The sequence below is a fragment of the Streptopelia decaocto genome (assembly GCF_964273445.1).
Source record: "Streptopelia decaocto genome assembly, chromosome: 13".
Classification (NCBI taxonomy): domain Eukaryota; kingdom Metazoa; phylum Chordata; class Aves; order Columbiformes; family Columbidae; genus Streptopelia; species Streptopelia decaocto.
In genome coordinates this window covers 10,226,872-10,371,050 of record NC_138668.1, presented here as the reverse complement: position 1 = coordinate 10,371,050, position 144,179 = coordinate 10,226,872, and the positions used below count along the sequence as shown (strand labels likewise).

At 44.0% G+C, this 144,179-nt stretch overlaps 3 protein-coding genes across 12 annotated transcripts in view; all 3 read right to left on the bottom strand.

Annotated features, from left to right (window-relative positions):
• Positions 1 to 4,702, bottom strand: part of SLX4 (SLX4 structure-specific endonuclease subunit) — a 30,224-nt gene extending 25,522 nt beyond the window's left edge. For 4 of the 5 annotated variants that reach the window (XM_082064160.1, XM_082064159.1, XM_082064164.1 and 1 more), the window contains exons 1-2: positions 4,584 to 4,702; positions 3,828 to 3,925 (exon numbers count right to left, since the gene is read on the bottom strand). The gene's annotated coding sequence lies outside the window, so the exon portion shown is untranslated. The remainder of the gene's footprint in view (positions 1 to 3,827; positions 3,926 to 4,583) is intronic. The other variant, XM_082064161.1, reaches the window with a different exon arrangement.
• A 4,011-nt stretch (positions 4,703 to 8,713) lies between these two features.
• Positions 8,714 to 34,124, bottom strand: TRAP1 (TNF receptor associated protein 1). Its single transcript, XM_082064229.1, has 18 exons — positions 33,992 to 34,124; positions 29,096 to 29,263; positions 27,603 to 27,685; positions 27,069 to 27,209; positions 19,301 to 19,372; positions 18,400 to 18,560; positions 17,091 to 17,200; positions 16,831 to 16,904; positions 14,224 to 14,379; positions 13,721 to 13,841; positions 13,529 to 13,598; positions 13,000 to 13,147; positions 12,302 to 12,487; positions 11,563 to 11,701; positions 10,984 to 11,069; positions 10,305 to 10,450; positions 9,852 to 9,924; positions 8,714 to 9,561 (listed from the first exon to the last, which is right to left on the bottom strand). Exons 1-18 carry the CDS (start codon positions 34,056 to 34,058, stop codon positions 9,460 to 9,462), a joined length of 2,103 nt encoding a protein of 700 aa, XP_081920355.1. The 5' UTR covers positions 34,059 to 34,124; the 3' UTR covers positions 8,714 to 9,459.
• A 4,166-nt stretch (positions 34,125 to 38,290) lies between these two features.
• Positions 38,291 to 130,348, bottom strand: CREBBP (CREB binding lysine acetyltransferase). Of its 6 annotated transcripts, XM_082064247.1 has the most exons (32): positions 129,899 to 130,347; positions 115,794 to 116,329; positions 115,617 to 115,667; positions 94,705 to 94,881; positions 84,541 to 84,790; positions 83,882 to 83,995; positions 78,728 to 78,970; positions 77,986 to 78,085; positions 77,404 to 77,550; positions 76,824 to 76,941; positions 74,047 to 74,239; positions 73,860 to 73,913; positions 72,500 to 72,624; positions 71,777 to 71,965; positions 69,916 to 70,335; positions 69,108 to 69,287; positions 68,692 to 68,878; positions 63,985 to 64,103; positions 63,618 to 63,857; positions 63,025 to 63,113; positions 57,521 to 57,631; positions 56,705 to 56,761; positions 55,373 to 55,450; positions 54,818 to 54,885; positions 50,628 to 50,778; positions 49,663 to 49,809; positions 49,112 to 49,225; positions 48,520 to 48,685; positions 46,949 to 47,116; positions 43,656 to 43,817; positions 43,105 to 43,386; positions 38,291 to 41,487 (listed from the first exon to the last, which is right to left on the bottom strand). In XM_082064247.1, exons 1-32 carry the CDS (start codon positions 129,981 to 129,983, stop codon positions 39,313 to 39,315), a joined length of 7,296 nt encoding a protein of 2,431 aa, XP_081920373.1. In that variant the 5' UTR covers positions 129,984 to 130,347; the 3' UTR covers positions 38,291 to 39,312. The 6 variants fall into 6 exon arrangements, with proteins under 6 accessions (XP_081920373.1, XP_081920369.1, XP_081920371.1 ...); XM_082064243.1 differs by having other exon boundaries at positions 115,617 to 116,329; positions 129,899 to 130,348; XM_082064245.1 differs by having other exon boundaries at positions 72,500 to 72,594; positions 115,617 to 116,329; positions 129,899 to 130,348.
• Between the last annotated feature and the right edge of the window lie 13,831 nt (positions 130,349 to 144,179).

Sequence of the window (144,179 nt, the reverse complement as noted above, 5' to 3'; positions counted from 1 at the left end):
GTGAAAGAATTTCTGTAGTGTTTGTTCTGGAAACCACACCAGAAGGCAGTCCTTAGGGATTCTTCCAGACCAAATCCTGTAACAAAAAAACCTTCCTACAGGTTCCTGACAGAGAAGCAGCTACATGTCAACACTATCACTTCTGAAAAGGCAGATTAGCCTCCATACCTTTACAGACTCTCTTCACTAGAGCCTGTTCTCTCCAGATCCCTGCACTAACCAATACCTTTATCACCAACGCTACTCTACAAGGACACAACAGTAGATCTGCACAGTGCAGGGTCTCTATCCTTGTAGAGTGCAAATAAATTAACACTGAGGACAGCAACGCTTGTTCTATGAGGAGAGAACAAATGTAAGTGCAGAACAGGAATTCAAAGTCAGGTACCAACCTTCTCATTCTGGTCTCTGCCAACTTTTCTGTGCCAGAATACAATAACAAAACCAGAGGTGGATATATTGGAAATGACAAATTAACGCAAGTCTATAAAAGCAAGGGAACAACAGCTAGGAAAATCATAATCAGATTCTAATGAGCAATCTCAGCAATGACCAGTATCAATATCTACTGACAATACCCACTTCTGTTACCTGATATGCTGTCAGAGCACCGTGCTCACACTTCTTTTCAAGATTACACCCCCCTGCCAGTACCTTATACATACAGTAAAAGATTTCACAGCCAGTAAAAAATCCATCACATTCCAGACATGAATTTTAAGTCACTACTTACATGACAAAATGCCCTCCTATCTTTCAAACACTGTAGAAACTAACCTTACCTTGTAAAGCACTTCACTGAAATAGACATTTTTACTTTATACCTCCTCTGGAAAGATAAAGGGGAAGTGAACATATAAATAAAAATTAACGGTTGCTCAGGTGCAAATGCTCATGGCTTGTATGCAAACACAGCAACATACAAATCAGAAGTATATGCAGCTGGTGTTTCAAAAATGCTTTTTTGATTTGATTGAAAACAAACAAAATTATTAATTTAGACAGAAAAATACAACTGAGAATCCAGGACTGAATAAAAACATTTCACAGGAATCCCAAAAAATCTGTAAAGAGAACAACACTTACTAAAAGCTGATTTGGTTTTCAGAGAAATAGAAGTAATCAGAGTAATAATAAAAATAAATATGTAAACCAACATCATGATAATGGAATTGGATAACACTGAATATAAACAATGGATTGTATTAAAATGAAAAGGAGGTAAATTTACATAATATTAGTTTTCTGGTCAGAAAAGTTAAAGACTTTCAAAAAGATCTTTTTGGTGTACATCAAAACCAAAAAGAAAAAACTACCAAGGCCAGTAGATCATGATAAAACAAACTGTGGAACTAAGAATAATAAGAATACTAAATATTCTTATAATATCCATCCCACAATGTTGATGAAAGCAGCCCATTCTCGTAGCAATCCAAAGCATCCTGACCAGCAGCCATTGAAGGTACTTCTGCCAACAGAATCAGATCATTTGCAAGGAGAAGTCACTGTAATTTTTCAAAACGGCAATTAGGGAAGTAAACACCCATCCTTCAGACTGCCATCAACACCAGGTGCTTAAAGAAACGGCTTATATGGGAATTATGAATAAAGATGGATAATGAAATTAATACCAGTCAACACAGTTCCACGGAAACCAATGTTTCCTATGCTGAGCTAATACCTTTTTAATGAGAACTCTGTGTATTAACAGAGGTGTCACTCTTTTGTAAACCATTAAAGAAGTGTTAAGAGACAAAATGATTAATTAAAATAATACAAAATCAATACAACACATCGAAAACTATTAAAATGTAGCTGGCTAGGTTTCAAAATGCAACTGCAAACCGCAGTAACCCAGCACATATGTTTCCAGTATCATTCCACAGCAATTAATTCTCTATCCATCTTGGTTTTTTATTATTTAGACTTAGGAAATGAGTTAGGAGAGACTGGTCAAACTGCCTGACGGTAGAGAAAGGAACCGCTAGGTAGTGCAGAGGCAGAAGGATGCAGACCACTTGGTAAACTAACACAAAGCATCGTTCTGGGACAAGGCCGTACTTACAGGTCAGGTAAATCTATCCTGGGAAGCAACGGCTACAAAGGAGTCAGGAGTCTGATAGATAATCAGAACAATGGCAGGTCCCTACAGGTCTTTGGCCATACAGATATTGTAGTGGTGAAATTGTTACAGTGAAGCTACAACACGATCCATTCTGAAGAGGACGTATTGCCCGCAGGTCATACAGCACCAGTGGCACCAGCTTCGGAATGGTGCTGGTTCCAGTACCCAACACACGGCCTCACCCGGCCCATCGTTCTGCCAAACTGACCAGAGTGACCTTACCCCGCATGTCTGACCCCACTCCAATATGGATAGTTTTGACCATGTCAAACAATGCCCTAACTCTGTAGATCAAGAATGAAGCAATCGGCATTATGGATGTTTGTGGCAAGAAAATCTACTGAATAACTAATGAAGAAGGGGATATAAAGAGAAAGATGAGCACTTTAATGTTAAATATTCAAGCCATTTACCTCCAAGAAGACAGTATTACTCTAAAGGGCATGCTTACTTAAAATAATGCAAGTTCTACTGATACAATTTTTCCCCCAAAAGTATATCTTCTGGTTTGTGATTATGTCAAAGCTTATCATCACAAAAGCCAAACATAAAATGAAATTTAATGCAGCATCTTGATTTCTGCACATTATCTAAAACAGAAAGATGCTTGCTTTGAAAAGGAGACCAAACTCATCACGGATTTCTACAAGTGACTTAATCATGTATCTTTTATGCTAACATTTCATTAACAACAAATAATTTGCTCTCTTTTCAGCTAAAATCACATACAAGAGCTACAGTAATATAAGTAACGCATTACTTTGCAGATGTTACTTTATGCTGTTTCCACACTATCACATCTGTTCTCCATCCTCCAACCTCTATCATTAACAGGCTCGGTTTAGTGCTCTGAAAATACAATTTCACATTTCTTCCTACTAAAATACCTTCTCCTTTTATCAATTTAGTACCTTTGCAAATATATTGCTACCCATAGACTTGCTGTGAGTGCTCTAGGAAACTCTGGTATCATACCAATGATCTCAGGGATGCATAAATGTGTATCTTCCACAGATGCCTACAACAGCAGCAAGAGGTCAGCTCTCAGACAACGATGTCAATTCCTCTGAGTTTAGCTTTCAGGAAAACGATTTTTCGCAACTCTGCACAAGGGCTGTAAATTCAACTGGGGACTCTGAAACATAGTTTGAGTTTCACTAGCATAAGATAATCTGTCAAACATCCTGCTTAAATCGCTCTTTTCTACCATTCGACAGTTTATTTGGAAAAAAACCTGTAACAAAAATTAACTCAGTGGAAAAAACAAACGCTCAAAAGAATTTGAGGTCCATTTTCTTCCAAATGTAAAGCTTATGATAAAAATTCTGTTTCCAGTCTGCCTCTGACACATCTGTATAGTGTCAAGCAATAAAATGACTTCTGACTATCCAGAAAACTGTTTTAATCCAAACAGCAAAATCAAAGGAGGGAGGAGGGACAAGGAGGGTGATGAAGAACAGGATCTTAAGTAGATCTGAAAGCCAATCACACAAGGGTTTTGGTGGGTTTTTTTTTTTAGATAAAAGTCACAGTACCCAACCTGTGATTTTTTAAGAGTTCATACAGAAGCCAACAGACTGAGCATCAATGCGATTGTCTTTGGGCTTTATGAGAGTCAAACTATTTAGTAAATTCATACGTTTTTGCCCAGCAAATACATAACTTTGGCTTTATTTTAAACCAGCATGGTTAAAACAAGCACCTGTGTATCTGCAGGATTAGGGCCAGAGCATTGTCAGTGAAACAGCCGACACCCAGTTTCACCTCAGGGCTGGACCGCTGCTCCTTTTGCCCCTGGGCCTGGAAGAGAAAGATAAAATTTCACATTGCTTCATGAAGGAAGCCGCTGACAGACTCCTCAGAACTGCTTTCCCTGATAACATTGCTTGAAGAAAGTTTGCTTTGAGACGGGACACATAAAACAAAGTTTGTAATGAATATTCCTAGCAGCCAACACATGCTTGAACTTCGACACCCTCGCAATCCAGCCCTCCCTTGAAAAACTTTGCCTTTTTCACCTCATTTTAGCTTTTGATGCCGTGTTAACATCAAGGCTGGGGCTTCACCCTACCGAACAGCTGCAGCACAGCAACGACCTGGGTCCCCTCACACCTCAGCGCTCCCAGGACACGCTCAGAGGTGCCCCGGGGTTTCCCCCAGCCCCTGCTCAGGCTCCCCGCAGGGCCAGGCAGGCCTGTGCCGACCATGCCGGTGTCTCCCCCGCGCCGTGCCCGGTCCCCCCGGGGACCCACGGGGATGACGTCCCACCGCCACGTCACATCCTCATGCCGATGACGTCGCGCCCCGAGGATGACACCGGTTCGACGCCGCCGCCTCCCCGCCAGCAGGTGGCACTGCGCCGATGGCGCGGGCGTCATGACGTCACGCCGCGGCTCGCGCGGCCGCCGCTGCCCGCGGGCCGCCCCTCCCGCTCGGGCCGCCCCGGCCCGCCACTGACCTCTCCGCCGCGGCGCGAGCTCTCGCCGCTCCTCGCGCCCCACCGCTGTGCCCCGCTGCCCAGCCCGAGCGCATGCGCGGGCACCGACCGTCTCCCTCACCCGGCAGCGGGCACGGTGCGCATGCGCCAGCCAACTGTCAGCGTCCCGCCGGCCGGGCCTGCGCATGCGCCTGGGGCGAGGGCCGCACCCTTCCTGCGCAGGCGCACTGGCTTCCCGCCACCGGTTGCTATGGTGATGCCCCTCACGCCGTCCCCATTCGCATTGTCCCCTCAGCGGGGCCCGGCGGTCGCGGCTCCACTCGCCAGCGGGGGACAGAGGCGACCCGGGCCGTCCCTCGCCCCGCAGCCTCCCCATGGGCAGGCGCGGCGCTGGGCGGCGCCTGCCGAGACGAACCCGGCCGGAGCCGGGCGGTCCGGCGGCCACCGGGGGCGGCCGTGCTCCGGGGAAGCGCCGGCGGGCCCGGCCCCTCCCGCCGCCTCCCTGCGCACCTTAATCTCGTGCTCAATGTGAGGAGTGCAAACACCCTGAGCCTCAATGATGCGTGTAAATGCAGCCTTTTAAAAGTCTGCATTGAAAAGAGCCAAAAGAATTGTGGTATTTCCAGTACAGACAGCTCCAAAAGCACCAACCCGTAACAGCATGTACTGGTTACCAATCGCGCATCTGTTTCACAGGATGTTTTGAGGCCTCAAACCATTCCTAAAGGCAACAAGGACACGGTGGCTGCACAGGCTCTGATCGCTATTTGTACTCAACAACAGCGCGAAGATGCAGCCATAGGTACAGGCGTAGCGAGGAGCAGCAGCTCTCCCAGAATCAGGCAGCTCACCAGACAGACAATCTGATTCCCCATGTAGACCTGCTGGACTTTTGCTAGCAATTTCTTAATAATTCACTTTTTCTCCCCACCAGAGAACTGGTGTGGATCAGAGCTGGCCTAGGGCCCAGTGCTTTAGACTCTAGTATGAAAATCTTGGCTTAATTTCACGCATGCTACTGTATAGATGAAGGCAGGTCCCTGAAATAGCAACACTTCAGATACATGTTGCGAAAGATAGGATACACTGTTACACTTTGGTTTTGAGTTGTCTTGGCAGAAAATGTTTTTAAAAATACCTGTTTTTTAAAGTATCTGCTGAACCACTTGGGACAGAACAAGTCCAGTGATTGAGATACATCAGCAAAACAAAACAAGTTGCACCTGCCTCCACCTCCTGTCACAGCTCTGCCTTCCCGAGTTTCTAAGAGTTTAATTTGGGCCAGATCCATGAAGGATTTACTTACTAGTTTACTTCTGGTGTGGGTTTTAACCCCAATTACCCCTCATTTACTTGGGCTGCAAAAGGAGAACCAAGCTTTGCTTGGCATCGCAGACTGCTGCTTTGTTAACTACTATTACCTGACCCCAAATCCCTTGCGGATCATATGTTGATACTTGGAATAAAGTTGGACAGATATGTTTAATGGACAATTCATTACGATACCTTTTTTCCATAAAGATTTAAAGAGAGGAGGAAACTCTTATTCTTTCACCAGTTTTTCATCCTTCCTGCTGCTGTAAATAGATCAACAGCAACGAGACAATCAGGACTCCTTACAAACTTAAGTACTTAAAGAAGCTTTCAGTGCTTGCACTCCTGCCAGCTATTCCATTTTGACCAGAACTGATTACAGACTTTTTTATCCCACCTGCTCATACTCCAAGCTGTTTCCAGGAGCAGTGTGATGGGCGAGGGCTTGTGGTTTGAGATACAGTTCTTGCTTGCTAGAAGGAGCTCCAGGTCTGACAGTGGGAGGCAGCACCAAAGAGCAGCACCCTTATGTCACAAGTGAGAATGGGAAAATTACTGTCCAGGCAGATAAACTCCCTGCTTGGCCAAGACCATGTTGCAAGCACAGCATCAGCCACTAAGTGCTCTACTGAAGATGGAGGTTAAGTGTAAAGGAGGAGGTAAAGGAGAAACAAAAGATGATTCTGAGAGCAGAGGGAGAACAAATGACGTTTCTTCCAGGGGAAAACCAAACCAAACCAAAACAAACAAACTTCCTGCTGATGAAAGAAGCAAAAAACCTGTGTTAAATCCACTCCAGAACCGTCAGGAGCTGAGCTGTTCTGGGTTGAGAAAGACAGCAAGATAGATTTTAGCATGCCACCCTCTCCTTCCCAAGCGATAAGGGAGACAACCAGCTGGAAAGGACTTTGTACATGATAATTTCAGTTATCAGCCAAGGTTCCAGGTCTGCTCTGAAATCCTCGGAATTTTTGAACCCTGGGGTTACTGGGAAAGTAGATGATGGCACTGGGTAAGGTTTGGGCAGACCCAGAACTGCCCTGGGAAGCATTTCCAGATGCACAGGGTATTGGGCAGAGCTGCTCCCCACGCTGCTGTTACATTAGTGCAGGTTGCCTCCTCCAAACCCAGCAGGTACTTGGTTTTGTGCCTCTGGACCTTGGAGGAGGTTTGTTTCACTTTGTGCTGGGATTCTCAAGTCCTGGGCTGCATCCCCAACTCAAATTCACTGTGTTTCTTAGGGAAATGTATTCAAGCTCCACACAGACCTTATTCGTACAATAAAAATAATTCTGACTTAATTCACAAGGAGGCTGGGAGGATCAATTAACAATCATGAGGCACTACAGAAGTGCTAAACATTATTAATGGCTCTCAAGTTTTCTTCTTGCGGAAACAGTGGCTATTTCTTCCCATAATGTTTTAAACAGTTGCTGCTCAAGGAGCTTAGATTGCAGATTCCTGGCCTGTGGTTTGTCCATAAATCATAGACCTGGAGCCTACCCAAGACACTCTCGATAGTCTCAGCAGGAAGTCTGGACAAGAGAAAACTCTGTTCTCAATCTGGCCCAGTGAACTACTTCATGGGCCGGTCCAGTTTCAAGGTTCTGAGCCAGATGTGAGAGGGATTCTGTCCAGGTTTGAAAGCACGAGGTCTCAGGAACATCCTTTCAAACTGGATTTCACTGCCTATAAATATTCTCCATCTTCTGCCCTGGAGGATATAGATTTGACTCCACAGCTGATGAGCCTGGGCAAAGCAGGACAGAAGGTCACGCTGTTTATCACCAAGTTTGTCAGCACACAAAGTTTAACTTGTAGAAAAGAAAACAAAAAAAAAACCACCCCAAAAACAACACAAAAGAGACACGCAGCAGTTAATAAGGTCCCAGTAAAAAGCTAAGTAGGTTAATTTTTCTACACAAAGCAGGGTTCAGCATTGCTTACAGCCAGGAAACCAAACAAGCTGGCATGAGATTCTTCCAAGTTGCATATCCCTGTGCCAGCTTAGCGACTGGCTTACTCTTCCAATCTTTGAGTATGGACAATTTAAGGGTATTTCATTATTGCACAATCAAGAAATCCCAGCATGATCAAAAGATGCCATCCATATCTTACCAGGAGCTGGATCAAGACCTGTGGCCTCTAGCTGAGCTACACAGCTACCCTAGGGATGTATAGGGTGGCTCCCTGTCCTTCTCAACACCCCCTGAATTGTCACTTTAGTTCCTCTTCTGCATCTGAATAAAAATGAAATTCAGGTAATGTTAATAAAAATTCTAAAATGGTACTCTATGCAGCAGACCCTTTTCATGCCTCTTTGCACAGTCAGCCTTCCTTTAGCTCACCAGAGCTCATGGCATTCAGGGAAAGAGCTGAAGGTTGTCCTGGCCAGCAGAGCATCCAAGCAGTTACCCAAATCCAGTTCCAGAATCTTACTCTGGCAATTTTAAGATAAGCTAAACAAATAACACAGCTGCCTCAGAGCCCCCACTGGGCAGGAGAAAGAATTCTTACAAACCGGACACACAGACTGTGGCATTTTCTGTTCCAAAGGCCTCTTCTGTTGAAAGGCCACTGCTCCTCAGAAAGGATTCAAATGGCTAAATTCCATTCTCAAAAGCAAGGTTAACAGGGTTTATAGCTGCAGATTCTCCTGTTTTCCCTCCACACTCTCTGCTGCTACCTACCATTTTCACAGCCCTCTCTTCCCAACCCTGTCCAGCACCTGATGCCTCAAAGAACCATGCAGCATCTGAAGAAAGAAGAACCAACAGAGCACCAGCTGGAAGACAAGAAGTCCAACACAGCAGGGGGAAGAGAGAAGAGTGGAAAGGTCTGGAAAAGCAGAGCAGTTTATTTATCATAAATACAGATCAGCTAGACATGCAGTTTATCCCACAGAAGAGGCAAAATCCCTGGAGACTCTCTAGAAAGCCACACACTGGAAAACTGTTTCCCGGTTTCTTCCCTTTCTCCACAACAAGACCAGGATGAACTCAATTATCCAGCAACTTGGTGATCTTTTCTGCCATGGGACTGTAGTGACATGTTCTACCAACAGTATGTGCGTCTGCTAATGGCAGCAATCAATCTCCATAACAGCCAACTCCTCCTGCCTGGTCAGAGGTGGAAGTTTCTTAACAAATTAATTAATTCTGTCAGTTCTTGTTTGGAGCACAATGGTGCACAGGGTCTCAGCGGATGGGGTGGTGTATTCACACACATAACTGGGAATCTTGCTGACAATATCTGTTTCGGTAAAGGCCATTTCTAGAAACAGTATGAAATAAGACTCTTCAGGCTTGTGTCAGAAATTTGGCATATTGTTTTAGTAGCAACCTCTGGATTTTGTTCCCACTAAGAACATCGCACTTTGAACAGGTTGATGACACACGATCTAATAATTACAACTGGCTCCTCCATGTGCAGCGAGGGACGGAAGTCCTTGTCATTCTCCCTGGCCCTCTGCCACATGAACCCCTCGCTGCACAGCACCTGCAAGCAGATGCTGCAAGAGCTGACAGAGTGACTGCACTTAAAGAGAGATCAGCACAGAGTTCATCCTTCAGTCTTCTGGGGCTCAGTTCTTCTCCAGGATTCTGGTGAGGAGTTCGTTCAGCCGGCTCACCATCGGTCTGGGGTCCTCATTCAGTCCTGCTGCTATCATGGCATTCTCATAAATCTGAAAAAGAGAAGAAAGCAATAAATAAGCAGCAAGTGCAAGCTGGATGAGACCTGGAGGGGAAGTGAATGTCACTCTCCAGGACTTGCATGCTGAGACCAAGCATGTCTTCTAGGCTGTCTGGTATGAAAACACATGGACCACAAGTAACAGAAATACCCAGAGCAAGGACCACAGAGGGATGTTATTCCTGCCTGCAACAACAGCTTCACCCTGTTCCCTGCCACACGTGGTCTGCAAGCTGGCTCTGGGGAGGATGGGGCCACTTCTGAGGAAGACCTGGCTCTCACCTGGTCAAGCAACAGCTGGGCCAGATCAGGCTGACTGTCCTTCAGTTCATTAAGCTTCTTAATCAAAGCATGCCTGTTGAGAACAAGAGAGATCAAGATGGAGACTTGGTATTTTTCAACACAATGAGAAAATTATTTCCAGAATGATTAGCTAAGCTGAGGTGGGACAGAAAAGGTTCTACCTACAGGTCAAAACAGCTCCAACTTCCTTTGCCCTGTTCTGGAGGCTTCTCTCTTCTCTCCCTTTCTGTCCCTGTAAGCCCCAAGAGCTCAGAGGGCTGGACAGTGTGTGTGGGTGGCTCACGTCAACTGTGCCATGCAGCCTCACAGATTAAGACACTGTAGCACACACTGCACCTAATGGGGAGGGCTCCGCTAATTGGGAGCCTCTCTGCCTCCACCCCAGAAAGACTGTGGTGTCCCAGGCTTAGCACTGGTGTTGTTCCCCCTTACCCTGTATTGATCTCCAGGGTGGGTTGCAGGAGCTGGGCACGTTCCTCTTGGGTCTTGGCCAGCTGCTGCATGCGAAGAAAGTGGCGGGCAGCCCCCATCTCGAGCACAGTGATCATGGCGGGGTGGGTGTCCAGCCGTGTAGTCACCTGTGGCAAAACCAGCAGTCAGTGCTGAGATGGAAAACACAGATGGCTCAGAGGTGGGGGAGATTCAAGGACTCAGGGTCTCCTCAGCACAGATTCACAGCAAGCCCTGGCACAATCCGTCCCGACCCCACAGGAGCTACACAAACCAGCAGGAAAGCTGGGGGCTCAAATGGCCCCACTGGTCCAGAGGTAGCAGCTTGCAGCTGGACCCAAAGCACTTCTTGCCAACAAGCCTTTCTAGTCCACAGGCAAGACACTCACCCGCCTGTTCTTCTGCTAACCTGAGCACGAGCTAGTAAAATGGGTTTGATCGTTACACATTAAGATGTGGTTGTTCTGCTGCCACGCTGATTATCCAAATCACAAATGTCAGCATTCATACATCTACACAGTGGAGGCATGGAGAATGGCTTCTCTCAGGGTTCAAATAAAAATCTGTGACAGCAAATCACCAATCAACCACCATCTTTTTTCCCTAGATTGTTAACTCCCTGGATCTCCTGTATTCAGTTATCCAGGCACAGAATACCTACCTTAACACCAGTGACACGAGAGCCTAAGGCATTTCTCATCCAGGCCAGCAGATCCTCCGCCTCTTTCTCTGTCAGACGCTCTGCAGCTGGTAGGGGAAAGAGGGCACATCTGAGCGTGCATTTATGGTGGGCCAACGGACAGTGAGCTTTGCTTCTGAGCTCAATCCATTTCATACTTCCATTTATCTGTTCTCTTGGGGAAATGGAAAGGCAGCACCACTCAGCACACACCTACATATTTGCCTCATTCCAGATCGTGCCGTACCCAGAGAGGACAGGTTCATGCCCTGCCAGTGCCTGCCTGCCTGTCAGGGCACCAGATGTGTGCGTGTTGTTAAAACTCCAATCATGGGAACCCTGCATATGACATTCCATCTGTTTAAATTAGCAAATCCCTTAAACTTTGATCACACAGGACGAAAGGGATCTGCAAAAACTGCAAGTTGCCTCAGAGCAGGAAAATGGCAGAATGGAAAGGAGTGCTCCTGCTTGCACGCTCAGGAGCTTCACAAGCATTGGCGGTGACCCCTTGCTGTCTGGCACAGGGCAGCAGTGAGGGCCAGGGGAGCCTCACGATACCTGGGTGGCTCTCCTCAAACTTCTCTTCCTTATAGTGATCAACAACAATATCTGTCTCCACCGAGATCAGCTTCTTCTTGTCAAACTCCCGAAGGTGCAAGAGTGTCAGCTCATCAAATTGCTCATAGCAGAACAGGACCTGTGCCAAAAAAAGGGACAACAACACCTTGTTTGGGATGTAACAGCATTTCCTCCTTCCCAAGGCAACTCCACACCAAACAACAAGAACAGCACAATGGAAATTAGCAGGTTCAACCCCGTGGTGACTACTGCTCATGGCCCCAAATGAAAGCAAACCCTTGGAGTGCTTTGTCACCATGGGTGGCAGGTCTGCAGCTGAACAAGTCCTGCTGCCCCACAGAGAGTGAGAACCAGCACCAACTCCCGTCCTGAAAGGGCCACCTGCCTGCAGAGAACACCTGTAACACCATCACCAGCCCTGCACAGCAGCTCCCAAGCTCCTGCTCTGGGGCTCAGCAAAGGTATTAAACAGATGTCAGAACTAGGTGTCTGCACAAGTCCTAACCTGCCTGCACAGAGCGTGTGACAGGTCCTTCCTGGCCTCATGCTGCAGTAACCAGTCTGAGCAGAGACAGAGGGAGCCTGGGCAAAGACACAGCAGTGACAGGGGTCTGTCAGAGGTTTCACTGCCCTGCTCAGCTCCAAGATCCAGAGGAGCCCTGACCACTGATGTAGCAGCTCTGGGTGTTCCCATGGCCATGGCACACTGCTCACCCACCTCCATCTCCTTTTTCTTCATGGCCTCAAAGTATGGGGAGTGCTCAGCCAGGTGCCGATTGGGTGCACACAGGTAGTAGATGTTTCTGCTCCCTGCCTTCATGCGGGAGGCGTAGTCGTTCAGGCTGGTCAGCTGGCCTGCAGGCAGGGCGGATGATTCGTAACGGAGCAACTTTGCTATGTCCTCCTGGAAGAAAAGTGCTTCTGTGAGCAGAGGACAGGTGACTATGCTCTCTACCTGACCATCCCAGCCCCAAGACATTGCTGTGTAGCATGCAGGCCTGTTTGTAGCCTCGCAAAAAGGCTCAGGGGATTTTGAGTCCCTCCCTTCCTGCTCCAGATATTAAGGAGGCAGAAGAGAGACCTAGACAGGACGTAGGTCACGCTCTCCTGGAAACGGGAATCCAGGCAGAGGACAACAGCAGAGGAAAGCCCTGTTCATGTTGCATCAGGGAGGGCTGACAACAGTATGGGTACAGAGAATCTGCAGCATCTCAAATTAAGTGGGAAGCAGCACCAGAAAGAGTGAGAGTCAAGGCACTAGAGAACATGTAGGTAACATGTAGGTCTTGTTAGACCCAGGAACACAAGTTATGGGCATATAAGATTCACAGAGAAGTGGCAGCCCCCCTCATCCCAGGTCACGGTAGGAGCCAATACTCTTTCCCAACAGCTGCAGTGCTTCAGGAGTTCTGGTACCTTGACATCCTGCTCTGCTATGGTGACAATCCCCTCTCTCATGAAAACCCCGTAGTCCTCAAAGAATTTGGCATATTTCTCAGGGTCCTTTTTGCTCTGGTCAATGAAGAACTTGATCACTCTCTTCTGCAAAACATCTCGGAGCTTCCTGCAGCAGGAACAAGCCTTTTTAAGGACAGCTGGGTTTTGTTTTCCACACCACTTGGTGGTGCAGATCAGACACTTTAAAGAGCAAATCCACTGTTACCACCGTAGATCAGAAATACTGAAAGGCAGCCTAGGACATGAGGGACACATACCCAAGCAGGCAGCAGCAAGTTGTATGACACAGGACACTGCTCCCACATCTCAAGATGTGACCAGCATGGCTGAGAAAAAACTCACAGGCTACAGAAATTCAAGGATGGAAATGCTGCAGCTTCCATACCAGGTCCCTCCAAGTCCCTGTAACTATCCCACAATGTGCCCTCCTCAACCAGCGAGAAGCTGGAAGAGCCTCAGCAGCCCACAGGATCTACCTCTTGCTTACCTGATAAGGGCGCTCTCCTGCAGCAGCTCCCTGCTGAGGTTCAGGGGTATATCCTCACTGTCCACAACCCCTAGAACACAGAGCAACCCCTGAACAGTGAGGCAAACACAAGTGCCAGGCTCAGGAAGGCAGCCCCTCGCCTCACCCCCTGTGGAAGCTCCACAGCCTGCTATGCCCGATCCCAGCACACACCTCGAAGAAAACGCAGCCACTTAGGCAGGATGTCTGCAGCTTTGGTTTGGATGAGAATTTTACGGCTGTAGAGGGCAACACTGGAGCCCATTTCCCTGCTGATGTCAAACATGGATGGTTTCTGCAGGAACAAGAGACAGAAGGGTAACACCAGCATTGTGCAGGGTGCCCAGCTATACGTTGTGCTGCCCCATGTCTGTGGCTACACCAGCTGACCAGGCCACAATGCAGTCTTGTTTACCAGTGCTGAACCCAGCAAGAGCTGAAATCTTGCCTCTCTTCCCTAGGGACCTACCAGAGCCATCTCCCCACTCCTCCTGTGGTTCAACACCCCCATAACTATCCCATGGCACCCAGCCCACCGCACAGATGCCACACTGGATATTCCTCCTTGCCATTCTGCAGTCATAGCTGCCCCCTTTCCTTAAGGAGCTTTCCTGTTCTCTCCTCTTCTGAGCAACTGGGCGGGTGTCCCACTGTTCCCTGGACAGAAGGGCACGTACTTGTTCAGGCACGTAGAAGATGCTGCGGATGTTGAGGGGAGCGTCAGTCTTGTAGTGCAGGATGTAGCGGGGCTTGTCATAAGCTTGTGCTATGAAGCGGTAGAACTCCTCGTGCTGCCACTCGCCAATGTCCTTTGGGTCCAGCATCCAGAGTGCCTGTGGATGAGGAGATGAGTTCCCGTCAGCTATCAAGACCTGTGGCCTCACAGTGCAGGGTTCTTCTTTCAGAGTTACACTTTCCTTCTGGGGCACTGGAGTAAGGAAGTACGATTTTTCAAGCATACAAAATCTCTGTGCAGCCCGACGGCAGCGGAATGTATTATGGTTCAGGCCCTTTATCACAGGCTAACAAATTACTGCCCCTCAGCTAATCTCAGGTCACCTCCCACAGAGGTGCTCTTGCACTGCTACATACCTAAGGCAGCTTTGTTTAGGCCAAAACAAAAGGAATTTGGCTAACATGCACTGATTCACACCTGCGACTGGCCAAGAGCATCCTGGGCAGCTACCACAGCTCAGCTGACTGGCAGAAGTGGTCAAGTATCTCAAGGCCTGACCAACAAGCAAAAGAAAAGCGAAAGTTTAAGGGGGTGGATCTGTTGCAACCAGCCTGTCTCCCTGATGGAGGTCACCATCCCACCATAATGTCAGCTGAGTGCTGGTGAAGCAACTCCAGGATTGCCTGTTTTCTGCTGATTTGTTTTTGAGCAGTTCAGGAGATGCTTTGTGAACCACTTGGCCACCCCTGCTGCAGGGACAGAAAGTGCCCCAGCAGTACCATTTCACACATCAAAACGTGAACTGAAATCCTGACCTCCAGTCCACGTCCTTCCCCTTGGCCACGCTTTCCACCTTCTGCTGCTCTAAAGCCCCCAGCACTGTCTGGAGCATCCAACCCAGGCTCACACCGCATTTACGTTTTCAGTACTTCAGCACAAGACTGGCATCTAGCAAAGACACGGGAGGTTCTGCCTGTTTAACAAGCACTGGGACTCAACCAAGAATCTCCTGTTTCCCGTCCGGTGAAGATCACTCACGGCCACTCTTTTCTGCTCAAGCCTTAATGAGTGACAGGAGTGATCACGGGGGGCAATACAAACATCCAGCCCATCCCTCCAGGGGATTCAGGGTTCTGGCAGCCCTGCTGTGCTGCCACACTCCTTAAAGCTTCTTCTGCCCCAAAGCCTTGTTCCACAGGTGGCTTCATAACATCTCCAGCACACACAAGCATCCTGGAGGGTTTGCAGGATCACAGGTAGGATTACAGTCTCAACTGGGTACGAAGGTGCTTTACAGCAGCTGTTGCTGGGTGAAGCGCCACTTTCCCAGAGGTTTACTTGTAGCCACAGTTATCACAATTAGACCAGAAAAGCCTCTAACTCCACATTGTCAGCTACATAGCAAGCATTCAAGAGCTTATCTAGGAAAACCCACACCAGAGAACTGTTTACATGTGAACTGATGGGTCTGTTTACAGTGAACTGATGTTGATGTGTGGAAAAATGCAAAAACAAGATCCTGGATAAAGAAAAGTCTTGAAATGGGAGCATAATGAGAACAATGCCGTTGCTGTATCCCAAGGGAAAAAAGACTTTCTGATAAGAAGATAAAAGTACATGACTCTTATTAAGGGCAGTTCACCCCTTACTCTAGTACTAGTCTTCTCTAGGGAGTCTGTTCTATTGACTGTCAGGTAGAAAGAGCAAACAGCTGTCTAAATCTATTTCTGGTTTTGTAATTTAAGGAAAACAGCTAGAAAGCCTTTGGAACAAACACTATTATGCAGGAATCCAAATAAATATCAGTGACTAATAACACCAATTACAGAACCTTAGATAAATTAACATGATAAAATATTTAAGTACAGTCTTGAAAGTCTGTGCATTCAGTGCCACATTCCAGGAAACAAAACCAATATACACACACTCTCTGCTTGCTCTCTCAGGTAAAGAAGCTTTAACCAACCAGAAAAAGGAGATGCTGGAGGAAAATGATTCATAGATTTTTCATTTGTAGATAATTAACTTCACCTAGGTGATTGTTGCAACTGGGCCAAGAGCTTCTGACTAAAATGGATGTGGCTGCTATATAAGTTTTAGTGGTCAGAACTTGCCAGCATCAAGCAGTGCTGCGAAGAAAATCAGGCTGTGAGCTGAGCCATTATGAAAACCAACCATTCACTGGCACTGGCTACCCCACGCTGAAGGACAGAGAGAACTGCAGCAAGAGGTGTCAGCACACCAGTGATATGAGCAAACCCTACATCACTAGCATACTACCTGGCTTAAACAGTTAGAATAAGTATTACAAAGCACTGAAATATCATTCTGATTAAGGGAAGATCTAGAAGACAACTATAAATAAAAACTGCTTAGCTAATCTGCATGAACTCTCTCCAACAAACGCAAACAAGCAGTACCAGGCATGACTTCTGGCAAATTGTCTCCTCTTGTTCTAATTAACTGATTGCTACAGGGTCTGTGATATCCTGGACAATCCTTCCTTGATTTTCAGGAACAACAGCAGCTTTATGCTGTTTCCCATCTCCAGTGGAGGATCACAGTGGTTCACCTCCACGAGTGACCTGCCTGTGGCCCTCCTGCTCACCTGTAACGTGTTAATTCTTCTCCCGTTGAGATACAGTGGGAAGCTGATGAAGTTGCTGTATTTTGTCACCACCTCTGGAATGAAAATAAGACAGAGAAGTCATGTTTGTGAAAACAACAGAGGAAGAATTGCTTCGGTAACAGCAAGTGAAAGGTGGTGCAGGAGAGGAAAACTGCTGTAAATTCACCTCCCGCTCACAGAGAACCAAGAGACTTCACGCAGCCCCTCAGCAGGTAACAGCACCTCCCTCCTCCACTCACCCTTGACTCGGTCTTCATTTGCAAACTCCTTGCAGTCTTCTTTGAGATGTATAATAATCTTAGTCCCAGTTCTGACACCAGATGCTTCTGCAATCTCAAACATCCCTGAACTTGGATTAGAAACAGACCCCATGTCAGTCTGTGGCTCAGATACATCCATGATGGGACATTAAAATATTTTATTAAACTAAGAGCACACACAACACTTCAGCATCAAGAGGAAAAGGCAAACCATCCTGAACGCCTGAATGATCTCTGTGCCTCTGAGAAGTGCCCCAAGAACATGTGGCTGCCTTCCCTACAGAAACTCCAGACCCAGGACACACTCCTCTGTAAAGACACCACCAGCCTTTACTGAAAAGGAAGCAAACTTCAAACAAACTTCAGGCTGCGTGGGCTTAGCCTTCAGCACCTCTCCTGCATTTCCTGCAGTGACCCACCCAGGCTCTTGCCTTCTCCCTGACTGCTCTGACTGGTTTGCGGGCCCCATTCGTATCTCCACTGGCGTAGGCGGTAACGGGTTACAATGAAAAGCAGCTGTGCTCATTCTGGACAACCATTCCTACCCTTCTGCTATGTGAATGCCACATGGGGATCAAACACTGGTGAGAGCACTGACCAGCAGAGGGGCAGCAGCACCGATGATGGACAAGTGAGCCTTGCAGGCATACGGCAGTACAGAGCGCAGCGCATGGCAGCATGCCTGCAGCCCAAGACAGGCTGATGTCTCAGTTACGAGACCTTTTTTTCAAAGGATGTGAATAACTTAGTAAAAGCTTCATTCCTAGGAGGTTTGACGGAGATGCAGGGCTTTTCACCCTCAGGAGATACAATTTCAACATGGTCCAGCAGTCCACAGCTTTGCCATCACACGTTTGCAACTTCAAGCAAAAAGCAAAGGATAAGCGTAGATCCAACATACAGAAGGCACGTGCCTCAGAGCCATGGCACTGCACGAGCCCTGCCTACTGTGGGTGCCCTCGAGCAAAAAGGGGACCAAAGAGATTAAATCTGTCTCTGCAGTTTGGGGCACTGCTAGGATGACTGCCTGCCAGCAGAGACAGAACAGGAGGGGCAGGTACTCTCTTTGTCCTCAACACACCTGCTCTGACAAAGCCAGTTTGTCCCTGTTGTTTTCACCCTGCCACATTTGGCCACACTCTGTTACCCTGTTGAATCTGGGCAGGATCTAAATCAGCAAGCCCAGGCATGAAAGACAACACAAGCCCTGTCTTGCTTTGCAGAGCTTTCAGTCCATGCCTAGTCTGATCACAGCCCCCCAGGCTTCAATCCCATGCTGCAGCCTTACCCGTCCGATGACCAGTGGTAGCCTGGGCTCCCCGGCTCTGCAGACTGTGAGAACACCTCCACTTTATCGGCCACCATGAAGGCTGAGTAGAAACCCACTCCAAACTGGCCAATGATTTTGCTGCTGGCTTCAGCTTGGTTCTGCAGAGCGTCTAGAAAAGCCTGGAGGAACAAAGGAGATATAAACCAGTGTGCAGTAAGTTCAGATACCCCTGGGAGGCTGCAATCCATCCTCCAGCTGGGCTCCTCATGCACTGACCCAGGCCTACGCCAGGTACCACAGTCCCGGCAGCCCAGCACCCTCATCCCACAGTTCTGCCATCAGTGTTCTGAGGATGGTGCCCAAGAAAAAGGGTTTCTTCCACGGGGACTGCACCTCTGGAACCAGAGCATTGCTTAGGGCAACACTCACTGTCACTAGCAGTAAAAGAAAACAAGTGAGAGCTCAGTCAGTCAGGAGCACAAAACCTTAAAGTGGTGACTCCAGAGAAGAAAAAAAAAAGAATCAGGTACATATAATATGTAAAAACTTGCCAGCACGAGGAGGCAGCTGCTGCCCTCCTGTTCACAGGGTGAATTCTGAGCAAGTGTGTGCCCCTCCATAATGATGGCGTGGGGAGGAAGGCATTTGCTTTTGGGAGCAAGGGCAGCCAGGTGCAGCAGCTTTACACGCACATGCCCATTAGCCTGGGCACCACAGGCCTCTCACAGCACATGGCAGAGACCATTAGGAGCTAGAAGACTCCACAGGTACATTTTACCTTCCAGGAGGGGTATAATTTCACAGCTGGGCTGGTGGCCATGAGACAAAATGGAATGAGAAACTACTGGGAGAACAGAAGTGCCTGTAATTGGAGCAGGCCTTTCTAAGGGGGAAGAAGGGGTGCCTCATCCCAGGTTACCTTTGAGCCCGATCGAGCAATGGTACCGAGGTTAGAAACCAGCTCCTCCTGGGTCATCCCAATACCTGTGTCCTGAAAAGAAACAGCAATTGCAGCTGAAGAAGTGCTGCTTTAGCAACCAGCACCTGAGCAACTTCTGCCTCTGACTCCCACACCCTCCCAGCCAGCAGTAAATGCAACAGCAGACTTGCAGCTGCACATCATCAGAATAGCGGGTGCCAAAGCCACACAGCTCCAAGGGGCAGCCAGCTGCCCTGTCGTTATAAACCACCACAAAGTTGAGAGACTTGAGCCCTTTATTGAGAGAAAACAAAACCATGCCAAGACAGGCTGGTTGCTACAACCCTCTAAAAATGCACAGAATGACAGTGCTGGAAACAGATCCCAACCCAGGCACAGCCTCACTGTACATGGGCAGAGTTTCAATTCCTGAACAAGTCGAAAGGGGAATTAAGGAGCAGCGAGAAACAGCTTGTTTCCAATCCGCAGATGGGGAACCGATGCCCTCACAACAGGGATCAGTGGCAGAGCAGTGAATCCCTTAACTCTCAGGTAATGCAGACCCTTGCCTACAAGCACCACATTTCACTGATCCCCATCTGCTCTGTCTTCTTCTTCCTCCTCTCCCCCTCACATTAAACTCCACAAGACCTGAGTATGAAGATTTCGGTGTCCAGGTCCCCAACAGCTGGGTATTGTGGTGTCTGTGGGAACAGCCCAACCGCAGCTGGAAGCACAGCACGCTGACCCACCTCACAGCGCTCTGTCCAGGCTCCAGAAGCACAAGGCTTGGTGTCTTCCCCACTTTAATCCAGATTTGCGCTCCTGCACGCAGATGAACAACTGCCTGCTGCCAGTGCACACCTCGGGCAGCAGACCCTGCAGCAGCACCATCCAGAAAAGGCTGCAACAAGCCTCAGAGCAGGCTGCAACTTCATTTGTTGCCACAACACATTTGCACGACCCCAAGGAACACAGATAACAGCAAACCCCAACTAGAAATGGCCACCCTGTCACACAGGACCGCAAGAAAAATCTTCCCCACCTTGTAGCCCTATGTATTTTCAGACTTGCTCCACATACATCTTGCACAGAAGCAAGGCGCAGGCTAACGCCCTCCACAATGCCACTTCTGAAAACCAAGTGCTATTCCCTCTCCCACATCCCAGCAGCTTCTCTACCTGACAGAAACACCCCTTGCAGCCACTCTGTAAGGTGACAGCACTGTGAAAATCAGCCAAGTGACAGGCTATTCTTGTTCACACGAGGAGTCCAGCCCTACCCGAATAACTGCGAGCACAGGTATCACAGGAGAGAGCAGCCTGCGCATCCCGAGGCGGCCCGATGCTCCCAGCATGGTTAACGTGGGTGGGATTCGGCACGCAGGAGTCAGCAAAACAAGCTATAGAGCAGAACTGGCTGCTGCTTGATGGCTCGGAGGTGAGATGCCGGAATGAATTCTGGCACAGCATGCCTCTACCACCCATGTGGGGCATTTATTTGGCTTATTTGCTAGCAAATTAAGTTAATGTCAGTACATGTTTTTTAGTCTAGTGTTTAACGCCACTGAAGAATCGAACTGTGGTCAACTTGTGGGGTTACTGAGTGAGGTGCCATGTGGCTAAGACATTTTTCTGCATCTACAACAAGCCACAGAACAGCAACACCTTCCCCTTGATTAAATATGGTAAAGCCAGGCAGTCATCTGGGCCGAGACGAGGGATGATGCCCAGTGAGATCTCAACAGTGGGAGATGAAAAGCCAGGAAAAACAAACAGAGTATGGCAAAATCTCAGGAATCTGACATGGTCCCTTCCCCCAGGGAAGAAAAAGCCAGAAAGAAAAGTTTTCAGCATCTGGTTCAGGTTTTGTTCATGCCAGACCCTGAACAGAACTGTTAACTCCTCTGATCCACTCCTATTTATAGCACAGCATGTCATTCCCAAATTCCAGTATGTTAAAAAAATACATCCCTACCTCGTGAATTTATTTAGCTATTGAATTCCAAACTCCCTGCCAAACTTATTGCAAAATGCTTAACGACAATTCCTGGAGACGGGTTTGATGGTGGTGAATTGCAACGAACAAAGACAGCACAGCTCAAAATGCTCTGCTCCCCTGACGGTGCTGAGCCGCTGACAGGGAAAGCGGAAAGTGTTTTTAGGTGGCTGGCCAGAGATCCTGGCAAAGCGGACATTTCCTACGGCAGGAAAACACCTGGGCGGATGACGATGGAAACGCCATCACGATTCAAAACGCTGTTGCCGCGCACACGTTTCCTGCGGCTGCCCTTCCACTGCTGCTGGGCTGCCTGCGCCAGATGGGGCTGCTCAGGAACAGGAGCGAAGTGGCGGCGGAGAGATGGGAGCTCGGCTTCTGCAGGGCAGGGGCTCTTCAGCCACGGGAAGCGGAGGAACCTGCCCACAAACAGCCCGCCTGGGGCTGGGCCACGCGAGTGCTGGCAGCATTAGCTCCGAGGAAGGAGCTGGTGGGACGTGCACGGCCCTTCTCGCATCGCTCCGCGCTGCACAGGCTGCTGCTCGGCCTCTGGCATCTTTGCCAGGAACCACCGTGTCATCACACATCCCGCTGCAAACACTTGCTACCTGCAATCGGCCAGCACAAAGGCAAGGACCGCCGTTGCTCCACCATCAATATCGCCAATTTTCTGCCCCTGCAGACAGTTTCAAGCCTCCCCTTCAGCCTGCAAGAAAAGTTTTATCAGGCTGAAAACAGCCACAGCAAAGCTATTTGTAAAAGCACAAAGCAAATTGTACACAGGGCTTCCAAAATTATAAGACGTGAGGGATACGTTCAGAGTTTGAAGTGCCAAATGCTTCTCCAAAGCTTGGAGAAACAAACCACTGTATACCATGAAATACAGTTCAGTGCACTGACACTTCATTAGCTGAAGGTTAATTACAGAAGCCCTTCTGTTACTCAGCAGAACAACAATCTACTTGCCCGGTTGAATTTCCCCTCTGGGACTTCTTAGGGTGCAAAGTAAACAGCCTTCCCCTGAACCATCCGCTCTACAGCCTGTCCCTCTGCCAGACAACTCAACAGGCTACAGACCTTCACCTCATCTCCCGAGGGACCATGAAGAGCACTACGGACACACCTGTTGAACTACACCTCCAAACTAAGTAACATTTCCCCTGTAGACACAGCAGACAAACACCAATTTTGGCGTCTTTTTTTTGTGTGTGGCAACCTCCCAGATACAAAACCTACGGGTGAACAGCTCGGGACCTCTGTGCTTCCTCTGCACTTTGCTCTAACCTTCGTGGAGTGGGTGCTGGACATTTGCAAACAGTGACCGTTTTGTGTAAGGACGGCTGGATAACTGCAGAGCACGCAGCACCTCCCGCTCCCAGCGTGAAATCCTCTGTGCTGGCTCCGCAGCCTGTGTGCCTCCGTCCTCCTTGGCAGAGGGGTAATGCAACATCTTTGGCCCCACTGTCTGTCTCATCACTCAGTCCACAGCTCTGGTATTCATCTCATACTTTTTGGTAAATCAAAAACAAACTGCACATAATTACAGCAACAAATCTAGTTTACATCAACAAATTACCTACGTTCTTGTTTACCAGCAAAACTATGCAATGTAACATCTTTGCTCATTACCCAAGTCCAATTTAAGGTATTGCAGAGTCTCGTTAAAACAAGCAATCCATTAACTAACCTTTAACTGCTGCCTTTGCCATGGCTGTATCTGAAATGCTTGCAGTTAGAGGTACATGTCTGAGTTACTGTGCCTTTCATTTTGCTTTGTTGCAAAATGAACACTTGAAAAACATTTCAGTGCAAAATCTCAACAGGGCATCAGAAGAACACTGACTACATTATAAAATAAGGACATGCTGCTTTCACCAACTGATAAGGTAATAAAACCTCAAAATGTCTGTTTAGCAAGTGTGCCCCCTTATTTAAATATCCTGCTCAAAGAGACTTAAAATTCATAAGACCAGGAGAGCAGCTGCGCTGGAGCAGCGTTCTGGTTTAGAACCAATACAGCACCTGCAGCAGCCACGAGTGGAAGAAAAGGCACAAAAAATGATGCATACATATACAAGGTAATCTCGGTCTAGTACACAGAAGCTGTGCAAAGCAGAGAGCCCGAGGTTTCCTTTCCAATACCCCGTGTTAATTTTCAGCAATGCTGAGCATTGCTACAGGCTCAGCCTCCACCCATCCAGGCCTAAATATCCGCTGTTTAGAAACGTACTTCCTTTTATCCACTTGGAATTTCTCATTTTTAAATGTGACATGCTCTTATTCTGGCATGAAGGGGAAGAAAAGATTCTGCACTTCCTTCCCTAGGCCGCAGGTTATTTGAGATGCGTTTATATTTCTGGTTCTCTGGCTTATTTGTTAAAGATGACGCAACAACTGGAAGCTCTAATCCACCCCGGCAAGCAGCGGCACATCCATGTAAGCTTAATTCCACCAAAGGTTTGTCCAAGTACAGACGGCTTTACTCCTCCATCTCTACCTGCACTGTTGTCCCTCTCCTGCTCCCTCCAGCCGGTGTCAGAGGGATGCGGCAGCACTGCCCGCAGCTGCGGATGTCACCCTGTCCCTGCTGCAGCCCGGCAGCCAGGACACGGCCCAGTGGGAGGGGGACCAGCTCCCCACTTGCACGAAGCTTTGCTGGACGTGTGGGTGCAGCTGCACTGAACTGCTAACGCCCAAACGTCCCAGTTCCTTACCGGAGACTCAGGACAGCCCGCATGTCTGCAAGACCTTGTTGCAGTGTTTATAACTCGTAAGCCAGGAGAGATCTGCTCGGTGATATAGGGAGCTGTTGCAGGGAGGAGTGGTGTTTGCAGTCATTTTAACTCCTCCCAAACACAGCAAACTTGTTATTTTGTGGCTTCACAGACACTGATTCTGGATGACTGCAACAGTGAGAAGAAAGCCCAGCAAAGAGAACTGTGCAGCCCAAGCTCTAGCAGCAATTACACTGCTTACCTGTGTTCAAACAGCAGTCACACTCCCTCACCCAGCAGCAGCAGCTATTAGCTCTGCAAACATTTCAGTTTCCTCTAACCGGTTAGCACTCTCCTAGCCCTAAATTAATCCTCAGCAATGAGCACAGCTCCATCCCTGAGCTCATAGAGAGGGTGAGCACCAGACACAGCAGCACGGCAGAGCTGCACGGCAGCAGCACCGACTGCGCCAGAGCCGAGCGCCCGCTGTGGGGAGCCCCACGCGGGGGTTGAAGGAGAGCTCTGTGGTCGCAGGGCTTTGGGGTCTGTGAAGGGTTCTCTTTTCCCACCTCAATGGGTCCAAAAGCATGTCTGTAAAGCCTTAGCATGCAGAACTGCAGAGCTCTGCAGATCTGTCCTCATTGGAAACACAGCCCTGACATTTTCAAGTGGATTTTGTTAAGAGATCTGGCCTTGCAGTCTGTGGCTGCTACCAGATGGAGCTGTCCTAGAAACAGAATGAGGCAGTTTCGAAAGGGGTGGAGGAAGCGGCAGAATTTGCTAAAACAACAGGACTTCGATGAAGAAACTGAGGTGGTGTAATCCAGTGGACTAGACAGTGCACATTTCCCCCTTAGCAGATACAACACTTGGCAAGGCTTAGGCAGGATAGTCCTGAATGAGGACATCAGGTTAAAATTCTGGATCTTGCTATGCTTACAACTGAAATTCAGTCCTGGCAGAGAATTAAGCAGAACTGCAGTCACTTAACAGAGACAAATGCAGGCCTTTACTGGAGCTCGATAATCCTCTCCAGAAACACGCCTGCAACAGAGGCCATCGCACATTACAGACCTGTCTTTTCTCAGATCGTGAGACACAAAGAGATACTACAGCGTTTGGAAGGGACAGGGAGAGACCCAGCAGATCCAGGGGCCAAGAGCAGCGTGAAGATCTGAGGACAAGAACCTAGAGGTCAGTGTCAGATAACAGGACCCTTCTAAAAGAAACTGGGACGACTGTTGCTGCAGACCACAGGAGTGACCTGCCGCTTCTGTTTTGGTGAGTCTTAGTGAGTACAGGAAACAAAACAGCAGCTAAGGGGCAGGCCCATCTCTGCATCAGTCCTTGCAGGCAAGATTTTTTGCACCTCTGCATTCCTGAAAGGTACGGAAATGTTTAGAATGAGGCTTGTTCAAAGTAATCGTTACATACAGTATGTTTCGTCAAGAGGTTATAAATAAACCCTTCACTATAGGTAAGGAGCTTTAGGCACTACTGAGAAGGCAAACCTATTAAAAGGGATTGGAGTAGCGCTGTTCTCTCTCCCTTCTCAGAGCGCAGTATTGCTGCAGTTAAAAGCCTCCTACTTAAGACTCATTTAGTTGCATTAGAGATGCAGAGGCGACCAGGTAGGGGGTTATAAAAAGACAAATCCCTAACACATCTAATTGGGTGTGACGTCAGATGCACCCTGTCTGCGATGTGGGCAAACAGGTCTCTCAGCCAAACTGCCAGTTACAGGACATGAGCTGTACGAATGTCTTGATGGAGTGAGAGGCTACACGTCCACCATGATCTCAGAAGGGAAAGATGAGAGCAAGATAGTAATGACACACTACTAGGGGCTAAATGAGAGCTCATTAAAGAATCAGGTGTTACACAGCAGCCAGAAAAATGCAATAGTCAGGTGTGAGAGGAATAGCAAAGCCTCTGCATTATGGTTTTAGAATCTTTGGGTTGATGATTATGTTGCCCACTGACGATCACTAACTTCCCCATGGCAACGGCAGCTGCTTGTTCGGCAGAGAAACAGAAATGTAAAATAACTGAGCAGCCTCCAACAGCAAGTGCTTTTGTCCCATGTGAAAAACATCAGACCACATGCTTCGTGTGTGCCACATCTCCCCTGGACTTGGCAATGGTCAGCCTTCACTCACACACTGCTGGCTGCATCATTCTCCACTCTCCTGAGAACAGTCCACAGCTATGCTCTCACGGCTGACGCTGGTTCATGAGGAAAGTCACCAGTTGCCTTCTTTGCATTAAGAACTTTGCCAAGAAAACACCGAAACTAACCCTGAGCCTTCCACCCTGGACAATAGCCACAAACAAGAGCACAAAGAGAAGGACCAGCTCCACCTTCCCTCCCCACACTGCGGCCCACAGGTCAGCATGCTTACACCCATTGCCCCCCTCCTACTAAGCATTTTGTCACCAGGAGGGAACAATCAAAACCATGGCTGCCGAAGGGAGGACAGATGAGTGCTACGGTATTGCTGCAATCTATAGTCCCACCTCTACGTTAGGGCAGAGCCTCAGCACCAGCTGGACTTGGCCTGTCCTGGAGCAGGAGGAGATAGAGAGAATCAGCAATGAAAGGTTCTTCTCACCACCCCAACATCTCCCAGCAACTGAGGTGAGAGGGAAGGTCTGTGAGCTACCACTTAACACCTCAGGCAGCGACAGAATTCCTTCCAAAAGGCCAGGGTGAAATGAGACTCATAACTCCACTAGTGACAAATGCACATACAACCTGGAAAGTGCACCAGATAAGGTACTGGGAGAAAAGCTACTGGTAGTTCCTAATAGGAAGGAAGGAGCAGCTGATTTTCCTATGGGGACAAGTGGGAAGCAGATAAATCGGTGGTTTCTCATCAAATCTTGAGGTTACAGCCTTGTGAACCAGAGTCCAGCTGAGGACAGAACACTTCTCCAGGCAGGCTTGGGAACCCACAGAACTTCTCTGCCACTCAGCTCCCACCAATCCTTCAGGGGACAAAGGCCAGTGATGTGAGAGCAGGGAGTAACGCACTCCTGTTACCAAAGGGAGATACCTGGATCGTGATGGTTCCCTTTCCGCTGTCTGTCTGCAGATGGATCTCCATCTCTGGCAAGGCCTTCCCTTCTGCCATCAGCCGATGACGCAGTTTCTCCAGCGCATCACTGCCATTGGAGATCAGCTCCCGGATAAATACCTGGGGACGAGACACAACCCGACGCTGCAGTGTGACCTTGGCCACTGCCCAGGACTCCCAGAGACCTGGAAACTCATTGCCTGCTCACAAAGTAATTCCCAGCTCAACAGCAGAACTGTGTTTCCCCATTATCTGCCAGGAGAACAGTTTGTCTGAACTCAAATGAAAGTGCAGAGGCTCTGAGTTACCTGGCCATACTTACAAATTGTTTTGAAAACACATTTTCAAGGTGTCATAAGAAAACTGCATTCAGGAAAGTGTGGCATGTGAACAGCACAGGACTTGCTGGGAACTGAGCAGGTATTCTCCCAGCTCAACTGTTTTGGATGTACCCTTAACACAGACAAGGGCTTTGCCAACAGAAAATCTACCAGCAAGAAGTGGGTGTCTTACCTCCTTCTCCGAGTACAAGGAACGGGCAACAATGTCCAGCAGTTTCTTTGTTTCAGCCTGAAACTCATGTTTAGAGGCTGCCCCTAGAATAAAATCACAAACACAACTTTAAGGCACTTCACCAGGGTTCTCTTGGGAAGGAAGGCGAAATTGCAGTCTTACCACATGCTTCAGCTTCCCAGGAGCAGAAGCATGAAGCAGGATGGGGCACAGGTAGCTGTGGCCTCCAACAAGATGACAAGAAAGGTGTTGTTTACACACCCTGATGAGGCAGCATGCTTTGCCAAGCAGACACTCAGCCCCTGCACCTCAACTCCTTGCACATGAAACTCAAGGCAGTCAAAGCTTGCAGTACCTGCAAATTGTTGACCAAGCCTGGGCTGCAGAGCAATCAGTAAATGAGAAGTGAAAGCTGACTCCCCTTGCTCCTAATGCGTGGCTCCATGCAAACCCAAGTGCCTCCTGTGGTTTATAGTCTGCCTTCCATACTCTTCCTTGACTCGATTTTCAAGGGAACCCTCTGCAGATGCCCTGCTCCATGAGCTACTACAGCCAAGTAGCATTTCTCATGCCTAAATGATACACAGAACCTTAAGCAGAAAAAGGTAGATTCTCAAATGTCTCTATGGAGCAGGGAAGGCAGTGCATACGTATGGCCACTTATGGAGGTAGATAACTGTGCCCAGAAAGAGAATTTTCCTCAGAAAGAATACTACTACAAAACATCTCAGCTGAAAGACCATCCTTGGCCTTTTAAAAATAGCTTTTCTCCTGCTAGAGGCATGAGAGAGATCTGAACAACATGGGGGAAGCCACGGGTCACGCATCACCTCTGCCGTGCCTTGCTGGTGAGGACCTGCGTTCCCCAGGGAGAGGGCAAGCCAGGGTGTGGGCAGCAGCACATCAACCCCACCGCAGCATTCACGGCCTGGCAGCCTCAAAAGTACCTGCCAGAAAAACCATGGGAGCACGGAATTAAGATGCTAATTCTGTGCCTGAATAACTCGTGTGACTTTGCTATAAAGCACCCAGAGATGCGCAAAGCAATTCATTCTAACTAAAAGGCTGACACCAGGATTAGACCCCCACAATCCACAGCAAAGATCTGGGCAGGCAGAGCTTGCTTCTGGGACAAAAAGTCTCTTTTTAGGCAAATTCTAGTGCCCATGGAACCTCCACACATATGCACGACCGTCAATTGCCTGGCTAAGCCCACAGATGCAAATTCTTCCTGCAGTCTTGATGGCCTCATTTCTCAGTAAAGGCCATTCTGATTTACACATTCCAGTTTTAGGGGCAAGAGGGTGCAATTCAGGTTCAGACTCGACTCTGCCAGCTCGGATGTGATGACCAATACCCGCAGCTCCTCCAGAAGCAGCACCACTACCGCAGAGCGCTCACCCTCGCGGTCAGGGCACGGCCGCACCAGAGCTTGTCCCAGGTCTGCCCGCACCCCAAGAGAGCTCCCACGAGACATCTGTGTTTGTGCCCACCTTTCACGTTCTCTGTGTTGCTGATGATGGTGTGCAGGGGCTCTTCTTCCTTGTTCTCCGCTGTCTGTGTGCTGTACGTCCGGAAAGCAGAAATGCTGGTGGCAGAAACGTTGTACCGGAGGCTCCAATGACGGGGTATTTGTCTTTGGAGACATGCTGCTCCTTTTGCTAGAAGACACAGTTAAAGATATTTCAGTATAAATCACAAGTATCAGCAGCAACACTCTTCAAAGGTGCCATTTAAGTAATCCCGTGGGGAGTCAGGTTGTCTGAGCATGGGCGAAGTTCCCTCGCAATCCAAAACCCACCGCTTCCCTCCAGCATTGCCTTCACTGCATCAGGAGGGCAAGGTGCCACTTCAGACTGTCTCTGCTGAATTAAAATTCTAGCTAGAAGACGACAATTAGTAGCTTTCACAATGAATTAACTGGTGAGGATGAGGCAGTCTGCAGCTTTCATCGCTGTTACCTGGCCAAGCTGAAGACAATGGGGAACACTTCAACTCCCACATTACTACCAGTGAAAACGTAAACCCCAGTGCAAGCAAGGCAGCCTGCAGCTCCAAGAGATGCCTCTGCTGCACATGCAAATTCTCCAGGTGCTGCACTAACACCTACATCTAGGACCAAAATCTATTTCCTCCTGCTCACTTTCATCCCACCAACAGCAACCAGCTCCTTTACAACAAGCTCACTCCCATATCTAAGAACAACTTCAGCCAACCCTGTTTGGCCTTTATCAGCCAGCCGAACAGCTGCTTTATGGCAATAAATATTTGGCCTTTGCCTGTTTGAGTACAATTAACAGAGCACAGGGAGTACACCTTCCAACAAAGCCAGCTCTGGCATAAGCAGCAACAAAGCCACTGGTCAGCAAGGCAATCAGTGGGGAAAATGAGAGACAAGTCAGGAAACAGCACAACCCCCATTAAGGGCTGGGATTCTCAGTTCTCCTCCTTCCATTCATTGTTCCCAGGTGAACCGTCTTCTCTCTGTTGGGGGATGAAACAAAGCCAAACCCAGCCACAAAAGGACAGCTTACAGCACTACAGAGCTCTGTCCAAAGCCAGTTACTTGGTGTGATCTCTGAAGTACAGCGAGAATGGGCTGTGCCTGAGTGACAGCCCAGGGGGCTCTGAATATGAGCTGTGCTGCGGGCAGGTGGTCACCTGGCCTTCCCAGGCCCTAACCACAAACATAAACGGACAGGGCTGTTTTGGGAGGCAGAGAAGTGGCCAGGATGATCAAGGAGAATCTGGATACGCAGCAAATGTGGCTGGAAGCAGTGACAAGCCCAAGGCTTTTCTTACAACTCGCTCTGTGCTTGCAGGCTGTTTCATCAAGCAAGGAAAGGAGGCAAACCCTACACCCCAGGCTTGCAAGAGGCACATCTCCAAGGTGTCTTTTCTTCAGGTGAATGGGTACAAAACCACACAAGACTGAACTGAGAACCACTGGCATGGTCAGTGCAGTGCACCTGTGACCTCCCTGAAAACTGCTGCTTTGGCCGTCACAGCTGACAAGCTGGCAGAGCCCAGCTCCCTCCCGAACCTTCCTCCACCTTGTCACAGCCCTTGAGTGATCTCAGCATCCCAGCCCTTTCACTAATATCCTCCATTGTCCTCCAGCTCATCTCGGGAGGTCTCAAGCTCCCTTCCCAAGCGCTCTGCAAACTCCTGCCCACCTTAGCAGGTACCACAGCCAGGGCAGTCATTGAGAACAGGTTTTGCTGCTCTGGATCTGGCTGGGCTCTCACTCATTCCAGATCAGGTGAACCCAAACCCCTGAGCCTTAACAGCACTTCTGGGTCCTGCACCTCATCCCCAAGAGCTGATCAATGAGGCTGTCAGTCCTCATTCTTCCTCCTCCCTCACAGAAAGCTTTCAATCAAGATGCACTTCTCCAGCCAGAAGTTTGAATTACTCCCCTGCCCTTAAAGAGCCCACGAGTAGTTCTTAATGCATTTTAACACCTCCTACACACATGACTGTTCGCTCTCTGCATCACAAACAGCTCTGCTTTATCACAGGACATGTTCTTCATCTTTCATTTCACTGCCTTTGTTGGGCTCATTTGAGAAAGCAACAAAGAAAACAGCCTGGGTGACTGAAGTGGAAAGCAGCAGAGAACTCACCGTTTGGCCCAACAAGTTTCAGAGAGAAAGGGCCTCCGTCAGCCCAGGGTTTACATATTTTATGCTAGATGGCGTAGGATACTCTGAAAAATCTGCACTTGTACATACACGTGCACACACATTTCCCAAGCAGCAGAAATAAAAGGGAATGTTGCCCCCTCCCTGACTCCAGGATCCAAAAGAGCAGCAGATCAGCAGCAGCTCCGTGCTAACTGTAAGGCCACTTCTGTCACCAGATCCACAGGCAGCAGAGCCCCCGAGCCAACAAACAGGTCACCTGCCCTCCCGGCCCATAAACATGAGCTGACTCTAGAAACTAGAATTACTTATAATTTTTTATGTATTCTCATGTTTTGCCTCCCTGCCTCTAAAGCACAACAATGTATCACCACCAATCAATTCAAAAGTGATTTCTGGATTTGTGTAATGTTTGGTCTTACAATTCTTTACTAGCAGCCCATCCTGTGCCAGTTGGAGACAAGGCCCATTAAATGCAAGTTGCAGCATCTTCAGACCATTTGTCTGTTGCAGAGCCCTTGCCTGGGTAGCAGGGGAAAGGCTCCCAGCAATTCTGGATATAAACCCACAGTTATCAGCACATGAAAGCTACTGAGAAAGTATCTGCTGAGTTAACAAGGTGAAGTGATGCTCAGAATGAGCCCAAGAAACAAATTCCTAAGACCAAGAGACAAGGAAGGAATGGCTCTTGGCCCAGCTGAGCACTGTGATGTGCTCAGGCAAATCAGGTCTTTTTATATCAAGTTAATAAAATGCTGAGCTTTATCACAATCCACATACCTTTCTATCTGTATCACTGCCCCACCTGCACTGTAAAAGACAGCAGACACCCAGATTATTCTCTAGCTTCCAGTTCTCTGTGAATTCTGAGTGATCCTGTACGTATGGCCCACAAGTGGCCTTGCACACGGGGAAGATGTCACAGAAAAGAGAAGGACCCTCCGTCTCAGGGGCTCCTTTCAACCCAGGCACCAGGATGCCTCAGTGATTCCTGAACCCACCCAGCCCCCAGGAAACACGGGTTCTTCTGGGAAACGGAGTGCAGTGAGCATTTAGCCAACCGGAACGCCAGTCAGAAATTTAGGGTGGAAATCGAGCACAAAGCAGCACGCAGCTCAAAACAAAGAGGAGAATTTAGGTCAGCAGAAATTACCATAATAGCTGGACTGCTGTGCAGTCACAAGCCTGAGGATGATGCTCTTGCAAAGAAGAGCACCAGCAATGAGAGCTTCCAGCTCACATCTCATTGGAAGGGACTCTCTAGCTGGGCATGAAACCCCGTGTGGATCTACGCAGAAGAGAGTCCCTGCCTGAACAACGCATCTCCCGAAAAACTCTGTGCCAGTTTCAGCCTTCAGCAACCTGAGAGCCAAGAAAAAACGCTGCCAGCTTTGTGTGGCTGAATGGAAGGGACGGCTGTCCCGGCAGCCGGGGATCCCCACTGCGTCCAGGGGGAACGACACCAGCTCCTGCTCCTCCTCTTCACTTCCACCCCACACAGCTTCTGCTCACTTTTTTTTTCCCCCCTGAATGACAGGTTAAGGAATAAAACTGGCTCTGCTGGACTATATCTAACCCAAGGGAGGCATGCGGTGTTCTTCTCAGAAGCAAATGCTAACAAGCCACTGGGGATTTCCGCGGTGGAAGAACTGAATTGCCCAGAAACACCAAAGTGGCACTTGATGGCACAATAAACCTATCTATCTACCCCTGATAGCGACCCTATTTGTCACACGATTTCCTCTGTCACATTTTCCCTTCGAAACCCACAGGGAAACCACAGACCGCTCTGACAACTTACAAATCTGTCGATTAGGAGCCAGAGGACAGATAAGGAAATAGGGAGCACAGCACGGGCTGCTCACAGCTGGGAGAAGGCGTGCAGGAAGCTTCTCACCACGCTTTGGTCAATGACAATTCACATACCTGTGCGCTTTGGCCTCACCAAGACAACACATCCTGGAGCCAAGACCTGAGAGTTCAGATTTTTTCAGCCCTCAATCCCGCCAAGGACCCTCAGGTGAAATCCTGAGCGGGAAACGCACACACTTCAGGGTGACCTCTCAGGTTATCTTGTATGAGAACAGCAGGAGAACAGAAACGCCATCACCTTCCACTCTTTTTCCAGCACCCACCTGACCTGGACACACTCTATGCTCTATATGAGCCAGCAGATTAATGTAGACATGTTATATGCCCTATATGAGCAAGCAGATGAACCTGGACATGTTATACAATCTATGCAAGCCAGGAAGTGCACCCGGACATGTTATACAGCCTGTACGAGCCAGCAGATGAACATGGATGTGCTCTGTGCCCCACATGAGCCAGGAGTGAACCCGAGCACGACACGCCCGGGACACGCCTTACGCTACAGAGGCAGCGGGCACGGAGCGGGCGGGACAGCGACACAGCCGCAGAACCCGCCGCCCCGCACCCGGGCCGGGCGTTCGCAGCCGCCGCTCACCGGGAGCCGCTCCGGGGTGGCACCACGGCCCTCACCGCCCGCCGGGAGCCGCGACACCTCCGTGTGCACACACGGCCCGGGGGTCCGACACTCGGGGGCGAGAGCAGCCCCGGGGAGGCGAAAAGCGCGGCAGCCGGCGGTGCCACAGGCCGGGCCGCGGGGCGGCAGCCGTCCCCTCAGCGCCGCGGGGCCCGCGCCCCCGCCCGCCAGAGCTCCGCGCAGGATTCCGGCCGCCCGGTAGCGGAGGGTGCCGGCGCGGCCGGGCCGCCCCAGCTCACCTGCGGGCCGGGCCCCGGGGCGCAGCAGCAGCGCCAGGCACCGCCCCCGCCGCCACGCCGCCGCCATGCTGCGCTCCGCCTCGCCGCTCCGCCGGCGCCGGCCGATGGCGTCACGGGGCGGGGGCGGGCGGCCGGCCCGTGACGCAAGGGCGCTGACGTCACGGTGGGCCCGCCGCGGGCCCGGGAACCCGGCAGCTCGGCCCCAGGCCCCGTCCTCATGGCGGGGGCGCCGCCGCGGCACCGCCCGGCACCCCCGCGGCCTTTTCCCACCCGTGCGGTCGCTCTTCCCCTTCCCGCCGGTCTCTACGTGCCGACAGCGCCCGCCGCCGGGGCAGCCCCCGCGGGTTTGGCGCCGCCCGAGCTCCTCCGGTGAAGCCGCGTCCCTGAGCGCCGGCCCGTGGTCCTGCAGGCCGAGCCCGACTGGCTCAGCTCAGCGCGGCTCGGCTCGGCTCAGCCCGCCCCCCTGGAGCATGAGCCGGGCAGACCCCGGCCCGTGCCGAAGGCTCCTTCTGCCGGGGTTCCAGGGCTCTCCTCCATCTTGCATCGCAGGCTGTAAATGTGGACCCCGGGGCCAGGACAGCACTTCACACCTCTCCTGATGGTTAAAACCCGTTCCATGTCTCTTCTCCCCTGACACTCGTTGGCAACGGGAAGCCGCACACGGTTACAAAAGCAGCCGCCTCTCCCCACACGGACACCAAGGGGACCTCGCTGTGACCGGCGCAGGGTTTGCTGCAGGACCCCGTTTCGCAGGACGGGTCGCAGCACGAGCTCAGCGCAACCACATCTCCGGCAGGTTCCCCGCGGGGCTGCGGAAAGGCTGCGCCCCAGGAGCCTCCGTGTGCCACGGCCCTGCGCAACCTTGGCCAAACTGCTTAATACGTCGTTTTCCCATTCCTCTGAAATTCCTCTTCTCTTGGGGCTGCCGTGAGTGTAGATTGAGACCCAAAGGACTGAGGTATTGGAGAAAGGCCTTGGATGGGGTGGGGGTGAGAGAGGAAATAAACCGCTCCACTGAGAGCTGAATTTAGAACATGCGTGAGAGCAGAGCCTGGCCTCAATGAACACCACAGCTAAAAATAAAAGATCCAGCAGGTCTCCTTTCACGAGCACTAACCACTTCCAGACAGGAGGCAAGGGCCTTCAGGAGGGAGCTGTGACCGTCCAACAGCGGCAGCTCTGTGATTGCCAGGCGTAGGGCAGCTCGCTCGAAAAGCTACACGTGGAACTCGCTTGTGCTCACCACTCATCTTTGGGGCTATGCTAATCTGCATGTTGTTTTGGAGGTTTGCTTCCAAGAAATGCTTGCACGCAGTGCGGTGTGTGTGGTGCTGGATGTTACAGATTAGGTGCAACACACCCAGTGCAAGCCTTTGCATCACTGCAGCACCGTTCTGCAGGGCTGCGTGTCCACCTGGAACCAGCCCCAGCCCCTCGAGATTCCCTCTACTGCAGCCAGAACCAAAGTGACTTCTGAGCCTGTTTCAAATGCTTCCCTCCTGCTGCGTTAATTGCTGCCTCCAGCTGACCCCACAGCGCTCCTGAGCATTGCTCTGCCACGACACTGTACCAGAGCTCTTCTACCCGCTCTGAAACACCCAAGTCCTCCTCCTGCCTCCCCTTGCACTGCATCACCCTTCTGCTTTGGGTCTGCTTGGACCACTTAGCCGTGAAGCGTGTTCCCGCAAGGAGGGCTGGAGGATGGCAGGAGATGTGGTAAAGATCCTCTCCTCTGTTCTGGCTAATTTTGATTATCCAGTGGTTGGCACCGACTGTCTTCAATCACTACCCTGGCAGTACACTGGGGGTGAGACATCACCCCATTCCCCACTTCAAGTTCTGGGCCATGGGGAAGGACAGATGGATGCCGCATGGCAACCTGCGTGTTCTGCCGTGCTGCCCCAGCTACCGCCTCCACAGTGGCTCGATTGATCTTTGCTGCATTGAGAAAACCGTGGGCTGGGATTTGCTTTGGAAGCAGCACACGGAGCACACCTGGTCACTGTGTAAGGCATTAACTGCCTTCCCTTAGGCTGTACCCTGCCACTGACCTGAAGGAACTTCACGCTACTACAGCTGTGGACATGACCACATCTGGCTTCAGACACAGTGTCTGACAAGGTTACTGTCCCCGGCTTTCTGAGGCCTGCAGTGCCCTGGCAGGAGGGCCCATCTTCCTCAGCCCACCGCTGCGGTGAGCCTCTCTCTGCTCTGATGCACCCGGCTGGCAGAGCAGAGCAGGGAGCGCTAACAACAGGGCTGCGGACAGCCAAGAACAGCCAAGAACATCCAACATCAGCTGGTGCATCTGCAGCACGGAGAAATGCACCACAGCCTGCTGCGACAGCACGTCAGGACAGCCAGCGGTGGAGCGTGGCGGGCAGCTGAAGAAAAGAAGAGCAGAAAACCAAGTTGTTGCAGCTCAATGTTGATACTTCAGCACCTTCTTCCCCTCCAGAATTCAGTAAGGGGGGGGAGGTCTCAGCCACTCCCCCTTGTGATAAATAACCTGCACCAATCTGCAGCACTTTCTTGCCTTTAAATCCTTGTGTTTCTAGGATGCTGTACCCAAGACATCAGATGCCCGTCCAGTCTTCAGGTGCACCACATGTCCCATCAACGCTCAATGAGAACAAAGTCCCCCGAGCCGCAGGGGCTGCACACCAAGCCCAGCCCCTCCTCACGTTCAACTTCAGCTTTGTGCTTCCCTTCTCCCCCTGGTAAAACACCTGCTGGGATTATCAGACCTAAATCTATGCCTTGCTCTGTGCTTTCCACATACTTTAGGTTGCACTTAAAATACGTCGGTATTTGCTTCCCATCACATTTTTTTTTCCACTCTTCCCCATGAGCTGGAACCCAAGTGAACTGCAGCCCGAGAGCTGCACCACCTCTGCGCTCCCACCAGGACCCGGCTCACCCAAATCCAGGAGCAGTGCTGATGTTTTTAGAACAGATACTAATTAAAGGTATTAGCGAGACTGAGTGCCCTTATCCTGATCCTGGGTGTCGGCTTCGCTGATCCTAGCGGGCACCAGCCAAGCGGAACCATCCTTCAATCCAAGCAGTTTTACCAGCTTTTATTAGAAACACCAGCACATTTCAAGTTTCCTCTTTTTGATCACAAATATAGTATTTTCCCTCTTTTTAAGTACACAGCATGAGACACAGCATCAGGGCTTTCCATCCTTTTTTTTTTACAGCAATTTCTTTTGGACAAGCTTTGGGTTAGCGTTCGCTGACCTCACCCAAGCCCCAGCTTTTGACATCTTGAATTGCTGAAGACAATTGCGTGGGCAGATGAATCCAATGGTGGTGAAAAAAGATACAACAGTTAAAAGTTTGCAAGGAAAGTTTAAGCAGAGACCCTTTACAGTTAAAAAAGAATGAAGTAGCACCGCAGTGCACTACTGTTTTTCACAGTATGGGGATTAAAAACTGAGATATATATCATTTGCTCTTCTCCCCGTCGTCCCCCAACACGGTTCCTATAAAAACGTTAAGGCTGGAGGAAGCTCTGACTTCACTCGACAATCCAAGCGTGGCTGGCGCTCCCCGCCGAGCGGCCGGGAGGATAAACCTTGCTGGATTTGCTGCTAATCCCACGCCAGTCGCACCTAATGGAGAAGCCTCAAGGCCCGAGTGATGGTATTTTAGGCCAGTCGTGGTTTCAGCTCACACCTACGCTGGGAAAGTTTCCCTGGACTTTCTAACTCCAAGAAAGTCATTCATTTGGGGGGAGGAGGGGCAAGAATCCCAGGAACAGGAGGGCATGGTGACAGGATATTAAAGGGAACATGTACATGATTTGTTATTTTTTATTCCACAGAAAACCCTCAAATCTAGACTCAGAGTTAACAGCAGAAAAATAGTGTTAAAGTCAATAGGTTCATATTTACTGTAGACTAAATAAATTAGCCTAGAATTAACTCAATACTCTCTATTTTCCTTTCATTGGTGATCCTTCTCTAAATTAATGCAGTTTTTAAAAAGCAACGGCTATTAATAATTTATTCCAGTTAACCCTTATGGCTGGACACCTGCAAATATTCCATGTATGGGAACTATTCCCCTCTCCTCTCCCTCCCCAAAGAGGAAACAATCACTACAGGGTGTTGTAAAACAGACATGCTACCTACAATACTCCATGGATCGTGCCACTCCTCGCCATGCCTCTGGCTGCTCCGTGTAATGAGTGAATATTCATAGCCATGTCTTACAAAGAACATGATCCAAAAATATATAAATAAATAAAAACCTTAAACATTCTTACATGGATTTTAAAGAACAGAATACATGTTAAAAACTTCAGTAATTTATATCAATTTTAAGCAATACTTTATATACAATGGAAAAAAGACATGCATAGTCCAAATACAATGTTGAAAACAGCATTTTCATAACAAAAAACCCAAACACGAAGTGTTAATACCATGTACATGAATTCAAGAAGGACCACCCTTTTTGTCTGTTGCACACAGTTTATTTAACAATATGATATTATAAGTAAGAAATGAGTTTGTTTTTTTTTTACCATTCTATACAGTGATTGAATCTTCTTGGATTTTCTTATTTATAGTAATTATAGCGCTTGCATGATTTACACTAGAATTGCTTTTCTTCATTTCAAGTTTCACACAGAAGAAAGAAAGAAAAGAATGCTTCTTCTCTATTCAAATCAGCACGGTCTAAGAGTGATCATCCCTATTTTCATCTAAAACCAGTTTTATCAGAGAAACAAAGCAACAATTTCTACATCTGCAAGACAAGGATTTTGGCATTGGCCAATCTGTGTGTGTGTGTGCAAGAGTCTCTTCCTATCTTTCCAGGGTAATACTTCAAACGCCTGAAGAGTTCACTATAGAAAAAAAACCTCTTCCCGCAACGTGTCAAAGTTACCGGGACACATTATAATGTTGCATTATTTCAGGAAACAGTTTCTGAATATTATTTTTTCTTCTTTTAAACGCAAATGTTTAAAGTCTTGAAAATACAAATAAAAAATATGAATATAATGAACTTGTTTTCCCCCGTTAAAAAAAAGGTATGAGTCAACAGCAACAAAAAAATAAAAACCAAAAAAACCCACAAAAGAGACCAGATATTTTAACCGTCTGGCTTTAACAAAAAAATATATCCTTTGTATTGTTTTTTTTTTCTTTTTTCTTTTTTTTTTCTTTTTTTTAAACAGCAATTCATTCTTCCACGTGTAGGAAGCAGCAGTTCCATCCGGGATCCAAAACAACCCAGATGTCTGAATTTTCAGTACAAAATGTCCAAGAACACGAAAGGAAAAAAAAAAAAGTGATGCTCCCATAATGCTACAAACCCTCCACAAATTTTTCTAGTGTGTCCCCGGTGGTGTCACCGACCAGAGACAATTCGTTAGACAACGCACTCCTGTTGGGGGTGTTTAGTTGTGGAAGCATTGCACTCTGCTCGGGGTTGCCCAAGTGTCCCTGATCCATGGAGCTACTAGCCATAGTAACTGCGAGTCCCGGGTGGGGGGAACCAGTCTGGGGAGAGACGTGGTGAGGTGACGGCTGGGGCTGTATCCTGGGTGACGGGCTGGAATGTGGCGGCTGGGACTGGGGACGGGGAGACTGAACGGGTGCTGGGGACCGCACCTGGTTGCTGAGGGAGGTGGTGATCTGCTGGCCGGGGAGATGAGACGCCGGCGCTTGTCCTGAGAGCATGTGCTGCTGCGGGCTCATGGAGTTGGGCTGCCCGGGGGACCCTATCTGTTGCTTCATCTGCTGCTGCTGCAGGATGCGCTGCTGCAGCGCTTGCTGGATGTTGGGGGTGCCGTCCGCCCCCATGCCGGGCTGGCCCATCTGGTTCAGCTGTCCCATCTGAGCCATCTGTCCCATGGAGCCGCCCTGTATCGAGAGATGCTGCTGCATTCGCTGCTGCTGCATGGCTTGAGGGTAACCTCCCGGTCCCTGGGGCTGCTGGAACTGGTTGTGTCCTGCCATCCCTCCTGCCATGCCAGCCCCTCCTTGCTGCTGCTGTTGCTGTTGCTGCTGCTGCTGCAGAAGTTGCCGCCTCAGGATTTCTCTGTACTGCGGACTCATGTTTGCCATGCTAGGGTTGTGGCTGGGGTTCATGATGTTTATCGCTTGTCCCTGGGGATTCATAGCTCCTATCCCTTGCTGCTGGGGAGGCACGCTCGGCCTTTGCACTCCTGCTTGCATTGCGTTCATGTTCTGCAATCCCGCTTGAGCGTGCATGCCCGGCTGTTGCATTCCGGTCTGCGGCTGCTGCATCCCAGGCTGGGGCTGTATGCCTGCTTGCGGCTGCATCCCAGGCTGGTTAGCCACGTATTTGGCTGTTCTTTGCTTTATAAAAGCTGCCATAAGCTGAGGGTTGGATTTAAGGATATTAAGAACCTGCTGTTGCTGCTGCGGAGAACTCGGTGATTTCAAGGTCCTCAGTAAGTCCTGAAGTGCATTCGGGGGGATGCTCCGTGGCGGCTGCTGCACACCCTGCATCCTTGGCCCAGCCACGGCTTGTGGCGTTGCCATTGGCATCACCGGTCTTGCCATTCCTGGCTGCATTGGTTGCTGCTGCGGCATGGGAGGGGACTGCCACTGTCCAGGCTGCATGTTGGACATCACTGGACCGCTGACAGGGTTGGGCCGGGGTACATTCATGCTGACTTGCTGCATCTGGTTCACTGAACCCACTGTCGGGTTTACTAGTCCTGGGCGACCAGGAGGCAAACCATTGTTAATGTTGTTGACCCTGTAGAGCTGCTGCTGCTGCTGGGCAGCTTCTCTCTCGATCTGCCGAGCCGCTTCCACTGCGGCCGGGGGAGGCTGAGCTGGAGGTGGAGGTGCAGAAACCGGGTTTGCAGGTTTTCCTGTTGAAACAGTAGTAGGGGGCTGAGTTCTTGACACAGTGGGAAAGCCAGCCGGTGACATACTTACAGGGGAAGGCTGGGGCTGGGGAGGAGGCTGTGGTGTTTGTGGTGTACTTGGCTGCTGCGTAGGGGTACCAGGCGTTGCTGAGGTAGGAGAAGGCAAACTTTGCTGAGGCACGTTTCGGGTGTTCATGGTAGCCATCCTTCTGCGCATGAGCTGAGCCTGCTGCAGGCGATGCTGGATCTGCTGCTGTCGAAGCTTATGTTTGATATTGAGACAGAATGGCACGGGGCATTTGTTCTCTTGGCAGTGTTTGGCATGGTAGCAGCAAAGAGCTATGAGCTGTTTGCACACCGGACAGCCACCGTTGGTCTTGCGCTTGCAGCCCTTGGTGTGCTGGACAACCCGTTTCATCTTCTGGCAGGATGGCAATGAGCAGTTTGCATTGCGGCACTGGCAGGCATGGACAAGGGACTGAATGCAGCGCTGGATGCTCAGTCGTCGCGACTCCTGGGGGCTCTTTGACTGTTGCTCTCCTTGGCTGTTGCTCTCATCATCCAGACCCAGGCCCCACTTAACCATCTTGTGGTCATGGCTCTTAGTGTTGTAGCAGTTAATGCAGAGGTCATAGTCCTGAAAGCAAAGAAAACCCAGAGTTCAGTTGTCTACAGAGCACTAACTAAAGCGGCAGAAACAGAAGAGTGGTTCCAGGTGAGCAATATGCACCTGGTGTGGAAGCACATGGTAGGTTTCTGTAGGTACAAGTACACAGCAGAACAGAAGCAGGACAACAGCCACACGCTGGGAACAGTGGCTGGTTGAGAAGCAGCTGCACAGGCTACAGAGTCACCGTGACGGTGAGGGTTGGGCAGCTGAGGACAGAGGCCACATGAGCTGCCCCAAAGCCATCATGAGCCTTGGCTGCTGCAGGTAACAATGCCAACAGGGCGGCTGCTGGATCTTCATTTTGTTACATTAAAATACCTTGCAGGGTTTCTTTGTTTTTCCCTTTTGAGGACAGAACTCTTTACTTTTCTTTGATGTCTCCCGGGGTACATACACAAGGAGGGCTAAAACCTCCAACCAGTAAGCCAAACCTACTGTCACTGCTTAAAAATAGGGTTTGCCTCTCCATTTAGCTATTCTTAGTGTAATTACTGGCTAATAACTGCCGCTCTGAAATACGTATTTTTAAATCTCTAACATGACCCTCAGATTGAGTGCAAGTTTCATGCTAAGACAGACACTGATCTGAAAACCTGCTCAAACACCCATTTTCACTGCCCTGTCCCTTTTTGCTGGAAGAAGAGCACTCCCTTATACAGAAGTACCCAGAAGGAACCTGAAGGCCATGCCTCCTTCCATCACTTAATTTCTCTAGTGTGTACAATCCATTTCCTCCAGTCTTGCCTCAGGAAGCCCTGTTCAATACTTTCCTCGGAGGGATTAATTAAGACTCTTTCAGCACAGACCTGGCAATAACTTGCAGTGTAAAAACTAGGCTGCACTTATTCACAATTTCTGTTGGCTCAGCTGCAGCCAGAGGTCATCCCCAGCCCTGCAGAGGCTGCCTTCTCCTCAAGTCCACCTGTGTAACTCCATGCCTAATTGCTCTCTAACACAGTTCAGTGGAAGTGATCTATGCTGTAAAAGGACTAGTCATTGAAAGCATCGAGCCAGGTTAGAAAGCAATTACTTGGGCTGACCTGAAGGGCAGGCAACCTCTAACGCTGGGCTGAACAGACAACGATGAAGGGCTGGGGCAGCCTCCTCGCCCAGCTTTGGGGCAGCCTGAACACGCACCCGGCTGTGCTCCTTACGACATGAAGTACCATGTACAAAGCAGAACAAAAGCCACCTTGCAGAAAGGCACAGCAGCTCCTCTCGGGGACATGCATTTTAAGTGGATGAGTTAGTGCCTCGTGGATTCACACTAGTCCTAGGACTAGGACCACCCAGTCCTTAAGTTCTTTAAAATTCAGTTAAAAGCTTGTCCATGCAGAGGAGCCCTAGTGGAATAACTGATGCAGTGGTAGCCATTCCAGAGTACTGGCATTTTCCATGTTGAGAGGCTAAGGGTACTTATTCTAGAAGAGATACCCCACCATGGCAGTCACCTTCCCTTAAGACTTAGCGGCCCTTTTATCAGTATAGGCTTATTTTGGAGAAACTTTCGCAATATCCCCCCAAAAAACCCAAGCTTGACTGTAGGGCAAGAGAGAACAGAAGTCTCTGGTGACATACACCTACCTCACAGACAGTGCAATGCCACCTTGTTTCCACATGATGTTTGCACTCATTGCACGTATAGACAAAGCGATCCTGCCCTTGAGTGTGCAGTTCCACCAGCATGCAGAGCGTGGACCACTTGGATCGACGCAGCGAGGAGAACTCCCAGTGCTTATCTCTGGCTAAGGTGAGGAAGGCATCTCGCCCATCCATCAAATCACAGCTAAGTAATGGATCAGGGTCCACAATGGGAGGCAGAGTGTTAATTACAGGCCCAGCATGTAAATGAATCACAAAAAAGACCTGCGGATAAATGAGGGGAAAAAAAAAAAAAATCAATGACGTTAGATAATCTTGTAGGAAAAAGCTCATGTTCTGCTGCAGTAACAGCGTGCCACAGATGTTATCTAATTAACTTAGTTTAGGCTAATTTCCAATATGTTGTTACACAACAGAAGAAGTTCTAGCGCAATCCCAAGCTTCACTCCTTCTGATTTGTCAGTTCTGACTATCACCATGCCCAGATTTACAGGAATAAAATCCTCTCTTTACACAGCCTACTTTGACAGTACCTCTTTATGCTTCTCCATAGTGGCATACAGCTTCTGAGACAGATCATTGGACACATTTGGCATGCTGGGTTTCTTCTTGTTAGCTCTGCTGATGCTACTCTTATTCTTGTTGGTTTTCTTGTTGTTCTTTTTCTTGGCGTTTTTGCTGTCGCCCTGGCTTCCCTAAAACAAACGCACAGGAAAGATGTTACACTTTACAGAGCTCCCTCCCATTCACTGTAGCTGAAAGTGGAACACTTCTGCTGTCAATAATAGAACTTTGTTCCAATGCCTGCAGATCAGCCATCCTGTGTTAAATATATCATACCTTCCAGGAAAAATCAAAAGGCAAACTGGCAGGCAAACAAATTCAAATGCTGTTTAAAAACAGATATAATAAGTATGTATATACATTAAATAATTTGTATCTTACACTTATTTTTTCCTTCTCAAACACTGTACCTTCAGCTTCCACTGCTCACTCTACAAAATCTTATACATATTTCATGATAAAATGAGCTACAAACAAAATGGACTTCAAAAAATTCCAGAAGTGCAGTATTTTGCTTTGTTGTGCATTGGGTGTTTCACATACTTGTTTGAGCTTTGATCTAATGTTTTGGTGGTTTTGTTGCTGCTTTTATTGAACAAATTTAGGGCTAGTACACAAATAAGAACATACAGGATTTGATACTAACAAAATACACTATTCTCTATCCTGAAGACTTACTGCTGCATATATAACTCCAAAAAATCCCCAAAACCTTCTACTTGCGTCTAAGTTACAACAACACAGACCACAGTGACCATATGCTGAATACTAGATGTAAGTAAAGAAAGTAAAAAATAGCAGATGATGCTATTTACATGACCTGTGAAAGCAGAAATAACTTTTAGTCTTTCCATGTCCTTGAAAAATAAACCCCCCAGCCCTCGGCAGGGAGCTCAGCACGCAGTAAAAATCCCCGATCTAACTGCTAGAATGTTGGTTATCATAATATTAAAAATAAGCAACTGAAATACTCTGATATATATATATATATATACACACACATACACACACACACATACAAGAAAGTTTCACAAACACTCTGTACAAGCAAACACAGGGTTTATCCACAAGCATATTTATTTAAAGAAAACAAAAATATTCCAACTGAAGAAAGCAATTCTATATTTAGACTGTTGCCATCGCTCCATTCCATTAATTAGGCTTAGATAGGAATTCCTGTCCAATCTTGGTTTTTGACCAATCCTGTTTGGAAATTAAAACTATACTATTTTATGGGAAACTACAGAGAGCTCTAAGTCATCTCAAGGTATTCGGAAATGAGCTACTGTATGTTCCCATTTTGACAACTTTCCCCCAAATTTTCTACCCCTGACGGAATCAGGGCACATCCTCCTTTGCCTGTGCATTCTAGAGCATCAACATTTTAATATTTAAACACCAAAAGGAAGACTAGATTGAAACTTAGCTGACGGTACAGGTCTAAGTTTTCCTCCTATTCCACCTTTAACAAGTCTATATTGGGTGAAAGATATTCCAAAATATTTTACGAAGCTGGAAGGTTGTTTTTGTGCTACTTCATTTTGATAGCATTTAATCATTCAGCCAGATTTGCCAGAGATGTTCATGGAACAGTTACCCAGTGAACCTCAGCCCTTTGGAACTTTTGTCAAGAACTTCTGAATATTTACCACCTCCTTAGAGTCTCTTCTAACTCACACTCACAGCACATGTTGGCTTTTAAGAAGCTCTGTCTCCACACATAAAAAGTTGAGGACTATTAAAGAAAAGACAGACACATTCTGTACCATCTTAATACAGGGAAAGTTGCAAAGATTCATCAAGTGCTTCTGCAGGTGGAGACCCCATTGCTGTGCAGTTTCCTCCTCAAAGTGTCACACCTTTTGGTGACTGCACTGGAGAAGTTCGCATGCTTTTAATTTAACTTCTTTTCTGAGCCAAGTGGCAAAGGCCAGACTGTTATGTTTTTTGTTGCATTCTTAGATGACACCTTCAGCAACTTCGATGCAGATTTTGTTTCCCCACTACCCCAAGCAACATCAATGGCATGAAGTGGGAGGATAAGGATGTTAACAGCCACGGCTGCATCTTCTCACTTCAGGAAGATAACACGTATGAGCTTCACAGTTACCTGTTCTGGCCTTTTTAAAACACCTTCCCCCCCGCTCTTAGATGTAGAGGTTTACATGGGCATCTTCACTGGAAGGGCATGCTATGATTTACTGAAAGTGATACTGTTAGCAAAAGAGGACTGCAACTCAAATTCCAAGCCTTGTCTTTCAGTTACTTTCATACTGCTACGTTTGTTGAAATATTTCAATATTAAATGTTAGATTCAGAACAAGGTGAAAACTATCAACTTCATGGTTCCATAAAAGACACAGCAACAAACTATACCAGCTTTGAAGGAGCTGCTCAGGTTTAATAGAAGGAATCTTCTGACATAATGAAATTGATGGGTTAAGGTCTATCATTCCACATCAGTCACGTGTAATACATCCTGTATGCAAAGTGCCATGGCATCTAAGCTGAAACACAGCCCCTCCCCAGGTAAAGTTTTGGTTCCACCAATCTGTTAGACTTCAGATCTTACCGCATTTATTTTCAAAACACCTTGAGGCAAATCACAAGTAATAGGGACAGTATAAAAGTGTTAAGACCATTTGGATACAGATACAATCAAGACAGAAATAGAAATCAATAATGAAATTCTGGCCAGGACTCTGAGAAAGTACTTTTTTTTGGTTTTGAAGTATACAAAGAGAATGCTGGTGAAGGAACACCACCATCAGGATCAACACTTCACACCAATGCAAAGCTTGCAATAAAGCTTTACATTTCAGCTCCCTACTGTTGAAAATGACAAGCACTTTTGCTTAAATAACAGCAAAATATAATTCAACTCTGAAAAATACAGTATCTTTCAAAATGCCAATACTAAAGGTGATTTGCAAAGGTGTGAAGCAAAAGCTCAGCCAAATGACTGCAAACAAATGTAGCAGTCATGATGCAATCCAAAAGTAACTTAACACATTTCTCTGAGAACAGAGATGCTGAACTGATGTCAAATGGCTTGTTACTGTTTTTAACAGAATCTGAAGCCATCAGTATATTGGTTATCCACAAAGAAAGCCAGAAATGTAGCTAAAGAGAACCCTGATTTAACGTCTGATGTGAATGGCCTTCTTTTTGAGTTTACTGGATGTGAACTCTCTAATTTATTAAAGCGTTAATTGTCAGTTTTGTGAGTTAGAAGCAAATATAGCATATAAAGTTAACTCACCTCTGTTGTTTCACTAGCTGCAGTGCTTTCTTCCTTCTTCCTTTCCTCCTCCTCCTGTTCCAACTCCTTAATGCTTTCTTCCAGCACATTGGGCCAGAAATCACCTTCGAAGTAAGGCAGCTCCTTGGCACTTGTCAGCCTGTCCTCAGTTGCTTGTTTGAAGATGTCCTGTTGAGTGTTTCACACAATACCAAGAATAAAGAAACAAAGACCACTTAGGATAAAGAGGAGAACCAGAGAGATGATCCAGGGCTGCCCTGAACAGCTGTGCCTCGCTCCCAGCCCAAGGCCCGCTCCCAGCAGGCCTCCTTTACTAGGTGCAGTTCAACAACTGGCCTGGCAATACTGATAAGAGCCCACTCCCTTTCATCTCGCAAAAGCAGCTGCCGAGGCACTCCTGAGCCTCCATCATGCCACCAGTTCACGCTCCTCACATGATGAGAGTCACTACGATATCCCTGGAACACATAACAGACCTCTCCCTGGTAACTGCGCCAACTCCAAGTGAAGCCTACAGCACTCTGCTCGTCCTGTGCTGCTCCTGGATGAGAGCAGCAACTGTTCTAGTGACAGCAAGTGTGTCACATCCAGCCCTTTTCCTTACAAATCTGGAAGCGCGTAAGCACTTCGATGCACGTGTGTGAGCTGCGCATATGTGCAATAAGCCTGATAACCCCAGAAGAATCACTGAATGCACTGGCCAACTATTACATGCAGGAATATCAAGTAATGTCTGGTCGGGGCAGGGGACTGTGAGCAGGCTGTGTCCTTCGCTGACTGCAGCTCTGGGGACCACCCAGCTGGAAAGGCCAGGGACCACGTAGAGAAACAGGTATTCTGACAAGGAACAGGTATTTTACACAGTTGTTCTGGAGTTGTATTTTTTTTTAAGTGCACTGCGTTTAACAAGGCCACACCAGACTAGCCGATTTCCTTCTTCAGCTTCATTTCAAGAGCACCTTATTAGGAGAGAGACAGATTTTCTAGCTCTTCGCAACACCGCATCAGATGACAAAGCTTGCTACACGCTGTTCTGTTCCACACACGTAGTAACTGTCACTTGCAACCAAAACAGCAATTTTTTCCATCACTGTTACTACCATTAAGAGATTCTTGCAAATTTTTACATGCAAAGAATGGCAAATGCTACCTTTGCAATCTTTTAACTTATTTCCTTGGATACATGTGTGATATTCTCCAATTATGAAAATCACCCTTTTTCTCTTCAAGTGAAGAAGCTGTTTTATAAGCAGTTTTTCTGATTTCACACTAGTGGGATCCAGCATCCCACCGGCTCCTCCACAATCACCAGACGCAAGCAACTTCTATAAACCTTAGCAAGCTACATACTTCCTTGCCTACAAGACTGCAGTGAAACACGGGTACGCTTGTCTTTAGGCAGAAATCAGTCCTAAGGGACTTTCTGAAAGAAAATCTGAGAAGATGAAGACACTAGCTGAGAATAAAACCCCTTGTACAGCACAACCAGTTTCACATATTCTGTAATGGTATTAGCTACCTTCAAATGAAAAGCCCATAAAAATTAATTCAGGAAGTAAACAGTAGCAAACCTTGTAGTCATGAATGATTCTCTCTGCAAATGCCTTGTCCAGCATCTTCTTATACCACTCTTGCAAACGTTTGGGTTTGGGTATTTTCTGATCAGGTGGATGGCAATGAAAAATATAGTCATCTCCTTCACTTGGGGGACAGGCCCAGATGTGTCCTGTCACATACCTGTGTTTCACACACAAGAAAGAAAATCTTACCCATTTTGACTATCACCTTAGAATTAACTCAGCCAAACCGAGATATAAATTCAGACCTCTGACGTTGCGTGCCCCCCCTTCTTTCTTTATACAAAGATGCTGTAGCATTAACCTCTTTATACAAGAGTAACGGTCCAGGATGCAATCATGAGACTCAAGCTTCTAGTGAGCCTCTGATAAAAAGACTGATACGTTGCCAGTTTAAGAATCCTAACAACAGAAAAATCACCTTAGTGATAAAATCCAAACTCTCTCCTGCAGGAGTGGCATGTGTTCTACATACCTCAGAGAGGGCAGAAGAGAGACTATCCCAATTGAAAAGCCACTTGGCATCCTGGATTAACAAAATACTAAGAAAAAAAAAGAGGTATTTCTTTACAAAGATCTCGCTTACCCAAGTTTCTTCACGTACTCCAAATATCCAATAAGGATTTCATGATAAACTGCAGTTCGGAGACAACGGGGGCGGAAGAAATGAATACTATCTAGATATGATATGTACACACGCCTAGAGTAATAAGAGAAGAATGACAGAAAATCATGTACAGTGGAATGTCCATTTTGTCTACTTAGAACTGACTTTTATACTAGATACATATACAGCCATACTGAACAAAGAAGAATTCATTACGTTATTTTAACGCATCTTTAAGCATCTTAACACGGTACAAAAAGTTCTCAAAAGCAAAAGATGGGTACCATTTTTTTTAGACAGGAAGAATATACATCAAGATGCAAAATTAAATACAGAATACAAAAAAAAGTAACATTTTTGTCGTGATATTTGTTTCCCCCTTCAAAGTCATCTGCAGTCACACAGCAGGACTTATTTGTGCCACAGAATAGAAACATATCTCCTAATCTTCTGTATTTGAGAGTAACTGTCCAGTGACCGTAGCAAGATGTTCTCTGGGCAGGCACCACAGTACAGAAATGAAAGAGTACCTTGTATTTGGAGGGGGGCAATCCGAGCCATACTCCTGTACGTGCATGCCAAAGAAGCAAACATCTACTCCGTCTATCTCCTCAAATGCAAACAGGGCTTTGGTACGGTAAGGGAAAGATTCTGACATCTCACCAGAATCCACAAATCTGAAGGGAAGGATGTTAGACAGGAACAGGAAAAACAAACAAACACAAAAAGCCAGTTATTAAACCAGTGTCCTACCAGAATGGGGAAATTATTTCCAGCCTTATTTTTAACTCATTAGAAATATTTATGCGGAAGTTAAACAGGGTCAAATCAGAGCTGCATTAAAACAGGGAGTCTTGCTACTGTAAAACTCATGGAAAGACAGTTTCCATATAGTTAACATATGACTGAACAGGCAGCATTGAGGACAAGAGCATCCTCAGAAACCACGAGCCTTTTAATATGTTGCGGAGTAGAAAACCTGATACATTATGATGAAGCGATGTCACATAAACAGTCGTGAATTAAAGCCAAAATGCTTCACAGAATAAACCTTCTAAGCTTTTAATTTATGCTGAAGCAAATTAAAAATAACTTTTGAAAGCTGAAGTATTTATAAAATCACAATAAAATGAAGGAACAGTAAGGAACCGAATCTCAGCAATCGTTCCAAACTAAACTATGAATTCTGTAATGCTAACCAAAATGTGGTCAAGACACTCAAGATTTAGTAATATTCAACAAAGTCACAGTATTATAACCAAAACCAGGATGTCCCCACTACCCAAACAGTCAAAATACAACTGTTGTCTCTGAGTTAATTTATTGCATGCTGCTTTTTTTACGTTTCATAATCTTACTCATGCTGAGATTTCAAAAATGTGCAAAGGGATTAAGGTGCAAATTAGCCCAGTTGTACAAGATGTATGCAGGGAGACTCCAAAATAAAAATGGGAAAAAAATCAAGATTGCATTTATTGTAATTAGCAGAACTAACCTGGATTTCATTCCTGGTTTAACTTCTACTGTCTTATCTGAACTTGCTACTACTCTGACAAAGACCTCTCCGGCTTCAGGATGATTCTGTCGCCGCAAAAATTTGTTTACTCTGTCTTCCAAATGGTTTCCCAAACGCGTGGTCTGCAGCCCTAGAAATGAAGGGGGAGAACGTGAAAATGCAAACGTTAACACTGGAGAAATCGCTGTTAAATTCAGGCTGTTACTATGCTCATGAAATCTTTCAGCTTGCTTCTCGGTATAGAATTAGGCTCTTTTCCCTTTGTTTTACCTCCATGTAAAAAATCGATGTTTTTATTTATGCAGCCAAAATTCAAAAACCAAAACGATGCATGTTGTTACTCAGCCCTTGAATGTTCATACCCGATTGTGGAAGCTAAAACCACTACAGTGGGAAAATTACTAAGTGAACTAACAAAGGCAGCTTTACATCGCATTTTTAACTTTGCAGGCTTATTTTATGAACACTGCAAATGTTTTCTCCTAACAAAACCACTATCTGGCTGTTTGACAGAGATGACATCATTTTATAGATCTGGCTCAATGCCACACCTTTTCAAGCAAAGCAAAGCAAATCAACAGAAATGAAAGCCTTTTGACTTCAATGGAGATTTCATTGTTTTTTCTTTTCTTTTCAAGAGAGCTTTTAGATTGCACAGTTACAGTAATCTGCACATAAAGCTTAAATAGTTCTTGCCCAGCGATAGAGGTCTTTAAAAGTTCAAGTCCACATATTGTCAGATCCCCTCTCTTGGTCTTTACATTGACAATGAACTTTTGCGGGGATAGCTGGGTTTGTAGTATTACAGGATGTGACGGTTTTCAAATAAATCCACAAGGAATTACAGAAATTAAGATGAAGATTTTGGTTTAAATTAAGAAAACAGAAGGAGGGCACTGTTTTGACTTTAAGATTTATGACTATTTATCTTATCCCGCTGTATTTATTTTACCAACTCTTATTTTTACTTCATTTTTATGGTCAATCTGCTACCTTTTCCAAAGCGATATCGCAATCTACAGATGTTCATTTTACTAAAATGCATTTAATTTTTAGCTCTCCAATGCTTCCTTTTCCAGTCGTTATTTGGCTACTGACACAAGGCTGTTGGTTCTTCCTCCTGAATACCGAGCCTGCATACAGAATGCTGCACTGAAATATCTATACTAAAAATTATCCTAGGTTCCAAGAATGGGGGGGAAAAAAAGCCACTAAGGAAGATGTCACCTTCTAATGGTTTTATATACTTGGAATTCTATTTTACAATCAGCTTACACAAATTGTCAAACATGGCAATCTTGTTTTACATCTTTTACTCTTTCTCATTCTCCAGTGAGATTCTGCTGTTATAGCAGCACAACACAGTCCAGATATCATTTACTTGGGAGCCAATAATTAAATGTAAAGGCAGGTTCAAGTAAAAATACACTATGCCCTTTACCAATTCCAATACACTGGCCCTTCTCAGTGTTTCCCAGCCCCATACAATATATTTGGCTTTCCATATATAATAGAAGGGGGTTGATTTTAAAGGAAATTCAAATAATCTTAAAGAAAATTCATAAATGCTATCTGAAGAAATTATTTCGTTTTACTGATTTCTCCAAAGACGAACAGGAAAAAAAGGAAATGGCTCAGTTTCAGCTAATGACTTGGTCCATTTTTAGAAAGCCCTTTCAGTTAACTCCACTGTCTCGTTCTGTTTTCATTTTATCGTGTTTCCAATGCTAAGCAACCAAAGGATATCTGCTTCCTTCCTTATGCTGCAATACATTAAGACTTGAAAAACAAAAGAGAGACCAGATAAGAAGATAAAAGAAATTGCCACCATTAAGATTACTAGCACCGTAAGGAAAGGATCTAAAAACTGCATATTTTGATATATTAGAATGTGCAAATTCTTTCAGAAAGCAACCAGATTTTGGTTCTTGGACATCTCTAACATATCTACTTCCAATAAAAGCTCAGGTCTCAATGAAAACTGCAGTGCAAACTTGAGAAAAGGCATCCAAAACGCTAACAAAACAGTAGGTTTCGGGTCACTTGAGTACAGAGGTTTTGTTGCAGTAGCAATGACCAGACACGTGTTACTGGAGGAGTAATTGGACAGATAGGAACAAAGCCAGACTTCTGGCTCACTGTGACTTTTTGTCAGGAAACTTCTTTGGGTGATTTATTTGTCAGGATATCTTTGCCTTTGAACATCTCTGCATTAGCTACTGCTTAAAAGTAGTATTTGTAGATTTTATTAGTAAGAAAAATACTTCAAAAGTTAGGAATTTCACAGTGTGATCCAGCTGTGCGCTGGTTTATAGGTTACATCTGGCACGTTATCAGTCACCTTTATGCAACTTACTTGTGATGTGGTCAGGATAACCAATTTTACTTAATATACATTAGGAATATGAATGTTACCGTAACAGCTGAGCAACAGCTTCCAGCTGAGGGACATGCTATCTCGGTTATTATCAGTTGTGCCAGCGTGCTTGAGAAAGTGTAGAAATACTGGTGGTAGTTCAGTAAGTAAAGGTTTTTATGGGAAGGGAGGGGGAGAGGAGGGGAAACACATTAACATTTCCAGCTTTCATTGCTCATATTTGTTTTTAGGCCAGTAGTAAAACCAAGGTGTTCCAAGTTCTCTTGTGTTTCCACTAGAGAACTGTTAAAGAAAACGGATCTCGAGAGCTGAGCCCACCAGTGGGTTACAGCTGGCAGCAGGGCCCATCACGGGAAAATGAAAACAAGATGGCCAAACAACAGGGAAAGGAGAAGGAGGAGACCAATGGAAAGGAAAAAAGCACCATTATTTCCCTGTCCAGAACCCCAAAGAACAGAATGGTTACCGTGATCTAAATGGCTGGTTACTCAAACTTTAAGGAATGTCACAGAACAACTACAGACATCCAGGAATTGCATACTTATTTAAGCTAATTTACATCAATATATGCTATAAAGTCAGCATACAATAGAAATCTATTTTAAATGGTTATCTAAAACTACATTTTTATGTCATCATTTTATTAATGTTCTCTTACAATCTTAATCTGTCTTTAATGAGACTAATTTTAATGTTTTTAACAATACTACCTTGCATCAGGTTACTCCAGAGACCATTCTGAGTACCGAAACCTATTATGTCTCATATATCATCATCTCCAAATTATCGCCCTTCAAATCTCTTATTATGCAATCCACCGCACACAAAGTTATCAAGAAGTTATATTTAACGCAAAAGCACTCCTTTATTATTGTTATTTGGAAGATTCAGGCTTGCAAAGTCACAGTATGACAAGGTAACGTGCCCAGGACTTCCATGGACCAAAGAAGAACAAGTAATCAAGTGCACCTGCAAGTCCCAGTTGTTCAGGTGTCTGAATCACCTTCTTGGTTTCTACACTCACTGTATTTTTCTACTTTATGCCACTGACACTGCGTTTCCAATCACAGCCTCTACTGTTCCCCCTCCCTATTTTTACGAGTAAAAGTTAAATTGTGTTCTCTGCTGTTAAATGTATGCAAAGAACACCTGTATAAGGATTACTAAGGACACTGAGACAACTTCAGCTGACAACTTTTGGCACTTTCTTCAGTGCATATTTCAACAAGATTACGACAACAGTTAATTCCAAGAAAATCTGGACATGTAGTACAATTGGTTACTTATTCCAGCGGACAGTTCTTATACTACAGTCCACCCTAGAAGCAAAAAAAGCTCTTCAAATACATTAGTACTTGGCACCACCACAGTACACCTGAAATGCAGTACAACTTGTTACTACACGTTATTTGAAGGGCACAGAGGTGTCAGTAATTTACTACAGTTTCAACGCTACATGGAAACATGTCTAAATATAGCCAGTAAAGTGCACACAGCCTTATGTTTCTCCTGTTCTATTCTCCTACCTTTTTTTTTTTTTACATCTTAGAAGGGGGGGCATATATGCCAAATACCTCAAGCAGCATCAAGACTGACCACAAACACATAAAAAGCAGGTCTTTAGAACGTTAATTAAAATTCTGACAGCTACTAAAGTCTTGGGCTACACTATTGCCCATCTTCCGAATGTTCCTGTACTGTCTGTCTATCATGACAACAGAAAGTCATTATCAAAAAGCTATTAGAGGTGGCAGGGAGAAGATGAAGATAAAACAAGAAATATCAAACTCACTTTTAGCACTGAATTTGTTTTCTTTGCGTGTTCTACCAGTTTTCTTCAGACAATTATCACAGACAAACCTATTGAGAAAAAAAATTGCCAAACATTTAGCATACAACCATTGTTGACTCGCTTAAGCCCAATGTTTGAACAACAATTTAAATGTCAGAGTACAATATTTTTCTGTGGATTTGAACAGCTTGTATCTCTCCATTATTGAGGGACTTAAAACCTTTATAAGTCTGTTTAATTCTGCCAAACAGTTACACCTGCAGTTGTGTTCTGTAGTACACAAACCTACCTCCAACCAGCTTCCATTGTTTAGTGGTTAGAAAGAAACCACAGAAACCTGTGTACATGAATAAGTTGGTTTCATGCATATTTTCATCTGAATATACTGAAGTGAGACCCCAAACACCAAAAAACCTATTTTACTTAGAAACTCTTTGTCCTTATGTACTCAGTTCTTAAAAGGGAGTGACTGGATATTAAAAGGCAGAAATTCTTAATTATGTAAACAACGTTGGTCTTATTATACAAGGGGTAAAAAACTAACAAACATCTTACCCTGAAGGCCAGATAATATCATAATGTAATACACAAATCTGGTGCATCTTCCGACCACACTCTTTGCAGTCAACAAACCTGGGAAGAAAACACAGCAGCCAATTACTTCTGTTGTCAGACAAGTAATTTTCCAGAATTTGGCAAGAAAGACAAGACTTTCCAACCCTCTGCTAAGAACTGCATCGACTTCAGCAAGCCCAGTTCATGTGTCAGCTCTAAAAAATACTCCTTAGAATAGCTTCAAGTATACATCTACCGATCCTGCATGCAAATAATATGTATATTACAAAAACTATAACATGTACTAGTTTAAAAATGTGAAATGGGCTGTCATGAACAATTTTTTCTGGTTCTTTTCTATCCTTTTCTAAGCAGAGTTCTGAGTTTTCCCAGCTTCACAGAATTCTGCTCAACAGTACCTCCACAGATTTAATTTTCAATTGTTGCAAGAACCACAAGCTGACTAAATGGTTGCTCAACTCACTGTAAACTTAAAAGCTAGTCATTCATGAATCACTGTGCCAAGGAAACATGTATTAGCTTGTCTTTGCCTGCACGGGTCTGCTGTAGTCGTCTTTTTTGGGGGGGTGTGGCCAAACAGTATGTCAAAATTTCCTTTTTTAATGGGAAAACTGTTACAGGTTTTCCCTCTTGAGACTGCAACATTGGTTATGAAGTCAAATGCATCAGGGTGTATCTCAGCAGTCTACCTCTAAAGGTCCGGGGGAGTAGCTCTGTTTACTATTTGCAAAGGTAAGAAAAGGAATCAAAATGTATTATGTATCAAACTACCAGAGAACAAAGCAGCAGCACGATAAAGACTTGTTTAGTTAGTTAAAGACAGTAGGAAAAGCAGCACAGTGCTACCAAAGAAATATTCAGCTTGGCTTTTACTGAACTTCCCGAGGGCAGTGAACACAAGGGAGGAGGACGGCTCTGCCACAGGGCCAAGCACCCGGGTGAAGAATAAAACGTGTTTTAGAAGTCTGCCTAAACCAGGGGAGCAAAATGCAGAACTCCCCTACTGGCATTGAGGGCTTGGCACGACAGGCTCTGACTGATGGGAGCCACCTTCAGCCTCACAGAACACAACTCAGGAATTACCCAAATGCTCAGAACTGCCATTAAAACAGGCTCACATTTTCCTCTTGGTCATCAATGGCAGACATCAAGTTTGTATGTTGTGCTACGAACTTTAGAGGAGGATTCAGCAGTCTGGGCAGAGATAGGAGGAAAACAAGACTCTATTGACTGCCTCATTCCTGAAGTGCTGGCTAAAGGACGAGCGGAAGTGATCACATTGTTTTAAGAAAACGACAGTCTGGTACTTACGGCTCTGGATCTAGTGTATCATTTTTCTTCTTTTCAAACTGATCCTTAGAGATGGTTCTAGAGACAAAGAGTTAATATAAAAACTCAGTAGTACCTTTATAGCAAGAGGCTGAGAAAATATCATGCTTTTCTGAGCTGCAGCAAATGAACAAATCTCAAGCCAGAAAAAAGTGTATCAGTATTTATTCTCTATTCAGAGAAAGCAATTCAGCTCATTTTATTTTGAGCTACAGAAAATATTTTTCTCATTTCACTTTCTGTGTAAATTAAAAGCAACATAAGAGATACCCAAGTATACACATAAATTTAAACTCATAAAGAACGAGAGAAGCTACTGTCAATAAATCAGCCACCTTCCAAAACAGCTCATATTCCTCAAATCTTAGAGCACATGATTTTCTTATCACGTTAAAGAAGAGGCACTGGTTTCATAAACAAAAGCTGTGCTTCAGAAGGTGAGATTCAGGATTAGCCGAAGTCTTTGATTTGAAAAGGTAACGGATCGGTGACATTTATCGACAGAGCTTCCAGTTCGCCCCCTCCAGCCACGTTATTGTGTTTGCCACCCCCTGCAACCAGTCCAGGGGCAGCTCTTGAGTAGCCCAACCAGACACAAGTGACATTGTTGGGCAAAATAACACACCCAACACAGTAACAACTGTTCATCTTCCGTTACTGTAAAAGTCTCCTATTAGTGAGAAAGCAGGCACTTCCTCAAACACCACCACCGGCCACAGGTTTTTACTGTCAAACCAGGACTACACATCACCCCCACTACGTGAAAAATCGGCATGCGGAAGAAAGAAAGCGACTTACGTTTGAGGCTGGGAAGGGTCATCACCCAGGGTGACATTCTCCCCCTGGATTTCAGTGAAACACTTCTCACAGAAGTGATACCTGTCAGCAAGAAGGCCATATTTGGGTGAACTGGTCCAGCACAACATACAGCCACCCAAGCACGGAGCCACCAACCAGAGCAGGGCAGATCACCACGACGAAAGGGGGGACGTTGTTGGTTGATAGATGGGTCAGTGTGGACAATGAGGAGGAACAGAGGGAGGGGAGGGCAGGATTAGAGAACAGGGGAGGGAACAAACAGCACAGACGTAAGAGGTAAGACGCAAACACCAAGACAACACAGAGCAGAAAGCCAAGGCAAAGCACAGATTAGCATTCGGTCTCATTTTATACATTGCTAACAAGTCGTCGGGCGTCAAATTCAAAATTTAGGGAGGATTAATGAAGCAGCTACCAAGCGCTACGTTTGTATAGATTTCAAATTTAAGAATTTGGATTTGATTTGCATTATTAAGGAAAAAATGCTCTTTGATTCCAGGCTTGAGACTGAACCAAGTTTACTTTGGGTAATAAAAAAAAAAAAAGCCTGTCAAAAAGCTTTAAGAACACATTTATTAAAGACTTAAGTAATTAGAAAATATGCTGAAAGCATTTACTGATTGTCAGTAAAAATTATAAAAGCAGAAACACTTGGTATTCAAAAAAAATCTATAAAAAATTAAATTCAGAAGTTAATTGACTATAAGATTAAATGTGACCAATTGCTCAGCTAATATTATTTAATATAAATGAAACCAAATCCATACTCTAGACAAACATTTAACATAAATGCAATTATGGGTCAGAGTTTCCAGCCATTTATCTATATAAGTACAATATATGTATATATGTGAACAACATTAAATTGTACATACATACAATATATTTATCAGGTACATTAGAGATTAGAGATGGTGGAATTAAGCTTTACAATTGAATGAGGCTAGGTACAATTTTTGGTCACCAGACCAAGAGCCAATCCAAGCTATACTCAGCAAAACCAATACTGCAGTTTAACAAACCAAGCTGAGTAAATTGGAATATAACTCCATGAAAATACAATCTGCATTTGAAAAAAAATAAAATGAAAATTACACAGATTTTCAGGGCACTTTTTTGGTGTTTTTTGTTTGTTCGTTTCTTTCGGATGAACTGGAACCAAAGTTGTTAGGGTCATTAAAAAAAAAAAGAGGCTAAATGTTTGGAAAGGATATGAATTCACACATGAACAAAGGTAACAAAGAGAGGCCACAGCTGTAAAATGCAGGAAGGCCACAAAGGATCATCAAAATAAAGGAGCTTTATGGAGGATCAAGAGTGAGAGAATATAAGCAGCAATGGCAGCACAGTAAAACGCAGTTTTAGTACTCAAACACTAGAACCATCAGACTGGTAAGTTTAAAAGGCATCAAATGAGACTCAATGTCACAAAGAACCAACAACTTAAGGGATGGAGATTAATAAATATGGCAGCTTGCCCCTTCTTACACATACTGATACACTTAAACTACTGTAATCCAGGTGACAGATCTCCAAGGCTGCGCTTTCCTGGAGACAACAAAAGCCATTTACAGGCACTTATTGAAACGTGAGGATCAGAATTTCCTCCTGCGACACACACCGGCCCTCACGTCACCACTACACGTTTACTAAATGCTTGTGCAACACAGTGTAAGCAGGAGGGAGTGGGTCCTTCAGCAGCACCCAGTGGGTTGTTAAAGCCATTCTGCGGAGCCATCAGTGTCCTCCCGGGGTGCAGCCAGGGCAGAGCCACCTCGGCAGAGCCACAGGAGCCCCAAAACTTCTGAATCTCCACCAGCTGGCTCGGGCTTCCAGAGCTGCTCTGCCCGCCAAGAGCTGCTGACATGCAGCAGCACTCTGCGCACTCCCCGTACCGCGGGACTCATACAAAGAGCAAAAAGGGGTATTTTCTTCTATAGTGCATACTGACACATCTACATCACCCTCTGACCAGCTGCCACGCTGACAGCACCCACGTGAGCTAAAATGCCACGTGTGCCCTGGCCAGGGGCTTCCCAGCCCACCCTGAGTTCAACTGACAGTGACTTCTGGGTCAGCTCAACCAGGATTAAACACATCACCCGCCCAATAAAAACCAAGGCTTTTGGTGCTGATAATACAACAGGACAAGGCCAAGGAAAAAAAATGTATTCTGTTAATTTATAATCATTGGTAATGATAAAGATATTATGGTTATTACAGAGCAATAATACAAGAGAACTTCAGGACAGGATACTGACACTGCACATCTTGTTTGCACTGACTTCACTTGCCCCTAAAGTGACACAGTTATTGGCTAATACTTCTTTAAAAACCCCCGCAAAAATAAAACAAAAAAAAATCCCCAACAACCCATAAAACATTCAGAATTTGCTTTAAGTTTTTCTTCAATTAAAAAAAAAACCAAACACACTAGTTATTTTCCTTACTAAAAGGTTGCTCATTTTAAGAGCCAGACTGGAAAGAACTGGCACACAGGAGGACCTAAACACAGGAGCGTGTAGCAAGAAAAATTCATGGTCAATGGATTCAATGAATACTTTGCTAAATTTAAACAAGCCCAGAAAGTTTAATTCTGACCCGTTTTCAAAATAATTTCTGGGCTTTCAAAGCACTCACGAAACGGAGTAACGAGGCCGCCTTCGATACTGGATTTAAGCTACAGGCAGAAATGTGCCCAGCTCCACCGGCACAGGTTCTGCACCCTCTGCCCCCGGTTCGGCAGCGGATTGAGCACGAGCTCCAGCCAGCCCTGGGTCTGCAGGGGAGCACAGGATTTCACATATGGCAGAACCAAAGCCTAATGCCATAGCAAGAGTCAAGCCTCAATCCATGATATTAAAATGAGGAAATGAAGACTGAAATACAGTGAAAATGAATCACCTACAGATCATGAACGTTCGTCCATAAAATAATCAGGGTGAAACAACAGCTGTAACTTATTGTGAGTATGGACCCTCAGGAATGGAGACTTGCTTGTAATTCACTGACTTTTACATGTCACTACACATATTCAACAAAACCCATAGCAAGCATACAAAATTTTAGTTATAACGGTCATAGAAAATCCAAAGAATGTACTTAGTGCAACACATCAAAAATGAAAAGCTTTTCAAATGCAGACTGTTCAGGTGACTGATTCCTGTTTATCAAAGACTAACATTATGGTTCAATACCAAAGTCCAGAAAATGCTCAATCTCTGCATTAACAGGTGAATTTCCAACTGCAATTAAGTGCATTCAAAGGGAATTCTGAGTTAGTAGTTGGATGTCTGTACTGGTATGAAACACCCATCAGTTTTCTCAACTGGATATTCACACATGAAGTATATTTTCTGAACACTTACTTTAACCTAAACTTCTGCTTTATTATGGAAGCCAAACAGTTCCACACCGAATAATTAACTTTAAATCACTGAACTGCAGTGCCACAGTTCATTCACTCAACAGTGTCTAAATATTCTTAGCTGTAATTTAGTTATACAATATGCTGGACTTCAAGTGCATCCAATTTTGTCTGTTCCATAAATGGCTGAAGTCAAGAACATTTGCCGAATTAAAGATATGCTGGAACTACAGAATTTGTTTTTCACTAATTTGCTGCTTGGTTAAGAAAAATCTAAGATTTGAAGATCATTGTCACAGGAAACAGTCAACTTGACTGTTTTAGAGCACTACAGCTGATGAATAAGGGCTTTCTATGATCTGACAGTCTAAATGCACACTTAAAAATAAGGTGATTGATCTTTAGAAGTATTTTGTTAAGCAACCCAACCCCCCCAAAATCATTCATTGCTTGGTTTAGTTGACCTGAAACTGAAAACCTCAAAAACTGTCCCCAACTCAAAGCCACCCCAAATCCCAACCTTTTCCCAAGGCATCTGGATAAACAGATACCAACACCTAGTTTTGTTCTGCTATGGGCACACTGACACTCGGAAAAATCACCTCCCTTTTATTACTGCTCTTTTAGATTAAACTCAGTGTAAAGGGGCTATCACATTTATAACAAGTGGTAACACAATATTTCAATTTCCTGAGTCCAGAGGAACCCACAGCCCCATTGACCCTGTACTTCTTGCCAGCAACCAACACTGCCTTCCATCGAGTAATCCATATGATTTAATACTAACTTAAATAGGAAAGGGATAACTGAAAGAAAGTGACCCCTTCCTCAATTATTTTAGAAGTTCCTATTCTTTTCAACATAGTACTACCTAGATGCAGAATATGAAAAGTATTTGAAACCGTACCGTGTAGAGTTGATATTTAAGGGTTATTTTTTCCCCACTTCCAGTACTCAACTACTGTCTCTTTAGATGCATTTTAATCGCTTTATTTCTCTTCAGACTGACTTTTTCCCAGAACTCACAGTGGCTGTATAAAACCTTCTATGAGAGCTCCTGAATCTACATTCCTCTGTGGTGATACTACCTGCCTCATAGGGACCCAACAGACAACGTGAGACGACATGTTTTCATGACCCCGGCTGTGCTGAGGGATTCGCACCAGCCCCCCTCCATCTTACACCCCGTCTGGTGACCGAGGGATCGTCCTGAGACGAAACGCAAGCACTGTCTGAATTAGTTCTGTAACTTCACTTAGACAACAGCCCTCGTGCACTTCAAAGTTGGCAAGACTTATAGACTGCCAAGGCTCTGGAAAGCAATTCATAACTGTTTGAAACAGGGAAAAGGAAGTTTGTAAGTTTGTGTCTTAGCCTTTTTTTTTTTTTTTTTTTTGGGGGGGGGGGGGCGGGTAGGGGATGGATGAGGAGCGAGCAACGAATCTAAGAAACCAAACCCAAAGCCAAGTTCTAAGTTTACTTTGTTAGTATAACACTGCTGATTTAAACATTAAATGGAAAATATTATAACATCTGTTTAATAATAATACTAACACCAAATCATAATATTAATTAAAAAAAATAATAGAAACTATTGTTTTCATAGCTTCTCACAGAGTCTGGGTGGTTTTCAATGCTAATTCAAAGCTAATTTAAACAGAATTAAGTCCTAAATAGAAAGACATAAAGTATTTCAATCGATCGCTGTACCCTTTGTTTTGCAAATTCTGACACTAATTTGCAAACAAACCAGCATATTTTTACAGTTCTCCCAGAACAAGGCAACATGATTTCCCAGGGCCTTTCTGCAGTTCTGTCCTTCTCCCTGCAGCAAGCCCAGCTACTCATTTTATGGAAAACATGGACAATTTCACTTCCACTTAAGCGGTGTGTGGTGCAGACCAGCTCATAGCAAGTGCTTAAGTATTGTGCTGCAGTACAGGAAACTAAGTGCTCACCAGCAAAATGACAGCATGCAAAGATATGAAAATAACATTTTCCTGACTTAGCTGACAAAGGAAAGAGTAAGTTAATAATCCTCCTTCTCCATCTGTGCAGAGAACTCAAAGGATCTCACTTCCTGAATAAGGAAAAAAAAGCAAAGTCAGGCACTTACCTATTCTGGTAACTGTAGTAGGCAGCATCACGAGGAATTGTGCACAACTGCTTGCCGTAGCAGCACAAGGTCTGTGGAGAAAACTCATACTGCAAAACAATGGTGAGAAAAGAAGCTTCAAAATGTAACCTTAGGTTAATCAAGCATCTATTAGGCAATCCTGACACTTAATTGATATCACAGTATATTGTCAGATTTATCACACTTTTCCAAGCTCTTGTAAGTATATTAGCACAGTTCTCTTATTTTAATTAAAATTAACTATATAAGCTAAATAGCTGACCTTTAAACTGCCTACTTTTTTTTGCACTGGACATGGAAAACAAGCAAAACATTTTACTATTGCTTCTGACCAAAAAAAAGGTGTTCTCTGAAGGAGAAAAATACAACAATAATAATGGAATAGCAGCAAGAAGGATGCTATCTACCTTTTTTAGCTCTTAGCGTGCTTACAATAAAGTAAAATTTTTAGCAATTCTTTCCATCAGTGTTTCATTTAAAAAAAACCCAAGAATTCTACAAAGCTAATGCTTTATCCAATTAAGCAAGCTAAGCTCTTTAGAAGAATGCAGCTCCATCCCTGGAATACATACCTTGCGCCCACAACAGTAGCCAAGTGATTGCATAACAGGATCGATTTCTTGTTCAAACACCTCCGCGAGTTTAGTGCAAAACTTATAGACCCTGGAAGTCTTGCGATTGTAAAGCCAGGCATTGTTAAACATCAGCCAAACATCGTCCACATACTGCCAGGGTTCCTGGTACTGCCCAGTATCCAATTTACGCTTAATGGTTGAAAGATCCATAGGATTCTTCACAATGTCGAAGTAATCCTTCAAACACACACAAAACCCTTCATTTTTAAGATGTCCAATGTTCACAATATGTGCAACTGAAAAAACAAAATGTTTATACGAGCAAAGACAAAATACAAAAACATTTTTTGTAATGCCCACTCACCGGAATCCCTAAAAGCTGGGGATCCACAGGCTGTCTGAAAGGTAGCGACTCTGGGTCCTGCCGGTACAAAGCTTCGAGGGTTGGCATGAGAGCCTGGCGCAGCTCCTCAGGCTTGAAAACTGTTAATGAAAGTCAGAAAGGTTAGAAAATCATCTTCCACGTTTCCTAACCTCCTGACTCCCCTAAAAAAATAAAGAACTATGTTAACGCAAAATTCTTAAGAGGGATTTCCTGATCTGCGTAGCTCATCGGAGGCAAAACTTACAGTCAAGAGGCTCTTGCACAGCCTGTGCGTTGACTAAATCACAGTAGGTGATATTCCCAGAATAAGGAGATAGGAACAACTGTAGCACATAAGGATACATATTGTAGCGCTTAAAAAAAACCAAACCCAAACTGTATCTAGAACCAAATTAATTCAATCGCTTCAACACAGACGAACCTTAGCTCTTCAGAGAAGAGACTAAGCATATTTTCCTCTCCTGCCCTTCTAACCTTGTTTGCTAATTCCAAGCCAAGATTCTTCTAGCAAAACACACCATAGTGGACAGGCCCAAAGAGCCAAAGAGGAACCAGATGTCCTGATAGTTGGCACAGGAGTTTTCTGGCCATAGCACACAAACAGTCCTGGTCTGGTGGGACTGTTAATTGATTTTGAAAGTGTTAATACTTCCAGATTTATATGCATCATTACAACCACTTGGCAACAGTGGCATGGCAACAGCCATGCTTCTTTCAATAGTGGATGACAAGGACAAGAAAGGCAATGCGCTTTCTGAAAAATAATGATAACTTGGAGAGCTCTTTGAACATCTCAGCAGTGTAATTACACTTATTTCCTTAGGAACAGAGTCTTTAAATAGGGAAGAATGCTTATTATTGAGAAAAAAAGACAACTAAGGAAAGTAAGATGGCATCTAATATTTATCTACCTGGCTGAAATGAGAGTGGTACCAATAAAAGAGAGCAATTAGGAGTTCTGTTGAAAGCACTTAAATCAACAGGGCTACAGTGACCCCTTCGAGGCTGATCATTGCCTTTGTCACTCAAATGGTATTTTGGTAAGATGTAAATTGCTCTTTGTGAATTTGAGTTTAAAATTTATATATCTATTTTTTTTAATTCCCCTTTTTCTCGTGGGTCATATTTCTGAGAGGAAGTCCTTTCATCTCAACTAGATTCACTGAAATATTACACACAAAAATACAGCATGTTTGTTGTTACAACAACAGATGCAACTTGACAATCATTTCAGCTGTTCCAACAATCTCAGTCCTGATAAAATGGCAATTCTCTTCCACATTTATTGATACCAAATCTGCATGCACTTTCCTGTGAAAGGAATCCTACCACATACTCTCAAAGTTTTATAAACGACTACTGAATTATATTATGGAATTCTGAAAAACAGAAGGAAATATTAAATTCCATTCATGACAAGACGAATTCTCTATTGTTTGTGAGCCATCTTGCTCTGGCTCAGGTAGTTCATAACCTGATAATCCGAATTATTTCATTTAATGAAATTTAAATGTCAAAAAGCACCTTTTAATAATCTATTCTGGCCATCTGCTTGATATTGCTTTCAGAATTTTCCCTGTACCAACCCCTATAACAACACACCACTAACCTAGAGTACTTTTCAAAATAAACCAAATCTTAATTGAAACCCAAACTACAGAGATTCAGAACAACTTCTGCCATGTTCCTTAAAGCCTCATTATCTTTGCCGATAAGGTTTACAACCTGCTGCCATTTTGAAATTTGAAAAAATAAAATAAAAATCCAGTTATTATTTCAATTTATGACTTCACCTACAAACATAAAGACAGGTTGCCTTCATCTTTAGCAGTAAAAAAGCTGCTCTGCCTCTAAGGAATATGACTAATAACAGAACATTTGATCTCCCTGTACACGGATTTTACAAAAAAGTTTGTTTTCCCTCCTCCCCTCTCCCCCTTTTCCAAAATTAAATGCTCACAGCTCTCCTCTGCTGGCTACAAGATCTTTGTAAGAAGCTGGCATCTAGTTGTCCCATTTTGTCTTGGATGCGTGGGTGGTAAAAAGAAAATGGGATCTTTGCCTGAATCTTGATGATGTAGTATCTGCCAGAGAAGAATATATTGCTACCTTTTTCACCTTTTAAAATTTTATTGCTTTTAAACAGAGGAAATCCTGCTTAAGATTACTAAAGAGAAAATTCATAAATGAAGATGAAGACATCTTCAAAACAATAAGGACAATACACCGGATTCCCCTGCCCCAGAACCAAGCCCCTGCCGGTTCTGCATTATTATGTCTTGTAAGGATGGGAAGAAATTGGTAAAACTAATTTTGAAGGTCAGACTAAGGCAGCCATCTACAGCAAGGAGACAGGAGCTACCCAACTGAGTATTGTACTGTTTCTTTTGAGAAGACTGCAAGGGAAGAGGCCAGGAACCAAAACCCTTCCTTTCTTGCTTACATTAGATTTGCAGAAAAAAAGCACAACAAAGCGAAACCCTGAATTTGAAGGGTTTGGTTGCCTGCATTCATGAAGGCAAAACTTTGATGAGGAAGAAAAGCTTGCTGAAGGAGGGTGTCTGCAATTCTCCAAAAAAGCCAAGCTACAAAAATTCAGGTGTAAGTGAACTGGGCAGACCAGTAGCCCATCAGGATTATCCTGGGCTATTCTCCAGCCCGTCCGTATTTCTCATCTCTGAAGTCAGGTTACAGTCTGGTTATACAAGGTGAGCAGCCAGGCAATGGTGTTCAGTACACTTGGGCGGTGGTACAAACAGGTAAGATTCCAACTCCAGAACATAAGCCATGGGGTACCCATAAAACATTCCTTTAGGTTCCAGATGAATCTTTTCAGACATTAAGGTACCAGGCTACAACTTTTTAAGTTATCTATGACACTTCCAGGCACGAGCCTTCCCCTTCGCAGCAGCTGCACGGATCTGCTACGTCCCAGGTTACTGGGGCTGCACCTCAGAAATCTGGCCACACAGGAAGGAAGAAAAGTTTCCATTACTTTTGCAACCCCTGAAAAACTCCAGATGAGTCTCATAAGTAGTTTTAAAATATCACATAACCCGTAAGCACACTTCACGGTATTTGCTCTCAAATACCTCTTGGTTTATTTAGCATTTTAATACAAATGCTCTATTACAGCTGGACAAACTACTTGGTGAGAAAATGTCACTGTATGAAATTGTGTATATGGCTTCACCTGCCAATTCTGCACACGTATTATACTATATGGTTACTTAGTGACAGTATTTCCAAGATAAAATTGTGTTACTAAATGAGGTATGGAAAATAGGTAGTAATCCAGACTGAATCAGAAGGACAGTGCAGCTCTTCCAGGGACATATTCTGCAAGAACCTTCCTCTTTCAATCACTTGCCTCGATTTACTTCCAAGTACACTTCTAACAAGCAACAATGATTCTTTCCACAGGGAATATAACTGGTTTCTAAACACTAATATGCCTTCCACTCCCTATGTTACATTTTGTTCAAAACAGGCTCTGCCAGTTCCGCAGCACATCTCATTTGGTTGGCCCACAGTGCTACAAACTGAACATACAATCTACAGGAAAATGTGTTTCATAGCAATTTATCATAAAAAGATTATGCTTAGTAATTAAATTAAATCCAAAGCATATATAAGAGATCAAGATTCAGTCTGCACAAACTTTGAAACTTTATGACTTCTTGATCACATTCTGGAAAGCACGCAACTGAAATGCTCTCCTCATGTAGTTATACATGGTTTCCTTTGCAAGGGAAGAAGAAAAAAGTAAAGAAATGGACCATCACTTTCCCTTTTTTGACATTTGCAGCATGTTGAAACATTAGTTTTGATCAAAACCTAAATACTAACAAGAGAAAACATCATCTCAAAAACCAGGATGGTAAGAGACAGGAATCTCTAAATAGCTCAGGTTTTTGAGTCAAAAAACTTACCACAAAGCCTGCGCTACAAATGGAGTAATTTCTTCTTGCCTGTTTCCTTTAAGAATCTAATTCATTTATTTCTTACTAACTCAAGGCATGCAACCATTTATATAAGTCTATTCAAGATCTGTAATGCCATCACGTTTCCTTCTGGAAAACTACATAATACAGACACAGTCACATCTAAATCTATGCTAACGCTGTAGATCAATTTAAGAGAGTAGTGCCCCAACTATTTCTGAAAAGAAAGCTTTCAAATGAACGCTACACTGAAAACCATACAGGGCTTCAAAGTTAAAGCCAATTGCAGCAGTCCAGCCTTGGAAGAACAGAGATTCAGCAGAGTTCAAGCACCTGATTCTTGGAGAAGTGAACACTAAAACTCAGGATGAAGGCAGTTGTGTGCAGCCTCTGGCAGAAGAGCAAAGCAATGGATATCCTCAGTTACTGAGAGCACTACCTACACCAAGCTCCTGGCCAAGATGCACAGGGGCAGACTGATGTATATAATTTCTCCAGCAATCGCTGCCTTACTGCCTTGGTCCTTCTGGACAGAAACTGGAAGCTGTGAGACACTGCTGGGATCAAGACCACAATGATACGCTTTTCTCACCTGCGATTCATATAACATTAAAGGAACGCTACATTCAAAAATAAATCCAAGTATGGACCTCCTAGAACTCCATGTGCTGGACCTGAGACCATGAAAAAAAGTGCTAGTAAAATAAAGTACACAAGAAAAACTCAGTTTTCATACACATACTTTTTTTGCGTGGCTGAGATGGCGATGTGGATTGTGAAGTGGTTCCATTAGTGCTGTTCTCCTCTTCCTCTTTAGCATCTACTTTTATTTCAGGCTTCTTTTCTTCTATTTCCATTGGCTCCTGTTTCAGTTCTGTTCCATCTGTTTCTTCTTTTGTTTGTGAAGATCCTTGTAAATCCTCCTCCACCTTAAGAAAGGATGCAACGAGATGTACTATTACATCTATGACCCAAACTTCGGTCATCAAAATATTAGTTTGAGATTGTCAAACCACTCTCCATCCATGGCTTTCCTCAGGAGAGTTACTTTCCAGTAACTACCCTCCTCTCACCCCTTAGCTCACCAATTCAGACACATCATTAAGTGCTTTTATAGCTATCACTGCTTTCAGTTAAGCTGTATAGAATCTCATTTACCTCAGTCTTAGCTTCCACTTGTGTCTCACTAGTCTCTGGCTCAGTTTCTTCAGTTTTAACTTCTGATTTGCTTTCTAGCATTGGTGCATCTGGTCCTAGTTGCTGGGAATTCGTATCAGCACTAGCAACTGAGGCAGGGGTGGGGACCCTGTTATCAATACTAGCTGCTGCCTGGGATAGCTGTTGTAAAAACAGTACAAAAGAAAGACACTGCATATATAGAAATACTTTCCTTTACTAAAAATGAACAGCACAAAAGAGACATGAGATGATATTCTAAAACAGTGCAGAACATGGATACAGGAGCTCACTGTAGCCAAGTTTTGATATAACACATTTCATAACTCTGCTTTACAGAGGAGAAGCCAAGGAAGAATTCTGCCCCAAAGACGCTTCTCTTACAGAGAAAACACCTGCCCAGTAAAACACTGTACATTCCTTGACATGTGCATTCATCCTGACTAAAGCTTAAAAGAAAAAATTTATGCAAATTTCATGATCAAAAAAGACCAGTTCTGGTCAAGGCCACGGGTATTAGGCCTGTTACACCTCATCTTTCTGCACGCTGCTGCCATTTTTACTTTGAGCAGCTCCAAGTCATTCCATACACCCCCCCCTCCTTCAAACAATGCTGAGAAGCATCTGAACACACACATTTTTACATATCTCTATAATGAACCCTTTGGTCTGAAGTAGAAGCCACTATTGACAACTATGGGCTCTATACATTCACGGCACGGTGCTATACATAGGGAGAACTCTTGTGGAATGCCACTACACAAGAAAAATGCAACTAGCTGGTACTTACTGGAGTGCCGGGTGGCTGCGCTTGCACAGATGTTGGCTGCTGCTGAGACGGCTGCGGGGTTGGCACAGACTGGGGCTGAACAGGGGTCTGAGGCTGTGGCGTGACTTGAGCCTGTGCCGCAGTCTGCCCCGTGGGCGTGCTTTGTGTCTGCGTCGCGTTAGGAACTGAACCCGGTGTCGGAGTTGGTGTTTGTCCCGACGATGAGACGGGTGTCGATGGCTGAGTGGGAGCTGCTGGCTGAGGAGGAGTCATTCCAGGTGGCGTTTGGTGCTGAATAGGTGGCATTCCAGCAGCAGTGGACACAGGAGGTGTAGTCTGATGTAGAGGTGGCTGGGTCACTGGTGGACATGGCAACTGCCCGCTCTGCGGTCCCAGCATGTTCATGGAGTTGGGAAGAGCAGCACTGGGAACCTGCCCCTGCTAGAGAGACAGATTCTCTTACAGACATGTGGATCCCAAAACTCTGGGAATCACATCTATCCTTAAAATCACTGCACTAAAGTTTCCTTTTAAAATATACTGTAAGTGTAAACATGAGGTCAGCTATAAAGAAGTGCTGCTATTGCAAATGATGATGCTCTGATTTCTCCAAATATTTTCACCAGCTCTTAGTCAAAGACCACGCTCCCAGATGTGCCATGCACTTTTTTTAACGTTAATTCTACTGGCACAGAGAGGGAATCCTCACGATCTCAGAGTAACACAGAAAGCCACGGGCAGACAATCTCTAAATCATGCCATTAGCTGGGCAAAGGTCACACTATGCATACAAAATGGTTTCAAGCAAATACACATTTTAGGCCAGGTTTCTAGAGCTGCCCTGCTTTAGATAACAGTTTAATACATTTAATGCCTCCCTCATTGCACGGTGCCAGACTTAAGGGTGCTTTGCTTTCTTTTTCTAGTTAGGCTACTCCAGTTGCTTAGGAAAATTGTGGATCTGTTTTTCAGAGCAGCAACAATAAAGTATTCTGGATGTGCATGGACTTTTAAACCACATATTTTACCAACAATTGTATCAGATAACTAGTGATGAAAAAGAATTCTCTATTCTCAGATGTATCTCTTACTCCTAGAAATCTAAATCAACTAATAGTTTCTTGCAGGTGAGGTTTCACACTTAAAACATGCTTCTATATTGCCTGTACATAGTCAGTTTTAGTGAAATACATGCATTAGGAAAAAAATATTCACCACAAAGGTGGTCAAACAACTGAGCCAGGGCGCAAAAAACTGCAGATGCTCTGTCCTGAACACACTCCAAACTTGACCTGACAGAGCTCTTTGTAGCCTGATATAAGTTATCTCTCATTGGAAGAGGGGCTGGACTGGAGAACTTTGGAGGTCCCAACTAACCTAAATTACTTGGACTCTGAGTTAAAAAACAAGCCTCTCCCTGTGGAAAAGCATATACATTGGCATCATAAGCACAGCTGCTACTTCACTGACTATTACTGTAACAGAAAAACCCCAATTTTCTCTTCTGAAGTAGAGGTTAAAACAAACTTTAAAAGATCTTCCCCAAACACTTTATTATAATTCTTGATTTAAAGTTACCTTTAGGCCCACAAAAAGACAAAAGCATATGCCATAAATGTCCCATAAACTAACTTCTGATATTCCCCCTAAAAAATCTCATCAGCATGCAGTTTTTTTTGGAACTTAAATCAGGAATTACAGGGCATTTCCCCCATATATAAATCAGCTATGGAGGAGCTTACAAAGAGGGGAGGATCCCCAGAAGTCAAGGGTGACTGCAATAAAGGGTGGATATAGAAATACAAGTAAGCAAACATACATAAATAAATCAGAACAAAACAATTAAGAATAAATAACTCAAGTATTAGAAAATACATCTTACCTGTGCCACCCCGGCCTGGGCTGTTGTCTGGCCCATGCCTACGTTGTTCACATTCATGGCCCCACTGGATGCTGGGAACTGGTTCTGGGGCAGGAACTGGTTCTGGGTAGGAGCCTGACCCATCATGTTGTTGCCATGAGCTCCCATCATGTTCTGTGGCTGAGGCATTCGGGAAGGAGACATTGCCATCTAAAAATTAACACCCAAATTAAAGATATTGCCATTTAGTATAATGTAGGAAAATAAAGGAAAACACACTCCATGTAACCAACACAAAGACAGGTCAAAACAATAAAAAGAAAACTGGTAAACCAAGTGGAAGCAGATAAATACATATAAGTGTTAGAAAACTGAAAATACTTTTGTTTTCCTAAAGAGTAAAAATATGTTTTCATGCAGGAATAAAGACAGTATATATACTGCAAAGACAGTTTCTGGAAGAACTGTGCTCTTCTGAGGACTGCTGGAGATTACCGCAGCTCTGGCATCTGCCTCTCTAAAGATTTGAAACAACACCACTAACAATCCCACCAAAACAGAACACCATATGTAAATATTGAAAACAAGCACCTCAATATAAGCCTGACAGGCTTGGTACGTTTCCATGAAATTATCCTACAATTTACAGTACTACTCTATGACGTGGCCCTTTCAGAAGAGCATTAACACCACTAAATGTAATCTACCAATTTTGAGAAGAACACAGTAACAAAAAGTACGAACCGCAGGAACAGCGCCCATGTTGTTCATCTGTACAGGATGGTTCATTGGAGAAGCTGCACGGGGTCCCATGGGTGCTTGTGGCATCTGTACATTCCCTATGGACATGGGGTTAAACTGATTCATTCCTGCAAATGCACCCCCAAAACAACTCATTAGGAACAAGTCATCAGAATTTACATATGCATATTCTACTATAATATTAACATGTATTATGACTAAAGTTTGACTGCCCTATGCTTTTTTTAACTTTCTTCAAATTACTTGTTTTAAGAGACAAGTCAGGGTGCAAGAAGCATTTAGAAGAATACCAGTTAGGCTGAAACATAACTTTTAATGTCTAAAAAAAAAAATGCAAAATATGAAGAGTGTGGATGATCTGCAAAGACAGGATGTTATTTGTAAATAATAGCTTGGAATGGCTTCTTAACATCAAACATTTACTTTGAAACAGACATGTCTTATTCAAGCCTCACTGAAATGGTTGAAGTAAATATGATAAAAATAAATATGGTATCTGTGAAGGCAATTCCTATAGCCTCAAAGCAGGACAAAAGCTAGCAATATGCTTAAACAGGTGTTGTGCTTTTTATATGAAACATTTAGCCTCTCCAAAAAACTTGTCTAGCAGGAATAAAGGTGTAAATACATAGTTATGGAGCTATACCTGCTATCAACTTTTTTCTCCTATTGAACTGAATGTTAAAAGAATGTAAGTTCTCAAGGACATTTCAACACAAGTTCCAACTTACTACTAACTCTGACCAAGAAATAAAACAATTTGCGACAATTTTCTGGAGGAAGCTGAAGCACCTAAAAGTCACAGGTTTGTGTTTTCCAGAAAAAGCACACCCATGAGCCCACAGCAGCCTAAATCAGCAAGGAGGGGCCATCAGTGCTAGAGACAAGCTCCAAGGCTTTATTAGAAGCACTGTGCATCAGAAACCAAGAAAGGTTATCCTTAGTTAAACAGATTCTAGGATTAATGTGCTAAGTTTCCAGCTATAGGTGTATTTTTGGCTAATTAACTGACGAAAACACTCCAGCATTCTTACCCCCGCCCGCCTTTTTTTACAGTGTTTTATGTGAGATTATCCACAGTATTCTTGCTTGTTCTCTCCTCTTTTCAATAGGACTGAATTAATTCCCAATCACCAGCAAAGCACTGGGCACATATTGCCAGTTTTTAAGATAAGACTGCACCGAGACAGTTCCTGCCACAGAGCAACACCAAAGAATGATGCTGGAAAAAGGAGACTCAGCAGTTCCTCCCACCCCAGCTCCAAAAGAAAACCAGATCAGCTTTGCCCCTAACAATTATCTTGAAACCACAAATTGCAATTAGAGAGGAAAACATAGATACCTTGAGAAACCTGCATACGACTTATAGGCACGGTTGGCATGGACATAGGCCCATCTGCAACAACACAGAAGAATGGTCGGCGAAAACAGATTTAAAATACAAACTCAAGATTAACATGAGAGCCCAAAGACACAAAACTGCAGAGCCACAGGTGAAATGCAGAAGTAGCTCCTACGGAAGTACTTACTGGGCGGCCTGACGGGCTGTGCCTGGCCCATGGCTGCAGCCACCTGCGGGATCCCGGGGGGCTGGGGCCCTGGGGTCTGCAAGGCCGCCTGGTTCCCCAGCATCCCTTGTTTATGGAGGCGAGACCTCCGCTTCTCTTCTAGCTCCTTTTGTATCTTATAGATTTTCTCTGCTAATAAATGATAGTATTCATCCTAAAAGAGAAAAAAAAAATTGTACTCAGTGTCAAGTGCAAGAAAACAGCAGCAGAACTCAAATAGTCACCTGTATTTTTATTTAATGTGTACACCTGCCTTTTTAAGCAAGAAGTATTTATTTTCAGAATTCTGCTAAATTGAGAAAGTCTCATAACTGCTTTAATTTAGAAAAGGAAAAACAAAGCTTCCAGAAAACACATGAGACTTGGCTTTATGGCTATCCTTCATACCTTCTCTGAGCAGATTAGCAGATAAAGAAGACTGTAGGTCCCCTGTTGCTTCATCAAAAAATGGGAAGCTGTGATTTGGTTTCCAAGTGTTGATGGTTTTTAAACATTTTAATAATAACCATTGTCAATAATCCACAGACAAAAGAAAAAAATGTCCCCAGCAACACTGTAATGCTGAATAAACTTCAGGAGCCAGATGTTAAGGACAGATCTATTTTTACAGAAAGAAAGGAAACCGCTCTATTCCTGAAGAGTCTGACTACAGACAGCCATTGCAGGGAATAAACAAAACCAGACCAAACCCCAAAGGAATGGAGGAAAACAGAGAAAAATAGTCCACAGGCACAGACAACTAAACACTACATCTGTACAAGATGAAAAATCCATTTTACTCAGTCCACATTGACAACAGATCAAATAAGACAGTCACAGTGCACAGCAAGGTAGACTATTCTGCTTCTCAGCAACTGCTGGACACACATCTGTCAAGTGCATGAGATTATGCTCCTGTTAAAGGCAAAAAAACCTACAAACTCTCCAGACTACATTTCTTTTGGAGGTCGCCTATGTCCTTAAAACCCAGTGTTACATGGAGCAATGGCTGAGTGACGTTTATGCCGCAATCATTTTGTCTTAACCCAACTTTCATCAAAATTAGAATTTATTACAGTAGGATTGAGTTAACTTCAGAAAATTAAAGATACTGGTATTCCTCACCAGCCTTGTTAAGAAGTCCAGTGTCACAACACAAAACTCTGGGTTTATGTTACTTCCCTCCTCTCAGTGTCTCAAAAATCCATGAGTGCAGATACTTTCTGCTGTCTACATTAGAAGCACTACAGCCCCTTCCCTTCTACTCAAGACACTTCACCTCTAACCTTCTACTTGTAAATTTAATATTGTGCTACTTTAACACTGAAAAAGGATGTGTTCACAAGGAGCACATACTACTAAGACAATGTCAAACTGCTTACAGCAATGCTTCATACTAATCTGTTTTACAATGTCAAAGTAGGACGGACGCTCCTGGAAAAGAAGGATGCAATTCCACATGGCATCATTAATATGTTCAAAACTATTCTATTCTTTCAAGTTTGTTGCTTGGAGCCAAATACATAAGATAAATTCCAGTAACAGATTTCTGACAATGAGGCTCTGACAGCTGCTTTAAGGGGTGAAGATACTTTGGGGTATAATGGTCAGAAAGCATTTAATTTTATAACCAGAAGTCTACTATGCTCATCCTTACTGAGAAGGTATTTAGATGCCCATGTACGTCTGTGAAATCCTCATTCTTGCTAAAGGTATTCTCTATAGGTGCCAGGGTGATCAAGGGTGATCATATGCTATGAACAACCTCTTGGTAGACACAAGGAAAACATGATATTGTCACTGACTAATGCTGACAAAGCAGCACTACTGCAAATATGGCCACTGCCCATCATTCCATCTTCAGCTCTTCTGGCAGATGGTCTGAGAGAGGCAGACTATGTGTTGCTCTTACTGGGTGATTATCACCTGAAATGCCATTAATTACTCTCTTTAAATGCTTTTTACCTTATTCAGGAAAGGACCTCAACATTCTGATCAGGTAAGATCTCACTAGCTACTGGTGCTACTAACATTGTCTTCACCTGATAAGACCTCTCACGGAGTGGTTCCTTTAGGGTAAAGTTACCACAGTGTCATAACGAAATAGTATCCTCAGTATTTCAATCAACAGGGGTTTGCTTTCTCCGAGTAACAGAGATTTGAACTGACCCTTCTTTGCAGAGAGCAAAAGCCACAGACAAGAACAGGAATTCTGTCCTGTTTCCCACGCACAAGGACAAATGGACTACTTATGTTGAGAGGTGAAACAGCTATTTCTTAGCCAAATCACTCTTGGTGCTGCTGAGTAGAGGATAAATAATTTCAACAGTGTGGGTAAAAGGTAACCAGTATAAACACAACCGAGTCCTGGAGAAAACCTCCAATGGTGAAGAGGCATTAAGAAAATTTTAAAACTACTATTTACACAGACTTCCAGAAATGAGAAAGTCAGTAATGCAAACATCGAGAGCTGCAAGCTGTTCTCCAATCCTCATGCATGCCAATCGCACTTTCAGGACGAATGCAAATAGGGCTGGGAAGATGTTGTCTAGTTTTCACACAGCTGACAGAAGTGAATTAGCTTGGCGTGACATTAATCAGATGTCTTGGGACTATACAAACGCTGTCACAGACGAAAAAGCAAAGGTTTCCTCACCAAGGACAGGGAAACGATTCTCTGTGGTTTTCATCACACTTATAAGATTTGTGATACTATTGTTCTTGAACATATACTGAATACCTAGACCGAAGCAACGTACCCTACTGTTAGCAGATTCGTACATATCTCCTTCCACTTTCCTGGCATAAGCCACCAAGTTCTCCATGCGGCGATCCTTCAGTGCTGCTGGATCAGGAGTGGGAAAGATGGCTTGGACACTACAAGAAAGGAGAAAGAATAAAAGAAACATTATTCAGGGAAAAAAAGTATACTTCAATACAGCTTTATAATGTTCACCCCGGACACACCTTCATACATCAGACGTAAAAGCACATCAAAATCATTTGGAAAAAAAAAATTTGTATTGCACTACTCCCCACAAGATTAAAGCAAATTATATGATGAAAAAATGGGAGGTTTGACAGCCTATAGTCTAAATACTTGTTTACTACAGCAGGACAAATTTACTAGCAATATGAACTAATTTCATGCCGATTCCTTAATGAGCATGAAGGATGAACTGTAGGGTGTCAAAGGTAACAGCTCATCCTCAGTGACCCAGTGTCAGAACCACTACTGGTAACTTTTCATCAACAACTTTTCAGGTTAATAATAGAACTATGGTATTAAAATTCTTTAAAAACATTCAGGAAAAATACATGGTCTTGGTGAGTACTTACAGTTTATGCACTAAATGATTGCGCAGGTCCTGAGTGACATGTTCATGCCATGCTTTCCTTACCCCGGTACTAGAAGGAGGTGCAGCCGTTGGCATTGAACTGAGGTTTCCAACATTGCCAGAATTTGTGCCATCATTCATTAGTGGGCTAAAATAAAAAGGGACTGCTACAGTACAGAATGCAAAGTTCCGTTGTATGTTTGATGCCTGAAGCAATTTTTAAGTAATTCCATCACTTCTAGCTACTGCATCAAATGTTATCTAAGTGAAATTTTTGTATTGGCAAACTGCTACACCTACAGCAAAGCATCTCAGGAGTTTGCAAGACATAGTGTGAACAATAAAGAATGACAACTTAAAAATACATTATATTCTTCCTTTGGGAATTCATTTAAAACTACTAAGGCTCTCGGGAGGACAAAGTGGTAGATATAAAACTGAAATAGAAAAGAAGAGTATAGCTATAGATGTGCCTGATCATTTGCATGCCAATAAAATTATTTTTTAAAGCATGCTCTTTATTTACATTCATAAGCATGTAAATAAATGTTTTATGGAGCAAGAATGAAAACGCATGCATTACTTATTTGTCCCAAGGGATGTTGGAAGAGCAGTGTCAGAAATTAGACTAGCTTGCTGGTCTGTTGTTATTCCTCCTGCGGGAAGGTTCATCTGGTTGGCTCCTTTGGGACAAAATTAAATCACATTAGTACCCAGTTCACAGTTTTGACACTAACATGGCAAAACTACACCTTACTGACCCAGCTAGTTAACAAAAGAAAACAGCCTATCAGATAACTACTTTTATGAAAATATGTGCTGTGGTGCATATATGGTAGCTATTATGGAATCAAAAGTTACTTTCATTCTGAACATTTTTTTTTTCCTACAAAAACCCTAGTCTATTAAAACTTAAGATTCATGAACCCTCAAGTCCAGTTTAATAAGCTAAAAAGAAGGTAATACCACAATTATGTTCCAGAAACAAATCAGGATTTGAGACAGAACTGCCTGCTAGAAGAGGATAAATACTTGTTAAACAAACCAAAATCCTTTGGCAATTCAGTCTAATCACCTTAGACAACAGTAAGCTATGGAGTATACGTTAAAAGAAACTGAAACTACTGCTCTTTGGCAGAAGCAATATATTCAAAATTTAGTAATATTAAAGCGTAAATGAAAGGTAGTGTTTATAATCAGTGTAATTTTATGTTATTAATCAACATAAACAGAAAGTCACTACTCCAATCAAATGGAATCCTGGACTATCTTAAAAATTTAACCATATTTTAACACCTTAGTTTCTTGATATTTTTTCCACCTACCCAGTGCATTAATGGTCCTCATTTGCTGGTGAGCCTGCGGCTGTGCCGGCTGTTGCCCTTGTACCTGGGACTGCAGCTGCGTCTGGGGCTGGTTGCCGTAGGGCAACCCGAGCGCAGCGTAGGCTCGCTGCATGGAGCTGGGGTCGATGGGGTTGGGATTGCTCAGCGATGGAGTATTCTGCTGGCCCGTGCCAACCGAACCGATGGAATTCTGGATTCCACCAGCTGGAGACCCTAAAAGGGCTATAAAAAAACAATGGATGAGAGAAAATTGAAAAATCAATGAGGACAAACGATAAAACAAATCATGCCAAGAATCAACAGAACGTGTGTATAGTTATATGGTATGTATTGTTCTGCCAAAGGACAGAACAACACCCGAGATGCCAAGTGGTGAAACTCAGCCTTTCATTCTACAGGGCAGAAACCACCTTAGCAATTAATACCTGTAGTCTGAAGAGAAATGCTGTAAACTTCAGGCAGATAAGTCCATAATTACTGTAATATACAAGAAGTACAGGCTCCAATATAAGGCTAAATAGGATTTTCCTGCTTGGGACAGTGGACTAAGGCAGGGGGGAAATTCCTCTACTTCTCTCTTTCCCAGTCCCATTTTAGGTAAAAATATTTGGCTCCAGAACAGAGATCCTGAGTTCAACAGAAATACTGTGTCCCTGGACACAAAGTTAATACTGAAGATGCTGGTAGAACTTTTCATTCTGAGCAGTCATTAGATGAATCCCCTGAAGGCCAAATTACTCTAAACCCCAAGTTATTCAGAGATATGAAAAGCTCCGATGGGTTTCAGATTGTACTGACAAAATCTAAAATCATTTGAAGAGTCAGAAATGGGATGAGCCTGTCACAAGTTTTGGTAAACAATTTAGATAATAATATTTAGATATTCATTAACCATCACAACCAAGGAACTTCTCTCACTACACAGATGTATGGAAGAGTCATTTGCACTGTAGACAGGAAATGGGAACAACAGGGAAAAGTGGTTTTTATTAAACCCAGAAGCGAATAAAAATCTGCTTTCCAGTCCTCATTTTAGCTGCCATTTTAAGTAATAAAATGTTCCGTTGTGAATGACACATGGAGTATATCCCTCACTACAGAGACACTGCATTTTGATAACTGAGACTCTGGTAGAAGTAATACATACTTCACATTTTCCCCCTCAAGTAATTAAATATGTAATGTGCATTACTAATTTGTGAGCTAAACATAGCAACAATAATAGCTTTTAATATAGGCCACAATAGCCATTTTATTGAAATATTAGGAGAGGCACATGGTTAGGAAAAAAAAAATCAGGAAAAAAAGCCTTCTGAGACATTAATGGCATTATCTAGGATTTCTTAAATCCTTACCCACTATGGAAACTGAATCATTGAAAAAGATACACACACTTTTATCTTCCAGCCAAGAGCAAACACACAGAGAGTCCAGACCTTTCCTTCTCCAGATGAGAATTGAATTTGATCTCATCTGCCAAAGAACTACAAATTGATATAGTGAGAGATCCCCTCTCCAGAACAAGCAGCCCCACAGAAAACATCCTTTTTTTTTTTTTTTCCACAAGGACAATCCACAGTATTTTCAACACTGGGTTTACCATGGCAATCAGGATTACATATGTTTACACTCTGTAGACATATTCACAATAGCTTTTGAACTCACTGATAATTTCCAAGCAAGTTTAAGAACAAATAGAAGTTGACTAAGATCCTATCAGTTTAATTAAAGACGACATATTAAAATTTCTTGTTGGACTTGCACATAGCACTCTGGAATCACACAATGTAAGAGCAGGGTGCCTTCACACTAGTGCAAGCCAAGAAACAGGAAGCCTCCAGAAAGGTTCAGTAGCATAAAACTTGTGGCACCCAGGCATTCAAAAGGCTTCAGAGGCTGTTGTGATAGCAAAGGATCGATCCTGGAAATAATAAAAATTCCAGCTTGTTAGAGAAGAAGGATGATGTTTCTCCAGAAAAGTTACAAAAAAACCCAAACCCAGAAGCTTTCAGTGTTGGCTGTAAATCAGAGGCCACATCTCTGGAGATGGCAGAATGACCACAGGTGATGCGGAAGGCTGGGAACAGGAAAAAGGCTTCTGGCCATCACACCGATGATCACCACCTGTTCCATCACTCCCCATGCTCTTCTGGGGGAAAATGCTGAGGAGTGCAAGCTTGGCTTGAAGCTCACACTGAAGATACGTTAGAGCTTGGAGAAGTCAAGCACCTCTTGCCCACAGCTCCGGGCTGAGCTTTGGCAGCGGTATCAGTCACCATGAAGTACCGGTTCAGCCCTTGTGTTACAGCAGCTTTAGGAACCACAATCCAGCCAACTCTACAGAAGTCTACTTCAGCAAGATGAGGTTTCCAGATCTCTATTTCTGCCCCAGACCAAAGACTACTTACAAAAAAATCTCCATCTGGGTATTTGTCAGAGTTGACAGTCTGAATGTCACTTTAAAAGTGACAACATGGATAGTGAGTCTATTATCAACAGATAAAAATGCCACTGCTTCTTCATAAAACTACCAACTTTATAAAAAGGGAACAAAGTCTGAAGACCACTATTTTGACTTGCATTTTGAAAAGACTAATGATCTCCAAGAAGTTCCACATGTGTGCACATACCTATTCAAGCAAGCAAAACTCACTAATCCTGGTAAACACCCAAAAGTTGCTTCAACATTTCAAACAAAAGTATTATTATGAGGAGACAGACTACGCTCTTGCAGCCAGTGGTGCACTTACAACATGGAAATTAGTGGCTCTGTTTAGTCTCAGCTTTTCTGTACTTTATAACTCAATAGCATACTGTATTAAGTATTTTCACAACGTCAGGAATCTGCTTGTTCATTGGCTTTATTTGAATGCATGACGTTATCTCAATCTGTCAAGCAAGAAGATGGAGGAATAGAGTATTAAATTTCCATCCTGGACAGATCAAGTGCAAATGCAGACCTTTCTGTGGCAGATACCATAGGAAACCAAGTCAATTAAAATAAATGCAGCACTGAAAAAAATGGGAGTTATCACATTAGGCTACTGCTACATGAAGCAATGGCTACTATGATTTTTTTTGTATTAACTAATGCTTTAGACATTGATGAGTTCACAACAGAAGCTACAAGTGTGAAGACAACTCTGTACAGGACTGTTCACATTCTAAAGGCTTTAAAGACAACTGAGCTCCATATGTCCCACTGTTACAAAGTCCCAGTGTTTATGTATCTTAAGAGCGAAAGTTCAAACAAGCAGAAGTTAAGCAGCCCCCTCAACACTCATCTACAGGATTCCTGTTTCCATGTGCAAAGCAGGTAATGCTGCCTTAGTAAAACTGCATCCATGTCTCCTAGAGGGGAAACCCTCCCATCAGAATTTACTTTAAACAGAGCCCTGATGCTATTGGAAGTGTGAACGTCCACCACTTCTCTAACCTGACCAGCCCAGTGAACATGTTAATAAATTTTTGAGTCTGATTTGAATTTTCCATTTTGCTTCCAAATTGTTTTTGAAGGCCAAAAAGGGGGATTATCCTTTATAATATATCTAAACAAGTGGTTTTAGTGTTCACATTTTAGCTTCAAACAAACCATCAGGTGTTACATGTATGACTCAGAGACATAATTCAGAACAAAGAACCTTGCACCTCAGTGTACTAAACTGCAAATTTTCATGGTTACTACCACTGGATTATTGATTAATTGGAGATTTCATATTTATCTCCCCCGCATGCAACAAGAGAGCCAAACTCCACACTTATCCATTTTAATTCTGTTGCATTCAAACAACATCCTATTTGATGCCATACAAAATTATTTTTAAGGACTGTTTTTGTTTAAGTGCCTTCTCTTTTGATAAGTTGTATGAATGGCATAAAACCAAACACTGCACGAAGTACTTTCTACAGCAGCTTGTATTGAAAAAAACAATTCTGTTGTGCTAGATGTTGTTAGCACTTTGGTAACAACTGTGTAATAAGGATGTGATGCACAAATGGACCATGTCATATTAAAAAGCAAAGCTTTCAACACATTTTTCAACGGCCAAACATAACTAATCACTTGCAACAAATTACTTCCAAAACAAAAGACGCATCTTATTTACCAAGGAGGGGTTTGGTGAAATGAAAACAAAATCCTTACCTCCACATAGCTCTATATTTATATATTTTTTTCAGTTTTGGAGGGAAAACAACCCTCCTGAAACCACACTGAGAGCATGTTTAATGGATAATTTGGACAGTCTTATCAGCCACTCTCTCCTCTACCTTAATGTCACCTAACCTAGGAGCTCTTCTCTATCCTCCAAGGTTTGTTAGTGCTCCTCACTGCAGTCTCAGCCTAAATGGAAGTTAGCAGAATGTTTCCAACACAATTCAAATGTACAAACTTAGCAAGCTCTCCATCTATTTTTCACTTCTTAACCCTTATTAAGTAATACTTGGGCATAACAAGACTTTTAGAACTGCTGCATCTCTACTGTGGCATCTCTTAAAAGGATTTGATAGGAAACAAATCTACCAATGTAAGTTCAGTATTTTCTGTTTCAGAGCAAGAGGGAAGAAATGCATTAGAAACTGGCTGCCCCCAAGCATCAGTAGCAGCTAAGTGATTATAAAAAACAGGCCTGGGCAAAACCACTATGATTTGCAGAACTTCGGCTAGTCTATATCAGCATTAAACAGACTTGAAGACACCCAGAGCAGATCTTTTTTGTGCACAAGAATTCTTTTGTTTTTTATTATTCTTCATCACTAGCATGATGATTAAGGTGTTTCTATCAGCAAGAAAAATAATGAAGTAGCTTGTATCTTCCCCAAAACCCTACCTACAGCCAAAACTGCATTGTAACTGCAATCTATGGACCTGCCTCACAGGAACACAGAACACCAGCGAGAAGTTGTCACACCCTTTAAAAACAGATGTGCACTTGATCTGAGACTTTCTCTTTTCAATTATCATGTTTGTAAGTAATAAATTGCATTCAGCGATCAGAAAGGAGAACAAGAAGATTATTAAACAGCTATTAAGTTTGTTGGGACATTGTAAAAGTTCACTCCTCCACTGCACATCTGATCAGCTTTATTTTAACAGTATCATTCCTCTGTGACCGCAGTAAAACAAATACTTACGTTGCTGATTTCTTTTGTCACTGGCGTTTTTCAAAGGAAGGCAAACAGGACAGTCGTGCCGAGTACAATTCTTCCAGTGAGAGATGATTTGTCTTGAAGATGCACAATGAGCAACTGTAATAAGGAAAAGCAATAGAATTCAGGTCACCCCTTGGATAACAGGTTTTGAATAATCTCATTTTTAGAGCAACTTCATTCTTTCTCCTTTACAAAGAATACTGTATATATAGCTAAACGCAACTAAATTTTTTTGGGACCCACCAATAATGCCATAACAAATGAAGGAAACTAGTACTAAAATCTGAGAAACTAACTCTACATGGCTGAGTTGCAGGTGAACACATCATGGACATTACACCCTCTTTATAGAATGGAGGGATGAAAAAGAAACTTTCAAGGCTATAGTTGGTACTATCCTGCTTCTAAAAGGCAAATATTACATTCTGTTTTCTCAGCTGACAACTGTGAAGACATCAGAAATAGGACCTGAGCAAAGGTAATGAAAAAGGGAGCAGCTGTTTAATTAAAGAACCAGTTTTGGCACTAATTTGTGCCAGGTACAGGGATCTTCTTGACAAGAAAGAGAAACGCGGCTGACAAACACACAAGAAACCTTACACAGCTCATTTGCAAGAGCAGCTTCAGCAACATGCGCTCACCTTGACAGGCCTTCCCAGCTTGACAGTGCGTCATGTGGTTGAGGACGTTTTTCATGGTTCGGCAGTGCGGGAGGGCGCAGGCCCGCACCTCTCCGTTCGCCTGCTCGCGCCGCTGACATTTGTGAGCGTGAAGCAGCAGAACCAACTGCTGCTGGATCAGTTTGCGCTTCTCAGGATCTGCTGTTGGTCCAGTCGCCATGGCCTGCGTCGGTACGATCCCCACTTGCTGTACTTGGGTTTGCATCTGGGACTGAGAAAACAGAGAGTTTAGCATTGCGTTTGCAAGTCTCACTTCTGATCTTTATCTTGTGTAATAATTTGAGTACCGTAAGATTATTCGCCACGCATTCTGCTACAACTGGCCACAAGGATTATTAGGCCAGTCTCTGTAGTATTCTCAAACATTTCTATACCCTTGGAACAGCAAAAATGTATTGAGGGGTTTCCTCTGTTAAGAATTTTAGAAACAACAGGTTAAGTAACAAGCCATCCAAAACCTTCTCTTCATTAGACAGATCATTATTCCAACAGAAACCAGCTATCACCACACTTGGAGGTAGAATTCAAGTCTGTTTAGTATTATATTTTCATATTACAGGTTTTAATACACTTCAATCCTAGTTTCTTGTACCCAAAAGAAAGAGGAGTCCAATGGGAGAAGACAGTCAAAATTATATGACTGTTTCTGCTTATTACAATAAAAGGCAGAACTGGTTTTCCAAGCCTAAATCAGCCTTTCTTTTCACAAATGAGCACTGATATTCCTTTCATCGAGAAAACTTCCAAAGTAATAGGTACACAGTTTTATTCCAGAAAGGGCCACCTAAACCTGGATTGCATTTGTCTACCAAAGTGAACTAGAGTTAACTACAAGGTGATGTTAGATTCTATCAGTTTGTAAAAATCTGACGTTTTATTTCCAGCATCTGTTCTTTACGGATACACTTCTGTAGCAAAGCCCGAGCTGTGCCTGACAGAGCCCGCTCAGCCACAGGGATCTTCAGTCTAAGACATGGCTCACACCAACGTGGAAGAGATAAATAGCTTCCGTAACATGTCAGTTCTTCAGCACACATTTAGAAACTTTTCAGCTACCTTCTTGGACCTCTGAAGGACAATAAAGAAAGAAACCTGGTTTTCAAAATTAAACACATCCCCAGCCTACAACAGCTCCACTAGCAGAAGACATGGGCCTGCAAAAGTGCTTAAATCCCTGTAATTCACAGCCTGAATTAATCTCATGGACAAATATGAAACTGTCCCAAGATTCACTTTGATTATACACTGTAAATATAGGTTACCACGGAAAAGCTCACCAACTTCCAAGCTACCTAAGGAAAACCAGGCATTAAAAACACTTATAAACAGAATATAAAGTAAGAACAGGGTTATATTGGGGAGAAAATAGTTCAGTGCTGTCTACAGAACTACTGACCAAAGCCTGCTTACTACATTTAAGGAAAATCACCCTCAAGTGACAGAATATACCACTTGTAGCCCACTCTACTTTTGACCTTTGAGAGGACTCCCCAGAAAAATTGCAGCCTACAAAGCAGAGCACGTAACAGCACCAAAACCCATTTTCTTAGGTTAACAAAAAGTTCCCTGGTGCACAAATTATCACTTCTCCAGCAGCAAGCTTGGTCCTCAGCTTTGCCACCTGCACGTCAGGTTTTTGAAGAGCTTTTCTTCTGGAGAACGAAGCGCACAAGACCAAGTAGAAAACACAATGGCTGCTATTTGATGGAGGAGGTGGGGACTCTGCTGCTGATAATGATTACATATAAGTCTTAAACAAAGAGGAATTGCTGCATTTGTCTTGAACTTGCAAGAAAAAGTGCAATAAAAGGAAAGAGGGTGAGGGAAACTCATCCACTTAGGCTCCCAGTTCATGCAGCTCAAATTAAGTCTTGCATTTCTTCTGTGAACAAATCCACAAGAGCAGGCAGGTTTTGCTGAAGCAATTCTTGTGTCACAAATAGGAAACAATTAGTTCAGCCAATCTGCAGAAAAATACAGAGACCATGCCAAAGAAAATCTTGTTGGAAGTGATGTTTTCATCCCAGTCAAATAATTGTTTCCCAAGCCAAAGTTCTCCTTTTGTTACTACCCTACCAGCTACCAGACGTGACTACAGCTGTATCAGCACAGATGCCCTGACCCAAAAGCATTTCCTGAAGACTGAGTAACAAAAAAGCAGAATAATGGAGTATCAGTAGCTGGAAGAACAAGCAGTCTCGGTCCAGATGAACGTGTCTGCAGATAGATTAAAAAAATAACTCAGAATATTGCCGAAGCTCCATAGAGTTATATTGGTCACTATTTCAATATTGTAAAGACCTAAACCTGCAAATATAATGAATGTTCTTCCCACCCTCTATCTCGCTTTCAAGACTGTTGGCTCTTTGAGGAAGTTGATCTCTTCACTGTTAGCTTGTCTTTTAAGAACAGTGGTCTGCAGGACGAGTTCAAAACCAGAGATACGCTGGTGCACGGCAGTCATGCCACAGGTGTGTAAATCCTCCATCTACCACAGAAATCATTCCGCTCCAGAACGAGCAGGAGGCTTCATGTTGCTTCACCTGAATGACTAACAATTTTCTTGATGAAGCAGGAAATTCAGACACTTCTGCTCCCCCAATTAAAATAAATGCTTCAATGATCATATACAAGAGATTAAAAAAAAATATATAGAAGTTTTGCTCCTCTTGCTTTCTTGCTGAGCTCCACCATAAAGAGAACAAACAGATCAGGGGTCGAAAGCCTGTTCAATCTCCAACGGAGATGGCAGCTTCATTAACCAGTTTTCTACAAACAGAGTAATGCAACACTTCTACAGTGTAAAGCAGCTATTAATGCCATTTAAAACCATGGAAACTACATATTCGCACAGGAAGATGGTTCTGTTCTGTCCCCATTCTGAAGGTCAAAAACTTCCCAAGCTTCTGGGCAGCACAGATGCACAAGTATCTCATCTTCATGGACTTGGATGGACACAATGCTCTCTGGTGGTTTTACAGTACCGAGACGATCAGTAATCCCCTGTGTTTTGATGTGTTTATATTAAAAAGTGTTCAACACTATGTACCTTCGCTTGTAAGAGTCGGCACCAATTCAGCAGCACTGGTAATCTTTCAACAGGCAAACAACCTGACACAGAACTTCGTATCAGCCTAGCTTCCATATAGCATTGAGTTTTAAAAATACATTTCCTCTTCTATAATTTATGTTTATTTCCATGTTCTTTCCTTCTCTCTGATAACAGAATACCACCTTCTGGAATCACTGTACTAGGACAAATCCTGTGTTTCAAAAATGCCTTTTAGCTCTTTAAAACATGTTTGTAATGAACAGTGGACCTTAGTGAGATAATTAATAACCCACTGCCACAAAGGATTACTATTTTGATACAGTTGTTTGTTTTATATACCTCCCCTCACCCTGAGCAGAAGGCAGGTAGCACTTTATACGTGGGGCTTCTCAGCCCATTGACATCTTGGACTAGAAAAGGGATGTTATTTACTAGTGACAAGAGGTCTTTAGCATGTCATCCACATGTGCATTTACATTATGAGCACATACAGTCTATCAATTAAGACTTTAGAAAAAAACCAACCCTTGCAGTATCCCAGAGAACAAGGTCGCATCCCACCTTCACCCATGGAGGAGTACAGGAGGTGAAGCACAGACAAACCTCTTCAGTTTCCCTTCAGCCACAGGCTAAAGGATGATCTGGCAGGTCCCTTTCAGAGAAGGGATGGCAGGCATAAAGTGCGATACACACGTGAGCCGTAAATCTCAAAGAACATTTCTAATTAGCAACACTTCTATCTGAATTAAGTATTTACAGTGTGATCAATTCCGATCACGTGCCAACACATTTACAGTAAGACTGAAAGAAGTCCTTCCTGCAAACAGGAATTGCAGGAATGCTCTAAGCAGCGTTGAACCAGCTCTGAATAACTCAGCAGTCCCTGGTCTGTCACAGAACTGCAACGAGAGGCCAAACAGCAGCTACCTGCTGGCAACATGGAAGGAGGCATTTTCTCCATGCCATGGCTTCCTCCAGTGACTACCAGAGCTTCCGTGTGAAAGCAACACAGAACCAGTGTACACTTCTTGCAATTCACTCTGATGCTCTCTATGTGGATAGTGGTTTCTCTGGTTTCACCAGTTACGGTGAACAGCCATGTTCTGAGTAGCTGGGTCCTGTCCGTATGGGAAGAATCCTTCTGCCACCAGGAATCTGAAGGTCTGCTTTGGCTCGACAGGTCCATGTCACACAGAACAGGCTGACACAAGTGGATGTCACACAGCACAAGCACCTACATTTGTTTCCAATAACCCTACAGTGCTGCATTTTCTCATCCAAGTAGCAGAAGGAATCAGAATATGAATCTGTATGGTGGACAGAAGACTTGAGAGGGTGAAAAAGGCTTCCTGAACCGGACACAGTCTCAGAAGGTGGTCATGCTCTCTGGAAGGAGATGTACTCAAGTGGCAAAACATTACGACAGCCTGTTAGCAGCACTAATCTGAGAGCTTGCAATGCACCTACAAATGAGAAGAAAGGGAAGGCAATACGCTCAGCTCCTGCATCCAAAGCTGACATGATGCACGGTCATAACACGAAGAATATATCCAGAGCCCAAGATTCATGTCAAAGCTTTGGCATTGACATGGCTACAGGAAGAATTTTCACATCAAGACAGAACATTTTTATCTTCCAACTTCCACTTACCACTATGGAGTATAACTTCCAGCTCTGAAGGTGGTACTGGGCAGGGAGCCTCACAAGCCCACAAAAGGTGAGAAGGCTCCTATGGTCATTCCATGGAAGAACTCAAATAGCTGGTCCTAGAAAGTGCCCTCAATGCACTTGGCTTTTAATTGCCAAAGGAGTTTTCTTCTAAAACCAGCAAAGGCCTCAATATTATGCAGTTGACTCTGCTGGGAATGTGAGCTGGATCAGCACTGTTCTTAAGGACACACTTTGGAGTTTTATTTCCTTGTCTTTCTAAGTTTTCTGATTTGAAAGACCAGCAAATGACGAGAAACACAGAATGGAGAAATGTTTCAAAGCAACAAAAAGGAACAAAGCTTGATATAGGAATCTGCAGACAGAGTCTAGCTCTCACATGCAGGAAATTAAGTGAACAAAATTTTACGAGAGCTTTATATACTAGGTGATAAAGCAGACTGAGAAATGATCAACATTAAAAATCCCAATCTGTGGCTAACAGACAAATGAGAAGTTTTAAGTGAAGGAAAGCCATACTGTCAAGAGTGCTGGCCATGGAGTGCTTCACCTCAGCTGCTGGCAGAGAGAAAGAAATGGCAGCGGATATTCTCCTCCACATATAATCATATATGGAGGATGGGAAAGTGGAACACGAGCCAGAGTGCTGGGAAAAGAGCAGATCCCCTTTTTCAGCTCACTTTTGCCAGCCTGGCACCATTATTTATGGATGGTGCAAAAATTAAAATGTTCCACCATTCAAAGCAATACACATTCCCAGGGTGAACTCCTGCACCAGGACAGAATGGGGATGTTTACTTTGCACCCAACATAATAACATAGTTTCTCCAGCCCTGGACATGATCTGTTAGATTTATTTGCAGATGAAGATCTTTTCCTTTAGAAGACCATTGCTAAACAACATGGACAAGAGCTCTTCCCAGCTGTTTGTAGGGCTGCTGCTCCACTTCAGATCAGGTGGGATTTTCTTGAGGAGAAGGAGTGAGCACACCTGGGAAAGAGAACCTCCCAGGACAGGCCCAGGGAAGGTGAGCAAGCGGACCCGGCATGCCTCTGGCGTGACTGTCACACACCTCCCCCGCAGCAAAAGAGAAGACTGACTTTGCTGCGAGAGAGGAAAAATCACTGGAAGGTTAAGAAAAGCAAACCGTCTTCACTGTAAGGACACAATAGGAAGAGATTTTTTTCATAATGCCTTTTATTTCTAGTCTCTAGAATAAAATGAGTTGTCTATTTTAAGTAGCTACAGTTCTACTTGTTCTAATTAAACCTGGCCTTGCAGCTTTAAAGCTTTCTTCCTCTCTCTAAGAGAGGCAGCAAGGCACACATAGGACATCCTCATCCCCCAGTCACTGCTTCTCTCTCTTTTGATCAAAATTTGTTAATAAGGAAATCCAAAGGACATAAAAAGAAAGAGAGAAACAAGGAAGAATGCAAGAGAAAACTGGAGATGTAATTCAATAAGAGAGAGGGAAAAAAAAAACAGGGGAAGATGTGCTGCTCCAATTATAAGTCAAGAATAGAGGCAAAATTATTTCCTTTGCTTCTAAAAAGTAATATTCAACTCCATCTGCTGGCCATGGGGATAACTGTGAAACCAAGCTGGTGTCTGGAAGCCAAACTTCACACATCGTACTCCTAACCCATGTAGAAATACTAGATTTACTGGTACGTCCATGAAGAAACCATCCGTCATCACCCTTGGAATTTGCAACACTGCAGACACCGCAAAGCTTCAGCACATTTGATGGAAAAATCTGACGGGGTCCCCTCACTGACGGCACATCCCAGAGTTCGGGTGCTCCAAAACCAAGCTGCTCCCTGCACGCTCCACCAAGTGCCCAAGTGCAGAGCACGGCTCAGCACCACAGCCCAGAGGTTCTGCATGACCTCACCGCAGCAGAGCAGTGCCAATCCTGCAGTGAACAGTCACACTGAATTGAGGAGCATTTCAACAAAACTTCCAATGTCAGAAGCAACATCTTTCTTTTGGAAACAAGTCGTTCACTCAAGATTTCAAGCTGCCCGTTCTGTAAGGAAAACTGTATTCTGTGACACAAAGCAATAGCTAATACACCGTTCAGATCCACAGATAAGAAAACAAATCAATCCATCTGACTGGCACTGAAAATTAATACCTTAATGCTGACTTTTTAATCATTTTAATGCCATAAAGTTTGTTACCTCCTTCTTAATTGAAGAGATTAAGCCAAATGTGATTCTCAGTCTCATGTAAAGTCATGCTTGGAACAAGGAGTTGAAGATGCAATGAACTAACACTTCTGAGAGCCACTGCCTCTTGGGAGGCAAGCTGGGGGAGAGTGTGTGGTTCTTAAGAGAGTAGTAGCTTGAATTTGGATTGAAAAAAACCAAAATCCACTGCTGCAACAGAGGTTTATCCTGGCCACCAGTGTGAGGGTTATGTCTGGCAGTGGGAAAACTCCCGGTTAGTGTCTGGGACAGGGTGCCACACATAAGGATGCTCAGAATAATGAGAGTTGAGAAACATACTCATCTTCTGTTTTACTTTTGCAGCAAACACCCTAAGGTTACAGAGGAAGACAAAAGACTGAAAGGAGTATTTAAAAAATGCCCTGCTTTTCAAGACCAAGGGGTCTTAAGGCAATGGCTGCACCTTTCTATTTCCTCTTACTTAGATAGTCTTAGCGGTAACCAAGGTGTTTAATATCATGCTGGAATTCAGTTTCTTGCCTCAGACATGCCACATATAAACCCATGTGGATGAAAACATTGGTAGTCTCTCACATGGAACAGTATTTTCGGGGGCCTTTAAGATTAGGATAGTTTAGAGGGCTATTTGAGCAAGATACGTGGTTCCAATCATCTCACAAAAAACCCTGGAGGGCCTTTGAAAAAGATGTAGTTGGTCTTTCGCTTGCTGTAATAGACGGAGTCATTTTTGATAGACAACACAACACTCTACCCTTTTCCACTTCAATCCTGACTCCAGTAGGCCACCCACAACGCCAAAAACATTAAATCAAACCGCCGTCTCGAGGGTGCTAAAGCACCACAGGACACAGCAAATGGCAACGGGATTGCAGCAAGAAAGCGTGGCGTAAGAGTTCAAACACCGCAGCTCTGCTCTGGGGAGCTGCTTCTGTCACAAGCAGCTTCTCACAAGTGGGTCATATTTTAGTTGTCCAATGTGAGACAGAGACATCACCTCCATGAGTTATGGAGGCACACATCTAAGCCATGTGAATTTTATTTTACCCCCAGATAATGTCTTAACATCTGAAATGAGGAAGGCTCTAGCAAGCCAGAGTCTACAAACCTCAAGTTCAGAGTCAGCAGATCCTTCCAGTTTTACTCGCTTCATACCTCTCAGCCCCATGTTTAAAACAGGGTGAATCTTTATCTCAGAGAGGTACTGTGAAAATTAACAAATTCAAAGAATATGCCTGCTCCAGTGATGACTGCTACAGAAAAGACTGTTTATAGAAGACTGGATGAGTAAAATATATTACTACATACAGTCAACAAGGCCCACAGCTACACACTGAGCAGGAAAAACATAACAAAATGTTGACTATGTGCTCTTTCAGAGGGCACCGTTCATATGGTACACTGAATAAAGCAAAGTCCCTGTGGAAGGAACAGCATATGGCCGTGTATGTACTATTACAAAATTATACTGCTTTACCCACTGCTGCCAAGTAAAGGTTAAATTTTAACAAGTCTGACATTTCCTATTAAATTCTTAGCTTTGCAATAAAAATGTTTAGATGGAAATTTTAGTTTTTAAAGAGAAAAGTTCCACCACCATCAGGACTGCAACCAAACTGTAACCACCACGTGATCCACAAGCAGCGCTGGGATCATCTGGCTCGACAGTACAGATGTCTATCGGCTGAAATGGCTATTACTCTCCACATTGGCTTGAGGGAGAAAAAAAGATATATTGGACATACAAACCTTTTGACATCTGAGAAACAAAGAAAGATGCTTTTGACTGTCCTCTCAGAGGACAACTCATTTTTGACATTTTAAAGAAACTGGAATTGATAGTACTGGGAAAGTAAGTTTCTCTTACTTTCCTTTGTCTCTTGGACAAGACACAAAAAAGGGAACTAAAGTTTTTTTTATTACTTGCTACCCCAGCACTAGACAAGCCTTCACGGCAAATGCCTTTTTCATTCCACCTGAATATCTGCCCTTACATCCTATACTAGTAAGCGAGTACATTAAGGTTTAGGCCTCCCAAAACCTGACAATTAAATGAGCACAAAATCAGGCTTCAGAATCATCCAGTCCCTGGGATGAATACAAAACTCTGGGCAGATTTGTAGGTTCTCTACAGAATCAGGGCAAGAATTCATTTGATTTACACATGATCCAAACTTGAAGTATTTTAAAAAACAAAATTAGAATAGTTATAAAGCAAATTGTCTTTTGCAAATATTCCACAAGTGCAAGTGGCATTCTGAATGTGGTCTTAACGCTGATCACCAGCTCCCTTCTATAATCATAAGCAATAAATAACAGACGATATTAAAACAAAGATTTCACTGTGTAACTTAGAGAAAATTAGGAAGTGGTCCTCTAAAATCAGGAGAAAAGAGGAAGTTTATTACATCCTGCTCCCTCTCATATACAGCCTTATTAGCGATAGGCAAATAGTAAACTCTCTGATGGAAGGACAAGCATTGCTTGTGCCAAAAAATAGCTGGTTTTCTAGTTAAATTAAAAAAATAAGTAATTTGCATCTTACGGAAGGTTTTACAAGTTTCTATAGTAACTGCTATCATGTATAAGAATATAAAATGCAACAAGCTCAAGTTTCCATAGAAACAACACAGACAGTTTGATTAATACGCAGACATACTGAGACAAATGGGAATATTTAATTTCAGTTTATAAAGAAAACTCTAGTAAACAGGATACTACACATTTGGGCAAGGTATCCTAGTAAGAACCATTCTCATAAGCTCACAAGCTGCAAGTCATGCACAATATAAACAGAGAAGCATGTGGTGTGTTTACCATATTAGATTCAAAGCATATGAACGGTACTATTAGTTTCAGGGAAGCTGATGATGTATCCAACACATTCTAATTGATTTAGGAATTTAAACCTACAAACAGCACTTACAGAGAAGACATTTTCATCTGGTTTGGAACTAAATGTACCGGACAAAATGAAAGTACGTAAGGCAATTCTTACAATAAAATACCATGATTGCTTAGGAAATCACTGCATAGAAATGTACATAAACCTTCCATACACACTGCAGAGGGGCAGTGAGGAACATGGGGCAACTCTGATATTTAAGCAAACACGAAGAAGTTGTCCAGTAACTCTGCAGAAGCCATATCACCCAAGAAATCTGAATGTACTATCAAGACATAACGAGTAAGGGAAACAGGTAGGTATAACTCACCATGTTTGGCACACTGGTGACGGGAGTACTCTTGATGTCGGCAGGAAAGGGAGACAAGCTATTTGCCATGCCTGGCTTGTTCGGTAACTGAGGATTCACTCCCGTAGCTCCCATCTGCTGCCCTCCGGTTTGACTGAAAGGCTGCCCGAAGGGACTAGTGTTACCTGTCATTCCCATCTGGAAAAGAACGAATGAAAGTATTATCATTTCCCCAATTCCAAAGGGATAGGAAAAAAAAGAACACCACATATGTAAATTATCCATCTTTGCATTCACAGATATCCAATTCTGGTTTAAGTTACTCAATATTAAATTCTCAATGTCACAACTTTAATCAAATTAAAATTAAATTTTAAAAATATTTTACAAATTTACACAGCTGTGTGTGTCTGGCAATTCAACTTACAAAATCATTGTGCAAATGCAAAGGAGAAAACGAGATTGACAGGAATTACTTTCTCTGACACTGCAAAAACTTTTGGAAACCAAACAACGCTCAAATCCTGTAATACTTTGAGAATTCTGTGCAGAAAGCATGACTTTGTACATAGGCTAGATGGGAAAGCAGGGGAATGCATAGAGGCATCCAGCAAATGCTTATCTAGTTGTGTTTTGGTATTTGAGGAAAAATGTCTGAACAAAACAACATCTATCTACGGCTGACATCCTTGACAAACTACACCCCAAAACTCCTTAAGAATAGCAAGCAGAAACAGGACTTCCCCGAATGAGTAAGGAGAACACTGTTCATCCAAAGAGCCATTTTGCCTGAGCCATCTCCCAAGAGAAGCAGTTACATCTCTATTACTTGAGCCAGTTAATACTACACTGGAGAAAATGTCCTGAAAAGACAATTCAGCAGGAATTTACTTCTTTCAAAGCATATGACCCTCCTTTCTCCCACCAAATAAAGAAGAGATAAAAGCTGACAGATGACATTTGTGCTCCCCCCTGCCCCACACTGGGAGGACTTCTAGACAACTTTATCACCTGTCAGAATGTCTTAAATATGAATCCAAACACTGAGCAAGTCTTTATTTGAAATATTAAATCCCGTTTTCCCCTTCCTTTGACGTCTCTGGTCCTTCCTTACACAACACACTGGTTTTCCATGGTCCTGGTCTTTTCATTTTCCCTACCAGCGGGGATTCAGGACGTTATTCCTGTGGCTGAAAGAGGGACTGTGCACGTCAGTTTATCAGCGTAACACCCTTATATTAAGGAGTTGCTCGGTGGTTGCTTTTTCATGCTTACAGGGATTGGACTGAATGACCAGCAGATGAAGCACTGGTTGCTAGCAGCACATTATGTCAGGGCAGAGTCCAGTAATCCCAATTTGACTGTGCCTTGTCCTCTTTGCCAGCGCACTTTGCACACCTGGGTTCTGGAGAGCTGGCCCAGCCGCACTCAGAGCAGCCTGACCTTAGGAAACGCTCCCTGCACCTGCATCCTGCTCAGTGACCACTGCCAGATTCAGGTCTTTTCCCACCGTGGAAAATGTTATATTTTTACAGAAGAATCTGACCTACTGTATACCATTACTTGGCAATGTAAGAGGTTACCATGTATGTGCTGTGTTCCAAAGTAGAGTTGAATAATTCAAATAGCATATAGGCCAAAACCCCCAAGTTGCTTAACAGCATCAAAAGCTTAGCAATAAAAGACTGCTTTTCAATAAAAGTGGCACTAGCTACTATCCAATTGCACAAATATAAGTAATTTTATTTCCTGTATTTCTGTGTTTGTTTTGTAGGTCTGTATGTTCAAATAAGTTAATTTTTAAATTATTATTTATTACAACATGGATTTTGGCAGCTTTTCTCTGAAGTATTAATACATTGCTATTAATTAATTGACCCACTCATCTTAACCCACTATTTCAGACAAGGTATGAGAAAGGATCATCTGATACCTACAACTAATCATCAATACTACAATGGTCTATCATATTAACCATGAAGAAAATTTCTGAAACTGAAAGCGAGGTTCTGAGGAAGCAGCTTATGACCGACTATTTAAACCTTCCAGAGGCCAGAAATAGGAACATTCACTGTCAGGCTATTATTCAGTTTCCCCTTGTCTCTAAACCCCCAACTACAAACTTCATTTGCCTGCAGGAGGATTTGGCTCTTCTAGTCTCTGAACTTGCTTGCAGGTTTGGTGGAGATTTTTTAAATTGAATAATATATTGACTTATTCTGGCAACCTCTGCTATGCTACAACTTCCTAGGAGCCCTACAGCCACCAGCACCACTGTGAAAGCTCAGTGGGAAGACTCAATTGGGAGAAATGCTGCAGAGACATGAATATTCCCACTATTTCCATAGAGTTACACGGGCACACCAGCCGGCAGGAGACAGCGCAACATCTTTCTCCAGCTCGCGGCTGGAGCATGTTCAGCCACCGCGGAGGAGATGGAAAAGATGGACAAGACTCAGTGCAGGCAATGAAGCCACCTAACCCAGCTGTGCTGTTTGTGCAGTGTCATGTTATACAGCTCTGGCAGAATCTCAAACACAGCTGAATTTCCAAAAAGCAGAATAGGGATTTTCTTCAGGCAGTCAGAATGCCAAGCAAATTTTACACCAATTTAAGTACTTGCTCCAAAAGAAACAGGTGTTCTTCATCTCATATCATTATCAGGAAATATTATCTGTTTTTTACTAAAGGAAAAATGTCTAAAAATAGATTTTTTGAAAAATATTACAAAATATTTGGGTTTCAGAAGACAGAGAACAGAAAAATTCATTTTAAGCTTGTTAAAACTCTATATCACTAGAACATCGCCAAAGCACCCCAGAGCTGCAATCCTTAACAGGTGCCACATGGTTGTTTTTTCGTATTTTAATATTTCCTTTTCAAAACATCATCTTATTAAACATATCACAACACAGTACAACAACAAGGCAACCTTTCAAGTCATCATATTAAGCATGCAGCTCGGAAGATAATTTTTTCCTTTTCTAGGTGGTCATTAAGTAATAGATACTTGATTGAACATTCAAGAAATGCCTTGCTGTTCCTTGAAATCAAGCTGGAAGCAGAGTAGCTTTCATTTGAAACATGTTTTTAAACTTGCTCTCTGTCACAAGGTATTTCAATGTCTGAAGCTGTGCTTCCGTAAGTGAAAGGAATCCCAGCCTAAAGAGTTACACCAGTCTAGAATTTAAAAGAAAAACAGCAGACAGTTTGATAACATTCATTGTAAAACATCAGACATGCCCTTCAACCTACACTTCCTTTTTGTAAATGACGGCCACTGAAACAAAGTGCCCAATACTATTTTTTTTGTTTGAAGTCAATCTTTAAAAAACAAAACAAAACTGAAATCTGAAAAGATGGAAAGACCTATCTTTCTTATGTGACAATCCCTGAAGAAAATACGGAGACAAAAATCAGGAGGGACCATACACAAGACAAGTTTAATAAAGCTCATAGCTGTTTGCAGTTTCAGGGTTTTTTTAAACTCAGCTTTGCCTCAGAAGAGTTATGCTTATCAACAGGAGTGATTTCCAGAGCCTAGGAGAAGTGTACAAAACAATGCAAGAACTGCTCTAATGAACGCTTATTTATAACAGTTTTCAACCAAGACTGGGATCGACAAGGAGTTTTAGTGGCAGAACAACCTGCTGCTAAACAGCATTAAGATCAACAGCATTTCAGAGCTGCTACTGGAGGCTCACGGAGAAGCTCGGTTTTTATTCCAGCAGGAGCCACCTCCAGCAAGCGTGGTCAGACAGGGACTCCAGCAAAGCCAAACCACTGTCAGCTCCTCACCGGTGGTAAGGCAATGAACAGGAGGTGGAAGGAAGAACCAGGCAGATCCCTGCACATCAAACACTGAAAAGAAGTCCAAGTGCATAAGGCATTAACTGGTATTGCCCGGTTAATTATCTGAGCACTGAGAGGAGGTGACCCTCCCTCAAAAAACAACTGGCAAATACAATCAGATGATAGTGCATATACAGAATAAAGATTTTACACTGTTTATTCATTCTGCAAACTAAAGCCAGCAGCTCTGAAGCAAACAAGTCAGAAGGCTTCAACACTGTGACTCCTGCCTCCACCCCCAGGTTTTTCCCTATGTGAAATGAGGGGGCAGGTGGGAGAAGGCACATAATCAATAGACCTTTGTTTTTGTATTACTGACACAGAATCCTGATGCCAAATTAGGTAGTTCAGGGGAAGATTACTAGGTGAATACAAGTCATCAGAGAAGATAAACCAGCAAGAACATGGAAGAGAGCAACCTGGTAAGAACTGTCCTTTTCATACGGGACTGAGCCATCACAAAGACTTGTATTTTGCTTAAAGTTTGCTTTTGTCCCTTTCAGGAAAGTAAATTAAACAAAAAATAATCCAGTGAAAACTGCTTTTTCCACTTGCAATGAATGAGCACAGGTGTGTATCACAGGGCTACTCAGGCTTCAAAATAGCATGTGGTAGGTGGTGCATTTCCACTACAACAAAAGCAGAATGCTTCTCTCTGAAAACCTGGGCTCTGTTGCATTTCACTCCCATTTTGTTCTAAGCGTAAGGATGTTCCCTCCCCCGTTGCTTTCTCTTCCTCTCTATCAGTTCATTCAACTGTCAGTTCATCTCCTTTCTCTACCTGACGCAACCCTCATTTTCTGCAGATCGTGTTCACTCCACCCCGGGGTGGCTCCTTTCATCCCACCTCATCCTCTGGCAACTCACATTTTATACTCATGTTCCTGTGTCACAATTTTGTGCAACTCATGCTTCTTGGCTGGTTCTCTGTGGTCATGACTGCAATGGCTTCTGATGGAGTAAAGCAGACTTTTTGCACAAGCAAGGGTTTTTTTACACAGCTGCTCCATCAACTGCAATGGCAGAGATGCAGGGATGCGATCAACCACCCCAGCACAGAACTGCGAGGCAACGCTAGAAGTGCCTGAAGAAGTAAGATGATTAATGCAGGACACCAGCTTAAATACATTATTTCTACTCTAAAACAGTTGTTCTCAGAAATATGATAATGCTACTCTCCTTTAATGGAAAAGATGCATTTAATGTAATAATTCTGCTATCCCAGAAAGACAAGCAGATTCTGTTCCCTTTTTATCACTATGGTAACTCTCTAAGATACTGGAATCTATTACTGAGTGTGGATAGGAAACAAGGGTATTTCACTCTGCTCTCATAAGCTGAGGAATGCACAGACTTCCAAGCTAACAAAAGAGAAAAACTTAAACCCCTTGTTTAGCTGACTTGGACTACACAAGACATCACACACTGCCATGTTCTGAGCAGCAGGTGTGGGAGGTACTTCTTGTTTTGCTTTTTAGTTATTTTCAGAGGAGAATAGAAATTCAATTTCATCAAGTTCCTGGAGTTTCATAGTTATTATAGATCAAGTCTGTGACCAAATCTATGTATCTCATCTGACGGTGCAACTCGGAGTTGATATGACAGAAATGAGAAGTTCACCAATCTAATTTAAAAGATACCTTAGGACCAGACTGCATCTTTATACTACGTTATTTCTTCAATTTTTAAAGCTTACTCGTTTCCTCCCTTCTTCACCACTGCTGACATACCACAGTATTTCTCCCTCAGCATCAAGGAGCTACTCCCTCTTTGTACATGAAGCATGTAGGTCATAAATAGAGTAGGAGGAAAGGACAGGATTTAAGTTTTTATTGACCGTCCCTTCACCTCTACCACTACAGCCAGTTCTCTCATTCAAGCAGGCAGTTACTTATTACCACACACTCCCGAGGCTCCCAGGACATGCAACCAATACAATACACTGCAAAAACTGTTCACTAATACACACACATAGTTTCCTATTCACAATCCCTTTTTTAGCTTCCCCTCCAATATGCTGTCATAAACGGTTCTGTGCTTTTGTATCTCGCACATTCACTGCCTACATAAATACTACATTGAAAAAAACCAAAATTAGCTGGTCCAGACAGATTAGTCCAGAAAAAAAAAAAAAAAAAAAGAACAAAAATAACCAACCAACAAGAAACTTTCTCAAAGTTAAACGTTGATTTTCATTAAGTTTTGAAGCACTGACTCTTCTGTATAAAAATGGAAGAACGTTATTCTGGCCAAGTATTTAAAACCAACACAAAATAATACGACCAGATGTGGACTAGCTTGACAGCAGAAAAAATACTGAAAGATTGATAAGAGAGAAAGAAAGCAGCATGTGTTCAGTGAAAAATAAAGCTGGCTGAAGTAATCTGATTATGACCCAATCCTGTATAACTAAAAATAGTCATTGTTGATATTAATTTCAGTACCTATTAGATTTTTAACTAGAAAACAGTCCTAGAAAGGAACCAAGCTAGACAAGCTTGGCTGGACTTTGAACGCTGTAAACCTGCAAAGTACATGAAGGACAAATCTGAGGTCTCAATATGACAAGAGGTATGAAAAGAAGATGGGGTAAGTGTAAAGTGATATCTTCACGCGTTTGGCTTGACGTGAATGCTACTGTAATGGTGATGATCATGCTGTATTAGTTCTTCATGAATGATATGTAAAAGCAATAGGATTCAGAGAGGCTTCAAGAACTATTCAAAGGACTAAAAGGCATGGCTACAACAGACAGTCTAATTGCAATCTAATAGCCTAATTTATTTAGCTTGCTATTTAAGCTTATTGATTTGCTTATCTTATTAAGGCAAGGATTGAAGTGATCCTAAAGTACCAATTTTGGGAACAGAGAGGTGATAACACAAATATTTTCCATTTAGCAAAGACATATCAACAGGTATGAGCTGCAGCTCTATAGCTTCCAAGCAAAAATTAGAAACAAATGTGACCAAATACCACTGAAATTCTTAATATAATCTTTTATCTAAATAGTGTGTGCTTCTACTCATCAACAGGAATTAATTCACAAAAGGCATAAGGCCCATAATCAGAGATATCACGTCTGACTTTGTATGACTGTCATTTTTATATGCTTAATTCTTTATAAAATGGAACCTAATAATAGAAAGGGAATTAGAAGTTCCCTTCTGCTTGTCTAGAGACAACAAAGAATGCGGAGAAGAAAAAGTTATCTCAGGAAGGAAAAATGATCTAAGACCCTGACCAAGCTGCCAAGTCCATTAGCCAAACCCAGAGACAAGTCTCAAAGCCCAGGAAATCAGAGGTTCAGAACAGAAGCCAGAAACTGCATCAAACTATTGTATCCTGCACTGCAGAACTGCCTCAGACTGAGCATGGCCAAGTGCAACTTCCAACAACTGCTCTTCTAACCCGAGACCAGAGACAGGATGGACTGCAAGACAGAATTTCATTCATTCACTCAGTCCAGCAGCAATTAAGTTGCCTCTTCAGACTGACATTGATTGCAGGATCACAAAACCAGTTATGTTGTTAGCTGGGTATCCTAAGGAAATGGGGCTTAAGCAATGGTCCCTTCTCCTCACCCTTCCTCAAATCAATTCTTCTCTAATCACTTTGGAAATCACTGGTCAATCTGACCCGTTTTTGTTAAAGTTCTGAAAGATAACTAAGTTCCTAAGGCTGCTGAGAGATGGACAGGTAGATTGCAACGCTGAGATTAACATCTCCACAAAGACAAGGCACAAAGCTCTCTGCCATCACCCACTGCGCTTCGCAGCAGACAGTGTATCCAGGGCTCTGAACGAGCCACCCTCATTGCCAGGTTTGTCCTCTCAGCACCTCAGAAAGATTATCTGAGGACACGGGAAGGAGCTGAAAGCACAACAGGAAATGGTTTAGAAGACCCTTGGAGAGGGTGCTGTGAAGATCTACAGCCTCTATAGCGGCAGTGTGAGGATACACAGCAAACCTGCTGGTCATGCTGCTCTCACATCTGTTCTGGCAACAGAAAAATAGGAAGGTCATAGCCTTTTTTCCTACCGAACTGTCCCCATACCTCTGACAAAATAGTTATAAGGAGGAAGACACACAGACAGCCTTTGAGAGAGCCACCACTGTCCTTACATTATTCTGGACCTAGTCTATAGTATAAAAGCTAAAAATCAATTTAACTGTAAGCCCCAGATTAACAATTTAAATTATTTCAGAGAATAGAACATGCATGTTGTAATTAAGAGAGAGAGCAGAGGCATCCTAGATATGATCTGTTTTGATAAAAGGCCAGTTCTTCACAACTTAACAGTGGTGTTGAAGAGTTGCATACGTGAGAGCTTGCCTGCTCAACAGTATAATTTGCTTTAGTAAGACATATTTGTCACTCACCACAGCCTTCTTCTGAATCCCTTGTACTTGCAAGGAAGGATGTTCCCCCTACTTGCTCCTGTTGTATCACTGAAACAACCCAGTGTGAAATAACATGCTAAATGCTGAGGAGACAATAACTAGTTCCACCTTTCAAAAGCTGCCTATGAACTATGATTCAGCTGTCTGAAGGCCTGAGCTGAGCAACTGTGCATAAATAATACAACCCTTCTAGAGCCATTACTGCTCCTGTCTCACATGCTTCATCCCAAACCCCCTATTACACGGCCAATACATTAGTGACACTCTTCTTCTTCCTTTTTTTTTTTTTTTTTTAAAGAGGAAGCTGGCACGAAATGGAAATTCTGTACTTCCCGCTATGATCCAAGAAGCATCCTTTGGGTTTGCAATGAACAGAATGAGGGGGTATACAGAAATGGCATACTGCTCCTGCCTCCAAGCTGTCACTGTCATAAGTCACTACGGACAGGGATGATTCAGAACATCTTCTGTACTTGCTGCCGCCACCAAGCTGTGCAATCCCATGCACCCTTTACTTCCCTCTTTTATGGGCCTCACCAAAACCAGTCACATAATACTCCATTATTCAAATCCCTTGTCATCAAATTACACCTACTTCCAGCTTGGGCTTTCAACACACAACTTGGTTAAAAAGCTCAGCATTTTATTCCTCTTGTCTCTTCCCATCCATTGAAAAGTTTTTGCTACCAAGAAGTGTGTCACTCTGCTTGGCTTGAATAATCCTTTCTTCCTTTTGATCTTTCTTATCTTTCTCTCAAGACAAGGGAATCAAGCCGTCAGGCGTCTCAGATGTTCAGAAGTTATCAATTAAAGTATACAAAGTACTGTGAAGGCAAGAGTAGATCTTCTCTAAGTAATGGAGCAACATCAGAAATCCAGACTGACAGATAACCCAGCTCCTTCCAATACTGCTAGCAAGCAACAGCAAAAGAGGACAGAGCTGCTTTCAAAAGGCTTCTTATGGCATTCCAGAGTGGTAACTCTAGGAGAGACAGAGAGCTCTGCTTTGCTACCTGTACCACTTCACCACGGGTTCCCAGGTGAGTTTAACACACACAAGTTTCAGAGCTACTGTGACCTGGCATCAGCCACCTGGGGTTGATCCCCCCTCAGCCCCCTGTGCGATGGCCATGGCTCCACCAGCCGCTTTGCTCGCAGGCTCAGCGCGCAAGAGCAGCATTCCAGCCGCACACGCGCCGAGGACTTTGCACTTTGGACTCTTATCTCCCTCTGGTATGAAACACAAACCTCTAACACGAAGCAAGGTCCACCTAACTGATTAAGGCTCTCAGAGAAGTGTGAAAGATAGGTCCATTAGGAATTTATGTTCATCTGTGAAGTGGGAAAGACAAGACAGGCTTTCTTTACTATGCTGGCATCATCTTGTATCTGTTTACTGACAAAAAAAAAAAGTAAGTCTCCACTAATTACTATTTCATCCTATAGTAATGTGTTCCAAAAAAAAGTCACCATGGTTCTTGGAATGTATATGCCAGAGGGACAGATGGAGAAGCAAGGAAAAGATTAATCATTTTATGGCAGAAAGCCAGTGGTGCTACCAAAAAAAAAAAAAAAAAAAAAAAAGGAAGAAAAAAGTGAATTCCATTTCAGTGCAAGAATGGTGGCAATCCTATCATCCTATCATCTCAGCTGAGGTGAGAGCACCTCACCTAAACCAATCTGCAGATCTGGCGGTTTGACAAAAACACTAATTTAAAAATCCTCGCTTTTAAAGTCAACGAGTAACAAGAATGCCTTTAAAAAGTAACATTTCAAGAATCAGTTTTGAGATTTAAATTGTGATCTGGCCAGCAGTGCCCAGAGGAAGCGTGGCTGTGCTCAAGGTCTCCCCTCTCCCACCTCTGTCAGTGAACAGAGCAGCCTCCCGCAACAGAGTCACAAGAGCGTCTTGCTCTTCACTAGGAAACTAACTCAAAGAAAAATACCCAGATGCCCAGGAATAACTGTAATTTACTTCATCCTTTATTACAGGATGAAAGATTTGATAAAGCTAGAAACAAAAATTTTTAAATCCCATTGAGAAGAAGCTAGGTGTTTTACTACCACTAGTAATAAGATTTGAAATTCTCTTCCAAGCATTTCAGAGGTCAAAGACAAATTTAAGTATTCCAATGGAATAAGATCACTTGAATATACAAATGTTTCTACATAATTAGTGATACAGAAACAACAGAATTTTGTGGGAAAACACTCTTTACACTTGATTTGATATATAGAGAACAAACTCTTTTAATACATTTAACTAGAAATTCACCTTTTCCACAAAAAAAAACAACAACAAAAAAAAAAAAAACAAAAAAAAACCCCAAAAAAAACCAAAAAAAAAACCAAACACAAACCAAAATAATCATATGCTTGCACTGTGTTTATGTCTAAAGAAAGTCTCTCCAAAATTCTGCAGGAGCCTGAGGGCTATAGGAAGAATCAAAGTAATTTCTGCACAGAGCATCACTGTTGTACTCACAAACAAAAAATAAAGCTCAGAAGGCTTATTTTTAAATGGGAGTAACCTCTGCAAATAAAAACTTCAAAGCTCTAATGGATAATTAGCCACAGTTAATCAATGTACTCCAATTGCTTCAAGAGCTTTCATGAGTGTCAAGCAGAAAGAGTAGCTTTCTTCAGATAAAGAACTATTCTTACTACATAAGAATAGAAAGTTAACCAGAACCGCAAAATTAACTAAAGATGTTTCAAAGGTTCGTTTCATCAAGGAAATCTCGTTTAAACGCAAACACTAATTCAACAACAGTTAAAAAGAGGATTTTGAAAGTCTGAAATTCAGTTAAGATACACCTCTACAGATACTTGATTGTATATTCACAGGCCAAAATCGTTACGACTTACTTCCAGATGTGTGTACTAAAACACATTTATAGTCACATCAAAACAGAATTTTACAACACAGGATCTCAACCCAAATAGCCCTGTCCCCTCCCAATTCCTGTACTTCATCATCACTAAGCTAAATGCCGGTTTCTAACCCAACAGCAAATCTCAATACAAAGGTTGTGCTTCCTCCTTTATTTTCTGCATCACAGATATTAGCCTTTTGAAATGTACCCAACAGGCCACAAAAGAATTTACAGATGTGTCTGCTGGCACCTCAGCCGTTCTGGAGTTCCTAGCGTTGGCTGGTGAGAGTCAAGGAAAAGGAGAACAAGTCATGCTTCAAAAATTTATTATAAGGAATTAACTGTTTTGGTAAGAAAAACAGTAGCACTATTTCAGAGATTATTTCCCATTTATCTCCCAGAAGCTGGCCAAAGATAGATTATCGGGCAGTCTGTGTGATGCAATATTCTACAGAGATGGGAAAAAGGCAATAACAGCTCTACAGAGTAACAGCAACAGGAAAGGTGTCTCAAAAATATAATGAAAAGAGGTATTATGTTTCTGGCTTTTTACAGTATGTACTCTCCTTGGCAGACATGAAACCTAAAGGAAAAGTGGATACACTGAGGGGAGGGACTCGTCTTCTAGAAGAAGTAATTATTCTATTTAAATCCAAGCCTGTGGGGGAAGGGGAAATCAAATAGACAAGAAACAAATTTACACTACAGGTTACATTGAATACATTAAAAAAAAAAAAAAAAAATCAATATAGCTTACTCAAAACAACCACTTAGCACAAATATCATAGCCTGACATTAACAGTAGCTAAGGAGAAACATAACTATAAATAATTTACACTGTTGAAATGACTTTTAAATAACTCCAAGAGCCAAGTATGTTGATTTTGAAACACCACACTGACTTGAAGAACTACCTTGAAATCTCCAGTCTTTCTGTAGAAACACGCTCTCCTTGAAGATTGAAGAATTTGTGCGAAGCTATCAAGAGACTTCTCAATAGGTTTTTCCACAAGGTAAGATCTGATTCATATGTCTTTAAACACATGCTTAAAATTGATCAGTGCTAACAAACTAGGCCTGTACACAGATACTTCTCACGGATAACAGCCTGCACACAGTATTATCCAGAAATGTATTTTAACACAAGATGCCCAATATCAGACTAGGGAAGCAAACACAGCTCAATCCAAGAATGAAATTCCATCTTCGACCTGTGGTGTGCCAACAGTTTTCCATCTCCAGGGTACAGAGATCCTCCCATTGTAAAAGTAGTTATTTAATCTAGTCCATTTGCCAAAAGTTTCAAAGGGCATTTCTTTTTCATTTGCTTTTAAAAACCCTCTTAAAAAGAAAAAAAAAATAATAATACCATACAGATAGGACAGCACTATGCTGCAGTCACTCTGAAAACACAAAACCTTTCTGTCCCTAAACAGCAGCACCTCTCAGACACTGCTAAATAATCTATTTACTGCTGTTTTCTAAAAGTCCATTTCATAGATCCTTTTGGCCAGGGTGCTCCTATATTTAACATGCTGTATTTTCACTATGATTCATTCTAAAACAAAGGCACTACTGAATCCCTTTTACGGCACAGTATGCTTCTAATCTGCCAAACCTAAAACAGATTCGTACGTACACCTACCAAAGAATACAACGGTCACTTTGGGGCTTGCGCATCTTCAGAACATGTAAGCACCAACATTCCGGATGCTACTTAGAGATAGTTTTTGTGGCATCACGAGTTCAAAAATCATCTGAAATCTTCATTCATCTAAATCTCAATTCCACAAAGTATTTCTGGCCTTAAAATTAAAGCCATTGCTTGGATTACATACAAACAGTTAAAACACAAACAATAAGCTTAGTATGCCACCTCCCTCCCAAGTCACAGCAATTGCTGGAGTAAATACTCTTTACTGTAGCAGGAAGGAGAAGGGTGGGGAGGAGAAATGAGCACATGCCATTCAAAGCCAACAGACAAAGGTGCAAAATCAAACTACAAATGCCACATTAGTGAAAAAAATAGCCTGCCTGCTATAAAGTAGTCTTGGGCATGCCCAAGTATGGCCTCTTCTATTGAAATCTTAACCCCCTAAGCGAGGGGATTTCAAAATTCGGAAGTGCAACTTTCAGATGTAATGTTATTTCTTGTCTGATGGTAGAAGGTGTTCCATTTGTACTCCAACAAAGGGTCTTTCTCTTGTGGAAGCCACAGCACGAGAACTGTCTTCTCTCACTGCTTCTCCACTCCTGATCCGCTTCTTGGGTGAGCTGACACAGTCTGCATCATGCTATAGGTAATTTTCCAAGTTTCCTGCATTGCCTTTTTTCTAAGGAAGCACACCACCAGCATTTAGTTTTCAGACCATAACATCAGCTGCTTTGACACATTTCTGTAGGTACTTCCAATTACAGGATTCCCAATATAATCACAGCTCAGTATCAAGTACAAATATTAAGTTTATCATTTTAAGTAAGGAGAAGTTTTGAAACTTTCTAAAAGGTCCTGTCATCAGAAATGTTCCCGTGCAGTAGTATCTATGTGCATGATCCAAGTCTATTAAGAAAATTACTATGACAAAAACATTTCCTTCTTAATGAAGTAACCAGGCATTTCGCAACTTTTACACATCGACATTTAAGTTTTTCTCCCTCTGAGTAATTTTTACCTGTATATTGAAAAATAAAAACCAACAAACTATGAACAGCAGCAGGAAGATAGGTGAAAACAGTCTAAAAACTTGAAAGAAATAATTGCAGTCACATCTGTTAGTAAGGACTTGGAAGTTCGCTTTGTCGTTTTAATAAACCAGAAAAGAAAACCCACTAGAAATCTTCCTTTCAAACTGTGGCTTCCAAAAGAACCAGTTGCTCCACTAGTTTCACTTCCAAAACCTTCTTTCAGATACACTACTTAGAAATAAACCCCATTCCGACAATAAGAATTGAAGAATGACAAGACGGTAATCAATTTGATGGAGTGTGACAAAATGCTCAACGTTTGTGTTGTGATACCACAGTATCAAAATTCTGCTCTGAAAAGTTAGTACCAACATTTCATTTTGTCAGCCAGATGATAAGCCAACACAAGTGAACAGAGTCAAGCGTTTTAAGTTTTAAGCTTATCACCTGAGTTGGCGATACACAGAGGGAACACCAAGCCGCAGTCTGCCTCTGTGAAGGCAGCATCCACCTTGCAGAGCAAGAGCCAGATGGAACCCAGGTATCTGCTCAAGCAGAAGACAGAAGCCAAGTGCCTATCGCTTCAGAGATCTCCAGTGGCATTGCACAACTGCAAACAACAGGTAACTCATGTACTAGAAACAGGAAACAACTCTGTTTCAGGTGCCAGGTGAGTGATGAGTGAGCTTTTTAAGTCACCAAATCTCTGTGGCATATCAAACTCATCTGCAGAGTACCACTCTGCATGGTCAAGTTTCAAAACAAAACCGCATTACAGGTATTTTAATTTTACTACGAGTCAGTGTGTTTTGCTGTTATGTGTTTCTATATATTTATACCCTTCTTCTGTTTGTATTATTATAAAAGCACATATGTCTCTTCTCACTAAAAATGTTGTTTTGGTGACAGCTATTCAACAAAGAACCAAGCAACTCTGGTCAAGTCTGTAACATTATTAAGAGTCCCCTGAAACTGGGAAGCAGCGTTATTTGGACTACATCGTGGACTGGCTATTTGTGTTTGCCAGAGGCACGGTCTGCTGGGAGACAGTCAGCTTGGCAGCCTTGAACGGACAACTTCGAGGATGAGAAGCAAATTAACTGCAAATCACGTTAAAACAATTCAGGCAGCTTCAGACAGATTGAGAGTCACCAGGAAAACAAACAGCACCAGCAGTTTGCTAAAACACACAAAACTGCAAAGGAATGAGAACATCTTCAGCCGACTTAGTTCACAATCAGCAAGTGTATCTAAACCTGGTAATCAGCAAAATCAACTAGGTAATCTGTTTAAATAATTCACTTCATCTTTTCTCACCATAAACTTGCCTTAGTACAGATTCCTCAAAACACTGAGTCAAGCAACATAACTACATATACAACTTAAGTCTTGTATCAGAACTGTTGCTCTTTAGAGTAGTTCATTATCTTATTAAATATAATCAAGATTAATCTCCAACACCAAAACTCCACTCAGTGAATGACCATAGGGAGCAAAATTGCAAACGTGCTTGTGAAAGGCACATGTATTGTAATACCCCCCGCCAGGAAACAACAAATAACAGAATTCAGTTCTTTTACAGCTCAGCAATTAAAAACAAACAAACCAAAAACCAAACAAACCAACCAAAAACAAAGAGAAAAAAAAAATAAAGGCAAAGAGACAGCTGGTTATTCTCTGGGTAGACAGAAAAATTACAGTTTTATGAAGTTCTCTTCTGGTAAGAGTTCCTCCTCATCTTTAATCTAAAACTACAACTGCAACATGCATCATCATGTGGCTATTTTAACTACAACAAAGTTGACCACATGCCCCATTCAAATTAATTAGGCCAATGCAGTTAAGATAAAAGATTGCTCTGAATTTGTATGCAGAAATCCAGCATATTAGGTCTATTTTTGCACAGTTAGTGATATTTTTAATCTGTACCAATCCTACTACTGGTACCAACTTCCAGTTAAACACATAAATGCACAAGTAAAGAAAATTCATCACTTGCACACAGCACTTTGAACTCTGCATCTAAACTCACTACTACCAGATCATCTGAAACACTACATTGGAAGATCTGCCAGCCAGATCAGCTTTTCCATCAGTGCCTCCCTGCCAGGCAGGTTCTAGTTTACATCAATACAAATATTTTCCTCTATAACTTTCAAAGTTTGTAGCATAAGGTTACTTAAAATCTAGAATCTTGAAAAGGCATTTTACAAAAACCCAATAATGTTGTAATCCTCCTAACTATGTATGAAAGTACATAACCATTTTTCTCCTGATCTCTTTATAGATTGAGACTACGATCTGACCAAACAATTACATCCTTTTATGGGGCATGCAGAGCCCAATAACATGTTTGATTAAACTGCACCTTTCAGAAAGAAAACTAACTTTGAGGTGGGTTTATTAATTCTATATAGAAAATCACTTTGAAAAGAGCCCCCAGCATGCTGTAGTTTCCCTACAGCTTCAAAGCAACAGCTTCTGCAGATCATCAGCCACACACAACTCCAGGATTTCTTCCCAAGTTTCTGCTGCTGGGTACCAGCACATCCTTACTTGAGTAAAAGGGCTCTGAAGTTACCGAAGAAAAGGTGATTCCTTTTACAGAATCGTGTAAGGAGGCACTGCACCTTGGAAACACATGAAAAAGAAAACACTCGAGAGTCCTACTCATTTCAATGGGACTTTACTACTACTTAAGGGAAAAAGCAGAAGTACCAATTAGGTGAATCACTGTCCAAAACTCTCAACAGAGCGCAAAAAGGAACTTGGAGTACCATACAAAATAAATGGGAACTTCCCAAAATATTCTTCTGATTTTCCACAGGCTTTGCTAGCCGTGTTATGACGAGGGGAATGTATCTCAGCAAGAGACTATACAACATCTAATCTACAGAAACACAACTTCAAGCTCTTGCCAGCCACAAAGAGGCTCCGTCTCCCTCATTTGAGAAAGATGAACTCTCACAACAGGAGAGTACGATGCACAGAGCATGCTTGCATTGAAGTGCTCACTTCTACGGAAGCAACAGACCATCTGCTTAGTTCTGCTACTGCTTAAAGTGTTTGACAATCAACAATCTTAAAAACCCCTCTAATTTAAAAATATTTTCTAGATGGTTTGGACACGTTTTCTGGACTTAACGCACAGTACAAAAAGCACGGCACAACACAAAAGGTCAATTCTGCTACTCCGGGAATTGCTGTGACAAGATGATCTGTTCCTCTACCCCCGCCAAGTGGTAATTGTTCAAAGAAGAATCCTTCTGCTCTTTTAAGCAGATTTCTTTAAAGAATTCCAACTCAGTCAAATGAAGCTATCCTTGTAGCGGTGTCCAAGAAAACAGGGCCACAATGCCACTGTTACAAGCAAAACTGTTACAGGAAAGGAGTCTGGTAGTGAACGGAGCAGAGATATATACAGTAGTATAGAAGAGAGTTTTCCTCAAAGGTTTCCAGATGATCTTGGACAAGCCAAAATCACAAAGCAGCAGCTCTAAATAAATACAAATACGCAAACTGCACAGCTGTGGCCAGTGAAGAATTCAAATCCTTGCTATAGTAAGTTGTTGTATGTTTAAATTTATAAAACATTTGCAGGGACTACCCTACTCCCTATTTCCAAAAATATTCTGGGCTATCAAGAACATGCTACATACTCCCAAGAAAACACAACTATTACTTTAATAGTTATTTTTTAACTTGGATTGACAGGTTGCTTTTTCTGGAGGATCATATGAAATCCATTAAATCCTTTGCTCATGTCTGTCTAGATAGAGGAAATATTTTGCTTTAATCTCCCCCTACCAATGGAAAAATATTCATCTTGATGTCAGCACCCTATGGCCCTCTGACATTGGGAATCAGTTATTTTTCATTCCCTTTTTGATTGGTTAGGGGTTTTGTGCGCCACCTTCAAATTATGCAAGCACATGACTCATGAGTTTGAGTTATCGTGTTCATTTCTGGGATAATTTTCATTCTTTCAAGAGTTTCCTTAAAATGGCAAGTCCAGCTCAAAATTAACAATACTGGCTTACAATGCTCCAAATGAAATGAATCACAGTTATTTCTGAAAGTAGGAGACGGGATCAGATTCTGGATTTTTTTTTCCCCTTCTTTTTCTCTTACAAGAAAGAATGCTTATAAAAACATGCCACAAGAAAGAAAAACAGTAAAAGCAATGGACTTTCCTTGATTAGCCATTTACTAAAAAAGGATTAGAGCAAACCATCAAGGAAGCAAGGTCTTGCCCAACAAAACTGGTCCCAAACCATAAAGGGTCAGGAGTGCTGCATACAGCCCATAAACACACCGACGAGAAAAATGGAAAAATGGGCCACGCTTGAATGAGGTGAATCAGTGATGCACGTTACTCACTTTAAACATAACAAGAAAATCTTGGCTTAAAAAGATATTTTAGATTTTTTTTTCTGCATTTGTATTTCAGAACTCCTTCTTTACCTTAGGATATATTGCTACAGTCACCACCTAGAGAATTTACTTCCAGCCTTGATATGGTTCTTCAAGCATGATGGCAGCTGCATTTCAAGCCATTTAGTCAAGTTAGGCACATGTACTATTAGGCAGCTCAGCTGCCTCCCCACTTTTATTGCTGCTCTTCCAATCTTTTAAGCTGTATATATTATGTAGTAAACATCAGGGAACAGAAGGTGAAAAACCAAACTAACCCACATTCTCCTTCAGCAGAAATTTCAGTTTCAGAAGAACAAACACTGAAATATTTCTTTACTTTTCTTAAAAGCTTTGATCACAACTGGAACATCAATAAGAGAACAAGCTAACATACAATCACAGTTGATAATCCTATTAGGGCAATAAACTGGGGGGTGGGAAGAGATTGGAAGAGGATGTCAATCCTCAAATGTCTATTAAAGAGAACAGAAAAAATGGAGAACACTTTTGCTTGTCAGGAGAAAAATGAGGGAACAAGTAACTTGTTCCTAAATGGAAACATGAAATATTGAGCTCACGTGCTCTCTTACCAAGAGAAAATTAAGACATAAAGAAAAATGTTTTTTAAAAAAAAGTATATATATATCTATATATATCTATATAGATATATAGATATATAGATATATAGATATATAGATATATAGATATATAGATATATAGATATATAGATATCTATCTAAAAATGCACTCAATGCTTTCTAGCTTCACCTTGTTCAACATGAGATGGAGCCCCGGAAAACACCAATTTTTCTATTTTTATAAGCTGGCCAAGTTTTAAAAATTGTGTTCTCTTAAGTGCTAACACCTTCACAGAAGCACCATTTTATCACTTATGCTGTCATTAAACAGTCCTACCTTTTCAGTTTCTCCAAACAACATTGTGTCTAAGGACTTTTGAAATCACTAATTTTGCTCTAATCTTTTGGAAATGCAACACCACTGCTGAGCACAGCCCTGCATACAAGGGCTACGTATTAGGTGTGTAACAGGAACACTTCCAGTATTCTTTTTGCAACATATTCCTTGTCCAAATTAACTTTTAGTACTTGAGTATATGCTAACTGAGAAAGTCCAGGTCATCTTCCTGAGCTGGTGAATCCCATCTGCAGCTTGAAAAACAGAATTTGAGTGCTGACCTACTCTTTACCAGGGTGGGTTTGTCTGAAAGAAACCAAGACATCACAGAACCTCCTCCTCCAGATTCATTCATACTCTGTCACATGAAGACCACAGGCAAGTCTCTTTGCTTTGAGGCAATTCTACTTGAGTTACATCACTTAAAAAAAAAAAAAAGGTAGTTCCATCACATGACTACGTAGTGGCTGGGAAAAATCTGCTCCTAAGAACTTACATAACCATGTGTTTATAGAGTAAGTCAGATAATTAGAATTTCTCACTCTTCCCACAAACTGCAAAAAAAACCAAATGAAAGATAAGCTGAGTTTCTTCCTGTGCAGACCAACACCATCCACACAAAAAATTTAGCCAATTTGGAGGCTGGAGACAGCTATACCCTCTTTCACATGACCCTCACTCAGACCACAAGCATCTGTTCTTCAAGCAAAGAGATCTCCTCCAGTGCCAAGAGAACGCTTTTTACATTCTCATTTTCAAAAATTAAAGTGAACTATGTGGCACTCCACAATGACATCAGCATTTATTCAGAGAGCCTGGTTTCTTCTATGCCAGGCAATTTTTCCTGTGATTGTCAACGCATTAATGAATTAACACTTACATGTTAATAAACCACAATGACTAGTGATGTACAAACAGATAAAATATCAGAGTTTAAATTATAATTTTCTACATTTCAGAACAGGATGGGTTTGCCATCAAAGTTTCAGGAAGGAACTGGACCCAAAGCAGCACAGACAAGAGATGAGGCATGCTGCTTTCCAATTAAAAGGCAGGAGCACCAGCAATCACAATCCTTCTCTAAGCTCACGCCTGGAAAATAACTCAAAAGCAACGTCTATATCAAGCAGGGACTAGAGCAGTACCCCAAGACAGAGGCAAATACTTCCAGTTGTATATATACCCTGTCCCAATCTGCAAAGGTCACTGAATGAGACTTCTTGCCCAGACCCTGCCCTCCCCTTACACAGAGTTTGCAGTAGCTTGGCAATCTATGCAGAATGTAGTGTTTCCAGACCAGTCCCTCTACATTTGAAAAACATTCACTGCAAAGCTGTTGACAGTGGTCCTGGACAAGAGTACTAATTGCTACAAGCCTCCCTTCAAACTACAAATATTTCTGTAACAACTTTCACACTGCTTTACAATATATTGTTGTCTGGAAGCTAAATCCAGATCCTGCACAGAAATTATAATCCGCTTCCTTTGTGTGGGATTATGCTACACTTTTCCAATTCACCCTGCTAAGATACTACCCAACTTTTAACTTCAAGGATGTGTCTTTCAACAAGTGCTTTCATTTCTGATTACATGAGAAATACTGTTTCAATTATCTTTCTTTCATGATGTCACCAGTGATTGAAATGGAAAACTACAGATTCAGGGAAGCACATTCTTTGGTTCTGTTCCAGAAAAGAATCTACTACATTTTTCTAAACACCTGTATGGAAAAACCAAAACAAAACAAGTGCAATAAATAGAATATATTAAATTATAAGTACATACTTTAGTCATTGCTCCTGTCTGTGCTGTGTTCAGTCCGGTGTGACCAGCCATCTGTGGAGATACTTGGGTTAAAGTCTCTGCCAGCACACTGCCTGCATTCCCCTGCATGGCAGGGGCAGAATATTGCATTCCTGCTCCCCTTCCTCTTCCAGCTGCCCCAAGAGATCCATTCATTACCTGCCCTTGTCCTTGCTGAGGCTGATTCATTAAATTGTGACCAGAATTACTGTTGAGAAGGCTCTGGTGTGTCTGACTGAAATTAGTATTCATACATATCCCAGGTCCAGTCTGTGATGTTGCAGGGCTGCTCGTCACCATCCCCACTTGTTTTTGTGCTTGAGAGTTCAGTGTTTGTGATGCGGGTGTGGTAGGTCCGGAGGTGCTGGCTGCTTGTTTTGCCAGGCCTGAAGCAGAAGAGTCTCCTTGGTTTAAAGGGCTCTTACCCATAGCACCCAGATTACTGATATTAGCACTGTTCGGTTGCCCTTGAACTTGACTGCCAACTCCCTGCTGGACAGGGCTACTGGAGTTCACATTTCCAATTCCTGGGTTTAAGGAAGAGCCGCTGCCTCCCCTTAGAAGTTCAGAAAGTTGTTTGTGTTTGGAAGCTGCATCTGGAACAAGGTTCCCACTGCTGTTTAAAAGGCCCAGCTCGCCATTGGGGATCAGCTCATCAGGAAGATCATTTTCCAGGTCAAACAAAGATCCAAAATCTACAAGTTAAAACAGAAATATAGGTGAGAAAAACTTGACAAACAAGTGACTAAAATATTCATCCACACTGCGCTGTACTAGTCTTAAACAATGACACACGCTAAGGTACACCTTTATCCAAGACCCAACGCTGACAGCAAGTGAGCGAGGGTCCCTGTGACACAAACTCCAGAGTCCTTCAGGAAGTGGAGTCACTGACACACACTGTGCACACACAACCAGACTGGGTCAAGCACTGGCCCAGAAGTAGTGTTTTTTTGCAAAACTTTTGACAAAACATTGCACCAAGCTTAAGAAATTCAGGTGGCACAAATCTAACCTAACTCCTCAATTTCTCTTGTTTTGGCTAAAAGAAGGCACCAGAAATATCAAGGTATTCTCCTCCCCCCCACATATTTTTAAAATTTTTTGTTGTTGTTTGCTTTGTTTCGGGTTTTTTGAGTTGTTTTTTGTTTTTTTCCCTATTGATTTACTCTTCCAAAAGAGCAATTACATCACGTTCTCCAACCTCCTACGCAACCCCAGGCCACTGCATTTCACCCAGCAATCCTACTTCAACCTTCTAATTTATGGTTGTGTATGGTCAAAGAACATCTCCCAGCAAGGCTTCCAGGCTTGATCAAAAGACAACAGTTACTTCTTCAGTAAGTATGATCCCAGTCTCACCTATAAATGTGTCCAACATCAGTTTCTAGTCATTGATTTGTACCATGATCCACTGCCTCAGAAGATCCCAAAAGGCACTCAGCATTTTCTCCTTCTAATGCCTCTTGAATCAAGTCACTTCTCGATCCCTGAACAGCTCAAATAATTCAAATTGCTCTCTAAGTGCCCAGCCCTCATTTATCATGCCCAATATTGACAGAGCTAATCCACACACTCTGCAGATGAGCAAAATAAATCAATCAAATCTTCATTAAGCCACTTGAAGGAACTGCTCTGCCTGGCTGCAACATTCAGACTGACAAAAAGTGGAGGGTTGTTTTTGAAAATTAGTAGCTCAAGTTCACTCAAATGTTTACTGAACATCATAAGTGATGCCTGTGTAACAATGTTATTTTGGTATGTAACAAAAAATAGGAAGTTACTTGACTGTATATAGGTACTTCCATGTGAAAATAAAGTTATGTCTGAAGACATAAGGACAAGAGAGTACAGCAACCTTAACAAACATGTGAGCAGACTATACTCAATTAAGCAGAGCCGCTGTTCAAACACACAACACATCTCAGAGTTTTCCAGTCCAAGGATGTGATCTAAAACAATGACTTTTTAGTGTAAAGTAACAAAAATGTGTGAAAACTTTATTTTGCCCTCTCCAAGCTAGCCCTGAAAAACCCCAGTACCTCACAGTGAACAAGACAAACCCATTTTTTTTCCAGATTAGATCAAACAAAAGTTATTTTCTAAATAAGAACACTGCAAAACTTTCATTATTTTGAAGTTTAATTCACTCTTCAACCACAAAAAGTTGGTGCAGGACTCGGGTTGCAGAAGCAGCATATGATTGTTCAGCCACTGACAGCCTGGACCACACTTAACTGCCTTGAAAACAAACAACAAAAGCCCAACAACACTTGACCTGTATCGCAAAGCTAAGATGTGTTACCAGCACATTTCAGCACATCTCCATACAATGCATTTCATCAGCATTCAAATTTACAATTCAACCTAACCGAAGAAAAATTAATTTTTACATGTGTTGCAATGGCCAATGAATTACATAAACGGTCACAGTAAACATACACAAAAATATTAAGTTCTGCCTGTTTTGAAGCACTCACAGCAGCACGTCCTTTAGGAGCCAACATTCTGCCACTGTTACCTACTGAAGTCAATAAGCTCTGAAGAATTCTTCCAGCCTTGTATCACAGTGGCCACAACAAAATGCACCACAGCTCAGAACAGACTGCTTTCAAGCAGGGAAGTAACAAACTAATGTTTTCATTAGCTAGGGTCACTAAAGTATTTCTAATTTCTCTCTTACTTGCTGGCTTTCCCTTCAGTTGTTTAGTTCACCTTTTCAGCTTGTCTTGAACAGAAACTCCTGGTATACCTTCAACCACATTCCTTTCAGCGATGGCTTCATCTCTTTCCCACACAACCACTCAGCGCTCACTATATGCTGCAATTTGGGTCTCCTCCTCTGTATCTTGGTTCCACCTTCCTCCTTCCCAGATTCCACTATTTTTAACCTTCCATCCCTCTCTAACCCCATGGCCTGTTTTGGCAGAGCTGCACGCTGGAGCCCACCCAAAGCCATCTGCCTGTGTGTCACCACGGCTGGTGACACAGGGTCCATGGCTGAGCCTTCACCTTTCTTAGGCTGCTCTTGTCACCCTGCCTTGCTGGGAAGTTCAAGGTTCACAGTGCTTGTGCAAACAACTTGGGTAAATCCCATGAAATGGTGTTTTTCTAAGCTTCTACACCTAAATTGTTAATATTTCATAACAAAAGACAGGTGTGCATGCACATGTAGGGTCAAGAGCAGAGGAAAAGTGACAAAATGTGTAGAGGGAAGATGCTGCTGTGGCTTAAAAAGAGTACTTTTTTCCAGTTGTATTTCAAAATGGGATGTTGGAGTACAAGTGCTCAATTTTTTTTATTTGGCTGGCTGGACTCTTAACATTCTTGCCAAGGAAGGGAAATGTTTTTGCAGTTTACAAAAAGAGTGAAGAAAGCGTTTGGGAATGCTGCCTCTTCAAACGTAAAATAATCTACCGCTCCTAAGCTCCTGTAAGAAGGCTCTACATTAGGGTTAGACACAGAAAGTTTACAGCTCTGCCAGCAGGAAAATAAAAAGCAGGTAAACAGCACAGTGGCCACGTAAAAACTCACTAAGTATTCAAACGTTCAGGTAATGATTAATCTTCCTGCTTTTATATTTTCATCAGACTTGTACCTTAAAGCATCAACACAAGGTGCATTTTACAACAGTTATAAAATACAATGGAAAACAAAAGTCTGCTTGAGCATGTCTGCAACAAATCCATGCAGATAAGAGATTGTCTTGGCAGTTATAAAAATAATAAATGCATTCATACACATATAAAAATCTGCCATACTAAGGCTGCCCACTTCTACCGGTAGCGAAATGAAAAGAACCTCAGTCCCCCTATCCTCACGGAAAGAACATAACCGATCTCATCCCCAACGCTTCAACTATTTCTCCAAGTCAATGACAGCTACCAAGAGTCTAAAAAAAAACCAAACAACACAACAAAACTGAGATGCCTTTGCCTTTACATAGAGTTACCCGAAGCAACGCTCAAAAATTACCTACAGAGAAGTCCCACTCTAATTACCGAGCTTTGTACTTGCTCCATCTCTCAAACCTGCTACTTACCCAGCACACAGAGAACAGAAAAGTGGTCTTTATTTTACAGGAGGACAGTTCCCCTTCTCTCATCAGGCACATGTCGTGATTTCAGTGCACAGGAAGCAGCAGAGCTGACTAAGGCCACAGAGACCCACCTCGTAGCGTCTCGTCTCTAACGCAGCACTTCTGATCCTAAACCTCACACCTTTCATTATCTCTGTTACATAAAACCAAACGGCCTCTGAACAGGAGAGAGCCAAAAACTTGTATTTCGGAAGGGATGGAAAAGTACTAGGCAACGACAACACCCCCACTCTTTTCAAAGGGCTCCTTTTCCAGTTGGAGAATTTTGCATTTTGTGAGCATCTATTTTTCAAACATAGAAGATAACCACACTTGAGACACGCCCTCTCCCAATTTCAGTTTTATGAGCTTAAATGTCACAGTTTTCTGCCTTCCTGGACAACACTTTCAGCAACCAGAATAAAAAAAGATGTTCTGTTTCTTACCAAGCCTTCTCAGAAGAAAAAAAGAAAAGGCGCTGCATTTTCAGGCAGAACTTTTTCATCTGTACCACTACTTGTAACTGTTATCAGGAGACTCTTAATATACAAATACAATCAATTAACTTGTTTCAATGTCACTATTTCTTTTCCCAAATAGGTCAGCCTGCAAAGGTGACAAAGATTCAAAGGTATTTCTTTACGTGATTTATTATCGCAAAGGTATCACACAGCAAACAGGAGGAGAAGCATCGAACTCACGTTTCATTTTTTTTACATTGAAATGTGATGGGGAGTTTTTCTGTCCCAACCTCTGACCGCCCATCCACGGAGCAGACACTGAAGTCACACTGCAGTCCTGGCAGACAGGCAGTATTTTCACCCTGCCTTTCTTCCATGCCAACATTTCAGTGAGCCCAATTTTGTTTTGTAAGGCTTCTTTCAATCATGCCAGACCCCAGCAGACAAAGCCTCAACAGTTCAGAGCTCCAGCCATTCCCTTAAATTCAATGTCAGGTAACTCAACTCAATAGTCATACTGTTTAGTGCAGCCATCCATTCCAACCTCCTTTCGAGGTTTGAGGATTTTATAATTTATTGTTTCATTAAAGACAATTAGTGCATTTAATGTTTCAGAGCAATTAAACAATGCATTCATAGAAAAACTAAAATTTCCAGTACGGAAACTTTACATTAGCATCTTAACCTAACAAGACACACAGAAAGACTGCAAACTGTCATGCATCTGACCTTGACTTTGAGAAGAGCATCTCTTTCTCAGAACATGATGTTTAACAACCAGGTTGAGAAACAGAGTGATGTGGGACCTGGCTGGGGCAAGGAGACCCTAAAGGCTGACGGGGAAATGAAAGATCCGATAGCAGGCATCTGGATGAGTCCCAACAAGTTATGGCTTGCATAATAAGACATTTGGATGTTTAACTAAATTTCTTTCTGCCTGATCTTTTGAACTACTTCCAATTGGGATGACAAAGAAATACAGTCTGGTTTGTTCATTCCCAAGTCAGTGGACTGGTCAAAATTCAAATAAATCGATATGCAGGAACGAGCCTTGCCTTTAGGCATTCTAGGTACTTGCCTGCCACACCTCAGCCTCTTCTCAAAAGGCAAGTGACTCTGACCTCCTTGGTAGCCCCTGACTAAATTTACCTCAGCCCCTCCACGACCTTCCCAGTGAGGGAAGGGAGGCTGACCTGTCGGTAATTGCCTCTATTTGCCTTTTAGTCTTTCTTGAAAATGGTGTAACACGTGCGTTCTCCTGCTTTCCCGTGGCTGGGATTTCAGGATGGGGGATTGAGACGGAGGCATTCGTTCCACCAAACTCCCTTTGCAACTTGTCTGCTGGCAAAGCATGATTCTCCATGAGATGAACACCATTCAGGATAGACATGTAACTAAGCAGTTCCTAAAATCAATTAAATTAGATCCATTTTGTGCAACCCAATAACCAAAAGGAACACTATTATCTTAGAATCTAGTTAATCTTAAAGTAGCTCCATGCTCCTAAAATCTCCTCCAATCCATTTTTGTAAGATTTTAGCAATTAAGTGACTTTTCAAAACTGAAGCTCATTACACAGAGTAAACAAATCAAGAAGCTAATGAAAAAGAATCTGTTCTCTTCTAACCTCCACTGCAATACTACCAGTATTATTGATCCAGTTTTAAAAACCCTCCTGACACCAGTCCAAACACCAGACACACGGGTCAGGATGTATCTATATCCCCTATAACCACAACGAACGTGTGTGTTAACAACAACTATCTGATAACATGAAAGACCAACTGATCTGCTCCCGGCTTCTTTCTCACTTCCCTGAAAGGAGAAAAAAACTGAAATCCTTCCCTGGTTACACTGAGTTTAGTTCCTAACCTCTCTTTCCACTTGCACGCTGTGTATCACAATGCCATAACCTCAAATTTCTCTCTGCTGTACTTATCCAAATTGTCTCTGCCATTTATCTTTTGCTGTGCTCATAATGAAAATACAAGCTGTGTTGAAGGTCCAAAAAACCCTAAGATACTAACTTATTTCAGGAATAATCCCTATTTTTAGATCTACTACACTTCCATTAAAGAAAAAATAATAAAAAATCAAAAATCACAGATTACCTGAATGTTTGACTATTAAAAACACAGTAGCATATAAGGGCACATTAAGTGCACCTGGTACCAAAGTTAATAGACAGAAATATGAAAAATGCATTCAGATAAGCTAGTCTCTCATCTTGTCCCAGATGCTAGAGGAGAATAAAACCAAAATAACCTTCAAAATGTGTAGCAGAAGCAGCCCAAGATCTAGTCTGTTCTTGGGAGCATCAGAAGGCAAATGATAGACTGACTTTGTTCTCCTCTGCTCCTACAGAGTCTCTCCACAACCATTCTTCTTCTTAATTGTTTCCCAAGGTGTCTTCGCTATTTTGACACTGTTGCTGTGTCTGCTCCTGTGAGTAACTTTAAATCCTACCCAGCAGTATCAACAACATGGACATAGCTACTGTCACACTGCATGTGGCAACCAGGCTACACACGCTTACTGACCAAAAGGCTTCAGTAATTTTGCCGTAAGAACAGAAATGCAGGCAGAAGAAGAGGAGGCAATCTGCCCATAGACTGGGAGACCACCACACTGGTAACCTCAGCTTCTCCTTTACAAGATCATCCTGATGAAGATTAAATATCTTAGGGTTTTTGCAGCACATTAACAGAAGCAAGATCTGCTTCTCATCCTATCACACACATATCTTTTCTGTTGCCCTGTTTTAACATCTGACAAAACAGTTAAGTTCAGGATGATTCTTTAAAGAGGAATCATCTGAAAATTAACAGTGGGCACTTGCTCAAGGCAGCATGAAATGCAGACTCTGTACCAAAACAGTTTACAGGTGAATGCCTTTGGTTAGCTCACACAACTGACAGATCCACTGCTTCGTGTTAAGGCTGTGCCACCCTCACTGCACATCTGGAAAAAAATATCAGCTGATAACATACAAAGATGTGAATTATCTTGACAAACTCTAACTGTGACATTCCCTGGCCGTAGACTTCTTATTAAATACACACATCAACACAAGGTGTTTCAGCTTTCGAATTGTTCAGCCCTCCATCACTACACAATGACTGACAGCATCGGTGGCAAGATCTCCACGCTCGGTTTTGCCTTCTAGCTCAGGCTGCTTCTAACACCCCCTTCACCAACACGAGTCCTTCTCTCAAAGTTCCCACCTTTGTGCACCTTCTGTAACAGAAGCACAGAACAGGCCTATTCTGCGAAGGCTAAAATAGCAACAATCAATCTGTACCTGAAGTAGTATTATGAAACAGACACAATGTTATGCAAGATCACTAGGAAACAGGCAAGTTCTGTGTCTCCTTTATGATGTGTAATAGCTGCAAAAAGTGTGTTTCCATTATCTTTGTTTTAATGCCACTTTTTCCTCCCTATTTCTGATACCAAATTATAAGTGAAGGGTTGTTTGCTTGGCAACTCAAATTCAGCTGTGCAAGAAGACACCGCACAAAATAAACCAAATGCTCACAAGTAAGCAACGTCAGACATGTGCTTAAAGCTAACAATTTTTATATATTTCACTCCAACAAAAGCTTCCAACCATAACTGACTGAATACAGAAAAAACAGTGCCCTCACAAATCTGATTTCTTTAAAGCATTAATTTCAGTGAGATGAGGCTGTTCTAAATTATTTTCATTAATATTTTCCTTAAAGGAGTTTATGAACCTTAGGAAAAAAAAACTTCACAGCTACTACAAAAACAGATTTACATTCAGTACTTACTGAATTCAAGTCTCTCGGTAATTTCCAAGTTTCTTTGCTCCATTAGGTGAAACTACACAGGAGATGACACAGAAGCTACGTCATCAACAACACCCACTATCAAAGTACCGGCAGCGGTAAAGTTGGGCAGAGCAAGAGAGAAGCTCGTGGTCTTCAGGTGTGACACACACGGACAGCAGTTGGGCTCTAATATTTCATTTTCCTTCCCCTGTGCAACAGAAAGCAGCTAGCGCCGGTGTCTGCCTCAGAGATGTCCAACAGCAGCAACGAAATAACATCTACCTGTGAGACTGAAAGGCACATCACCTAGAAAGAGCAACTCATTTTGCAACGCTGTCTCCCTGAAGAAGCTCCCACAGCACTAAAGATGACCCTCAGAAAAGTAGAAATTATTTTACAGACTTACGTATGTATTAATAAAAATACATACACGCACACGAAGTTATTGCAAATCAGGGCTACTGTATTTGTCCAATGTTCCAAATAAGATCCTTATTTCTCAATGGTGGTGAATAAGAGGAAAGGGAAGATGAAGTGAAGGTTTTGAAGACTATAAGTTAAAAGATTTAGACCCTGAGTTATGACTGCGAATTACCAACGATAATAGGAGTTTCAGTTTTCTTTTGATTCACACTATGGTTTTGCACAATACTTGATAGTATTTGTTGAGACATCGCTATTAAAGACATTTTTCCAAATAAAAGATTTACGTTCTCTCTGTATCTTAGACATCTGAAAAGACAGATGGAAAGCATAACATATGTTAAAATGAAGATTTACAAAGCAAAAATTCTTGAAAGTGTAAACCAAATTAGGATGGAAGTGTTAGATTTCTAAGCTATCCCACATGCTTTTTCGTTGTATAAGAACAAACCCCAGAATTTTTCAAATCCTGTTTTTCAACTACCCCCTGCACCCCAATTTCACATTAACCTGCACTATTTTGCTAACAGGCTGAGATTTTTGATCATGTTCTTCTTTATTAGTAGGTAACAACAGACAGCAAAATATCTAATAAAAACAGACACCAAGAATAGGTGTATTTTTTTTAGCGTGAGGTTCCAGATACAATAACAAAACACAGCATGTTACTGTAGAAATAACTAAGGGCACTGGACTACGACTTCAAGGAACATTCAGACAGACTAGAAAGTGAACAATCTGCAACAGAAAACTGGGAATGATTTCACAAGCTATCAAGAGATCTCTGGGGTACAACAAAGACTGACCCCCCGAGCACAGCCTTTATTCCTGCCTGCTGCTGGCAGGGCTCCTCCAGGAGCCACAGCACAAGACAGTGCTTACCACACTAATTTTAAGTCATGACAAAGGAGGAAGGAATCAATGTGATAAACTCCCAAGCACACAGGCAATTATCACTCCAAAGTATGAATTTCAAAAATGGAAAGGGCACAACTGCAGGACTGACACATAAAAATCAGGTTGGCAGATCATCTGCTCAACTTTTCATCTCACACAGATGTTACAGTCAAACTCCTTGGAAAAATCTATTAAAAAACCCAAACAATGAGAAAGTATACAATAACTTGCTATCAGCAATGCTTCATGAATTGATAAGAATTAGCTGCCCTAGACTATCAATAAATGAGACAATTTCTAACCTTACAAATCCCCTGTCCCACATTACAACCGCAGGCATGACGTTATGCAGGTCGGTCACTTAAGGTGAAAAAAAAACCCAACAGCTTGTATCAAACTTAACACAGCTCAAAGTAAACATTTTTGCTTGGCATCATGACTTCCCATTCATGACCCCCCATCAACACATGTATACGGTAAAGTCTTAAGAAACAGTACCGCCATGAAATATCACCCCACGTTTTTTGCCATCCCAGCTAGTTATGGTGCCAGTACCACAAAGCAAAGGACATTCCCGTGAAATCCTTACAACCACGCTCACTCCTTCACCTACATCCTTCCAGAGGAAACATTTCTTCCTCCCAATTTTCTGTTTATAAATCTAAGTCTGTTCAGTTAACAGAATTATCCTTTTTCTTATTCCAGGAAGGGATGGAGAAAGCATGTGTATAAAAGCAACTCTCACTGTGAGAGCACACAACTGACATGAAAGTTTTGTGTACATCACCTAAAACCAGAGCAGACTGATTAAACAGGCTTCCATGAAACTTTGCAGCTATGCAGGAATGAACCCTTCTAAAACATATGTACTAATGCTTTCCTGCGCACAAACAAAATCTGGTTTTACATCACCAAGATGCCAGTTCCACTCAGAATCTCAGCTAAGTACGTGAACATAAGCTTAAAAACACTTGCCTCTCCTTTAGTGACTTTGTTTTCAAGGTGGTCCACCCCTTTTAAAACTAAAAACTAAATCCACTGAAATACACCTGCTTTTTGGGAGGAGAGCAAGATCAAATCAGGCTGCGTATTGACACAAACTCCCTTCTGTGAAGTTCTGCAGCTCGCTGGGAGTTGGCCAGAGATCTGCTTATCTCGGCACGTACAAAGCAACGTGCGACAAGGCCGGTCTTTCCCCGGTTTTCAAACACAGGCACTAAGATACTAACACACTGGGCTGTAAAGAGAACGTGAACTACCAAAGATCTCAGCCTGCAGCTCTTGCAGCAGCAGCCATACTGTTCCTGAAGTTGTGGAGAGGGGAAAAAATCCAAACCACAGACACAAGAAAGTGTAAGGTGAAAATGCAGCTCTGATGGACTTTTGAAGCTGCTCATCTCACCTTCTTTCCAACTTCACTTATTTTACAAATTCATTAACTCATAACACAGTTAAGAACACCCTCTGCTCTGGCCCCAATTATGATTTGTCATTACTGGAACCAGCACAGCCGAAGGCTGCAGGGTACGTAACTGATGCAGAGAGGCATTACTTTGCCTGGCAATGCAGACCACCCCCAAGCTACCCACAGAACCACGGGGAAGGGGCACCTGACGAACGCCAGGTTTGCTGCTGCTCCATCCTAGCACGTTTTTCACAATCTGTGCACAGAGTTCAGACCAAGACCAACTCAAGAACGCTGCCGGTTCACTGTATATTCTGACGGAGGACCAATGGCAGCAACATGCAAAGTAATCACGACACTCAACCTTAAAATTATATACTGCCATGGCCACAGTTACTGTAATTCTACTTTTCACGTAAGTCTCTTGTTTATTCTGCAGCACACCAGATGAGAATACCTTGTAACAGTTAGAGAAGAGACAAATGCTTAGGTACGAAAAATACTGTGTACCTAATAAAGCAGTAATTAGACAAAAGCACTACGTGGCTAGACAAGGAAAAAAATCTTTCCCATGGACATTTTACCATAAGAGTCAGCTGGTTCAATGCTGCACAGCAGCGGCAAGCTAAGTTAACAGCCGTAAGCCTTAACCTCCTTTATTCATATAAAGAGCAACTGGACAACTGCAAAAAGTTGACTATCGTAAAACTTAACGATGGTCACAGTACATGTTTCTGTTATCCTTTCATCACTACTCCCTTCTCCAAGACCACACACTTGATTTAGCCACTTAAGTTTAACAGGAAAGGCCGCATTTTCACAACGTAAGTAGAGAACTTCAATTGCACAAAGTTCACTCCGGTAAGCTGAGGAGCTATTTTTACCAGAAAGATTAAAGGCAGCTAAAATTTGCCCTGACAAAAGGAGTTGCTTAACATCACCGCATCAAAGCATAAAGTGAAATATAAACACGGATGAGCAGTTGCTTTCTGCCGAATGTTCAGGCCTGCCGTCAGACCCTCCGCCATCGCACCGCTGGGCTCGACTACAAGCATTTGCAGGCTCGGAGCCTGACTGTTCAGCAACAGAACTGCACAGCCGGGCCTAACGCAACATCTTTTAAAGCACGTCCCACTCACGCAAGCTGCGGTATCAAACACCGCAGGTTTAGGACTGCAATTACAATTCAGTTATCCAATACATAACTTACTGCCTGTTCAGGGTGCAAACTTCAAACCCATCTCCCCCAGCATCTCTGGTCACAAAGGCAACTTCCCAAGTTGCAATGTAACTTTTTCATTCTGGTTTAGGTTCAGGAGCAGGTATTCGATAGCAGTCGGTACTCAAACTATTTGTATTGCCTGCTACAATGCACAGAAATGTTCAACAATCTTCCAACAAGCAACATTTGCTGCTGGCAACACACCTAAAGAGATTTTTTTGGATAAAGCACTTTAAAGTGCACACACATTACCTGCACTCTCAAGCAGAAAGGTATTTTTGCCTGGAGAACACCGGGATGATGACAGAACGCTACAGACACAATTCTGCTCGTTCAAAACACAACCTGTGGTTTGCCGTCCCTGGTGACCAAAGGCCCCTTCAGCCGCGCAAAACTTTATGCGGATGCTGGAGTTTACATATCAGGCACTGCACAGAGCTCACTGAGACGCATTAGAACTTGCTGAACAGGACGTAATTATGAGTGAAGCATTCCAGAACAGACCAAGTGAACTTCAAAAAAGGGAAAAAAAAGACACCGCTTCAAACATCTTTCACTGGCTACCAGTAGAGTCTAAAATGCCGAGCTGAAAAATTAAAGAAAAACTGCTTTTCCTGAGTTACTGTGGTGCACTTTGTAGCAACTTGCGTATCAGCCTTCCATGAGATATTCTGCTGCTTCCATGAAAAGGATTAACGTAGTTCAATCACAAGACCTCACCAAGATATTCTCTACCAATTCATGCTCTCAATACCATTTCTTTTTGGCATGTTCCATTTATTTGTAAGCTGAGAAAAAAATCTATAAAAAAACCCCCAAAGGACTGAAGTATCTATAAGGTATTGCCAAATACAGATTAAGCAAACCGAAAAAAACCACAGAATTTATCAGCTCAAGTGTAGTGACATTTTTTTAGTCTATAAAAACACAGCAGGAACAGTATGATTAACTTATCACTGTCCCTTCAACAAGATTCCTTAATCTCTGAAAACCGAAATGCAAGTCCAACACACTTCATGTTCCTATAAAACCACTGTTTCTGTGATTAAAACAGCTGGAACATAGAAAGACACCAGTCCACGCACACATGCTCCAATGCACAAACGTGTATTTACAATGGGCACAAGCTTGTTGGAAATGAGAAATTTTGATGCATTTTATTACCTGCAAACCCATTACAATTGAAAAACAAGCACGCCGAAGACACTACACAACATACAGAGAAGTCGGAGGGACTGCCAGCCTTCTGGGCATTTCATCACGCAACCAACACCACAACTTTAATTATTATCTGCAAATTGTTCGTTTTTTGAAGAAAAACGCTCAGAAGAGGTGGAGCCGAGTGCCTTAAACGAGGGTCACAGTGGGGAGAATAAAAAAAGCGAAATATTAATAGGCTATTAGGGAGTTTTTATTCCGTAGTGTGTCGCATGCAGGGGCACAGTGGAAGCGGCTGCCTACATGGAGCTTTTAGTTGTGGGCGATACAGAGCTTTTAGAAAGCAGAGATGGAAACCCCCAGCACCCCTTCCAGAAGCGGGGCGGCCGGTGTTTCTGTGGCCGGGTTTTCCTCCTTCCCCACCGGCATCCCGCTCACCTGGGCACCCCCAGCATCCAAGCCGAGGCAGATCCCTCCATCCCTCCAGCATTAAAACGAAGCGGCGGTCGACGATGGAGGAAAAGGAAATTCAACTCAAAAGGCCGTAACTCGTCTCTCCCGACCACTATTTATAGCTGGGACGGTACTTGGCGTACGGGTCCCACCCGGTAACTTCGACTGGAGGAGGCCCAGCCGCTCCCGGAGGGATCCTTCCCCCCTTCCCGGCACGTCGCCAGGCCGGTTCCCACCCCCGGCGGGAACGGGCGGTTCCTCACCGCCCCCCCCACCTCCGGCGGCCGCCGGGCCCGACCGCCCGCCAGAGGAGGAGCAGGGGGGGAACCGCCGGCCGGGCCCGCCCGCCCCCGCACCGCCCTGCAGGCCTTACCTGTGCTATCGCTGGCGGAGAAGCCCGGCGAGTTGAGCTTGGCTCGCTTCGGGTTGGGCGGCCCGTCGAGTAAGTTCTCCGCCATGGTAGCCGGCAGGGCCGTCCGAGGAGAGGCCGCCGAGCCGGTAATCGTTGGAGCCGGTGGGAGCCCGAGGGGGGGTGAAGCTCTCTCTCCCCGTTCCTCCGAAGGGGAACCCGCCGCCGAGCAACAGCGCCGCTCAGTGCCCGACCGGCGGCGGCCCCCGTTCCCCCATACCCGGGCCGGGCCGCCGCCGCCGCAGCAGGCCGCAGGGGAGGAGGGTTCGGGGCGGGGTGGGGAAGAGCCCAGCGCCCCCTCCCTGCCGGCCTCGCTCCTCCCGGCCTCTTCCCCCCGCCCGGCCGCCGCCGCCGCGGAGGTGCCCGGATGGCGGCTCAGTCAGTCACTCGGGGAGCATAGCGCCCCCCCCGCGCCCCTCCGCCGCGCCCCGTCCCCTCCCCTCCGCGCCGGGGGGTTCGCCCCGGCCCCGCGGCGGCCCCCGCCCGCCGCCCCCGCCCGCGGCCGAACCGCGGCCGAGGTAGGGGAGGGAGGGGGGGGAGGAAATTTTAAAAAAACACAAAAAATCGGAAAAAACCCGAAAACACCCAAAAACCGCCCCAAAACAATGAGCGCGGCGCGGCGGCGGCCGCGGCTCCCGGTCCCGGCGACGGCGCTCGGCTGGCTCCGGCCGGCTCTGCCCCGCCGCCTCGAGCCCCTCTGCCCGTCGGCGGCGCTCCGCGCGGCTGCCCGTGTCCCGGCGGGCGGCCCCGCTGCCCCGGCCCGGCCCGGCCCGGCCCCGCTCCGCTCGCGCCGCGCTCCGGCTCCGCGACAAGATGGCGGCTGTTGATTCCTCAATTAAAAAAAAAAGTTTTTTTTTCTCTTCTCTTTTCCAGAGACCATGGGGGCGGGGCCGGGGCGGGGCCTGCGCCTTGCGTCACCGCGCACGGGCACGCCCCTCCCGCCCCCGCCGACGCCGGAAAGGCGCGAGCGGCGACGGAAACCGACGGGCTCGTCCTCAGTTGCTCCGTGGAGGGGCTGGCGGGCGGGGGTCCGCGGAGCGCTCGGCGGGGGCGCCCCCCTGCGGTGTCCCCGTGCCCTCGCGCCCCTCAGGGACCACCTCGGCGCCCTCACAGTTGCCCCGTCGCTTCATCCCCCTTCAGTGCCTTCCCCAGCGGCCCCCAAGGCTGCCCTCAGTCGCTCGCCTCCGTCTGCCCTACTTAGCCCTGTCAGGGCTTCCCCCCTCAGCACTGCCACAACTGCCCCCTCACAGTAATCCTCCACATTATCCTCCCCTCAGTCCCCCACAGTCTCCCCCTCAGTCGTGCGGCAAATGTCCTCCTCGAGGTCCCCGCTTAGTGCCCCTGGTTCCCCGAGGTCCCCAGTGCTGAGGCGCAGCAGGACCCAACACCCCCACACAGCCCAGAGGGGCCATGCCAGCCTGTGCCCCCTCCAGCTGACAGGCAGCCAAGGCCTCAGGGCGATGCTGAGGCTGTGGGGTGCTTGTGTCCTCCCAGCACCCACCTGCCCAGGCTGCCCTCAGCGTTCCCCATTGCCTGCCCTTGTCCCCAGTCTCCTCCTGAGGAAATCTACCAAGCAGCCTCCGCAGCCCCCTTATGCCTGCTCCTTCATGCCTGCCCCCACATGCACCCTGCCAGGTTTTTCTGTGGCTTGGCTGATGGGCTTCTCCCCCTGCTTTTTGCTCGCCCACAGGCTTGGCTTTCCACTGCTCCTCAACCCTCACACACGGCTCTGCCATCCTCCAAAAGCCCCACTGCAGTGGCTGGCCCAGCCATACACAAGGGCACATCTCCAAGCCAAGCTGATCCTGTTCTCAAGCACCAGGGCCGAACCCAGGTTTGCTTTACAAACACCTTGTGCTCTGTCTAGACAGACTTCCCCAGCCTGAAACAGGCTTATAGGACTGGAGCTCATATACTTGAGTGGATTTCCATACTGGTTCCCAACCTGAGAAGCAGGTCGTATGAGCCCCGGTGATGTGACGTGCCAATGTGGCAGCAGAGCTCCTTGTACCCAAACTGGTTGCTTGGGGCTGTCCCCCAAGTGGGTAGGTCCCCTAAGAGCAGCCATAACCCAAGGATGGGCTGGAGAAGGGCACTGAGACAATTCTGAGGATGTGTTGATGAAGTCCATAAGGCACAATGGATTCATCAGTAACATTTTATTGGTTTAAAGGAGATCTATAATGACACCCTCTTTTGCAAAGAGCAAGTCTGTCTTTTGTTTACTGCAAAACTCGAATTCATTACATTTACTTCTACATTTACATGCATTTAATTACATTTACTTGCAAATTCTGTATTTATTTACATGGTGCCTGTCCTTGCTGAGGTCTGGCTGTAATCACACTAGAGGTCTCTTACAGGCCTCTGCTTCTATCACTATATTACTCATTCGCTACACAAACAAGTGCTCTCTGGTTATGTCTACCTTAATTTCTTTCAAAAGCAGCGAGTTCCCATCTGTTTTAGGATGGCTCAGCGTGGAACAGGGTTTGGTGTCTCACAGCAGCTCCAGATATGAGAGCAACAGCCCTTGTCCAGCAGTGCTTTACTGTAATACAAGGCATTTGCCTTGGTTTAGGTTGAGGGAAAATGTTTTGCTGTTGGAGGTGGGGGGGTGGAAATCAGGTCAGATTGTCTGTCAGGCATAGCTGAGGACAGCAGCACCCTGTGCTATCTGCTGCTTCAACTTTTTAACAAGTTGGGTCAGCTCATCTCGAACTGCAGCTTGGGTAGTTTTTTGCACTTGCCTTGCCTATTACATCACTTGTGGTCTTGGAAACAAAGGATTTTCTGGAGCGGCTGATGCCAGGAGACCCCCATAGCATTTTCCACCACTTATGACCCGCTTCTCTGCGGCTGCTAAAACTCTGCAGCCCTGGTATGGAGATCTAGCCTTGGGCACAGAACAGGAGCGGTCCTGCAGCTACCACCCAGCTCCAAGAAGATGACTGAGCCACCCGGTGCTGGACAACACACTGATGTTATACAGCTGCTCTGACCGCACAGCCGAGGCAGAGGCCAGGGTACCACCATCACCGTAACAGGAGCTGGTGTGCGAGGGTGCATGCTAGGACAATGTGACGTACTCCATGTTGGGAGTGGGGAGCAGATGGGAGCACTCATGGAGGCTGTGATTCCTGTTCCATTGGCTGGGAGAGCTCCTCTGCCTTTACAGCAAGCACCAGACTTGCCACATTGGTGAAATCGGAGTGGGGCTGTAAGTCCTGGGGCAGAGAGGGAGAGGAAGGAGGCGCTTTGAAGAGAGGGAATCCTATACCCCGGGGCAGTAGGGGAGGAGGATCTTATTACTACTGTGTCCTGCAGCTTCTTGGTGGCATGATGTCCCCTTAGAATGGCCCCAGTTGCCCCCTGCTGTGGGATTAGAAAATCGTCGGGTTAATGGCAGGAGGGAAGACCTTGACCTTTATACATTGCCTCTGTAAACAGGGCTATGATTAAACACCCAAAAGACTTGACAGTACTGTTGTGCTCGGGGTACCACACCGCTTTGGGTTTCGATACTGGAAGAATCGGATGGCCTCACCCACTGATAATGCCAAACACAGAATGAGCTCAAACAGAGTAGGAGGATTTTGTCATAAGGAAACCGTTTGAAGGACACTATATAGCAAGGAAACGAGCCCTGCTATTGCAAACGTGCACCCAGGATCCCCAGTCTGGACCCCTGTGCATGACTCCCTGCTTCCCCAGCTGACGGTTAAGCCTTTCCACCTGTGGTGCTCAGGAGGCACAGTGAAGCAGGTGCTTGATGGATAACTCCTTTATTCAGGGGCTAGTTCCAAGATAAGTTGCATAATAAAATCTGCACTACTGCAGCCCATTTCCAGACTTACTGTCTCCAAAACTAAGCTGCTTAAAGATACAGTTCCCAAGATCCTACCTTCCTTCCCCAGACAAAATGTGCAAGTATCGTTTCTATAGCTTGTGACCTCAAAACCTTAGAGCCAAACAATTAATATTTGAAAAACTTCTGAGGAGCTCTGCACTGTAACTTGTAGTCACCATGGCATCATCAGAGCAGTTCTCATTGGGAATAAGAGAACCTGTTTTTCCTGGTAACGTTATGTCCCAGCATCTGGTTGCCTCACCATCCCCTTGTGTGGCCAAGTGAAGCTGTCCCAGGCTCAAAGACAAGCCCAGCACCCCTTACCTCCTCACCTCCCGCCTGCTGCAGAAGGTGCTGCCTGTTCTTCCTCCAAGTGTGTCTCTGGTTATACACACCCGGCACTCATGGGATCGTGAAGCAACTTTATGTGAAATAAATGTTGTTTCTGGCTTCTGATTTTCATTGTATGTGTGAATTCTTGTTGTGTTCAGGAAGTGGTGGTAACCCCTGGGACCGCAATCAAAGTGCTGTCTGGTGTTCAGCTCTACGTCTGTGTACTTCTGCAAACCCTCAGCTCCAACTAACATCCCAAGAGGCCTCCTTGCTTCATTTTATGCAAAACAAAGTATCTGCAGGTGGCTAGCCGTGTTTCGTAGGTGCCAACCAGTCGTTTAATGCTACTAAGCTCTGGTCAGACCTGATTCTCCTTTTCAGTATGTATTCATTATTTTAAAGCCATTTCCTACCTACTTGTTGAATAGTGTAGTGGGAACTGGATGGACATTACAGAGCTGGTCCCTCTGTCCATTCTTTCTTCTGCTCACTCCATGCACCTCAGAGCAGTGACACTTAAGCATTTTGAACCTCTGCCCCAAGGACTGAGCAATTCCCTGTCCCTTGAAAGTTCTCTTCAGAGTCCTCCTCACCCACCTCTGTCCTCTGCTCTTTCCATGAGGGCATTGCAGAGATGAGATCACGGGCTCAGCACATTTTACCGCATTAAGCATTGTTCCTTTTGATCAAATGCAATCCAAGCATTTATTAATCCACTTGGATAGACTGCATATTTCTTTTGTGGAAGTAAATTCATTATTACAAATCTTGTAGTTCAGTTGTTTTTGTCTCTCTTCATATAGCTTTTTTAATTGTTGTTGTTGTTGTTGGTAGCAGTGCTCACAATGATACAGTGACTTCATGTAAGCATTTGGAAATGCCCTTCTTGCATTCTGGCTGACAGTCCGTATTTTTTTCTGCAGCAAAATCTGATGTTCCCATGAAAACTCTGCCTGAGCTCATAGTCTCACCATCATCCTCTTAGTCACCTGTGTGCAAAAGCCATGGGGACACTGATTGCATTTTCCCCTGCTCTGCCGTTGTCCTGGCTGGTGGAAGTAGCCACAACAGTATGGCTCTGCTGTTGCTCCTGCTCCTTTGAGCCTGGCCTGTCCCTCTGCCTCAGTTCTCTTCTTTAAAAGAACTCTTGGTGTCAATCACAGCTTTAATGCCAGACCTTTAGTTATCTCTAGGATCTTAATTCCTGGAAAATTCTCCCTACCTTGTCAAGGGCTAATCCTGGCTTGTCTACCAACCCCTAAGCTTTTTGCTTTGGTCTCAACTCCTCACACCTGCTAAAAAGCTTTATTTCTTATCAAAAAGTCAGTTGAACTCCCAGAGTCACCCAGGGAGCAACCGCAAGCTCTTCTGTAGTGTCAGCCTCTCTTTCTCACCTGGGTTAAAAGCCATCCCTGTGAAATGTTTTGGTTTTAGGTGGCAGACAGGTCCCTCATCTTCTGCATTAGGCTCCAGGAGTTAACTCTACTGAAGTTCTTGAAGGGTAAAGCCTCAGAGGTGGCTGCCCTGTCCTTGCTCAGGCACTGTCCTGTGCCATCATGCATCTGATAGGCCCAGTTGGGGCAGAGACCAGCTCCAAAGTTGAATGAACAACAGAACTGTCCCTCTGAAGACACCAACCGCTGTCCCAAGCTGAGCTTCTCAGAGGGAAATGGTCGGCTCTTCCCCAGGACATCTCTTCCCTACTGCTGTCTGGAGCACCCAGTCACCACCCCATCTGCAGACTCTGCTCAGCCCTCTCCTTTCCCCAAGGAACCCAAATTTTGTGTTTGCTGGCACTTCCAGCAATGGAAATGCCTGGTGACTACAGTTCTGTGGCTGTACACATGCAGACCCCTCTAGTTTATGGCACACAAGACCTCTGCAGCTTTGCAGGTGGCCATTGTTCCACCCTACTGAACTAGGGGTCCCCCCACCGTCACCCTTTTTGGGGAGTCTCCCAGCCTGCATCTCCCACGGGTCACCTTGAAGAAGAACAGGGTTGCTCATCCTCCTCAAGCCTTCAAGCAAGGTTGTGGACTGTGCTCTCCTCCCGTGGAGAGAAGGGCCTCAGCAGCCGCCAGGAAGTCTTTCTGGGCTGGGTCTCTATAAAATTGTCCTGCTGAACCTGTTCCAATTTGTATAAAATTCTTCAATATTCATCAGGGCCAGGAGCCCATTGAGCTGTGTTGACAAGGTGAATACATTAACTGCCTGTTTGTTTCTCCAGCCTCACTTTTCCTCCACCACCAGGGTTCTTCCCCTCTTTTAGACAAAAAAGAACAACTTCCACAGAAGAAAGGAGCTCAGAGCTTGGTGTGGTCTGGCTTGAAGTGGGACCTGTTATCCTGTTATGATCCACCCCCACATTGTTTGAAGAGCACCCCGTTGAGCCATACCATGGGTCCCTGGTCCCCGTCACCATGTTAGCCAAGCAGCTATCAGGAAAGATCTATCTCCAGGCCCAGCCTTGGGTGGGTGGGTGGACATGGTGGTCTCTTGAGGGCCCCCTTGCTCAGGAGCTGAGGTTCAAGAGACCTGGGGTCAAACCAGACAAGCTGTGGCATAGGCTGGACATCAGGAGAGAATTGCAGTGGCAGATGCCAAGCAAAGGAGACACTTCCCTCTGGTCTGGAGAAATGAGACTGCTGCTCGTCTTCTCAGCATTTCTTGGGGGACGGGTAGAGTTGGATGATGATGGGCTTTTTTTCCCTTCTTTCTAGCAAATGACACATTTGTGGACAATTACACTTTTCTGCAGGTGAGTAGCTCTTGCATGTTGAGATATTCAGTAAGTGTTCAGAAAACCCCCAAGGTTTCAGCTTTTGTAATTTGAAAAGCACCGAAACTTTCTGATCTATTAATTGATAAAAAAAACATTTAATTTCCACGCTACATGAGCAAAGCTTTAAAATCAGCTTTTAGCTCCAAAACTGGGAAAATAAAAGGAGTAAGAAATGACAAAGTGACCAAAACATATCATTTCACCAACCTTCCCCCCACTGACTTTTTCAAATCAGTTTGATTCCAACCAGATTTGTTATTTTTTCTTGTTATGGCAACAAGCAGTTCAAAGGCTCTGCTATTTCTCTAGCCCTGTGGTTGTCTCAGAGAGCTCCCTGGGTAGGGTCTGGCTCTCATGTATCCCACTCACATGCATCTCGCTTCCCTCCTATTGACTTGTGTTGGCTGCTTGAATCCCAGCTGGCATCTCCTGGGCCCCCACACAGAGTGTGGCAGAGCCAAAGCCAAACCCTTGCTGCCCGTTCAGTCCAGAGTTTCTCCCAAACGCAGAGTGAGGCCTTCAGCTATAAAACCTTATCCAGCAGAAATCACCTTTCACCATGCGTTTGCACAGTGTCTGAATAATGGGCTCAGGCAAAAATAGAAATAATTGTTGTCATTACAGCTTCTAGCTCAGGTTAAGGGGATCAGAGCAGGGCAGCAGAGTGGACTGTTGTGGTGCTGATAGCTGACACAGGAAAACTAGGATAACTTCCACTGGAAAACCTGCGTGAGAGCAACTCCGACAAGGTGCTCTACTCCGCTGCTTTCAAGGGTATCAAAAAAACAATCACCCTCTCAGCTGTGATGTCCCACTCTGTGACATTCATGGCAGGAGAATTTAAAGCTGAAGGAATCTCTTGGCACAGTATGTAATTTGCCTGGGGAAATTAGTTTCAAAAAGGATCAGAAAGTTAAATACTATTGCTGGGCTTAAAATGAAGGCGAATAATTTTATAGCCAAAATAATATTTCTCTATGATAAATTATGTAGAAGGCAAGAGTAATAAAATGTCATGCTCCAGGGTATAAAACAATCCCTGTAAAGGTCAGGAAGCACTTTTAATGTACATGCACATCACCGCATGTTAGTCCAGATGCATTTTAATTTGTTTGGGGTTTGTGTCCTTGATTGGATGTGATACTCTTCTTGCCTGAAGTTCCCCAAGTTCCCGTGGCCCCATTGTCAGCTGGACAGGGACAGAAACCTTCCCTGGCTCTCTCAGATTATCGCTTCATTCCTTTACACACAACGCCAGATTATTTTTGTTATGGATATTACACCTGTCCCATTCTTGCAAGGCCTGACGCACGGTAGGTCTTGGCATCAACTTGCCCTCTGATTTATGACTCTACAAATTCACTGTTACAACACTGTCTCTAATTATCACAGGATTAACTTTTCAAACCAACCTGTCCACCTTCTGCGTGCTGCTTACTTCCTACAACGCCAAATTCAACAGGTTGGCTGCCCATGTGCGCAGCCACGCACATGCACTCTGTGCTTTGGGCTCAGATCATCCTAGGTCACTTGTTTTTCTGTTTTCTTAAGCCAACAGCAAACTAGGTGTTAAAAAGAGAAACTCACTTTTTTTCCCGTTTTTCTTCCTACCCCACATCAGCTATTAGATCTTGTCCCTGCCTTGTGCTTAGTGGGGCAGTGGAGCCAGATCAGTTCCAAATCACCCAGCCTGGAGATCCCACCACTGTGATCCTGGAGTGATGCTTGACAAACTACCACACCTTGGATCTGTTCCCCAACTCCACCATATCCAGATTATGGTCATATCTGTTAAATCAGATTGTAAGCAATCTTGGCCCCTCTGCCAGGTCAGCTCCATTCCCCATGGTCCAAGCCCACATCTCTGCTTATCTGAAGGCTTCTCAGCTGCCTTCCAGGCTCTTCTACACAAGAAGGCACTTGATGCTCATTTAGGGAAATTTACCAGGCTGGTTTGAATTTGAGAGCTATGAAATACACTTGTAAAATAAGAACAGAACCAACCTTTTTACAACGGCTTTCAGTGATGCTCACAGCATCCTGAAATTCTTGGGTGGAATTTGCTCACCAGCTTTGTAAAATTACACTCTGGGAGAGGGGAAATAGGGCAGAATTCAAGCTAGGAAACCCAACTTATGTTACTGAAGTTTTAAAACAGGACAAAGTTGTTGTCTCAAACCCATACTACGAAAGCAGCCAGGGACCTCATAAAATACAGGATTTTGCATGGGTGGAGGCTCTGCCATGAAGAGATTATAACTTAAAACATCACAAATGTGCCAGAATGAGCACAAGCACAGTCACTGGAGCAAGTGCAGTCCCGTGACCCCATCCCACACATGGGGAGAGCGAAGCAATCAGGAAGAAGAGTGATGAGAGACTTCCAGGCATGGTGACCAGTCCAGACTGGCCCCTGACACACGCAATGGCACTGGGGTTGAGCTTTGGCTGATAGCACCTACACCAGCTGCACACAGTGCTCTCCAGCCCCTTTGCACCCTTGGTCCTGCCTCCTCCTGCGGTTACAAGGAAGGGGCCAGGCCAGCCCAGGCCAGCCCAGGCCAGCCAAGGCTGTGTAGCTGCACCACAAAGGGTGCAAACCCACCGCAGTGTTGCTTAAAAGCTTCTAGGAGGCATCCAGTGAAGAGGCACACCTGCAGAGGGCATGTGGATTTTACTCACTCACAACATGATGCTTCATTTACCTTTTTATGGCTCCAGCAGCTGGTGAAAACTCGTGGTGAAACCTAGACATCCATTCCTGGGCCTCTTTGTGGGATGTCCAACAGCCGTTCCCTTGGTGGCTTCTTGTTCTGTCAAAGCCAGAAAACATCCGAGCACGGTTCGGCAGCGGGTGGGCTCTCTGCGGCTCTGGACGTGGAGTTCAAATCCCTCCTGCCAGACATCTCAGGCTTTTTGGAGAGCTGCTGGAAAAAAATCTCGTTCTCATTTTTTGATTCCTCTGGTCTGTAAGTGGTTACTGTCGAGACATGGCTCTGGTTTCTCCTCAGTCTTCAATCAGAGATGCTCAGAATGCCTCTTTCAGAGCAAAGGCAGCGCCATCTCCACCAGCCCCGCTCTCCTGGAGCAAACAGTGACCCTCTGCGCTCCCACGCCAGCACCAGTTCCCACCGCAGCGCTGGGATATCTTTACAGCTTTGGTTAATGATTCGGATCATCGGCTGACTGTGCCCAAACCATCAAAATAACATCCCCAAACTATCTGGCTTTGTATTTTCCTGAGTTTAAGTCCAACTGAAACCATTAGATCATCTTTTCAGTATTTTGGGTGTCATAGGTCATTGTACAGGTGGTTCCAAAAAGATGGACCCGATTTCAAATCAGTGTATTTCACAATGGCACCATGTTACAATTATACAACAATTTACAAACAGTTTAATGAGTTATCAGGTTTTAGTAACGTTCTATAAATGCTCTATGGCCTTTGACATATCCCCACAAGAAAAAGTCATAGGGTACAATTTCAAATTGGGTACATGTTTTTGAAACACCCTGAATTTCACTTGAACACTGAGCCCTGTAACTTGGGTCAGACTAAAACCCAATGGCCCCCGGGAGAGCAGAGCTGCTCTGGGCTGAGATGGGGAGCAACAAGATGCCAGCATGGCCAGGGAGGGTTTAAACACTCGCAGCATGAGCTTGTCCCTCCAGCCCAAAGGAAAGGGGACGACCCAGGCACCCGCGACCCCTCTCCCTCCCCACCGGCACAGGGCACTGAGCTCTCGGCCCCGGTGATCCTGCAGCACTGGGATGGGGCAAGAAATCCTCACGGCTCCACCTCCCAGCTCCCGGCTCCGCCATCCCTCCCAGGAACGGAATCGAAAACGTGCGGCTGAAAATGAGCTAATTTTGCTTTAAAGGCTGCAAGCCCTGGTGAGTGCACCGCTCCCCCGGCAAATTGTCGCAGTGTGCGGTTACTGTCGCTGCGAGAGAGCTGCAGCTTATTTCAAGGTTGAATTTGTCCAGCTTCTCGTCCCTGGGACATTTACATCTCTGGAAATAATCTGGGGATGTCACAGTCTGTTATAGTGGAGCTGTCGCTTTCCTTGGTCAGATCTCTAGGCAAGAGCTTGTTTTTTAGCAGTCTGATGTCACTATATACACCGTTCTTTACATTCTCTGATTTATTTAACACTAGGGAAAAACATACATTGCATTTTCAAGCTTTTCTTTGCAATTGCAAGGACCAGATACTTTTCTTTCTAATGACGGGAGCTGAGAATCTCATGCATTTGCGTGACTGTGACCAATGACTTCACAAACTCTTTTAACTAAATCGCTGCCCAGAATTTATCAAAGACTCGCGAGGCTGATGTACGTGACGGCTGCTGACACCCAGCACAGAACATACCCCAAAGTACCTAAAATTATCTCATGTTAGCTTTTGAATATGTCTCCACCCTCCATTCAGAATGACAACTTTTGGCAACAACAAGAAAACAGAAATGACAGATGGCAACAAAATCTGGTACACAAACATGACAGTAGGCAATATAATGAACACTTCACCCACTCGTTCATTTATGCTAATCATCGCTTTTGAGCAACCTGAATTGTTATGGCAGACAGCGGCGGATCTGAAGCCTGGCACAGCAAATCTCAACGGGCCACCAACCTGAAACCAGAATAAAACCCCTGCCGGGCTACTCATGAATGAAATTAAAGTATTGTTAAACTACAGCCTGCTTTGATGGCCACTGAAAACCCTCCCCGTTCTTGAAAAGCTCATCAAACTCCCCTCCTGCCCCCAAAACCACCACTTCCACAAAACAGAGGTAGCCGTGTTTTCCTGCTACCCAAAGCTTCATCAAAACTCAGATGAACCAGCAAAACTTGCAGGCAAAGGTGAGAATTAGCATCCTTGCGGTAAATGCATATTGTGCAACTAAAATGTATTTTTTATAGCAACACCAACAAAATTGAAGAAATGCTGTCGTCCCCGGGTGAGCTCTATGGTAAGAATTCAATCCCTGCGGGAAAATGTTTACTCTTTTATTTGAAGCCCACTTATCTCATGCTGACATGCTCAGTGGAAGGTGCTATGTCACCCACTAAACTCCTCTTATTTCCTATAAAAATGTAAATCGGCCTATTTTTTTCCCCAACAACCTTACGTAATGCACAGTATCCTTGCTTCAATTATTTTGAAGAAATGCTTTTAACCTCTATTTTATGCAGAGATCTGTAAGATTGAAACCCTTTCTCCCCTGGCGTTTCCGTGCTTGCTCCCATGCCTGCTGATGCGAAGGTCTATTGATGTTCCTGGGGTGGGCAGGACCTAAAAAACATCTCAGAGAGCAACACCAACACCATTATATTCTCCTGAAGGTAAAAAATCAGTTTTCCCACAAATAAATTGCCAGTGCTTGCAAGAAAAAAAGAGGTAATCCTGAGCAACTGCCCTCAGAGCTGGCCAAGATGTGCAATTGTACAAAACTGTATATATTTGTAATTATAAATGAGGCCAGTCCTCCATGATGAAGATTTCCAGACACTGCCCTTTACAAGACCCAATTTTCATTTGCTTACAACGCTGTCAAACATCACCTATCGTTGATGAAATGCTCTCTTCTGGGGCCAGAATCGCAGTGAAAACTCACAAGAAAGAAGCAAATTTCAGCCCAACATTTCAGTTGCTTTTGAGGGAAAAAAAATACTATATGGTTTTGGTAGGTTTCCAGTAATGATGTCTGCAAGTCCCATGCTCAGCCCCAAGAGAGGGGCTGGAGATAATCTTTGTGCTGGTGATGATCCCATCCTCCTCATGAAGGTTCACCCAGATTTGTCTGACCTGGGGAAAACTGAGCATCTCTTCCCTTGTCACCTCCCACCCTGGATAAAGCATCCCAGCCTGGTCAGCAGTTCCTTGGGTGGAAGCCACTCAATTTCTTTAACTGTCCATGTTGCCTATCTCCACTTCTTCTAGCCCTTCTGCACAAAGAAATATACGTATTTGGAGACAAGAGGATGTCAACAGCAGGGACGGTCAATGTACAAGCCCACTATGGATGGAGCTATGACAGACCAGGGCGTTCTGTGTTCCTCTTTGCTTCAGTCTCAGTCATTCCTAAACATAATGCCCCAGCCAGCTCCCAGCCTTGGCAAAGCTGCTGCTGGAGAAGCACTGATCAGCAGGGCTGGGGTCTCCCAGAGACCCCCACACTGCAGTGAGGGCATCTGGGCTCTGCAGGGAGTGGGTGTCCTGCACCGTGACCAGCGGCTCAGCCCCCCCTCAGGAGCGATGCTCAGGAAGGCTCTTTTGGACTCACAACACTCCTCAGCTGGTTCGTGCCTGTGTCTGGTTCCCAGCCCGTGCACCATCTCCATCAGTGGCAAGAAGATGCTGCTTCAGCTGACATCCCCAGATCTGATCCCATCTCAGATCAATGCCCTTTTGGAAGTCCCTATCCAAGCAAGCACCAGAGAATATCTCTGAGACACTTCTTCCCTACACTTTTAACAAGACCAGCCTCCTGTGTAGACCACTGATGTCCATGTAGACCAGGACACCAACAGACCATCTGATGGCTGCGGACATGGCTGCAGATTTGGGGTGATCCCAGCAGCAGGACAACCTGGGGCTGAAGATGGGAGCTCCGGTGGGGCGCAGGGCCCAGCAGCACAAGGCAGCAGCAGCGCGCGAGGCTCCCCATGGCCCAGCACCTTCTCCAGCCTCCCCCCCGTCTGCTGCCAACCACATCAGCAGGGACAAACAGTCAGGACTGCTGCGTCGACTGTGCACCCCGTCACTGCACAGGTACAGCTGCCACAAGTTAGAAGACAAGCAAATCCTCAGGGTTGTCTCTTGGTTTGTTTTTAGGGTTTCTTCCACGGCTTTGCACACACACAAAGGCCACTCGTACACCCCCTCCTCCGCCCAGTTTCAGAGTTAGGAATCCAGAGGTGATGCTGCTCTGCTTTGCTGCAGGTGAACTGGCTGGCAGGTGGTCTGGTGGGAAGGGATCTCCCCTGGGACAGCCTGAGGAGGTGGGAGCTGCTGCCAGTGGGAGCTTCTGCCAGTTGTTTGTCCTGGAAAAGGGATGATGTCGCATCCTGCTGACAGCACACGCAGCTCCCGAACCTGGGAACACCAGCTCCTGAGGACACCGCTCTGAAGCCACAGATGAAGAAGGCTTAATTTCTTGTGTGGGTCCCACAGCTGGGGGTCCCCGGGTGCCCCAGGTCTCCCTGGCCATGGGTGCCTGGCTCTGGAGTGGGGTGCGTGGGGCCAGGACGTGGGTGCAGATGCTCGTGGTTGT

Coding starts and splice junctions, on each gene's coding strand:
- TRAP1 (XM_082064229.1), bottom strand. CDS start 34,058: ATGGCGGCGGCGTGGCGGCGGGGGCGGTGCCTGGCGCTGCTGCTGCGC. Junction 29,264..33,991: donor CCCCGGGGCCCGGCCCGCAG/GTGAGCTGGGGC, acceptor TGTGTCTTCTAG/CAAAAGGAGCAGCATGTCTC. Junction 9,562..9,851: donor CCCAGCTGTTGCTTGACCAG/GTGAGAGCCAGG, acceptor TCTCTTTTTCAG/ATTTATGAGAATGCCATGAT.
- CREBBP (XM_082064243.1), bottom strand. CDS start 129,983: ATGGCGGAGAACTTACTCGACGGGCCGCCCAACCCGAAGCGAGCCAAG. Junction 74,240..76,823: donor ACGAATCTGCTAACAGTAGG/GTACGTTGCTTC, acceptor TTTCTCTTTTAG/GATGAATACTATCATTTATT. Junction 50,779..54,817: donor AAACAAATTCAGTGCTAAAA/GTGAGTTTGATA, acceptor CTTCATTTCTAG/GGCTGCAGACCACGCGTTTG.